A 144,179-nucleotide genomic window follows, 5' to 3' on the forward strand; every position below is an offset into this window, starting at 1 on the left:
TTCTGTCCATGTCTTACAAAGAGTCCAGGAGTCCATTTTTCCAGCGATCAAGGCTGCTTTTCAGACACATCCTGTTTGCCCCCATCCCTTTCAGCTTGGTGACAGAGTTCAGATCAAGATTCATTGTATTGGGAGGTTGGAACAAGGGGGCCTATATATGGTTTTAGGTAAAACTTGTTTTTATGCTGTTAGGAACAGTCTGAAAACCTCAAAGAAAGAGAACTTCAGAGACAAGCCATTAGTAACTGGTTTCAGTCTATGTTTATTTAGTTGGTCTCCATGGCTAACTTCTCTTGTCTCTTCCGTTGCTGGTCCCCTGATACTACTGCTCCTAGGCCTTCCCGTAGGACCCTGCATTATTAAGGCTCTAAGTAGATATATAAAGAATAGAATGAGTTCTGTTAAACTCATGCTGTTGAGGACGCACTACGCCTCCTTAGATGAAAATGCCCTAGACACTGTTCTTCACGAGTCAAGGATTTGACTTAGTGTCATATCAGAGGCAGAAATGGAAAATGGAATATGTAAGGAATGAGATGATCCCTCTATGTAATGCAGATGTTGACTGTTGCCTAAGGAATGGGACCATGACCTTCTTATATCTCTTTGTTTCTAAAATATCTTTGTGATTACATAGCACAGAATGTTTCTTGTCTATGTTCCCCCTATGTGACCTATGTAACCTTCTGACTTCTCATAATAGCCCCCCCCCATGTTTAACAGTATGCAACTTTGTGGTTTAATTCCCAATCCTGTTTCTACTATAAACATCATGTGGTTATTTCCAATAAAAGCTGACACTCAAAAAAAAATAAAATAAAAAATAAAAACATATATATATATATACATACCATTCCCCATAGCCTCATGTGTCTGCACACCTAATTCCTAGTTGGTGGCAGTATTTGGGAGCTTTTGGGAGAGAGAGCCTTGCTGGAGGAAGTGTATCCCTGGGGATGAGCCTTGGAGTGTTACAGCCCGGTCAGTCCCTCTTGCCGCACTCAGCTCATTCTTGCTGTTTCCTCCACGCCGGCATGACGATGTGGCACCAGCTGGCTGCTCCTACTATACTTTCCTGCCATGATGAAGCTTTCTCCCAACACTGTAAGCCAGAAATAAACTCTTGCCTCCTGTAAGCAGCTTCTGGTTGGGCGTTTTGTCACAGCTATGAGAAAGTAACTGATACATACCATGCAACATGAGCACTTGAGTTCTGAGCCCCAGAACCCATGCAAATGTGGACACTGTTGTGCAAGAGTCTGTTATCCCAGCATACCTAGACTGGTAAGGAAGGCAGACAGAATTCCTCAGACACTCTCAGACAAGGTCGCTCGGTCAGGCAACAGTGAACAACACAGACCCTGCCTCAAAGGAGGTGGGAAATGAGGACACTGGGACCTGTTCTCTGACCTCCGCACACACCCCGTCGCATAGGTGCCCGCATTTACACATATAAACACACACACACATAAACATGAATTTCTAATCACATAGGTTGAGTCATTTGTCTTTCTCTTATGTGTGACATTGTGAAAATGACAATCTCAGCCTTGATTTCTTTATTTGTAAAATGAAAATAACATGTAAACCTACCTACTAGGCCTTGTAGTGCCTTTGTAAGGATGAATGAGGTACGGTAGGTGACTGTAAACTACAGATAAGGTGAACCTTTACCATGTGAATCATAAAACTGACTCCAACTCACATTACAGGTTCTGTCAGTGCAATGGGGGCTCTGTTACCTTGTGACAAACCACCCTGCACTGACTGCTGGGCTCACATTTCTTTATAAGCTGAGTTTTACATAGTGTTAAATTATGCAAACTGGGCTCCTAGTCAGAGGTAAGCTGGATATTGGGACCAGTCTATTTCTCTTTTTAGCATTGCTTTATATTTTTTGTTTCTGTGTGTGTATGTGCATTTTTTTAAAAAAGTATTTTTATTTATTTATTTGAGATAGACAGACAGACAGAATGGGCACACCAGGGCCTCCAGCTGCTGCAAATGAACTCTAGATGCATGTGCCACTTTGTTCATCTGCCTTACGTGGGTCCTGGGGAATTGAACCTGGGTCCTTCGGCTTTGCAGGCAAGCACCTTAACCGCTAAGCCATCTCTCCAGTCCTCTTTTTCTTTTTAATTGTTTTTTTGAGGTAGGGTTTCACTCTAGCCCAGGCTGACCTGGAATTCACTATGTAGTCTCAGGGTGGCCTTGAATTTATGGTGATCCTACTTCTGACTCCCAAGTGCTGGGATTAAATAAAGGCATGAGCCACCATGCCCAGACTTTTCTTTTTAACTATTATTTATTTATTTGTGTGTATGAGAGAGAATGGGAACACCAGGGCCTCTAGACACTGCAAATGAACTCCAGACCAGATGCATGCACCACTTTGTGCACCTGGCTTTGAGAGTACTGGGGAGTTGAACCTGGCTTTGCAGGTAAATAAATGCCTTAACCACTTTCCAGTCCGCCAGTCTATTTCTTTTGGGGAGTGGCCTTCTTGTGAAACAGGGTCTCATGTGGGCAACTTGGCTTTGCTGGGTCACACCAGTGGTAACTACTTGAAAAAGCCTTGCCAAGGGCTCTTCCACTGACTGTTCGTTTTTCCAAAGAACTATGAGGTAATTCACAGCCTTTCTGAAATGTGCCTTTCTACTGAAGTCAGTAAGAGACCGAAGGAGAGAGAGAGAGAGGGAGGGAGAGAGGGAGGGAGGGAGGGAGGGAGGGAGGGAGGGAGGGAGGGAGGGAGGGAGGGAGGGAGGGAGGGAGGGAGGGAGGGAGATAGGTAGGTTGATTCGTGTTGCTTTCAACTTCAGAATTTAAACCAAATAAACAACACCATCTGTGCCTAACTCAACAATTTAACTGAGAGCTGCTGCCTTCCTTTGTTACTATTTATATATAAATACAGTATTTCTTGGTATTTTGTACTTGTTCCCAGCACTGCTTAAAAACCAAAACAAAATTCCCACAACTTTACAGTTCTCTCTGCACTCATTTTGCAGACTGGCTATGTGAGGCTTAGACTATACAATTAGATGGCATCCAATTGTGCGAGAAAACTTACTATGTAAACAAGCAAACCAAACCAAAATTTTGTTCTTTTGTAGCTTTGGAATGAGACGTCTAGCACTTCTAAAAATATAACAAAGATGGTCTTACATTATATAATACATTACATTTTATAATAAATAGATAGCAGCTTTATTTTTATTTTTTTGAACCAGGGTCTTCTTGTGTCACTCAGACTGGCCTCAGACTTTTAATCTGGCTGTTTCAGCCCCTTGGGTGCTGTGACTTCAAGCACACACCACTGTGGCTGGCCCCTAGATGGTCCTCTGAAGTTTGGGCTTCCCTTCACCACAGCCTGTGTGTGCTTGTTTCTACTAACTTCCCATTTTTGTACTTGCTACTCTTTTTTATTATTCTTTTTTCTTTTAGTTTTTTGAGGTAGGGTCTCACTCTGGTCCAGGCTGACCTGGAATTCACGATGGAGTCTCAGGGTGGCCTCGAACTCATGGTAATCCTACCTTTGCCTCCCAAATGCTGGGATTAAAGGCATGTGCCACCACGCCTGGCTATTTGTTTTTCAAGGGTCTCACTCTAGCCCAGGCTGACCTGGAATTCATTGCGTAGCCTCAGGATGGCCCCGAACTCATGGTGATCCTCCTACCTCTGCCTCTGGAGTGCTGGGATTAAAGGCATGCACCACCACGCCCAGGTAAACCTATTTTTAAAAAATATTTATTTGAGAGAGAGAATATGGGCATGCCAGGGCCTCTAGCCACTGCAAACAAACTTGTCATCTTGTGTGTGTGTGTCTTACATGGGATCTGGGGAGTTGAATATGGGTCCTTAGGCTTCTCAGGTAAACGCGTTAAGCCATCTCTCCAGCCCTAAAATTAAAATTCTTTTTCTTGATGTTACCTTTTTTTTTTTTTTTTTTTTTTGTTTTTCAGTGTAGAGTTTCACTCTAGCCTAGACTGACCTGGAATTCACTCTGTAGTCTCAGGGTGGCTTCGAACTCACAGCGATCCTCCTACCTCTTCCTCCTGAGTGCTAGGATTAAAGGCGTGCGCCACCACGGCCAGCTGTTCCTTTCATTTTAAAGAAAATTTCTGGAATCTTACAGCTATATGCCACAGATAATTGTTCCAAATAAGCCCACCATTCCTACAAATTCCTGTCTGCTCAGCTTCTTCACGTTGTCTTCTTCACACACATTAGACACAGCAGCCCCAAGACGTTACCGACCAGCACATCAGTCCGAGTCGTCCTCACTCCCTGGTAACGTGTCTGCACCAACCATGGTTCCTCCGTGCGGCACAGACAAACGCAGAGATGAAGGGGATCATTCTGTGTCTTGCAAAGTAATAAATCAGGAGAGAGCCATTGGCGCAGGCATCCCAAAGCAATCCCAAAGCTGGACACTGGTCAGTTGCACACTGGTATGCTCTGACAATCAGGTTGTTAGCCTCCACACCTGCTCAGCTCAGGATGGACTTCCAATGTTTTTGTCTCAAAGTCTAAGATTATCACTGCCTGAGCGGAGAGCCACCATCGCTGTGTAAACCGGGAATAGCAGGCAAGCTGACAGAGCTCTGAAGCCTGGGCTGCTCGCCTTGTACTTTTCTGGTTTTTCCATGTAGGTACAAGGGCAGCATCTGGCCCAGAGCTATATGGTCTTCAGAATATTCCAGGGGAAGTTTGTCTTGGATCCTGGGCAGCAGCTGAGCCCAGCGCTTGGGAGTTCTCTGAGCTGGCCAGAGACACGGCCTCCATGGGGTCCCCATCCACCTCCCATGCCTGGAACAACCCTGCACTAAGAGCCGGGCCTGGAAGACAGGAGGCAGCGCCTGTGCGGCCATGCCCTTAGTTGCTCCCACCTTTTTCTTTCTTCGAGATAGGGTGTGACTCTAGCCCGGGCTGACCTGGAATTCACTCCGTATTCTCAGTGTGGCCTCTAACTCACAGCGGTCCTTCTACCTCTGCCTCCCAAGTGCTGGGATTAAAGGCGTGCACCACCAGTACCAGATGCATGTGCACTATGTGGGCTTTATGTGGGTACTGGAGAATCCAACCTACGTCTTTTGACTTTGCAGCAAGTGCCTTAATTGCTAAGCCATCTCTCCAGCCCTAGTATGTATGTATCTACCTACCTATCTAATATATTAGCCACTGCAAACAAACTCTAGACACATGAACTATTTTGTGCATTTAGCTTATGTGGGTACTGGGGAACCGAACCTGGGTCCTATGGTTTTGCAGGCAAGCAACTTAACCGCTAAGCCATCTCTCCAGCCCTCAAATTTATGTATATATGCATGCATGTGTGTGTATGTATGCATATATGAATATATTATTCATTAATATGTTTACATATATATATATATATATGTGAATGAAAGAGAATGGAACAGTCAGGGCCTCTAGCTGCTGCAAATGAACTCCAAACTCAAGTGTCACCTAGTGCATCTGGCTTTATGTGGGTATGTGGAATGGAACCAGGGTCCTTTGACTTTACAGGCAAGCGCCATAACCACTAAGCCATCCCTCCAGCCCTAAAATGTTTTGTATATAATACATATAGCCAGGCCTGGTGGAGCACGCCTCACATAACTTTTTTTTTTCTTCTTTCAGGTAGGGTCTCACTCTAGCCCAGGCTGACCTGGAATTCACTATGGAGTCTCAGGGTGGCCTTGAACTCACAGCAATCCTTCTACCTCTGTCTCCTGAGTGTGAGTGCTGGGATTAAAGGCAAGCACCACCACGCCCGGCTGCAATCCCATAACATTTTAAAAATACATTATTTTTTATTTATTTAGAGAGAAAAATGAGAGAGAGACAGACAGACAGACAGACAGACACACACACAGAGGATGTGTCAGCATCCAGCCACTGCAAACGAACTCGAGATGGATGTGTCCCCTTGCGCACCTGGCTCACATGGGTCCAAGGTGAGTTGAACCAGAATCCTTTGGCATTTCAGATGCCTTAATTGCTAAGCCCAAGCCATCTCTCCAGCTCAGGCAGAAAATATTTTTAAAAAAAATTCCTGGGGGGCTGGAAAGACGGCTTAATGGTTAAGCGCTTGCCTGTGAAGCCTAAGGTCCGTGGTTCGAGGCTCGATTCCCCAGGGCACGTTAGCCAGATGCACAAGGGGGCGAATGCGTCTGGAGTTCGTTTGCAGTGGCCGGAAGCCCAGGCACGCCCATTCTCTCTCTCAAATAAATAAACAAAAAAAATATCTTTAACAAAGTTTTTAAAAAAATCCCTGGGCTGTTGTAATTGGCCAAATGAGCCAATGGGTGCAATATTGGCACATCTGTCATGGTGGAAACTAACTGCCCTCCATTTGGACTGGAGGCCCGCTCCATGGGAAGGAATACATCCCTGATACTGAAAACTTACAACAGGGGTAGTCATGAGCCCTAGGGGTGTAACATCTGCTGATGTACTTCTCTTAATTTATACTCTTCTATTAATGCTACTCTCACTGTTTCAGATGGCAGTGATCTTGGGATGACTCAGAAGGCATCATAGTGCTGGAAAGAAGTGACTGGAGTACTGAGCAACATCTCGATCACATCTTCCCAAGGCTCAGGGTCTAATGAGGAAGAGGTGGCGGAAAGAATATAAGAGCCAAAGGAAGGGTAGGATTCCTTACAATGTGCTCCTCCAGACATAAAATGGCCTGGATATCTGTGACCTCATAGTGCCTGACACTACCTACACAAGACCATCATAAGAGGAAGAAAAGATCATGACATCAAAATAAAAGAGACTGATTGCCTGGCGTGGTGGCACACGTCTTTAATCCTAGCACTTGGGAGGTAGAGGTAGGAGGATCGCCATGAGTTCAAGGCCACCCTGAGACTACATAGTGAATTCCAGGTCAGCCTGAGCTAGAGTGAGACCACACCTCAAAAAACAAACGAACAAACAAAAAAAGAGAGAGAGAGAGAGAGAAACTGATTGAGATGGGGAGGGGATATGATGGAGAATGTAATTTCCAAGGGGAAAGTGCGGGTGGCCGGGAGGGAGGGTATTACCATGGGATATTTTTGATAATCATGGAAAATGTCAATAAAAATTGTGAAAGGAAAAAATAAATTTAAAAAATTTTTAAAAATTGTTTATTTTTGAGATACAGAGCAAGAGGCAGAGAGAATGGACACACTAGGGCCTCCAGGCACTGCAAATGAACTCCAGATGTATGCGCCCCCTTGAACATCTGGCTATGTGGGTACTGGGGAATTGAGTGTTGAACTGGGGTCCTTAGGCTTCACAGGGAAGCACTTAACCAGCCAAGCCATCTCTCCAGCCCAACTGTATCTTTTGTTTATCTACTAATTTGCAAGGACCGAGTAGGAGGAAGGGAGGGAGGAAGAATGGGTACACCAGGGCTCTTGCTGCTGCAAATAAACAACAGATGCACATCTGGCCCTATGTGGATACTGGAGAATTGAACTCACTCCATTAGGCTTTGTAAAGAAACAACAACTTTTATAAATATAAACAATATATCATGATCATAATCCCCTCCCCCACAACTCTCCACTCTCCCCCTCCTTTAACACCCTTCCCCCATCATCCCTTCTTTCCAACTAGTTGAACTCCGGAATCCTGATGTGTATGTCAGAGGTAGAGCATCAGTTTAGCCTGTACTAGGCCCTGGGTTCTGTCGTCCCCCTGCCATCCCAGTCAACGAAAGCCCACAACCTCTCACTTTATATTACTATGCTTTATTCTTCTCAGATGTTTCCAACAGAAGCTGGATTTTAAACATTATACTCGGATGGCCCACCTAAAAATAATATATGGAGGAAAATGGCTTTTAGCTTTAAGAAATATAGCTTTGTTATCAATAATACAAAATTTATATCATATATATGGATATAAAAAGAATCTATAGAAAATGGCCTAAGCACAATTAGAAAGATATAAACAGTCTCAAAATATAAAAACCTGGTGCTCTTAAGATATTTAACAGGTAGTTATTAATATTGTTGTGCATATAATTAAAAATGCAAGCTGAAAAAACTATAAAAATATTTATATAAAAACATTAACTTGGATATTTAAGTACAGAATCATGGAGGTCCTCTTGCAAATCATGACTCAAATTGTGGCTCTGAAGTGAATGGGCACGGGAAGCCAAAGGAGATGGGAGAAGGGCATCATGGAAAACAAGAAAAACAACCAACAGCAACAGGAGGAGGGAGGGAAAGAAGAGAAAAGGAGGGAAAGAAGAGAAAAGGAATGCTAAAGATACATGGACAGGTTGCTGATGATATGTTTAGGAAAACTAAAAAGTGCTGAATAAAAAAAAAATTGCTAATTATTTTAAGTGCCATAAAACAACAGTTATCAAAATAGCTTTATTAAGATCTGGCCAAACTTCAACTATTACAATTATCATAGGTATTTTGTTGAAACAAGTTTCCAATATTTATCAGTTATCTTACACATGTACATAAATAGCAGAAATTTTAAATACTTTTATTTTACTGTTTTAACCTGTTCCTCTTGTATCAGTCAGTGATGCAGACATGTCAGAAGTTAATTAAATAGATAATGGATATAAACACTTGATTGCAACGGCATCATGATCTGGCACAGCTGAAGTGTTCTACTTCTTGCTCCATTTTCTATATAAGGGGCAGAAACAAAAACATTAAGTTTCAGTAAGAAAAAACTAAAAACATTACTGCTGATTTTTAAATAAAAACTCTTAAGAATATTAATGTCCACCGGGCATGGTGGCACACACCGTTAATCCCAGCACTCAGGAGGCAGAGGTAAGAGAATTGCTGTGAGTTCAAGCCCACCCTGAGACTGACTACTAGTGAGTTTCAGGTCAGCCTGGGCTGGGCTAGAGCAAGAAGTACCTTGAAAAACAAAACGAAAGAAAAAACCCCAAAATGCCGGGTATGGTGGTGCACGCCTTTAATCCCAGCACTCGGGAGGGAGAGGTAGGAGGCACATGGTGAGTTCAAGGCCACCCTGAGACTACATAGTGAATTATAGGTCAGCCTGGGCTAGAATGAAACCCTACCTTGAAAAAAAAAACAACCCAAAATATTAATATCCATACACATATCTAATCAAGTTGCTGTTGAGAACTTATATTTAATGTTGTTTTTTTTTTTTAAACAATGGGCTTTAATAAACGAATGTATTTTCTTCTTTGGTTTTTCAAGGTAGGGTCTCACTCTAGCTCATGCTGACCTGGAATTCACTAGGTAGTCTCAGGGTGACCCTGAACTCATGGTGATCCTCCTACCTCTGCCTCCCAAGTGCTAGGATTAAAGGTAAGGTGTGTGCCACCACGCCCAGCAACAATTGTATTTTCATTTTTCTTTTTGGGGGTGGGTGTTGAGGTAGGGTCTCACTCTGGTCCAGGCTGACCTGGAATTCACTATGGAGTCTCAGGGTGGCCTCGAACTCATGGTAATCCTACCTCTGCCTCCCAAGTGCTGGGATTAAAGGTGTGCGGCACAATGCCTGGCTTGTATTTTCTTAATATCTTATTTTTATTTACTTGACAGAAGCAGAGAGATACAGAGAGAGAATGGGTGCACTAGGACCTCTAGCCACTGCAAACAAACGCCAGATGCATGTGCCACTTTACATCTGGCTTATATCGGTCCTGGTGAATCAAACATGGGTCCTTTGATTTTGCCAGAAAGTGCCTTAACCACTAAGCCATCTTTCCAGCCCCTGAACTTACTTATATTTGTTTCTGATACTTAAAAAAATTTTTTTTTTTTTCTATTTTGTAGTTTTGAGATAGGGTCTCACTCTAACTCAGGCTGACTTGGAATTCACTATGTAATCTCAGGGTGGCCTTGAACTCACAGTGATCCTCCTACCTCTACCTCCAGAGTGCTAGGATTAAGGGTGTGTGTCACCACATTCAGCCTATTTTTATTTGAGACAGAGAGGGAATGAATGACCAACCAAAGTGGCAGGACAGCCTATGGGGCACCGCAAGGAACATACACATGCACACATTACACACACACACACACACACACACACACACACACACACACACACACACTCTTTCTCTCTCTCTTTCTCTCCCCTCAATCTTCCAAATGCTGAGATTACAGGCATGTACCATCCATCATACAGCTTAAAACAAACACACACAAACTTCTTGGAGTTGGAGAGATGGCTCAGAGGCTAAGGCGTTTGCCTGCAAAGCCTAATGACCCAGGTTTGATTGATTCCCCAGTACCCACATAAAGCCAGATGCACAAAGTGGTACATGCACCTGGAGTTTGTTTGCAGTGGCTGGAGGCTCTGGTATGTCCATACTCTCACTCTCCTTGCAAATAAATGAAAACACTTTTTTAAAAGAACCCTCTCAAAAGGAGGTGCATATATCCATCATGCCATTCAAAGTACTTTAGTTTTACTGACACTATGGTTCTATGGTTTACTATAAAGACTAATGAAGCTCCGGACCTAAAATTAACTCTACTGACCCAGCCATAATTCATAATCCACATATTAAAGATAGCCTTTAATTGAACATACTGCATTACTGGCCATATTCCCATTGGGTTCTATGATCCCTCTCACACCATTCCACTGAGCAGCATCCTCAGTGGGGTTATTGGTATTCATTGGACTATGAAGGCTGCTTTGTTTTTGTGAGACAGGATCTCAGGTAGCCCAAGCTGGCCTTGAACTATGCAGTCAAGGATGACCCCAAACTGTTGATGTTCCTGCCTCTGTATTACAGGCATGGGGCAGTACCTAGCCAGGTCTTTTCTTACCATCAGTTAAAAGCACTTCTACCCATCATATATAAACTTACTTCCATAATACAAGGGAAAAAGAGAGAAAAAATTTAACTAAATGTTTACCTGAATAAGTGCTGTTTTATCATAGTCCCTGCGATGCTGATAAATACACTGGCTGATTACTGCATACAAATTTTCTAGTTGAAATATATTATATTTCTGACTTTTGTTAACAACAGTCTTCAAAAGAGCCTAAAAGAAAATGAGTGTTTACATATGTAAGATAAATTCCTTGCAACAAGATATTTAATTCTCTAAGTGTAAGGAACTGTTACCATAAAAACCAGAGTGGGTAGACTAAGCTACTGATAAGACATTATAATTAATTCCATTATGTGAAACTAAAATAGATATTGCATAAGTAGCAAGCTTCACCACCACTTTAGAGAGCTTTTCTATCTGAAGACTGAAATGGTAGGCTCACTGGATTTCTGCTTTTACTTTTTTGTATGAGTTGTCTATACCTGGCTTGACTTCTATAATTCTATTTATTTACTTAAATAGAAATTTTTTTTAATTTTTATTTTTGGAGATTGTAGCCCAGGCTGACCTAGAATTCAAATAGTCTCAGGCTGGCCTTACACTCACAGTGATCCTCCTCGAGCCTCTTGAGAGCTGGGATTTAAGGCGTGCCTAGGCTGGCCTTGAAGTCTTGGAGATTCTCCTCCGTCTGCCTCCCAAATCCTGGGATTAAAAAAAGCATGCACCACCAAGCCCAACTTCATTCCTCAATTTTTACTTAAGTTCTGGGGCTCAAATTCAGACCCTCATGCTTGTATAGCACTTCACTGGTTGAGCCATCTTTCCAGGCTTCGGTTTCTGTAATTCTTAAGTGTGTGGCTCCAGGTTGGCTTGGGGTAGAGTTAAACCCTACCTCAAAACCCCAAAATAAATAAATAAAAATAAATGAATAATCAGTATGTAGTAATCTCTAGGTACTATCTTTATGCAAATTAATCCATATGAAGGTTATCCTCTAATAAAAGGTCATTATTTACTTCATGCCTAATGGACATACCACTGCACCATTAAAGGCCCTTTGGTGGGTCATTTTACTCTACAAGTGTATTAATAAATGGCTGCCTGAACTTGACTAAATGATAATATGCCTGTATAAAGAGTAGAATAAAGCTGTAAAGTTTATGAATTTCACAGTACTTAAAAAAGATTTGATTCTAGGCCAGGCATGGTGAAACACACCTTAAATCCTGGCATTTAGGACGCAGAAGTAGGAGGATCACCATGAGTTAGAGGCCAGCCTGGGCTACCGTGAGACCCTACCTAGAAAAAAAGGCTCAAACTATTTATTGTAGTAAGTTATCCTTCATAAATATAAAGAGTTCTATACATCAAAAAAAGTTTCTGTGGCTAAAATAGGCAGATTGGAAATGGGATACGCAAAAAAACCAAACCAAACCAAAAAAACAACAAAAACCCCAACATAAAAAGTGAAATAAATTCTCAACCTCAGCAGAGTTCTGGGAATCTAGGTGTATAAGTTATTTTCTGTTTCCTACCACCGACAAGGGAAGAACAAGGAGGCTAAAAGGAAGAAAGTGTTTAGCTTCTTATGTAATCCCTAGTGGGCAGTGTGTCACCACCATCCAGTTATTGGAGATTACGAATATGCCTGCTGACAGCATCTAATTTCAATGTACATACATTTAACCGCTCATGGTCCACCACCAGCGAGGGCACGGGCTGAGAGAGAATTGCCAAAGCCTTCTCAACACTGACAAGCTGCTGTTGCTCTACCTGGGAACGTCTAGCTCGAGTCATTCGCAGAATACACATTTCTAAAATAAAAAGTTAGGTAACCATTATTTCATTCATAGATACACGCCTGAGACTTTTCTGTTACATACATCTACTTGATAGATCCATGACATGAACACACATTTCCTGTTGTCTAATCAAGTACCTGGCTTGCTCTTTATTTCTCTGAGGCAAGCCCAACAGACTGGCCTTTTTTTATGGGGAAGGGGGAGGGGAGAGAGAGATGGCACACCAGGGCCTCCAGCCACTGTGATCGAATTTGCACGCTTGTGTCACCTTGAAGCACCTGTCTTTCTAAATAGTTGCCTTCAAAAAACAAAGAAAAAGATAAACACTCTGACTTCAAATATTATGTAGCCAGAGATTAACATTTAAAGTATACATATTAAAATTGTAGGTACAGATCTAAATAAATTATCCTGATTTAGGAAAGACATAATCTAGGTTATATTATCTGTAAGCAATCACACTAGAATATGCCACACCTCCTAAGTCTCAGTAATTTATTGACTATTTCATCAACATAAATTTTTGATCTTTTGCCCCTCCCACAACCAAATAATCCGATCAAATTTATTACCAAAAATTCAAAAAGAATCAGTCTCAAGCTAGAGATATGGCTAAGCACTTAAGGTGCTTTGCCTGCAAAGCAAAAGGACCTACGTTCGATTCCCCCCTACTCACAAAAAAACCAAATGCACAAGGTGGTAGATGTGTCTGGAGTTCACTTGCAGTGGCCAGAAGCCATTTCTTTCTTTATTTTAATTTATTTGAGTGTGACAGACGAGAGAAACAGGCAGAGTGAGAGAGACAATGGGTATGCCAGGTCCTCCAGCTATTGCAAATGAACTGCAGACGCATGTGCTCCCTTGTGCATCTGGCTAACGTGGGTCATAGGGAATTGAGCCTCAAACCGGGGTCCTTAGGCTTCACAGGCAAGTGCTTAACTGCTAAGCCATCTCTCCAGGCCCCCATTCTCTCTTTATATGCCTCTTTTTCTCCCTCTCAAACAAACAAAAAAATAAATAATACATTTTTAAATTTTTTTTTGTTTGTTTTGAGGTAAGGTCTCACTCTAGCTGAGGCTGACCTGGAATTCACTATGTAATCTCAGGGTGGCCTCGAACTCATGATGATCCTCCTACCTCTGCCTCCCAGGTGCTGGAACTAAAGGCATGCACCACCACGACTGACAATAATACATATTTTTAAAATAACTAATCTAAGTGGAAAAGTTAGGGAGCAAAATCACCAGAATGCAAACAGACTATAATTCAATATGAGGGAGAAAAAGAATAATGGTAGATAAAATCTCTTCTCTATCATTAAGACTCTTATACTAAGCCAGGTGTGGTGGCGTACAACACCTTTAAAGAGATCTGAGAGTTTGAGGACACCTTAAGACTGCATAGTGAATTCCAGGTCAGCCAGAACTACAGTAGGACCCTACAAATAGCTAGGCGTGGTGATGCATGCATTTAATCCCAGTACTGGGGAGGCAAACATAGGAGAATCACCGTTGAGTTTGAGGCCACCCTGAGATGACATAGTGAATTGCAGGTCAGCCTGGGCTAGAGTGAGAGCCTACCTTACTTAACCCCCCCTCCCCAAAAAAATCTTATACTACTTACCTTGCTTAAAAACAAAAGGAGAGCCGGGTGTGGTGGTGCACGCCTTTAATCCCAGCACTGGGGAGGCAGAGGTAGGAGGATTGCGTGAGTTCAAGGCCACCCTGAGACTACAGAGTTAATTCCAGGTCAGTCTGGACCAGAGGGAGACCCTACCTTGAAAACAAACAAACAAAAAAGAGGGCTGGAGAGATAGCTTAGCAGTTAAGTCATTTGCCTGCAAAGCCAAAGGATACCAGTTTGCTTCTCCAAGACTCACTTAAGCCAGATGCACAAGGTGGCACATGCAGCTGGTTTGCAGTGGCTGGAGGCCCAGGTGTGTCCATTCTCTCCCTCTTTCAGTCTTTGCCTCTCTCTCTCCAATAAACAAAAAAAGGGTGGGGGCAGGGGTGAAAAGATAGCGAAGATAGCTCATTGGTAACATTCCTTGCTATGCGAAGCTTAAGTCTGAGTGTGATCTGGGCACCCATGTGAAACCCATGCATAGCCTGTAACCTAGTCCTGTGTGTGGTGGAGACAGGATAACTGCTAGAGCTCCCTGGTTCACCAGTCTAACTATAAGTTCCAAGCACAGTGAAACACTCCTTTAAGAATGTTTCCTGGAAAAACAATGGAGGAGGATGCCTGAAGCTCTCAGAGGAGAGCCTCTGTATGCATGTGCACAACACACATCCCCCACATGCAAAGGAAAAAAAAAAAAAGGGTATCCTGGGCTGGAGAGATGGTTTAGTGGTTAAGTGCTTGCCTGTGAAGCCTAAGGACCCCAGTTCGAGGCTCGATTCTCCAGGACCCACGTTAGCCAGATGCACAAGGGGGCGCACGCATCTGGAGTTCGTTTGCAGTGGCTGGAAGCCCTGGTGTGCCCATTCCCTCTCTCTGCCTCTTTCTCTCTGTCACTCCCAAATAAATAAATAAAAATGAACAAAAAAAAAATATTTAAAAAATTATAAAAAAGGAAAAGGGTATCCTGTCAAGTCCCCCCTAACCCCCAATTTTTTGAGGTAGGGAGTCACTCTAGCTCAGGCTGGTCTTGAACTCATGATGATACTCCTACCCCTGCCTGGGATGAAAGGCATGTGCTACCATGCCCAGCTTCCTGTCAAGTATTTTAAGCTGCACAGCCAGGCCCTAGCTACGTAGATTATTTATTCAGTCCTCAAAATACTCCAACCATCCAGTAACTATCTATCCCAGTCTTACAGATATGTAAACAAGGTAACTGCATTATCCAAGATCACAAGCTGCAGGACAACAAGCTACAGGATCAGATCCACAAGTGCCAATGCCAAAGCACACTTATGACCACAGTGATAAGCACAATGTTGGATTTTTCTACTCAGCTAACACCTGCACTTATAAAGACAGCGACAAGCAACATACGGATGTGTAATTGAACTCTGAAGTGAGACTTGCCTTGTGCTTCCCTCTCATCAGGTGTGTCTAGGGCCTGAGAGCTGGAAGCGTCTCCGTTGCAATGCTCTGTGTTCAGTTCCGTACTTTCTATGGTTTTCCTTGATTCTTCAAGTTCATTCTCAATAATGGAAGTATCTGAATTATTTCCCAAGTCTATTTTGCTTTCAGAGGCACTGTGCTGCCTCTCGCTGTCCTCCACTGAAGACTCGCCCATGTTTCGAGGCTCGTGGTGGTCTAGGCCTGCAGCCTGCGCCTCCTCCCCATCACTCCTGGTCGGCTCTTCCTGAGCATTCTGGCTCTCATCTTTTGCCTGTGATATTCTTCTTCGCTTTGCTTTGGACCCTACGCTCCATTTTGATTTCTTATGAAATTTTCTCTTCAACTGAGCTTCAAGAGGTTAGGAAAAAAAAAAAAAAAGAATATCTAATAACTTTTTAAATAATAAGATAGAAAGAAGAGAGCCAACAAGCAAACCCCCATGAAATAAAGAGGTTGAGAAACCACAGTTGTTTTTATGTGGCTGAACCAACGATCCAAAAGTAGAGGACTGCAAGACGATGCAGAAGTAGGCAGGGTCTGGATCATAAAATGATCCCCCTCCCACCCTGGCCTGAGGTAGTCTCACTCTAGCCCAGGCTGACCTGGAATTCACTATGAAGTCTCATGCTGGCCTTGAACTCACAGCTATCTTCCTACCTCAGTGCTGCAATTAAAGGCACATGTCACCACAGCCTGCTAAAATAACCTACTGATCCAAGAAATAAGAAAATACTTGAAAAATATTGAGTAACTTGAAAATCCATGGAAAAAGGAGGATCTGGTTATTTACATTTTGGGTGGAAATAGGTAATAAGAAATCCAGGTGAGGGCTAGAGAGATGGCTTAGCGGTTAAGCGCTTGCCTGTGAAGCCTAAGGACCCCGGTTCGAGGTTCGGTTCCCCAGGTCCCACGTTAGCCAGATGCACAAAGGGGCGCACGTGTCTGGAGTTCGTTTGCGGAGGCTGGAAGCCCTGGCGCACCCATTCTCTCTCTCTCTCCCTCTATCTGTCTTTCTGTGTCTGCCGCTCTCAAATAAATAAATAAATAAAATTTTTTTTTAAAAAAAGCATGATGAGAACATTTATTAAAAAAAAAAAAGAAATCCAGGTGAGTCTTAAACACCTAATAGAAGTGCCTTCAAATTGTCTGGTGTGGTGGCACATGCCAAAGTCACAGTACTAGAAGGCCAAGGAAGAAGGATAACTATGAATTCAAGGTCAGCCAGTGCTATAAAGACTCTGCTTTACAGTCCAACCTTTGTCTCTGGGGCTGCATGAGTCCTAACCCATCTGTAGATACTAATGATATGGTGCAATGTCAAAAGGTTGGATGTCCTTTAAATGTAGTTTAATCATTTCGCTGTTGCTTAATAACCCCAACCTTTTCATTCTACCATATATAAGCATTTGAATTACTTCCATGGCCATTTTTGTTCATATCTTTTGGTAGAATATAAACAATCCTATTGAGTATGTAACAGGGAAATTCTTTTTTTAGGAGTCAATTTCCAAGCTTAGAGTTGATGTAACTGAGAGAGTTCTTGGTATTGAAGGCCTCTTGCTGATTCTTTTTCCATCCTCTATTCCCTAGCTGCCTTTCTTCATTTACAAAAGAGCTTTACTCTTTACTTCAAATCAATTAATACAATGGACAAACCAGCAATTAAGTTACAGAAGATTATACTCTCAGAAACACATGCATACTAACAAGGCAATGAATGAAGACCTATGAGGCAGAGCCAGATATATATATGAAGCTTAAATTTGGATTAAAGCCTGCCAAGGAAGGTAGGCCTTAGAAAACCTCACAGGCTTTGGAAGGAGTAATCAGTGGAGCTACATGCTAACAAAAAGGGTAACTGGAAATAGAAAACAGACCAAGATTAATAGGAAACAAAAACCAGTTACAAGGCTGGAGAGATGGCTTAGCAGTCAAGGCACTTGCCTACAACGCCTAAGGACCCAGGTTAAATTCCCCAGTACACATGAAAGCCAGGTGCACAAGGTGGCACATTCATCTGGACCTTGTTTGCAGTGGCTAGAGGCCTTCACGTGCCCATTCTCTTTCAAATAACTAAGTAAATAAAAATATTTTTTAAAAAATCAGTTATTTTTACAGATGCTAACTTACTCTCCATTGGAGAATCTGCTTCTCTTTTTCAGATAGATGCAGATCCTAAGGAGAGAGCTGCCCCAACATACCTCAAAAGGGGCCCGACTGAAACTAAAGAAAATTGGCGAAACAAGCAAGGGTGATGTTTTCCTGATGAACCGGATACCAGCACAAAGAGGAAGGAGACCAACACAGAGAAAAATCAACGCCTACCAAATCTGAGAGCCAGAGCCCCAGAGGCCCCCAACACCTCATCACTGAAGCAGACCATAAATGAACCCAACATGGCTCAGGGAAATTTTGCGGAAGAGGGGACAGGAAGAATGTCAGAGCCACATGCTGGGTCATGATATACAGAGACATTTATCATACCAATAACTGGGCCAACCCCACAATGTACGACCCATATACCTCAACAAGGAGGAGCCAATGGGGAGGGGGTAGGTCATGGATGAGCCTAATAATGGCACCAAACTGCCTGTACTTGCAGAATAGAAAACTATTAAACTAAAAAAAAAATCAGTTACAAATCAAGCCGACCCATAATTAGGTGGTAAACTGGAATTCCAAGGTATAACATAAGCTTTATTTGTTCAAGAATGTAAAGTTGCTTTAATATTAATAAAATATTCAATTTATTTTATTAATAAAGACAAGTGAAAGCCAGGTGTGGTGGCACACACCTTTATCTCAGCACTGGGGAGACAAGGTTAGGAAGATCACTGTAAGTTCAAGGCCAGCCTGAAAATACAGAGTAAATTCAAAGCTGGCCTGGGCTATAGTGAGGCCCTACCTAAAAACAACCACCACCAAAAGAAGCCAACAACCACACAACAACAACAAAAAAGAAAACAAAGCTGAAGAGCTACATGGCTCAGCAGTTAAAGTGCTTTCCTGAGAAGCCTAAGGACCAAGGTTCATTTCCCCTCTACCCACATAAGTGCATCTGGAGTTTGAGGTGGCTAGAGGTCCTGATGCAACCATTCCCTCTTAAATGAAATGTAAAAAACAAAAAAATCCCCCCAAAAGTGACAAGTGAAAGTAGAAACAGAATAAAGGTGAAAGCCAGGCATAGCAATGCACGCCTTTAATCCCAGCACATGGGAGGCAGAGATAGGATTGCCATGAGCTCAAGGCCACCCTGTGACTACATAGTGAATTCCAGGTCAGCCTGGGCTAGAGTGAGAGGTGACCTTGAAAATCCAAAGAAGTTAGAATTCCACGAATGGAAGATTACCCTAAGAACACATACCAGGTGTGCTGCAAGCCACAGGAGCACTGGCTGCCTTTAGCTTCTCGCTCTGTTCTTGATCTGACTTTTTATCGCCACCAAGACTAGGATTTTGCTTTGGCATCACATGATAGTAGGATGGTGCGTATTTGGAGGAGCTGCAACCTTTTAAACAATCAGACAGGACAAGTAAGGACTCCCCAGACTCAAGCTCAGACAAAGCATGAGCCCCAAGAACTCATGCACAGGGTCTTCTTCAGGATCCTACCTCTTTTCTTTCTAGATTCTTGAATTTCTTCACACAGCCGCTCAAAATCTCCATCAAGCTCTTCTTTAATTATTGCATATGCAGTATCCCTTAAAGCACAGGCTCTGTGTCTAATAAGACGATCTGAGATGCAAAGAATACTATTCTTAACTTTCTCACTTTATGACTTTCTCAAAGAAATATAGTGACTGAAGATCAAAGCTATTAAAATTCCTTTAGCTTTACCACAAATAGTTCAAGTGACTAGAATTGTGTTATTCAGTTTATAGTGTTCATCTAATATCGTGGGAGATTTGATTCAATACTACAGACTATACCCAAACAATTTTATTGCTGTGTCCTATTAAGATTTCTCTGCATTGAGGAGTGCTAAGCACTACAGTATCTCTATCACACCTTCCATGGCTCAAGGTCCATTACGGAAGCAGTGGTGGAAAGAATGTAAGAGCCAAAGGAAGGGTAGGCTCCTCCAGACACAAAATGGTCTGGATATCCATGACCTCACCGTGCCTGACACTACCTACACATCATAATAGGAGGAAAAGATGATGACATCAAAATAAAAGAGAGGCTGAGAGGGGGAAGGGACATAATAGAGAATGGAGTTCAAAGGGGAAAGTGGGGTAAGAAGGGAATTACCATGGGATATTTTTTACAATCAGGGAAATTGTTAATTATAAAAAATTAAAAATTAAATTAAAATGATTTCTCTGAATTAAAAAAAAAAAGGAATTAGAGCACAGAATTCCAGTATGCTTTTTATTTCAGCATTTGGGAGACATAGACAGGAGGATGGGTTCAGAGATGTCTTTGACAACAGAGCAATTTTAAGGCCATATGGGCTTCAGGAGACCCTATCTCAAGAAAACTGGAACAGCCAATAGGACCATCAATGGCTGGAGAGGTGGCTTAGTAGTTAAGGCATTTGCCTGAGAAACCTAAGGAGCCTAGTTTGAAGCTCGGTTCCTCAGGACCCACATAAGCCAGATGCACAAGGTGGCACATGCATCTAGAGCTTGTTTGCAGTGGCTGGAGGCCCTGGTGTGCCCATTCTCTATCTGCCTCTTTCTCTGTCAGCTGCTCTCTAATAAATAAAAAACAAAATCCTAAACAAGAAAGCAAACAAACAAAACCCACGATGGAGTCAGGCATGGTAGTGCATGCATGCCTTTAAGCCCAGCACCCAGGAAGCAGAGGTAGGGAGACCACCATGATTTCAAGGCCAGCCTGGACGTACAGTTTCAGGTCAGCCTGGCCTAGAGTGAGATTTAACTTAGTATACACATAAAGCCACACATGAAGTAGAAAGTGGTGTGTGCATCTGGAGTTTGTTTGCAGTGGCAAGAGGGTCTAGTGTAACCATTCTCTCATTACACATAAACAAAAAGATATATATATTTAAAAACCCTTTAAAATATTTTTCTCCACTTTGGTAAAGTTATACAAAATAAGCAATGCATTTTATATCTCATTAGAGGACATGTCATTGCTAACATTCAGAAATTTGGGAGTGAGTTTTTGCTCTGGTAGCATGTACTAAAATTGGAATGACAAGAGATTATTAACATGGCCCCTGAAGAAGGATGACATGCAAATTTGGGAACTGTTCCAAAATAGACAAACAAAGTTCAGGAGTGAAACAAAGCTGTGTTCAATGCCTTTGCCCTTTCCTGGCAGTGTGACCTTGAAAAAGGCTTGACTCTTCATAAACTTCATTTTTTTTCATCTGTAGAATGGGTTAAGGCTGTTGTGAAGATTAAATGGCACTGACAAGAAAATATTTATACTATACCACTTAACATTAGGAAAAAAAAAAACCCTCATTAGGTATTAGTAGTTCCCATACTGCACCAAAAGAAATTAACTAATGCTCACCTCCAGGATCTCTATCTGGATTGTATTCTAAAGCATTACTACAGATCAGATCAATATCCCTCAAATAGTCTTTCACGGTCAGATATTTATGTAAGTCAATTTTACTGATTACAGATGAAAGGTCCATCGGTTGCTTTATTACAGTGACATAATCAGGAACCTAAAATTCAAGCAAATGACCAAATCACTAATTAACTCTGTACACAGAAAACATTTGACTTAAGATACCCTGCCAAGGTAATACAGAGAAAATAGAACAGATAAAAACACTATCTGGCACTATCAAAGGCTATTTCTGCTTTATATTGACTCCTGTCCTTAACAGCTGCATTGTTCATCTCTAAATCCTATCATCTCTTTGCCCATGCAACTGTCACCCATCCTTCACTGTCACTTTCAACAACTAACCATGATAGTAAGCATAGTGATGCATGCCTGTAATCCTAGCACTCAAGAGGCTGACAGGATAGTGAGCTCCTGGGTCATCTGGGCTAAGAGAGAATGTCCTGGACTACATATACTTCAGAACATACAAAATAACTGACTCTCAGTTCAATTTTACTCTGTGGCGGGCATGGTGGCACACACCTTTAATCCCAGCACTCGGGAGACAGAGGTAGGAGGATCGCCATGAGTTCAAGGCCACTCTGAGACTACACAGTGAATTCCAGGTCAGCCTGAGCTACAGTGAGACCCTACCTTGGAAAACCAAAACCAAAACCAAAAAAACAATAATTTTAATTCTGTGTAACATAGCATTACATTTTCAGAGGCTGGATGTGTGGTATAATACCTTTAATCCTAGCACTCAGGAGGCAGAGGTAGGAGGATTAGTGAATTCGAGGCTATCCTGGGACTACATAGTGAATACCAGGTTAGCCTGGGCTACAGTGAGACCCTACCTGGAAAAACTAAAAAACACCTTTTAGAATGCCTGGATGGGTGGAGAAGTTAATTTTGTGTTCTCTGCAAGAAAGGAAAATGTATCAGGAGCTCTTAAAAGACTCTTGTGCTTAAGACACTAAATCAGTATGCTTCCATATGGAGAAAATAAGTTCAGAGTAGTACAGGGAACTGTATGAACTATTCAAATATCCTGATCTTAAAGCATTACAGGTTAGAACACATTTGACCCAAAGATCAAATTAATACCTCATCAGGATCAACTGGCTTAGTGAAAACTCGGAATCGCTTATCAATAGCAAGCCTATGTGTGACATTTCTTAAGAAAATCCGCAGTTCTCTAAACGTGTCTTCTTCTTGTTCTTCTAGTTTTTTCACTTCTTCTGCTGTCAATGGCCTTGGCTCAGGTGGTGGTGCAATTGGGAGTACCTCCAAGGCCTGCAAAACTTCATACAAACGGAAGATTTTCATTATTAATCACAGCAATACTGAAGGTCACAAATGATTCAATGGAAATTGCATCAGGCTCTGATGGACTATCCCGACATCTATGAGGAATCTAAGAATTTAGCTAAGTAATGCTATCAGCTCTACTACTCAGTCCCCTCCAAAAGTAACTGGTAACGTGTAATTTGGAACACTTAACTGCCAAAATTACTGTTCCATGTTAAGATGAATTGAGACATTGAGTGGTTGATAGACAGGAAAAAAGAAAAAGAAATCAAACTAGAACAAGTTGGAAAAGGGGTTATGCAGAAAGGCATATGGGGGTGGGGAACAAAATGGAAGGGGATTATGATCAAAACACATTATATACACGTATGAAAATTGTTAATAAAAAGCTATCAAAACTTTGAAATCAGGCTGGGCATGGTGGCTCACACTTGTAATCCCAGTACTTGGGAGGCAGAGGTAGGAGGATCACCATGAGTTTAAAGCCACCCTGAGACTACATAGTGAATTTCAGGTCAGCCTGGGCTAGAGGGAAGCCTTACCTTGAAAAACACAAACAACTTTGAAACCAGGCATGTGCACATACACACACACACACACACACACATATATTTTTTTGAGGTAGGGTTTCACACTAGCCCAGGCTGACCTGGAACTCACTATGTAGTCTCAGGGTGCCCTTGAACTCACTGTGATCCTCCTACCTCTGCCTCCCGGGTGCTAGGATTAATGGTGTGAACCACCATGCCCAGCATATAAATATTAAAAAAAATTTTTTATTTATTTTGCAATCATAGAGAGGAGAGGAGATAGAAAGAGTGTGCCAGGGCCTCCTGCTGCCGCAAATGAACCCCAGATGCATATGCCACTTTGTGCATCTAGCTTTACATGGGTAATGGAGAATCAAACCTGGGTCATTAGGCATTGCAGGCAAATGCCTTGACTACTGAGCCATCTACCCAGCCCCAAATTAAAATTTTAAAATAGTATTCTTTAAACAGATATTCAATGAATATTAGGGGTTGAAAATGGAAAGTGAGTGTTTTGCCAAAATAAGCTGGCAACTTGAGGGAAGAGTAAAAGATAATAGCCAGGCATGGTGGCACATGCTGTTAATCCTAGCACATGGGAGGCAGAGGTAGGAGGATGGCTATGAGTTCCAGGCCAGCCTGAGCTAGAGCAAGACCCTACCTTGAAAAACAAACATAAAACCCCGAGACATCCGAATGTTCTACCAGCAGTATGAAAAAGTTAAGTGGTTCTTTAAACAGAAAAGAAGAATCGAGCTAGATGTATTATTAAAAAAACTTTAAATGAAACTGTAAGATAGTGAGTGTTTTAAACTTAGAAGCCAAGTATGGCAGCACTTATCATTAATCCTACCACTAGGGAAACTGAGGTAGGAGGATTGCTTTGAGTTCGAGGCCATGCTAAAACTACACAGTGAATTCCAGGTGCGCTTAGGCTAGAGAAGTGACCCTTATCTTGGAAAAGCAAAACAAAACAAAAGCTTTGTAACAAAGAAGTGGTAGTGGTATAGGTAAAAATACAGCACTAAAAATGAGCTTGGAAACAGACTAGAACTAACTATACAGTGTAATACAATTGTGTGCTTCAAGAACTCTAGTTTAGCCGGGCGTGGTGGCGAACGCCTTTAATCCCAGCACTCGGGATGCAGAACTAGGAGAATCACCTTGAGTTCGAGGTCACCCTGAGACTCCATAGTGAATTCCAGGTCAGCCTGGGCTAGAGTGAGACCCTACCTCAAAAAACAAAAACAAACAAACAAAAAGAACTCTAGTCTATTTCTCAGGAAGCACAGTTTTCTTTTAAAGCAGTATCAGTGGCATCCTCAAGACTGAGTCCCTTCTCCCCACGATTGAGGTTTGAGCTTGTGCTATTAAACATGTCAACAATATTAATTGCTATTTTAGTCCTACTTTCTTAAAACTTCTGCCTATTAACTTTAAAATAGTTAACTTGCGGCTGGGAAAATGGTTCAGTGGTCAAAATAGTTAACTAACCTGCTTTCTTTTCTGATACAGGAGGCTTAGCAGCTTGTTTTAGAATTAAATCTTCAAAAAATTTTGTTCTTTCTTCTTTACCTGGTAACTGGACATTAAAAATCTCCCCACAATCCTGGGTAAACAATTCTTGTACCTTCAAAAAGAAATACAACATATACAGGATATATATATGTAGTCAATGCACACAAGCACACAACATGTATGCATTATTTAATCCAATAGCAGGATACATACATATTTTAAACAAAAATTTAAATAACTACTTTTAAGTGTTTAAAATTAAGATGAATTATTGTGTACAAACCATGTATCTAGATTAACTGAATAAAGTAAGATTGCTAAGAGTAAAAAATCCACACTATAGTAGAGCAACTGACATAATACTATCTTTCTTAAAGGACTTATCGAGGTCATATAATTCACTGTATGACCCACAGTGAGAGGTAAGGACTGAGAAAGCAACGACTGCTATTCATGAAAAGTAAAGGCTGAAAAATCAAAGTGCTGGTTGGATGTGGAGAAACTGAAAGCCTGGTGGACTGTTGGCAGGAATGCAGAATGGTGCAGCTACTGGCAAAACAGTACAGTTATTCTTCAATTTACAAATGTTATCACCATGGCCAGGTGTGGCGGCACACGCCTGTAATCCCAGCACTCAGGAGGCAGAGGTAGGAAGATCACAGTGAGTTTGAGACCACCCTGAGACTACATAGTGAATTCCAGGTAGTGAATTCCAGGTCAGCCTGAGCTAGAGACCCTACCTTGAAAAGCCAAAACCAAAACAAAACAAACAAAAACATAATGAAAGGCTGGAGAGATGGATTAACAGATTAAGACATTTGTCTGTGAAGCCTCAGGACCCAGGTCCGATTCCCCAGTACCTAGGTAAGTCAAATGCACAAGGTGGCACATGCATCTGGAGTTCATTTGTAGTGGCGGGAGGCCCTGGATTGCCCATTCATTCCCCTTTTCTATCTGTACTGCTCTCTGAAATAAATAAGCATAAAGGCCTTGCAGTTTTTGCCCCTTCTTTTTTTTTCATGATGTAGGGTATCAACTCTAGCCTGGGCTGACCTGGAATTCACTGTGTACTCTCAGGGTGGCCTCAAACTCACGATGATCTTCCTACTTTGGCCTCCCAAATTGCTGGGAGTAAAGGTGTGCACTTCCACACCTGGCACACCGTGCAGTTCTTGAGTTGACAAGCATTAATACAGAAGACACACTAATAGGTAAATAAACCAGACCGGGATGCATAATGTAATGCCATTTTCCCAAGAGGAAAAAAGGACCATCAGCTTACCACACACACACCATCATCTTGCCCTATGAGCACATAAGCCAAATAGTTAGCACTGGTAGAGCTGGTGAGAAATGTTTTCCTTATTGCTTTACTTACTTCAGTAGCACTTATTTTAATGTAAGTTACTTTTACTTTCATACAAACAACTTTCCTTTTAAAAGATAATCATTCTTCTCCCCATAAATTACCTCTTCTGGCAGTGCAAAATAGGGTTTGTCTGAAGTTGCAAGTAGTAAAACTGGGGCAAATGAAGGAATGTTCTGTAATAATGTGATGAATGTCGCTTTGAGTGTTGGTCCAACTATTTCCCACCACAAGTGGATATGTGGAACATAGACTATACTCGGGGCTGTTCTCTTTGCTTCACGAATCATCTAATAAAAAAGAAAACCAATACATTCAGTTTTAGTCATCACACTAATAATACTAGCTCCATTAGCTTGAAAGAATGTTCATCAGAAATATATAAAATCCTCACACTTTTCAAATGCTTTACTTTTCCAAAGATACTACAACTTCCTTTGTTTTTGTTAAGTCTCATCATGGAGAAAATAATTGCTTTAGGCAATTAAAAAAAACAGTTGAATATAAATTATTCTATTAAGATAATTAATGCTAAACAAATATATACATGTTTTCTTTTTTTATAGTTATAATAGAAAGTAAATAAATGCCAATTTTCCTTCTCAAATAAATTAAAAGGGGTCTAGAGAGATGGCTTAGCAGTTAAGACACTTACAGGCAAAGCCTAAGGACTGAGGTTCAATTCCCCAGGACCCCAGTGAGTTCAAGGCCACCCTGGAGTACAGAGTGAATTCCAGGTCAGCCTGAGCTGGAGTGAGACCCTACCTTGAAAAACCAGAGGGGAGGGGGAGAAAATATAGGACTGGAAAGGTGGCTCAGTGGCTAAGTAGCTTGCCTTCAATGTCTAATGACTGGGGTTCGAGTCTGCAGTACCCACATAAAGCCAGATGTACAGAGTGGTGCATGCATCTGGAATTGGTAGTGGCTACAGGCCCTGGCATGCCCATTTTCATTCAATCTCTCTCTGCTTTTAAATAAATTATTTTTTAGAAAGTAAATATAGGGGCTGGAGAGATGGCTTAGAGGTTAAGCTACTTGCCTGTGAAGGCTAAGGACCCAGGTTCAATTCCCCAGTACTCACATAAACCAGATACACAAAGTGGTGCATGCATCTAGAGTTCATCTGCTAGAGGCCCTGACACACACATTCGCTCTATCTGCCTCTTTCTCAAATAAAATATTAAAAAGTAAATATAGTAAAGTATAGAATATCTGAAAACTAAGGCATGATCATTGTTTGAAGTACTTAAATTCTTACAACAGCCAAATTATCTCATTTTGCAAACAGAAAAAACAAGGCAGAGATCTAAAAACTCTGCTTAACATCAGAGATATTATTGCTTATGTGGGATAACACTATACTCTAATGATTAAGCAATTCTGTATAGTTCTATCTTATACACCTAGTTAGATATCAGAAGGACAAAAAAAAAAAAAAAAAAAAAAGGCAGCAATTCCAGACCTTGTCTCTGGCAGACTGACTACAGTTTACGAATAGCTTATTTCTCTGGGAAACAAATTACCTGAGCACATGTTTCTTCAGGGGTTGTAGCACTGACTCCAAAAAGAACAGGAATGTCTAATGTATACACAGTAAGTTTTTCCAATGCATGGATGACAGCTGGGGCCAAGTGAGAAGCCTGTCCAAATCCTGGCTCTCCCACTATCAGTATTCTTGGTCGAAAAGACATAGGTTGGTAACAGGCGTTTCTGAAAGAGTAAATAAGCTATGTTTTAGACAAAAGTTCGTTTTCCTTAAATTACCACTTACAAGCCTTTAGAAGTCTTGTATACTAGCTAATCATAACATGGTTCATATAGTTTCTGGTTCAAAATGAGTCCCACAGATTCTTAGGAACGTTTTATATAGTGACAAGAGCAACATAAATTTCTGATATTTCAAATTAAACAAAAAGCTAGCTATTGGCTGGAGGGATGGCTTAGCAGCTGAGGCATTTGCCTGCAAAGTCAAAGAACCCAGGTTCTGTTCTCCAGGACCCAAACTAGCCAGATGCACAAGGGGGCGCATGCATCTGGAGTTTGTTTGCAGTGGCTGGAAGCCCTGGTGTGTCCATTCTCTCTACCCCCGCCCCCACATTTTGTGAAAAAAGTGTGTGTGTGTTTGAATGTATGTATGTATTTAAAAAGCTAGTTGTTTAGCAACTTTTACCTGGTCAAGCAAATCTCACTTATTTTTTGGGAATGTACATAACAAAGTATTTCCTTGCTATAATTTGAATGCAAAATGAGCACCACAGACTCCTATGTTTAACTTCTCAATCCCCAGTTGGGAAGACCAGAAGCCTTGCTGGAAGAAGGACCACGAGGGAAGGCCACTAGCTTGGCTCCAAGCACTGTGTGTCCTCTTGATTTCTTCTATGCTGATGTGATGCCAGCTTTGTTGTTCCAGCAATAATAAAGTAACAAAGACATTTAAAAAAAATGTATACCTATTCAAATGCAGAAAATTTTCTCCTGTCTTACTCAAGGATTTTGGAGCAGGTCCATTTTCAAACACTGATGGTGCATCGTCGTCACTGAATGCCACGTCACTTTGCAGAAGAGGACAAGAAACATCTGTAAAATACGACAAGGTATGTTAGTGATTTTTCTTTTATAATACTTCAGCTCTTCCAGTTCAAGTCAATCAAGTTTTATACCTGAGTTTAAAGCTTTGTTTGTTCCAATTTCTGCATGCGGAAATACCTTCTGCAGGGCTTTCAAGATCAAGTGAACAGTGCTTTGCAGGAGAGGCTTCACAATGGGAGACAGTGCCTGCCCAGGCGAGGCCACAGCTCTCTGGGAGGCTGGCATCACCTTCTGCATAGCTACCTCAAAATCCTTAGCTGAGATGTTAACTGAAGAGAGATCCAGCTGCAGCTTCTCACTAGTGGTGTAGATCTGTGGGTAACGTCGACGTAGCGCACACAGAGCCGCTTCGGTACACACTGACTTCATGTCTGCTCCACAGTACCCTAATCCAAAGCAGCAAGGAAAATGAAACATAACCCCTGAACTACCAGCATGTCATAATTAAAGGACAATTCAAAAAATTAGCCTGAAGGCCATCCTGAGACTGCAGAGTAAATTCCAGGTCAGCCTGGGCTATAGTGAGACTCTACCCCCAAAAGTCCAATTAGCCTAGTCATACAATAGTACAAATATTTAAAAGCTACAAGACTAAAATTTCTTATTGACAAAATGAACTTCAATAGAGGTAATAACACCAACAAATCAGTGACTTGTGAAATACAATGTACAGGAAAAAGAGCAACAATTTTTTTTTCCATGTTCTATAGATTTCATTTTCTCACAATGCATGTTCTTTATTCATACAGACTTCCTCTCCAGTTGTCACTAGTGGGAAAGCAGCAGTAAATATATACTTCAATGACCAAGCCTTGGTTTGGTCATTTGCAAAATGAAGATAAAAATGTTGTATTCAGGACTGGAGAGATGGAAGAGCAAAAATTTTTAAATGACACTATTTGCAAATATCACTTTGTCATTTACTACACTATCTTTGGAGACTCACTTATGCTCAGACGATGTTTCAACTACAATAGAAACCCTACTGCCTAATAACAGGGCTAATGTGAAAACCACATGTGAAGGATAGGTGTCAATTCTGGCACATCTACACTGATCATAAGAAATGAGATACAAGCTGGGTATGGTGGCACATGCCTTTAATTCCAGCACTCAGGAGGCAGAGGTATGGGGATCACTGTGAGTTCAAGACCTGAGACTACACAGTGAATTCCAAGTAAGTCTGGGCTATACAGTGAGACCCCGGAGGTGGCGGGTGGGGTCACGGGGAAGGGGGGGGATAAAAAAATAATAAAGAAAGAAATTCTGGGCTGGAGAGATGGCTTAGCGGTTAAGCGCTTGCCTGTGAAGCCTAAGGACCCTGGTTTGAGGCTCGGTTCCCCAGGTCCTACGTTAGCCAGATGCACAATGGGGCACACACGTCTGGAGTTCGTTTGTAGTGGCTGGCAGCCCTGGCGCGCCCATTCTCTCTCTCTCTCTCTCTGCCTCATTCTCTGTCTGTTGCTCTCAAATAAATGAATAAAAATAAAACCAAAAAAAAAAAAAATAGAAATTCTAAGAAAGGGTCTTGCCATGTTATCCCAGGATGGCCTCAAAATTGCAATTATCGGGCTGGAGAGATGGTTTAGCAGTTAAGCGCTTGCCTGTGAAGCCTAAGGACCCCGGTTCGAGGCTCGGTTCCCCAGGTCCCACGTTAGCCAGATGCACAAGGGGGCGCACGCGTCTGGTATTCGTTTGCAGAGGCTGGAGGCCCTGGCGCGCCCATTCTCTCTCTCTTCCCCTCTATCTGTCTTTCTCTCTGTGTCTGCCGCTCTCAAAAAAAAAAAAAAAAAAAAAAAAATGCAATTATCTTGTCTTCATGTTCCAAGTGCCAGGACTACAGCTGTGCGCCACCATGCCTAGCTAGTCTTGTGTTTCTTTAAACCTAACTTGAAGGTAAAATTAAGATTTGTGCCATTTTTGAAATGAATGTAACATTTCTTGTAATTGTTTAAAACGATGTTTACCAACACAGTTTTCGGCTAGTTCTTCTAGAAATAAGTCCAAAGGTTTGGGATTCCAATCTCTTGTATGAATCTTCAGAATTTCTTTTCGAGCCTATGAATGAAACCAATTTTAATTCTTTACAACTATAATAAAGTATTCTTTGGATTAAAATAATCTTTTTTGGGGGGGAGGGGTTTGAGGTAGGGTCTCAATCTAGCCCAGGATGACATAAATTCACTATGGAGTCTCAGGGTGGCCTCAAACACATGGCAAAGCTTCTACCTCTGTCTCCCAAGTGCTGGGCTTAAACGTGTGTGCTACCACACTCGGCTTAGAATAATCTTGATTTAAACTATTTTTGATTATCAAAATTTTATGGCTTGAGAGATGGTTTAGCAGTAAAGGCGCTTGCCTACAAAGGCAAAGGACCCAGGTTTGACTTCCCAGAAACCATGTAAGCCAGATGCCCAAGGGGGCACATGCATCTGGAGTTCATTTGCAGTGGATGGATGACATGGCATGCCCGTTCATTCTCTCTCTCCCACTCTCTCCCAAATAAATAAGTTTTAAAGAATCAGTACTTATAAAACATAATAAATTTAGAAAAGACGTTTCTGTAAGTATTTAAGGTAACTCATTTGTTAAACAGGTTTCCATTTATAGTGCTTATAATCATTATGTGGAAAGAAATTAAATAATGAAGTATTGTTTGTTATGAAGCATATTAAGACATTTTCAAGAGTATTAAGAGCTTTATTCACATTTTCTTACTTCTGAGGAAGTTTTAAATGACTTTACCATATGTAATTAAAAACATAACTATATGAAAGTGTTCAATGAAAGGTCCAAGCTAGTAACCGGGTTAAAGACTATCCATTAAAGCCACTGAAATAGGGCTGGAGAGATGGCCTAGCAGTTAAGTGCTTGCCTGTGAAGCCTAAGGACACTGGTTCAAGGCTTGGTTCCCCAGGTCCCACATTAGCCAGATGCACAAGGGGGTGCACGCGTCTGGAGTTCGTTTGCAGAGGCTGGAAGCCCTGGTGCGCCCATTCTCTCTCTCTCTCTCTCTCTCTCTCTGTCTTTCTCTCTGTGTCTGTCGCTCTCAAATAAATAAATTAAATATATATATATATCTATCTATCTATATATAAAGCCACTGAAATAAAACTAACTCATCCCAAGGCTGTGGGTGCTTAAAGAATTTTGAAAGTAATTAGGAAGGTAGGTTACCATAATTAAAGATAATACATAATCCCTAGTTGAATTCTTTGAACAACTGCAACAGAAAACTAACCAATCCTGTAATTTTTATTGTATTCAGATTTGTTAATGATAAAAAGCAACATGATGCTAAAATTTAAGTAATATTGAATTCTTACATCTTTATCAGGTAGGCTGAAAAGAAATTCTCTGTCAAAGCGACCAGGCCTTCGCAAAGCAGGGTCTATGGAATCTAGTCTGTTGGTAGCACCAATGACCACAATTTCTCCTCTGTTGTCCAACCCATCCATAAGAGCTAGCAGGGTGGAAACAATTGAACTAAGGGTAAAAACAAAAGAAAATTAATACTACAGACAGAATATATCCCTAATATTTCTTCATTTACTAAATTACTACATTAAGCATGTAAGAAATTTTCTCACCATAAAAAAAATCTGTGGGGCTGGAGAGATGGCTTAGCGGTTAAGCGCTTGCTTGTGAAGCCTAAGGACCCCGGTTCGAGGCTCGGTTCCCCAGGTCCCACGTTAGCCAGATGCACAAGGGGGCGCACGCGTCTGGAGTTCGTTTGCAGAGGCTGGAAGCCCTGGCGCGCCCATCCTTTCTCTCTCCCTCTATCTGTCTTTCTCTCTGTGTCTGTTGCTCTCAAATAAATAAATTAATTAAAAAAAAATCTGTAAAGTGGGCTGGAGAGAAGGCTTAGCGGTTAAGGTGCTTGCCTACAAAGCCACAAGACCCTAGTTCAATTCCCCAGGACCCTTGTAAGCCAGATACCCAAGGTGCACATGCATCTGGAGTTCTTTTGCACTGGCTAAAAGTCCTGGCACGCCCATTCTCATTCTCTCTCCTTCCCTCTTTCAAATAAAGAGAAAAAAAAAAAAGGGTGGGAGAAATGGCTTAGTGGTTAAGGCGCTTGCCTGCAAAGCCAAAGAACCCCGGTTCAATTCCCCAGGACCCATGTAGTCAGAGGCATAAGGTGGTGCATGCATATGAAGTTCGTTTGCAGCGGATGGAAGCCCTGGTATGCCCATTCTCTCTCTCTCTTAAGTAAATAAATAAAAATAGAGTATTAAAAAAAAAAAAAGAGGGGTTGCTGGAGAGATGGCTTAGTGGTTAAGTGCTTGCCTGTGAAGCCTAAACACACTAGTTTAAAGCTCAATTGATTCCCCAGGAACAATGTTAGCCAGATGCCTAAGGGGGCACACATGTCTGGAATTCGTTTGCAGTGACTAGAGGCCCTAGTGTGCCCATTCTCTCTCTCTCTGCCTGTTTCTCTGTCACTCTCAAATAAATATGAACAAAAATAAATACATAAAAAGAAAAAAAATTGTAAAGTATAAATTGAAATTAAGCGCTAGGGATATAGCTCAGGGAACGTTAAAGTTACAAGTAAAAGATACATCATCAAAAATACTATGAGTTCCATGTAGGACAAATTATCTAAAACTGATGGAGAGACTTGGGATTGCTCAGTGGTTAATGGTGCTTGCTTGCAAAGCTTTCCAACCCATGTTTAATTCCCCAGCCAGCCATATAAAGTCTGGTGGGTATTCATTTACAGTAGCAAGAGACCCTGGAACATGTGTAAGTGCATACACATGTGCAAATAAATAAAAATAAAAATTGGGGTCTGGAGAGAAGGCTTAGTGGTTAAGGTGCTTGCCTCTTTAGCCAAAGGAGCCAGGTTTGATTCCCCAGGACCCACATAAACCAGATACACAAGGTGGCACATTTGTCTGGAGTTCATTTGCAGTGGCTGAAGGACCTGGTGCACCCATTCTCTCTCTCCAATAAAAACAAAACAAAACAAAATGGTTAAAAAATATCGAGGGTTGTAGAGATGGCTGGGCAGTTAAGGTTCCTGGGTTCAATTCCTAAGTACTGCAGATGTGGCTTTATGTGGTTAAGTTTGCAGTGGCTAGAGGACCTGGCATGACCATGCTCTCTCTGCTTGCATACAAAGCATTAAAAAAATACTGAAATAACCTACAAAAATAATCATCCAGTGTCAACAAATAAGGAATATTTTCTATACAAAACTGCAATGGAAAAAAAAAAACATGCAAGCAGAGACAAGAGAACAAACAAATGAACGGACATGTCAGGGACTCTATCCACTGCAAACCGACTCCGGGTATATGCACTACTTTGTACAATTGGCTGTAAATGGGTACTGGAGAACCAAACCTGGGTCATTAGGCTTTGCAGGCAAGTGCTTTAAACTTCGAGCTATCTCTACAACCTCCAACTGCTTTTACAAAAAACAAAAAACAAACAAACAAAAAAAAACCAGGACTGGCTCAGCAGTTAGGCCCACATCCTACTTGAGCATGAGAACCTAAGACGACCAGAGGTTGAACCTCCAGATTCATCATTTAGCAGCTGGGTATGAGCATGTGCACATAGAACCCAAATCTCAGAAGGGAGTGGAGAACTGAGAATTGCTGGAGCCCAAGTTTCCAGAACCACTAAAGAGACGTATGAAAGCCGGGCGTGGTAGTGCACGCCTTTAATCCCAGCACTCGGGAGGCAGAGGTAGGAGGATAGTCGTGAGAGTTCGAGGCCACCCTGAGACTCCATAGTGAATTCCAGGTCAGCCTGGACCACAGTGAGACCCCATCTCGAAAAACCAAAAAAGGGAAGAGACATATGAGTGGAGGGTGGTGACGCACGCCTTTAATTCCAGCGCTAAGAAGGCAGAAATAGGATTGCCGTGAGTTCAAGGCCACCCTGAGACTACATAGTAAATTCCAGGTCTGCCTGGGCTAGATTGAGACCCTACCTCAAAAAAAAAACAAAAAAGACCGAGTTTCGCAACGGGAGGTTGGAGTCTGGACTGGACTCTCAGCAGTCTTGACGCCGTGCCGTTTCCAGTGTCAAGTCTATAGTATACACCTGGCTCTGTGTCATGTCTATGTGACTCCAATATGCTTTGACTGCTTTTTGCTTTCAGGTGTTACAGGCTTGTTTGTTATTTCTTGCCAAAGGTGGCATTCAGACATCTCTACAGACACCTAGCTACACTAGATTACAACTGCTTCTAAGTCTCTTTAGTGACCAGAGTTAAAAAATTAGCTTTATCCTCATTTAAAGAAAATCCATCCTGAGTATCTGTTATTTCTAATCCAAAGTAAAGCATTTTGGGTCCATTGGGGTGCAAGATATTTGGTATGTAGCTCATGAGGCTTCAAATTCACTACTACTCTAGCTTGCAATGAATTTATGGTGATCCTTTTGCTTCAGCCTCCTGAGTTCTGTGATTATAGGTATTTGCCACCATTCCTGGCTAAAATTTTAGGGCTCTATTTTTACAGCTTTATTTTGTATTTGTATCATATTACATACATGAAATTATTTATTTATTTGCATTCTTTTATAACAGTACTGGTAAGACAGAGAACACAGCTTAAGCTTCATGTTTTTTTTCTATGAGATGTAATTGTCATACTCCAGGTTGGCATTTAACTTGCAACCCTGAAGCCTAAATACCTTAAGTGCTGAGACTACAGATGGGTGCTACAGTGGTTAGTTTGTATGCACTAGGTTCTTTGGTTTGGTTTTGCAGTCTGGGCCTTCTGAATGGTAAGTGCATGCTCTACCACTGAGCCACACATACCCCCAGCCTAGTGTACTAAACTCTTCAAAAACTAAAGTTTGCTGCCATTTTGTAAAAATTTATGGGAGAAAATTATGTATTAAATTTCTGTAAAGTATATGTATACATACTTGACATGACATGTTTCTGCTTACAGTGAGTAAAATCATCTCTAACCAAGATTTTCAGAGTAAGTATCCTGACTTTCATAACTGGTCCCCCTTTTTTGTTGTTTTTCAAGGTAGAGTCTCACTCTAGCCCAGGCTGACCTGGAATTCACTATGTAGTCTCAGGGTGGCCTTGAACTCATAGCAGTCCTACTATCAATGCCTCACCTCCTGAATGCTGGGATTAAAGGCATGTGCCATTACGCCTGGCTTCCATTCCTCTGGTTCCCCCCGCCCCACTTTTTGGTAGTATATATTAAGGTTCTAGTAACCAAAAAGGGAAACTATCAGTTTGTACAGTTCTTTCACCATTTAACATTCTTTCATATAACATCAATACAGCTCAGAATATGTATGTATAGAAATACCAACAAGCAAGTTTTACCTGTGAATTTGATCTTGTCTGCTTGATCGTACTGGAGCCAGACCATCAATTTCATCAAAGAAAATGATTGATGGGCGCATCTGATATGCCTAAAAGAAGGTCCAGTGGTCCTATGTTATCACAAAGAGCTTTGAAATTATAGATTTTATACAAAACATGTGAATTCACTTTCATTCAAGTATTCTGTAAGAATCTGATTTATAAAGTGGACAGTGCATTTATGTTCTCACAGCAACTGTTACCTGCACAAGACATACACAGTACTGGGCCCATCAACATGTCGTTATGGATGATGGAGGGCTGCAAAGTCAGATGACATCAAAAAAGAGCAGGGCTGGAGAGATGGCTCTGTGGCTAAGGCCCTTGCTTACAAAGTCCAAAGACTCGTGTTAGATTCTACAGGACCCACATGACGCCAGATGCATAAAATGGTGCACGTGTCTGGAGTTTGTCTGTAGTGGCTAAAAGCCTGGCATGCCCATTATCAATCTCTAGCTGCTTCTTTCTCTCAAATAAATAAAATATTAAAACAAAAAACCAAGAGGAACTAGTTGAAAAGAAGAGGGGATCAGGAGGATGAGTACACTGTGTAGAGGTTGTCAATATTTTCTTCTTATTGCTTTTCAAAGTATGGTTTTGTTCTAGCCTAGGCTGATCCGAAATTCACTATATAGTCTCAGGATGGACTCAAACTCATAGCGCTCTTCCTACCTCTGCTTCCCAAGTACAAGGGTTAATGGTGTGTGCCTGGCTAATAATTTATGTTTTATACGAAAGGATAATTTAGATATCTGACTGTAATACACAAATCTATTTTTATTCAGTCATTCTCAACAGAATTTATAAATCTAATTCTAACATGTATGTTTTTAGAACTCAGAGTAAGTTACAGTAACAGAGAGTTCATTGTATGCATTTTCAACTGGAAATATCTAAACCACTTGGCATTCATATAACTATAGTTACTAGGACACACAAAGAAACATCTATTAAAGATGTAGGGCTGGGGAGATGGCTCAGCCATTAAAGGTACTTGCTTGCAAAAACATGCCTCATTTTGATTCTACAATGTCTAAGTAAAGCCAGATGTACAAGGTGGCACATGAATCTGGAGTTTCTTTGAAGTGGCAAGGGGTCCTGGCATGCCCATTCTCCCTCCCTATTTGCAAATAAACAAAATTTAAAAAAATAGAAAAAAAAAAAAAAAGAACAGTGGCACAGCCTTCCTCCATATTAGGCTTAGAAAACATTACTTAGCAAGATGCCACACTTAATAACTACCCTGAAAATATATATTGAATCCCAGGTCGGTGTGGGCAAGAGCAAGACCCTATCTTGAAAATAAAATCAATTTCTGTTAAGATAAAATAAAGAACCTTAGTTCCAAAGAGATATATAAATGATATAAATACATTATCTTATAATATACTGTCAATACAGAAACTGAGAGCTATTCTAGGGCAGTACTGTATTCCAATGCCACATTGTCATGTAACTCACTACTGAACTGCAAAGGACAACATCTCTCTCAGTAGATATGAGCTCTAAGACTCCAAAGAAGCTAACTTCAGGGCTGAAGAGATGCCTTAATGGTTAAGGCAATTGCCTACAAAGTGAAAGAACCCACGTAAGCCAGATGCACAAGGTGGCTCATGCATCTGGAGTTTGTTTGTAGTGGCTGGAGGCCGTGGTGTGCCCATCCTCTCTAAGAAATAAAAATAAATAAAAAATTTTTTAATGTTAATTTCAATTATTTCTACTGAGACATGGTCCCCCCAGTACTGCATAGGGACTGACTGAGCCCTTCATGAACCCACAGTGAATACCGTAACCCCACCAAGGAGGGCTCCCAGGGTACTGGAAGCTGGTGTGAGAGGATATAATATATCGTTTATTATATATAATATTATAATTATATATATATAATTATATATATAATTATATATAATAAATTCAATTATTTCTTTTAAAAAATATTTAATTTTTCCTATTTGAAAAAATATATTTTATGCTTTTGAGAAAGAGAGAGACAGACAGAGAATGGGTGTACCAGGGACTCCAGCCACTGCAAATAAACTCTGGACACATGTGTCAGCTTGTGCATCTGGCTTATGTGGGTTCTGGGGGATCGAACTAGGATCCATCGGCTTTGCATGCAAACATCTTAACCACTAAGCCATCCCTCCAGCCCAAAATTCAATTATTTCTATCCTCTTACTAAAAAGGTGTTTGCCATAGTACTATCTTGATATATACAAAAACTTCTCAATCTTTCTAAACTATATCTTTGGTATATTTCTTCTGAGTTCTTGGCCATGAAAAGTAATTAAATGGGGCTGGAGAGATGGCTTAGCAGTTAAGCACTTGCCTGTGAAGCCTAAGGACCCCGGTTCGAGGCTCGGTTCCCCAGGTCCCACGTTAGCCAGATGCACAAGGGGGCGCACGCGTCTGGAGTTCGTTTGCAGAGGCTGGCAGCCCTGGCGTGCCCACTCTCTCTGTCTCCCTCTATCTGTCTTCCTCTCTGTGTCTGTCGCTCTCAAATAAATAAATAAATAATTTTTTTTAAAAAGTAATTAAATGAAGATTCAATCCTCACATACATACATACATGCATATATATACACACATATATATACATATATATTTAAATGTGAGCAGATACATACATCTGCATAAATTATAAAACTACATATGCAAATTTTAATATCATACCTGATCAAATAGCAATCGTAGCTGTCTTTCAGATTCCCCTACCCATTTACTCAGACAGTCAGCACCTTTCCTCATGAAAAATGCAACTCTCTTATCCCCTTGACTGCACTCATTGGCAAGTGCTCTAGCAACTAGGGTTTTTCCAGTTCCAGGTGGACCATAAAATAAACAACCTCTGTAAAATATGAAAATGTTTTAGTTCTAGGTCAAAGAATAGACAATCAAAACAAAACAAACAAAACGGTACCATTTTTATATTTAGTGAATAAAAAAAAAAACACCAACACAACAGTTGAAACAGTTTCATTCCACAAAGTACAAATTAAAACCTAAGGGTTGGGCTGGAGAGATGGCTTAGCAGTTAAGCGCTCGCCTGTGAAGCCTAAGGACCCCGGTTCGAGGCTCGGTTCCCCAGGTACCACGTTAGCCAGATGCACAAGGGGGCGCACGTGTCTGGAGTTCATTTGCAGAGGCTGGAAGCCCTGGCGCGCCCATTCTCTCTCTCCCTCTATCTGTCTTTCTCTCTGTGTCTGTCGCTCTCAAATAAATAAAAATAAATAAATAAATAAATAATATTAATAATAAAAAGAAAACAAACAAAAAATTCTGTTTAAAAAAAAAACAAAAAACCTAAGAGTTAATATTGATACTATAGGGGCTGGAAGATGGCCCAGTGATTATAGGCATTTGCTTGGAAAACTTGATGACCTGGGTTCTACACTCCACATAATGCCAGATGCAAAGTGGAGCATGCATCAGGATTCATTTACAGTAGCAAGAGGCTCTGGTGTGCCCATTCCCCCATTCTGCTTACAAACAAGTATTTAAAACAAATACACACACACACACACACACACACACACACACACATATATGGTACACACACATACATACATATATATATATAAAAGAACCCGGGGCAAACCAACTTATAAGGACCCCAAAACATACTTTTGTTAGTTACAAGAAACAAAGGCTAGAGCGAGAAATAGTAAGAGGATCGCCATGAGTCTGAGGTCACCCTGAGACTACATAATGAATTGCAGGTCAGCCTGAGCTAGAGGGAGACCCTTCTTGTGGGGGGAACACGACAAAACCTGGGCTGGAGAGATGGTTTAGCAGTTAAGGTGCTTCCCTACAAAGCAAAAGGACCTAGGCTTGATTTCCCAGTACCCATGTAAGCCAGATGCACAAGGTGGCACATGCTTCTGGAGTTTGCAATGGCTACATGTCCTGGCTCAACCATTCTCTCTCTCTCTACCTTCCCTTCTGCCTCTTTCTTAAATAAATAAATAAACAAATAAATACATAAATAAATAAACCCAAGACAGGCATGGTGGTGCATGCCTTTAATCCAGCACTAGGGAGGCAGAGTGGGAGGATCACCCTGAGTTCAAGACCACCCTGACACTACATAGTTAATTCCAGGTCAGTCTGGACCAGAGTGAGACTCTACCTCAAAAAGCCAATAAATAAATAAATAAATAAAAATAATAAGCTAGGCTTTGTGGCACAATCTCAGCACTCAGTAAACTTCAGGGCCAGTCTAAGACTATAGAGCTCCAAGTCAGCCTGGGCTGGAGTGACAGCGTATCTCACTCCCCCAAAATTAATTTACTAAACAAATAAAGTTATTATTTAACACATCTCTTAATTACAAAGTCACTTTTAAAACTCACCAATGTCATTTTGGTTGTTTTATGGTATAGTCCTTTTACATGACAAAATTGTGTAAGAAAAATAGAACCAGGGACCAGGGTTCTAAAAGGTGTTAGTAAAGAATTACCAGAAATAATAGTACTGTAGGTCAGAATATGGCTACAAAAAAGAAAAAAGTACAATTAGATTACCTTGGGGGTTGAATTTTAAACTTTTCAAACACTTCTGGATACAGTAATGGAAATACAACCATCTCTTTTAGAGCTGCAATATGACTGGACAGGCCACCAACACTATCAAATCGTACCTGGTAATGACAGAATTTAGATCTGAGTCAAAATTAAAATGCTACCTATGTTTAAGCATCAACCATTATCAACTGATTGCAATATTTTTGTTTGTTTGTTTGTTTTGTTTTTCGAGGTAAGGTCTCACTCTAGCCCAGGCTTATGGAGTCTCAGGGTGGCCTCGAACTCACGGCGATCCTCCTACCTATGCCTCCCAAGTGCTGGGATTAAAGGCATGCGCCACCACGCCTGGCTTGACTGCAGTATTTTTAATTGTGGCTCAAAACTTTTTTGAGCCAGGTGTGGTGACACATGCCTTTAAGCCCAGCACTTAGGAGGCAGAGGTAGAAGGACTGCTGTGAGTTAGAAACTACCCTACAACTTCATAGTGAATTCCAGGTCAGCCTGAGCTAGAGTGAGACCCTACTTCAGAAAACAAAAAGATTAAAGTTTCCTTCAATAAGCAGGAAAAAAAATAAAAGATGAACAAAACTATTTCAAGTCAAGCATAAAACTCAAACTACTCACTGAAGAATCAAGTTGCATTGGATCAACATCAGCAAGGCTTGCTCCAATTTTCATTCGATCTTTACAAATTCCTCTTATTTCGTCTTTCCGAAAATTTAGTGGTAAACACCTGTTTTAAAAGTATTTTTATTTACTTGAGAGAGGGAGAGAATGGACACATCTGGGCCTCCAGCCACTACAACCAAACTCCAGATACATATGCCACCTTGTGCCTTATGTGGGTCCTGTGGAATCGAACCTAGGTCCTTTGCTTTGCAGGCAAGTACCTTAACCAGAAAGCCATCTCTCTAGCCCTAGGCACCTGCTTTAAAAAAAAAAAAAAAAACAAGCCAGGAATGGTGACGGACGGTGGGTTTAATCCCAGAACTTGGGACATAGAATTAGGAGGATTGTCATGAGTTTGAGACCACCTGGAGACAACACAGTGAATTCCAAGTCAGCCTGAGCTAGAGTGAGACAATACCTCAAAAAACAAGCAAAAAAAAAAAAAAAAAAAAAAAAAAAGCGCTTAAAAAAAATGGTTTAGCAGTTAGGTTGATTCCCTGCGAAGCCTAAAGACCTAGGTTTGATTCCCCAAGACTCACATAAGCCAGATGCACAAAGTGGAGCATACATCTGGAGTTTGTTTGCAGGGGCGAGAGGCTCTAGCACATCCATTCTCCCCTCCCCCAAATTACAAAAATTTACATACATTTTACATATAACAAACAAAAAAAGCATCAAAACCTCTCCACCCAAAATTGCATGCTAGAAAATTATTTTTCTTAATAATTAAAATTGAATTTCAGGAGTGTGTGATGGCACACGCCTTTAATCCCAGCACTCAGGAGGATAAGGTAAGAGATCACCATGAGTTTGAGGACACCCTGAGAATACAGAGTGAATTCCAGGTTAGCCTGAGCTAGAGTGAGACCCTACCTTGAAAAATCAAAACCAAATCATGGAAAATGTTAATAAAAATTAAAAAAAAAAAAGATTAAAAAAAAAAAGAAAAATCAAAACCAAAAATAAAAATAAATTTCAAGTAGAGTGATCATGACCTCATTTTCTTTTTAGGAACATATATGTTAGAAATATTTATATAGCCAGGAGTCCGTAGGCTACATAGTGAATTCGAGGTCAGCCTGGGCTAGAGAGAGACCCTACTTTGGGCAAAAAAAAAAAAAAAAATAAAATAAATAAAAAATTAATGTTTCAAATTCTGGAGTGCTTGGGATTATAAACATACACTACAATGCCCAGCCTATATAGTTAAGTATTTTCAAAACCTGAGCTACTTGACATTCTCTCTCCCCTTTTGTATTTAGTCTTTGAATTCTAAGCATTACCTTATACAAAGATTTACAATGAATCTCAATTCACACTAAATACACTTCAAGTACTTAGCAGACACACATGACTAGTGCGTCTATTAGAGCAGACTTGGTCTTCTTAGTGGTTAAGGTGCTTGCTGGCAAAGCCTAAGGACCCAGGTTTGATTCCCCTCTACCCACATAAAGCCAGTTGCACAAAGTGGCACATGTGTCTGCCCATTCTGTCTTCCCTTTTCTCTCTGCTGCAAATAGTAAAGAAATAAAAATTAATCCCTCCCCTCCCCACAAAAAAGCAATTCCCTTGTCAGTACGTACCAAGCACTGTTAAGAATTATATAATGTTCTTAGCTATAGATGATGGGGCCTCTGTGTGAATAGGAAAAAAATCTCAGTAGCAGAGACCAGTAAGCTAGAAAGGAGATATAAAGAGAATAGAAAGGAAGGCAGAGGGCACTTAATAGGGTGGTATTGTATATATGTAAGTAGAAGAATAGATCAATGGGGGTGAAAAGGCCCAAGTGAAGTCAGGGGAAGAGATTAAGTATAGGAAAGGTAGAGGGAGGGTTAATCAAAATCTAAGAGGATGTAAATAAATCATATGGAAACCTACTTTTTTGGACAATGGACCACTCAGGAGCCATAGATTGTTACTAGACAATTTTCAGTGCCCGGGATGGGAGGCCTTCCAGTGAATTGTTGGCCAAGGAAGTTCCTGATGCCCCCAAAACATTACAGGCCATTGACAAGGCCCTTGGTTTCCCACCAGGAATAGATGGTAAGACCCTACTGCTGAAGACTCCATATACTTGGGCTGCAAGATCACTGAGAAATCCTGCTGGAACTGAGCTGATAACCTCCTCCATGTAGACCAGATGACAGAAAGCTGGAAGAAGCCATTCTGCATTCAGTTCAATGGGAAAAAGAGAAATCACCAGTGAAGATACTCAACAGTGGACAATGCAAGCCTTATAATTGGCTAGCCAGGCCAAATGAGCCAACAGATGCAATAGTGGCACATCTATTATGGGGGAAACCAACTGCCCTCTAATTGGACTAGAAGCTTGCTCCATGGGAAGAACACAACCCTGATACTAAAAACCTACAACAGCAGTAGTCATGAGCCCTAGGGGTATAACGTCTGTTGCTGTCTGGCTAAATGTATATACTATGCTCATCAAACTGCCCAGTAAGCACTTCTCTTAATGTTCATAACCATATATTAATGCTACTCTCACTTTGGGTAGAGAATCCTCTCTTTTCAGATGGCAGTGACCTTGGGATGACTCAGAAGGTATCATGGAGCTGAGAAGTGACATAGGAGTGCTGAGCACTGCAATATCTCAATCACACCTTCCAAGGCTCAGGATCCTTTGCAGAAGAGGTGGCGGAAAGAATGTAAGAGCCAAAGGAAGGGGAGGACGCCTTACAACGTGCCCCTCCAGACACAAAATGGCCTGAATATCCATGACCTCACAGTGCCTGGCACTACCTACACAAGACCATCATAATAGGAGGAAAAGATAATGACATTAAAATAAGAGAGACTGATTGAAAGGGGGAGGAAATATGATGGAGAGTGGTGTTTTAAAGGAGAAAGTGGACAGAGGGAAGGCATTACCATGGGATATTGTTTACAATCATGGAAGTTGTTAATAAAAAAGTTAATTTTTTAAAAAAGTTATTAATGAGGCCAGGCGTGGTGGCACATGCCTTTAATCCCAGCACTCAGGAGGCAGAGGTAGGAGGATCCCTGTGAGTTCAAGGTCACCTGAGAATTCAATGAATTCCAGGTTAGCCTGTTCTAGAATGAGACCCTACCTTGAACAACCAAAAACAGTGTTATATAATGAGTTAGCAAGAAACCATAACATATATTTTTTTGTTCCAACATCTCTACTACTGAGAGTACCTTTTAATCAGCCAAACTGTACTTATTGTTACTAAAATATTCTATTTTTCTTACCACCATTAAAACTATCTGGTAGGGGGATGGAGAGATGACTCAGCAGTTCAGGCAATTGCCTACAAAGCCCAGTGACCTGGGTTCAATTCCCCAGTACCCATGTAAAGATGCACAAGGTGGGGCATGCATCTGGAGGCCCTGGTTTGGACCCATTCTTTCTCTTTTCTCTGTCTCTCTCTGCTTGCAAACAAAAACAAACAAACAAAAAAAAAAACAAACAAACAACAAAACACACACACATATGCATTTTTTAAATCTGGTAGTTTTCAAGCACATAAACATGGTTTTAACCTTTTTTATTTTGCTCTTTATGATTCATGTTTATTTTTGCTTTGTTACTGTTGAGATAGGGTCTCACTACATGGGCTCTCAGAGCTTCCTGAGTGCCGGATCCTGGGTGTCAGCCTGGCACTTGGTCAGTACTCACCTATTAATAGCTCTATTTCGGTTCCTTTTTCTTCGCCTCTCAAAGTGCTCATCTTCAGAAGATGATGAAGAAGTAGAATCGCTGCTATGAATTGCATGCCTTCGCCTAAGTAGAGAGGACAACAGAAACCAGGAAGGTGAATAGAGTTTTAAAAAGGGGCATAGGATATAAGCATCAGAAATGACCCAAAAAGGCTTATGAGAAAATTTAACATATTTGTTGAACCACCAAAGTAAGTTTTGTGGACTAATCTTTTGAAGGCACTAAAAAGAGAAAAAGCTGTAGAACTGATTATCAATAAGAATGTACAGTGACTTCTTAAATTTTATAGAAATCAGTATTCTCAAAAAGAAAAAACATATAGAACATCAGAATTGTTAAGACTTTGTTGGGCGTGGCGGCACACTACCAGAGGAGGCAGAGATAGAATCATTGAGTTCAAAAGGCCACTCTGACGGAGATCCTAGCTCAAAAAAAAAAAAAGATCTTTTTTTTTTTTTTTAAAGCTAGGATCTAGTACAGGCTGGAACTCACTATGTGATCTCAGGCTGGCCTCCAAAGACATGTCATTATACTGATACAAATTTTTTATCAGTGGGCTGGGAGTGGCTCAGTGGTTAAGGTCTTTTGCTTGCAAGACCTAATAGCTCGTGTTCAATTCTCTAGTGCCTACATAACAGATGGTGATTGGTACATGCATCTGGACTTTGTCTGCAATGACAAGAGACCCTGGTGTTCATACTCTTTCTCTCTCCTTACAAATAAATAAGCAAAAATATATTTAAAAAAACATACGAGAGCTGGAGAGATAGCTTGGAGCTTAAGGAGATTGCCTACAATGCCTAATGACCTGGGTTCGATTTCCCAGGGCCCACGTAAAGCCAGATGCACAAAGTGGTACATGAAGTTTGTTTGCAATGGCTTAGGCACACCCATTCTCTCTCTTTGTAAATCAATAATTAAGATATTTTTTAAAAACAAAGCCAAGGAAAAGTCTTTAAAAAAGCAAATTGTCTCAAAACAGGTACCTTTATTAAAAAACAACTGATCAGGGCTGGAGAGATGGCTTAGCGGTTAAGCGCTTGCCTGTGAAGCCTAAGGACCCCGGTTTGAGGCTTGGTTCCCCAGGTCCCACGTTAGCCAGATGCACAAGGGGACGCATGCGTCTGGAGTTCGTTTGCAGAGGCTGGAAGCCCTGGCACGCCCATTCTCTCTCTCTCCCTCTATCTGTCTTTCTCTCTGTGTCTGCCGCTCTCAAATAAATAAATAAAAATTAAAAAAAAACAAAAAAACAACTGATCATATGAATAGGTTTGTATCTATATTCTCTACTGTTTAAATTCCATTATACTAACTTGCATTGATTACTACAATTTTATAATAACTTTAAAAAGGCAGGATAAGACTGGCGTGGTGGCACATGCCTTTAATCCCAGCACTTGGGAGGCAGAGGTAGGAGGATCGCTGTGAGTTCAAGGCCACCCTGAGACTCCATAGCGAATTCCAGGTCAGCCAGGTCAGCTAGAGTGAGACCCTACCTCGGAAAACAAAAAAAAACAAACAACAAAAAAAGGCAGGATAATCTTTCCAGCTTTATAATTAAACTTTTTTTAAGGTGGGCATTGGGGGCACATGCCTTTAATCCCAGCACTTGAAAGGCAGAAGTAAGAAGACTGCCATGAGTTCAAGCCACCCTGAGACTACATAGTTAATTCCAGGTCAGGCTGGGCTACAGGGAGAAAGGCAAAAAATAAGTAAATAAATATTTTGTTTACGAGAGGGGGAGGGGGGAGAAAGAATGAGTGTTCTAGGGTATTTACCACTGCAAACAAACTCCAGACTCATGTGCCACATCTGGCTTTATGTGGGAATTAGGGAATCAAACGAGGCCAATAGGCTTTGCTTTCAACAAGCACTGAGCCATCTCTCCAGCCCCTTTCAGGGCCACATAGGGTGGCACATGCCTTTAATCCCAGCATAGGCAAAGGTAGGAGGATCGACATGAGTTCAAGGCCAACTTGAGAATACATAGTGAATTCCAAGCCAGCCTGAAACCCTACCCTGGAAAACAAAAACAAACAAACAAAAATCTTATAAGCTGGGTGTGGCATCACATGCCCTTAACCCCAGCACTTGGGAGACAGAGGTAGGAAGAGTGCTGTAAGTCTGAGGCCAGCCTGTGACTAGAGTGAGCTCCAAGGGCAGCCTGGGCTAGAGTGAGACCCTACCTCAAAAAATAAATAAATAAGCCAGGCGTGGTGGCACATGCCTTTAATCCCAGCACTTGGGAGGCAGAGGTAGGAGGAATGCCGTGAGTTCAAGGCCACCCTGAGACTCCATAGTGAATTCCAGATCAGCCTGGGCTAGAGTAAGACCCTACCTCAAAAAACCAGAAAAAGGGCTGGAGATATGCCTTAGCGGTTAAGCGCTGGCCAGTGAAGCTTAAGGACCCCGGTTTGAGGCTGACTCCCCAGGACCCACATTAGCCAGATGCACAAGGGGGCGCATGCGTCTGGAATTCGCTTGCAGTGGCTGGAGGCCCTGGCACACCCATTCTCTCTCTCTCTATCTGCCTCTTTCTCTGTCTGTCGCTCTCAAATAAAAAAATAAATAAAAATAACAAAATTTTTAAAAAACCAGAAAAAAATAATTAAATAAATAAAAACAAACTATAAAAAAATCTTATAACGGAAAAAAATCACCAATATTGAAACGTCACTAATTTTAAAATGATGACACATAATTTCTTTCTTCTTCCCTTCCTTTTCATTCATTTCCAAGTAGAAAGAGAATGGGGTGCCTCTTGAAACAGTACAAATGAACTCCAGATGCATGTGTCACTTTGCACTTCTGGCACCTCAGTACTTGGGTGCTGAGGAATCAAAAACCCAGGCCGGGCTGGAGAGATGGCTTAGCAGTTAAGCGCTTGCCTGTGAAGCCTAAAGGACCCCGGTTCGAGGCTCGATTCCCCAGGACCCACGTTAGCCAGGTGCACAAGGGGGCGCACGCGTCTGGAGTTCGTTTGCAGTGGTCGGAGGCCCTGGCACGCCCATTCCCTCTCTATCTGTCTCTTTCTCTCCCTCTTTCTCTCTGTTACTCTCAAATAAAGAAATAAAAATGAGGGCTGGAGAGATGGCTTAGCGGTTAAGCGCTTGCCTGTGAAGCCTAAGGACCCCGGTTCGAGGCTCAGTTCCCCAGGTCCCACGTTAGCCAGATGCACAAGGGGGCGCACGCGTCTGGAGTTCGTTTGCAGAGGCTGGAAGCCCTGGCGCGCCCATTCTCTCTCTCTCCCTCTATCTGTCTTTCTCTCTGTGTCTGCCGCTCTCAAATAAATAAATAAATAAATAAATAAATAAATAAATAAATAAGTAAATGAAAAAGTTTTAAAAAAAAGAAATAAAAATGACAGAAAAAATTTTTAAAAAATAAAAATAAAATACTTCTAACTTAAAAAAAAAAAAAGAAAAAAAAACAACAAAAAAAAAACAGGCAATCAAGCTTTGCGAGCAAGCTTCTGTAACTGCTAGGCAATCTTCCAGCCCAGAATGACCAGAACCTCAAACTCATGGGGATTCCTCCTATCTCAGCCTCCCTACTGCTAAGACTGAAGGCATGCATCACCATGCCTGATTAACATATCATTTTTATTTTAATTATTTGAAATAAGAGAGACAGAATAGGTGCACCAGGGCTTCTAGCTGTTGAAAACAAACTCCAGACAAATGTACCACATTATGCATCTGATTTTATGTGGGCACTGAGGAACTGAACCTGGGTCATGAGGCTTTGCAGGAAGTGCCTTAATAACTGAGCCATCTCTCCAGCCATATTTTAAAATTTAATTCATTAATTTGATTGAGGGAAAATGGGTATGTTACAGCCTCTAGGAACTGCAAATGAACTCCAGACCAATGTGCCACCTTGTGCATCAGGCTTTATGTGGTATAGCAGACTTCAGGTTTGCTGAGGTGAACTTCCAGGAGGCAGTGATGGAGGAAGGGATATTTACTGAAGCTTACAGATTCAGAGGAAGTTCCATAATGGAAAAAGCTGGCCGGCCTTCACAGGTCCAACCAGAGAGAGATCTAAACTATAAACTAATTAAACACTGAATATATGAAGTGGTCATCTATTCAAACTACAACATGTGGATACTGAAGAATCAAAACCCTTAGGCTTTGCAGGCAAGTGCCTTAACTGCTAAACCACCCCTCTAGCCAGCATATGACATTTATTAATTTTTTTTTAAGTATTGTTTTATTTATTTTGGTTTTTCGAGTAGGGTCTCACTCTAGCCCAGGTTGACCTCGAATTCACCATGTAGTCTCAGAGTGGCCTTGAACTCATGGTGATCCTCCTACCTCTGCTGGAATTAAAGGCACATGTCACCACGCTCAGCAACTTATGATTTTTAAATGCTACCAGGAGCAGTTAAAAATGTCAAGCCAGGGCTGGAGGGATGGCCGAGTGGTTAAGAAGTTTGCCTGCAAAGCCAAAGGACCCAAATTCGCTCCTGGCACGCTCATTCTCTCACATTCTCTCCCTCTTTCTCAAATACATAAAATTAAAAACAAAATATTTTAAAAATGCTGGAGAGCCCTCGTGGAGGTGCCAGAGGACAATGGTCACCAACAGCATAAATAAGCAGGGAACCCTGCAAACTATGAAATCAGCCACCCAGATCAGTAGTACATATTTGTGCCGGGCGCCTTTAATTCCAGGAGGGACTAGGATGATTGGCCTTAAGTTCGAGGTCACCCTGAGACAACAGTGAATTCCAGGTTAGCCTGAGCTACAGTAAGACCCAACCTTAAAAAAAAAAAGAGTACACACTTGTGCATGTAGCCTCTACAAGTAACCAACCCTTTTCTGATTGGACATGAGGTCTGTTCAGTGGGAAAGAACTTAGTTATATCTAGTACAGGAAACCAAGTCAGAATCTAGCGGTAGGAAAGAGTGGGCTGGCACACCAAGAATCTCTTAAATAACTTTGCATACCCCTTGAACCCAAACTACCCTCACACTTGGTTGAAGAATTTGATTTAACAGATAGCAAAGAAAATGGAGGGATCCTAGATATATTGATAAGACAAGATAGCCAACACCCATCATAAGACGTTCCACCTCTACCACATCTGCCAGGGCCCAAGAGAAATTGCAGAGGACACGATATTAAAAATACTGCTCTTAAGGCCAGCCTGACAAGCAGCCTCTGATGGTGACAGAAATATAGAGTAATCATGGTCCCTTGCAAGCTCACAGAAAGAAGCTGAGGCCTTCATGACCCCACAGTGATTACAAAAACCCCAGTGAGGAGGGTGCCAGGGTAACAGGAGTTGGGTAAGAAGATAATAAATAATAGAAGATAATACAAAAAATAAAATCAAGAGGGCTGGAGAGATGGCTTAGGGGTTAAGTGCTTGCCTGTGAAGCCTAAAGACCCCACCCAGTTCGAGGCTCGATTCCCCTGGACCCACGTTAGCCAGATGCAAAAGGGGGCGCACGTGTCTGGAGTTCGTTTGCAGTGGCTGGAAGCCCTGGTGCACCCATTCTCTCTCCCTACCCCCAACTCTGCCTCTTTCTCTCTGTATCACTCTCAAATAAATTAACAAATAAAATTTAAGAAATAAATAAACAAATTTTTTTTAAAAAAGTAAAGAGACAGAAATAAAGGGAGTTAAAATAGGAAAGAAAGAAATCAAAGAATTAAGGTGCAATTGGAGATTATTAAACCAGATTCAGAAAGACAATTTAAAAACACAGTGTCAGGACATCTACAGGTACAGCACAGAGCTCACTGACAGAGTGCTCAGGCAGCAGGCATAAGGCCCTGGATCTGACCCTCAGCACAGCTCAACAAAACAGCTGTGAAACTGTAAGGAATCAGATGGCCTTTTAATTATAGTCAGTATGCCATCAACTGAAAATTCATAGCTCTTAAACCCAGTATGACCGGGTGTGGTGGCGCACGCTTTTAATCCCAGCACTTAGAAGGAAGAGGTAAAAGGATTACCCTGAGTTCCAGGTCAGCTTGGGATAGAGCAAACCCTACCTTGAAAAACAAAAATGTCACCTTAAAAAATGATAAAAATGCTATTAAAGTCTCAAGTTAATTCATGATATTAAGTACAAAGTCAAGTGCTACAAATACACAGAAAAACGGTTTGGATTATTTCTTCTGACAGTTGCAAAAGATGGGGAAAAATATTCAGGCTAGGAAAACCTTTAAGTCATTCTACTGCCTTAGGATCTACAACTTTCTCCTGAGTCAGGGTATAATCATGGTATTTCAAAACACAGAATTTACAATTTATTGATCTGCATAATACAGGCCCAGAATCTACCTAAAACAAAGAAACAGAAAAAGCTGTGAAAACTAGACCTATTACACATGTAGAAAAATGAACATTTGTCCAACTGATCATCCACATGCTTTAACACAGAAGTAGTAACTTATGTGACTGCAGCAAGGGTGCAGACAACGCTAGAGATGGTGCAACGGTAACCTCTGTAACCACATTTTTAAAAATCTGAATTTATGATTGTGATGGGGAGGTAATATGATGGAGAATGGAATTTCAAAGGAGAAAGTGTGGGGGGGGAGGGAATTAACATGGGATATTTTATAATCAGGGAAAATGCTAATAAAATTTTTTTTTAAATATCTGAATTTTCAAGCTGGGTGTGGTGGCGCACGCCTTTAATCCCAGCACTAGGAAGACAGAGGTAGGAGGATTGCCATGAGTTCAAGGCCACCCTGAGATGACAGAATTAATTCCAGGTCAGCCTGGACCAGAGTGAAACCCTACCGCAAAAAACCAAAATATAAAATAAAATAAAATAAAAAAATAAATCTAATTTTCAAACCCAAATGGCCCCAAAGCTTTTGACCAAAAGTTACTAACACCAGAAATAAATTAGAAAACAGTCCTCAATTCATCTATATACCCAAGACCTGCTTGTGAGTAAAATTAGTACAAGCCTGAAATTGTAAATTGAAGACTAAAGTTAACAATATTATAGAACTTGAATATTTTATTCATAAAGACAAATTTTATAATTTAATTTAAAAAAGGAGTAACATTTACTGACTCTTTTCTGTACCTGCTTGACATATGATTTCATTCCATCCAATGTCCCAACTAGTTACTAAACTCAAGGCTTTGAACATACTAGGCAAATATTCTACCTGTAACGCTAGACCTCTCATTTAATCTTAATTAAAGTTCTGGACAACATACATTATTAGTAGGCTCATTTTATAGTGAAGGCCAATGAGGTTCAAGGGTTAATAACTTGCTCAAAATTCTGATGATGTCACAGAATCTATAATCTATTCCAAAAATCCACATCGTAATACTGGTAATTTCTAGTTGTTTTTTTTTTTTTACACAAACCAGTAAAAAGTTATAAACAAACAAAACCCTGTAGACCAACATAAGGTATTGTTTTAGATATGAAGAATCCCCCCAAAAGGCTTATCTATGAAGGCTTGTCCCCAGCTGGTGGCACTGACAGGTGATTGGATCATGAGGGTGCTGACCTCATCAATGGAGGAGTCCATTTATGAGTTCATAATTGAAGGGGCTACTAGAAGGTGGAGGCTAGCTAAAGGAAGTAGGTCACTGGTGGTGTGGCTTTGATGGGTGTCTTTTTGTTTTTGTTTGGTTTTCTAGGTAGAGTCTTCCTGTAGTCCCAGACTGACCTCAAACTACAGAGAACTTCCTACCTCAGCCTCCAGAGTGCTGGTACTAAATGTGGATCCAGAGGAAGGGTGTATTTGTATTGCTGCTTAGACAGGGTTTCATACTGTGCAGGTTGGCCTTGAATTTCCTGAGAAGCCACAACTGGCCTTAAACTCCTGATCCTCCTGGCTTAGCACAGGATGGACATTACCTTTTGGCCAACAACAGGACAGTGTGCCAAATACTAGCAAGGGAAAGTTGGCTATAAAAACCATAAACCCACCTCCAACATCACCTCCAAGAGGCTCCAATACCCAAATTACCACCAGCTGGGGACCCAACATTCACAACACATTAAGTTTATGGGGACAACTGAATCAAACCACATTTTTCCCTGGCCCCCATAAACTAGCAACTATCCATGATGTACTGAATGTATTGCATTTTACAACTTTACAAGTCCCTAATCATGGTCTGTAGAGATGGTTAAGGCCCTTGCCTGCTAAACCTAAGGACCCAAATTTGATTCTCCAGCACCCATGTAAGCCAGATGCACATGATGGTGCATGTATCTGGAGTTCACTGGCAAAGGCTGGAGGTCCTGACGTGCCCATTCTCAATCTGCCTGTATCATAAATAAACTTAAAAGTCCCTAATTAAAAAAAAAAAAAAAAATCAAAAAGAAAAAAGTCCCATATTTTTAAAATCATTTTCAGTGCTGTTCAAACATTACCATAGTCCAAGGTCTCTTAAGAGAGCTTTATGCCAAAACATCTCACTCATCCACAATGGCACATAGGAAATATTCACACTGCAAAAGATGGCAATGGGCTCTCTCCCGCGTCGGAGCTTCCTGGTCGCTCTCAGGATATATACATGGAAACTTGAGACGTTTGTCTAACTTCTGTGTTGAAGTTAAAGACCTCCTTTTGCAATGAAGAAAGAGCCTGAATTTGTTGTTTTGTCTTAAGGAAAAATGATAAACAAAAATGAGACCTGCACTGCGGGACAAGTTTCTGTGCCCTACATGACTTGTCTGATTCACGTATTTGAACAGTGGTTTGTATTATATTCCTACATATTTATAAGAGGAAGAATGTATTGAAAGAAGCCTACTCTGATAACTTATGGGATGGTGCAAGGAAAACAGTGGCATCTCTGTGGGATGGACATGCAGCAGTGTGGCATGGTTATGAAGTTCATGGAATAGAAAAAATACCAGAAGATGGACCAGCACTTATAATTTTTTATCATGGAGCCATTCCCATAGATTTTTACTACTTCATGGCTAAAATCTTTACCCACACAGGCAGAACTTGCCGAGTAGTAGCTGATCACTTTGTCTTTAAAATTCCAGGGTTTAGTTTGCTACTTGATGTGCTGTGTGTTCTTCATGGACCAAGAGAGAAATGTGTTGAGATTCTGAGGAGTGGTCACTTGCTAGCTATTTCACCCGGTGGGGTTCGAGAAGCCTTACTTAGTGATGAAACTTACAACATCATATGGGGTAATCGTAAAGGCTTTGCCCAGGTTGCAATTGATGCAAAAGTGCCCATTATTCCTATGTTTACACAAAAGATGGCAATGGGCATAGCAGAGAAAAATTGAACCAACACAAGATTTAAAACAAACAGGCAAACATCAAACTCTGTAGCTACAAGTCTGTCAACTCTAGCCAGTGACAAGCGTTCAAGTCCAATAATTCTAACAGTGATGAGTCTCTGGAGTTCCAATTCTGCCTCTCCAGCTAGGCTCACAGTCCTGGAAACTTCATCTAGTGCCAGCAGCTCTTCCTAGCAGCCATCCCTTAGTCCTGGCATCTCCATTGTGTCTCCTCTGCGAACCACGGTTCATCCTCATGTCTAAATCATGCCTTTATTCCCATCACTTAGGAGGCAGAGGTAGGAAGATCACTGTGAGTTCAAGGCCAACCTGAGGCTCTATAGTGAATTCCAGGTCAGTATGGACTAGAGTGAGACCCTACCTTGAATAACACAACAAAAAGAATCCTCCTCCTTCCTGGGTTGTTCCAGGGCAGATCAGCTGGCTCAATCTCAATGGTTGTAATCTCTCAAGATATTGTAGCTAAATGGGCAGCAGTTTTGACCCCAAGATTTTTTTCTGTGCCACATCCTCACACCGGTACCTTTCTATGCAATGCAACCAGCACAGGTTCTCAGGACGTGGGCATAACAGCAAGCCTCTCACATAAACTGCTTCTAGCTCTGTCCAAGCAAAGCTTTCTCACCCTCAAGCCAAAAATTCACATTTTATAGTTCTTATTGCATTCAGGCCTCTCAACCCTGACCAAAATGGTACATTAAGCTGTACTTACAGCATGCCAAAGCAACTCTTAGGCCAAAATTTCAAAGCTGTCCACATTCCTCTTGCAAGTCAGTTCCAAAAGGCCAAAGCCACAGAATAAAGCTTCCAGAAACAATGATCCCACTCTTGGCACTAACTTTACTGTTGCAGTCAGCTTCACATTACTGGCAAAAAGCAACTGACCAAAAGTAGCTTGTAGGAGGAAAGAGTTTATTTTGGCTTACAGACTCAAGGGGAAGCTCCATGATGGTAGGGAACACATGGCACGAGCAGCCAACATCAGGTGGACAGCAGTAGCAGAAGGGTATTCCAAACACTGGCAGAGGAAGCTGACTACAATACCCATAAGCTGGCCCCCATCAATACGCTACCTCCAGAAGTCTCCAATAGCACAAACTGCCACCAGCGAGGACCTACCATTCAGAACACACAAGCGTATGGGGGACACCTGAACAACCATAAGTAAACAGCCTCATCAAAATGCCTCAAATTATTGGGGAAACTAGGTTCCAAGATCCATCAACACACACACACACACACACACACACACACACACACACACACACACGCGCGCGCCCCGAATGTTCAAAAGTAGATGTGCCACTTCTACCACATTTACCAAAGTCCAGAAGAAATAGCAGAAAAAGCAGTAGTGCAAACATTGCTCTCAATATAAATCCCAAATCCACATCCAGGAAAAGAGCAACTAACACTATGGTAAACCAAAACACATCATAAAAAATATGGAGGCCACAGAGAAGTCATCACTAACCAGTAATACATCTGTCCAGGCTCAGGAACTGGTGTGGAAGAGGGGGTAGGAAGACTGTAGGAGCCACAAGGAGGGTAGATAGAAACAACCTGAGGCACAGCTCCCCCCAAAGGCAGAGAGCTAAATTAACTACAGTGAACACAATAACCCTAACTGAACAGGGCCCTCAGGGAAATGGGGATGGGGTGGGGATAGGAACATACTCTATTTAAAAATAATAATAATAATAATAATAGTAATGAGATTCTCCAAAACAGGACACTGGAGAGATGGTTCAATAGGTAAAACACTTGCAATGCTAGCACTGAAGACCTAAGCTCAGATTCCCAGAACCCATTAAAGCTGGACATGTTAATCATAGCATTCCAATGGAAAGATGAGAATAGGGCTGGAGACATGGCTTATTGGCTAAGGCACTTGCCTGCAAAGTCAAAGGGCCCAGGTTTGATTCCCCAGTACCCACATAAAACCAGATATACAAGGTGGCACATGCATTTGGAGGACATTTACAGTGGCTAGAGGCCCTGGCACACCTATTCTTCCTATATATAATAAATAAAATTTTTAAAAAGTTAGAATATGGGTTTTAGCGATAGAGAACATTCCACGCAGAAGCAGGAACCCATTACAGGTAACAGAGAAAATTAAATGTCAAAGCAACCATTAGCCTCTTACTTGTACTGGATCAAAGAGTGGCCTGACTCTTCTGTAATCAAGATTGCTGCCCTGATCCTATGCTTGGTGATGGTAGATTTCAGGGGGACACTAGTTTTACTAGGGAGATGAAGCCTTTAACAGTATTTTTCTCTTAGTCCTGAGACTTGTTTCTAGTTTCACACAAGCTATGTAAATTCAATACTACCTCCAGCTGCAACTTTTCCCCCCACCCCCCAAGCTTTATTTTTTTCAACTTTTTCTGTTTCTCTAATACTGGGGACCAAACTCAGGGCCTTGCTTATACTAAGAAAGTGCTCTATCCGACTGAACCACATTCCCAATTCTGGAGGATAGGTCTCCCCTTCCCCACCTTCAGAGTTGTGGATTAAACATGGTGGTTGCACATATCCCAGACAGGGTCTAAAAGTTACCCAAGCTGACCTTGAACTTTCATTCTTCCTTCATCAGCCCTGAATAACTGGGCTTAGATGCCTGTGGTAGCAGGCTGATATTTTAACAGTATTCTAAAGTTGATTAGAATACAGGCAATGCAGGCTCCTTTCTCATGCAATGATCTTGAGAAGCTCTGCAAGGAGGCATCTGCCTCCTCATCCCTCATCCTTATGGGTTAGGCGAAAACAGATAATATAACAGAAATTTAAAATGTAAACTTCTGACTATGACAAAATTAAAATACCCAGGGAGAAGTATAATTCTTATTTTTCCTATAATAATCTTTCAGCACTTAGAAAGGTGTTGTCTTTACAAGTAGAATAAGAAAAGGCAAGAGAGGAAGAATAGGAAAAAGTTATCTGATCTTGTTTTATCATGGAAGAGATGGCTTCCTCAGATTAGTTAAAATGGAAATAAATTAAAAAACAAAACAGGCAAACAAAAACCATTTACAAAACAAAATTCAGTACTCAAGACATGAAATTAAATATAAAACTACCTCTTTGAAAGAAAATTAGACAAATAAACAACAACTGTTGCCATGTAGAAGAAAAAGAAACCCTTTTAAGTAAATAAAAACCACCAGAGGTTTCTTAAGACTTAAGGGCAATAAATTACAAATTAGAGTCAGGAAAAATAACCAGTCTTTCAAGCCCAGAAGCTGTGTAACTTATAATGATCAACATGTGGAAGAACATGCTTGTGTCAGTAAGACTAGACACTACATGTGAACACCAAATAAACCACTTAGCCCAGCACCTGGAGAACACTACACCCTCTGCAAGTGGTAGCTCTCTTATTCAATCATAGAACAATGGAATAAACTACCTTACCAGGGCAGCTGCCAACTTCTTATATGAAAGAAAAATGAGTAGTAGCCAGTACTGGTGGCGGAGACAGTAAAGGCATACAGCAAAGCTCCCTCAAACAGAAAATTATAGAATTCTACCCTAATACACTCAATCCAAAGACTCTAGAATCCTGCTATCACATAGCCACAATTACACTATCATAAATTGGCCACTATTTCAAAACCCAACCTGTTCATTCTTTTACAGTAAGGACTTCTTGGCCCTGTAGATGATAATCGATATCTTCGTCTTGCAGGAGAAGCAGAGCCACCATAAAACATGTTGGGCTTTCTCTGGTGACGAGGTTCTAAAAGAAGAAATATATATACATATATTTTATGGCATATAAAAAAAAAAAACACGTAGAGCTATACTTGCTCTTTAAATACTTAAAAGTGTAGCCTTCTAAGAAATTGCTAGTAAGACTATAAAATATTTTACTATTCCTACCATTTGTCCTTTGGGTTCAGGTTGAAAATATAAACAGTACAGATTGCAACCAACTAAAATATACACTGGTATCTTATTTATACAAAATGGCAATAGAAATCTGTGTAATATAAAATAAAATAAAATAAAAATAGGTGCCTTGCTGAAGGTGGGGGCTCATGCCTTTAATCCCAGCACTTAAGGAGGCTGAAGTAGGAGGAAGCCTGTGAGTTTGAAGCCAGTCTGAAACTAATTCCAGGTCAGCATGGGCAAGAGTAAGACCGTACCTAGGAAAAACAACAATAACAAAAAACCCAGGTGCCTCATTAGTGTAGTAGGTTGTGTATCAGTCTCATAAAATAAAGATAAGAAGGCTAGAGATATGGCTTAGCAGTTCAGGTGCTTGCCTGCAAAGCCAAAGGACCCAGGTTCAATTCCCCAGGACTCACGTAAGCCAGATGCACAAAATGGTGGCACATGCATCTGGAGTTTATTTGTACTGGTTGGAGGCCCTGGCGGGTCCCCCTCTCCCTCTCTCTCTCAAATAAATAACAGTTCATTTATTTGCTTTGTTTAAGACTAATATTGAATTAATTCTCTCTGAGAAATGACAATGGAATAAACTAACATCATTACTTATCTAATTTAGGATAAATTATAGTATGAAAGTTGCTCATAGGGGCTCAGACCTGTAATTCCAGCATTTGGGAACCTGAGACCTGAGGATTTCCACAAGTTATGAGGTTACCCTGGGCTACATAATAAGTTCTAGTATAGCCAGGGCTAGTAAGCAAGATTCTGACTCAAAACAACAAAAATAACTGGGTGTGGTGGTACCCACCTTTAATCTCAGCATTTGGGAGGCAGAGGTGGGAAGATTGCAGTGCATTTGAGGCCACCTGGTGAATTCCAGGTCAGCCTGGGCTAGAGCGAGACCCTACCTTGGAAAACGAAATACCAAATAAGCAAAAAAAAAAGGATTGGAGAGATGGCTTAGCAGTTAAAGGCACTTGCTTGCATAACCTGACAGCCCAGGCTTGATTCTTTAGTACCCACAAAAAGCCAGATGCACAAAGTACTGCATGTGTCTGGAGTTTGTCTACAGTGGCTAGAGGCCCTGGCACATCCATACTTTGACTAAAATAAATAAACAAATATATTTCTTTAGGGCTGGAGAGATGGCTTAGTAGTTAAAGTGCTTGGTTGCAAAGCCTAAGGATCCTGGTTTGATTCCACAGTACCCACGTAAAGCCAGATGGACAAGGTGGCACATCGTGTCTGGAGTTCATTTATAGGGACTAGAGGCTCTGGCGGGCCCATTCTCCCTGCCCCCTTCTAATAAATAAATAAAAATATTTTGAAAATGTTTTTAGCTGGGCATGGTAGTCCACATCTTTAATACCAGCACTCAGGGGCAAAAGTAGAAGGATCACCAGGAGTTTGAGGTTACCGTGAGGCCAGGGCTACAGTGAGACCCTACTTTAAAAACAAAACAAAAAAAATTGTTTCTCACCCAAGTGTTCTAGCACACACCTTTAGTTCCAGCACTTGGGCCTGAGAGGTAGGAGGTTCACCAGCCTCCTAAGTGCTGGGATTAAAGCCACGTGAGGCTACCTAGTGAATTCCAGGTCAGTCTGGGCCAGAGTGAGAGCCTATCTCGAAAAAACAAATTAACACCAACAACAGGAAAGGGAAAGGGAAAGGAAAGAGCTTTGAGAGAAAAAACAGAGGTGGGAGAGATGCCTCAGTGGTTAAAGGTGCTTGCTTGCAAAGCCTGACCGCCTAGGTTCATCTCCACTGCACCCATGTAAAGCCAGATGCACAAAGTGGCATATGTGTCTGGATTTCATTTGCAGTGGCAGGACACTCTGTCATGCCATTCTCCTATCTCCTTGTAAATAAATGAATAAAAACATATTTTTTCCTAAGGGGAAAAGAAGTCGGGCATGGTGGTGCACACCTTTAATCTCAGCACTAGGGAGGCAGAGGTAGGAGGATTGCCATTGCCATAAGTTCAAGGCCACCCTGAGACTACATAGTGAAATAGTCAACCTGAGCTAGAGCAAGCCTCTACCTCAAAAAACAAAAACAAACAGGCAAAAAGACTGCAGATAATGATGGGATGGATATGTGGGTCTCCTCTTTATGAAGCACAAAGCATGCTGCCCCACACTGCGTTTGTACAATGTTTCTGAAGCTAGTTGCACATGACATTTGTGAGCCCATCCTCCACCACAGGCCCTCTGAGATGTCTCCTTTAACTCCCTCAGGACCTCAAGGAGGTAGGTGCTATTACTACCACTGCATCATACATTTGAGAAAATGTACGTCTAGAGAAGAATCATATTTCTCAAGGTCAAACAGCTCATACTGGCTGGCTACCTGTGCTGACCCCAGGGTAGGCTTCGATTTACTCTTTTCTTCAAATCCAATAAGAACTGCAGGAGTGCTGGCACACGCCTTTAATCCCAGCACTGGGGAGGCAGAGGTAGGAGGACCGCTGTGCGTCTGAGGCCAGCCTGAGACCACACAGTGAATTCTAGGTTAGCCTAGTCTAGAGACCCTACCTCAAACACTGCCCCCAAAAGACAATAAAGTTAATATAAATAACATGTTTCTCCTGAAAAAGCACATGTAGCACTTACTTTCCAATGGAGCCTCATAGTAAACAGCTGCTTTTCTCTGCCTGAGATAGTATCGTTTCTGGTTATCTCCTTCACCATCTTCACCTTCATCTTCGTCCTCACCATCATCTTCACCATCGTCTTCATCTTCACCTTCATCTTCATCATCATCTTCATCTTCTTCCTGCTCTTCACCCTCTTCAGATGATTCTACAATTAAGACATAATGCCGGGCTGGAGAGATGGCTTAGTGGTTAAGTGCTTGCCTGTGAAGCCTAAGGACCCTGGTTCGAGGCTTGGTTCCCCAGGTCCCACGTTAGCCAGATGCACAAGGGGGCGCACGCGTCTGGAGTTCGTTTGCAGAGGCTGGAAGCCCTGGCACGCCCATTCTCTCTCTCTCCCTCTATCTTTCTCTCTGTGTCTGTCGCTCTCAAATAAATTAAAAAAAAATTTTTTTTTAATTTTTTTAAAAAAAAGACATAATGCCATAGTGGGGGGGGGGGGGAATTTCCGTGGGATATGTTTTTATAATCATGGAAAATGCTAATAAAGATTAAAAAAAAATTTTTTAAAAATTGAGCAAGAAAAAATAAGACATAATGCCAGTACACCCACCAAAACGTTAACTTTTTTTTTTTTTGCTTTTCGAGGTAGGGTCTCACTCTAGCTCAGGCTGATCTGGAATTCACTCTGTAGTCTCAGGGTGGCCTCGAACTCTCTGTGATCCTCCTACCTCTGCCTTCTAAGTGCAGGGATCACAAGCATGCACCACCACACCCAGCCTGACTAAAAATTTTTTAATTCCATTTAAACACTAATGTTGCAAAAGGAATACAAGATTTTAGAATACCTAAGGTAAATTTAAAAAGGTCCCTTTTGAACTCATGTTAAAAATGGTTAATATAGCCGGGCGTGGTGGCGCACGCCTTTAATCCCAGCACTTGGGAGGCAGAGGTAGGAGGATCGCTGAGAGTTCAAGGCCACCCTGAGGCTACAGAGTTAATTCCAGGTCAGCCTGGACCAGAGTGAGACCCTACCTCAAAAAACCAAAAAAAAAAAAAAAGGTTAATATGCCAGTGCCAGGCAGAGGTAGGAAGATCACTGAGTTCAAGGCCAACCTGGGACTACAGAGTTTCAAGTCAACCTAGACTACAGTGCACTAGACCCTACCTCAAAAACCCCCCAAAAATGAAGAAAAAAAAGTGGCACATACATCTGAAGTTCACAAGTGTCTGAAGTTTGTTTCCACCAGCAAAAAAACCCTGGGGCATGTCTGTCCCCACCCCCCAACCGCCAGCACACACGCAAACATAAAGAAAAAAAATGTTTAAGAAAGGAGTGCTTCATTGCAAATCCTGCTAGTCTACATACAATTCCCCAGCCAAAAGCCAGATGCAAATAGTGGTGTTTGAAGTGGCAAGAGATCCTAGATGCCATAGAGTAACAAATTTTAAGAAAAACCAGTTTCACTCAAAAAAAACAAAAAAAAAAAACACTACTAAGTCTCAAATGAAAGAGTAAAAATTACTAACCCTTTTTAACTTAAAATCAGATATACTATGCACTAACTACAGTTGTATTATCAAGCAAACCAATATTATTGCTTTATAAATGAGTTTGGGGCTTTCTCAGACAAAGCACTTGCACAAGTTGAGGTAGAAGGACCACTTGAGTTTGTGGCCATCAAGACTACTTAGTGAATTCCAGATCAGCCTGGGCTACAGTGAAACCCTAACTCAAAAACCACATGCACAAGGGGTGGCGCACAAGTCTGGAGTTCATTTGCAGTGGCTGGAGGCCCTGGCGCGCCCATTCTCTCTCTCTGTCTCTATCTCTCTCCCTCCCCCTCCCTCTTTCTCTGTCAAATAAATAAATAAATAATAAAATATTTAAAAAAAAAAAAAACAACAAAGCTTATCATTTTAGCCTCTTCCTGGTCTCCACTTCTAAATTGTAATACACAACCATAGTCACCTTTCTTGCCACATAAAAAATACTTATGTTCAAACCAAGAAAACCAAGATAATTACAATACTAACCCACACTATCTTCTTGGTTGTCAGTTGTTTCTTCATCAGCTTGTTGAATGCCATTTTGTTTTCTTCTTGTGTACATAGTCAGATTGCTCTACAAATATTTAAATAAGTCATTAGCATTCAGTGTATTTTCAAAAAAGATGTAGTCAAAAGTGGGGCCTGGTAGCACACGACTTTAATCCCAGCACTTGGGAGGTAGAGATCATAGTGATCATAGTGAGTTCAAGGCCACCCTGAGACTACATAGTGAACTCCAGGTCAGCCTGGGCTACAGTCACACCCTACCTCGAAAAAACTAACATAAATAAATAAAAATAAGCAGTCAAGACCCCTTTAATCTTAAGATACAATTATACGTTCTTCCAAGTGTAGCCGTAATTAGTGACTGGTCAAACAAATGCTAGATAAAGTGATAATTAGCCCTAAAGGGACTACGCAGTAAAGGAAAAAAAAATAGAGACTGAAAACACCCACTAATGAAAGAATATATATATTTACTTCTTTTGTTTCATCAAATGCTTCCAAGGCTTCAAGCTTTTTTATTCGCCGTCTACGCATCTTCTTCATATCATCCATTTTTTGAAGTACAGCTTCAGCAGTGCTTTAAAAACAGTGATCACAATATTTCACTAAGAGGCACTGACTTATTTTTATGAAATTTTCAAAATTTTCTTTCCAAGAATTTCAATACTTAAAGAATCAACACAAAAACATGACCATTTTCATTTATGATCTATCCAAACCAAATACATTAAAATGTTCAAGATGGGCATAATATAGCTCAGTGGTACAGCACTTGCTGAGCATGCACAAAGGAGTAGGCGGTTTCTCAGTTGGTTAAAGGTATATGCTTGCAAAGCCTGCTCAATTTTCCAACCACCCATGTAAAGAAAACAGGTAGAGCTCCAAAGGGATGGCTCAGCGGCTGAAGGTACTGGCCTGCAAACCCTGATGGCCTGGCTTCAATTCCTCAGTACCCATGTAAAGTGAGATGCACAAAGTGGTATACATGTCTGGAATTGGCTTACAGTGACAGGAGGCCCTGGCATGCCCCGTATTCACTCAATCTGTTTGTCTGTCTCTAATAAATTAATTGCTGGCACACACCATTAGTCTTAGCACTGGGGAGGCCAAGGTAGGAGGATTGCTGTGATTTGGGTGCCAACCTGGGACTACAGAATGAGTTCCATGTCAGCCTGGGCTAGTGAGACCCTACCTTGAAAACAATAAGAGCTGGGAGTGGTGGTGCACAAATTTAGTCCTAGCACTTGGGAGGCAGAGTTAAGAGGATAGTCATGAGTTTGAGGCCACCTGGAAACTACAGAATGAATTCTAGGTCATCCTGGAGTAGAGAGAAAACCTACCTCATAACAAAACAAAGCAAAACCAAACAGAAACCTATGAAGTTGGGGAGAAAAAGTTGAAATTTCATGATCCTTCCCTTCTCAAGTTTGGTTCAGATAAATCATTTTGATGAGTGGAATGTTTACTTACTTTGTTATTAGTTTGTCAAAGAGCACAGACTGGTTCACGGTGCCGTATCGACTTCTAATTCTACAACTACGGCGAACTTCACCATCTCCGTTCTCTTCATGCAAGTGTTCTGTGCTCTTAGCAATGTTTCTTGTCCTCAGTGAGTGAGTAATTGGAATCGCTTTATCTTCGCAGACATGTACATAAATAAACAAAAAGATTTCAAATAAGAGTACTTACAAAGGCAATTTGTAAAGGTACAGCTAAACAGATATTTTCATGTGACAAAACGATGGCAGCCCAAATTTATTTTTCTTTTAAAAAATAATTTATTTTTATTTATTTGACAGAGAGAAAGGCAGAGTGAGAATGGGCACGCAAAGCTTCCAGCCATTGCAAACAAACTCCAGACGCATGTGCCACCTTGTTTGTGCATCTGGCGTACGTGGATCCTGGGGAAATTGAACCTGGGTCCTTGGCTTTCAAGGCAAGTGCCTTAACTAAGCCATCCCTACAGCCTGAAATTTCTCTTTTAAAAAACTACAGAGCTGGAGAGATGGATTAACAGTTAAGGCACTTGCCTATGAAGTCTAAGGATTAAAATAAAGTAAAATAAAATAAAATTATTTTACTTAGCCTATGAAGCCTAGGTTCAATTCCCTAGAACCCATGTAAGCCAGATGCACATGCTCGTGCATGTGTCCGGAGTTCATATGCAGGTGCTAGAAGCCCTGGCGTGCCCATTTCAATCTCTCTAATAAATATTTTTTTTAAATGAAGAAATTTAAAAAGTCACAACATAAGCATATAATCTACCCAAATCAAAGATGCTGAAGGGCTGGAAAGATGGTTTAGCATTAAGGAACTTGCCAGCAATGCCAAAGGATCCAGGTCTCATTCCCCAGGATCCATGTAAGCGTGATGCACAAGGTGCACATGCATCTGCAGTTTGTTTACAGTGGTTGGAGGCCCTGGCTCACCCACTCTCTTTAAAATAAATAAAATAATTGTCTTAAAAAAATCTGAAATGCCAGGCTGACTCAGTGGCCTGCCGACCTGTGTTTGCTTTTCTTGTACCCATGTAAAGCCAAAAGTGTTGGGTGTGTCTGGCGTTCTTTTACAGTGGTAAGTGGCCCTGGCATGCCCATTCCATATCCTCCTCCTTTCCCTTTTTTTCTTTTTTTGCTAATAATACTTTAAAAATTTGAAATGCCATTAACTTACCTTCTTTGCACTCTTCTTTTTTTTTATCAGCCTGCTGTCTAGCCAACTGCCTATATGAAAAAATATATTAAATACAAAATAATTGACATACTTTAAAATTCTATATTCTGGTAACAAATTAAGTCAGTCTAAAGAACAGATTATGAAATGTACGAAACAATGACAATATCTTCTTTCTCCTTTCTCTCTCTCGTTTTTGTTTGTTTGTTTATTTTTGAGGTAGGATCTTGCTCTAGTCCAGCTGACTTGGAATTCACTATGTAGTCATTTCCGGGTGGCCTCAAACTCATGGTAATCCTTTTATCTCTGCCTTCTGAGTACTGGGATTAAAGGCATGCACCACCATGCATGGCTTTCTTTTTTGAATTGCCAAGGTGGGGTCTCTCTCAAACACTGGCTGATTGGGAACTAACTCTATAGTTAGACTGCCTTGAACTCATTCGGGGTAATCCTACCTCCCAAGTACTGACTGGGACTAAAGATGTGTACTATCATGCCCGATTAATGCTTGCTTTATTTTTGTTTTTCAAGGTAGGGTCTCACTCTAGCCCAAGCTGATCTAGAACTCACTATGCAGTCTCAGGGTGGCCTTGAACTCATGGCCATGCTCCTACCTCTGTCTCCTGAGTGCTGGGATTAAAGCCATGTGCCACACCACGCCTGGCTAATGCTTAAAGTTATAACTAAACAAAGTTTCTTTTGAGAGTCAATGGCTAATTTAAATTTTTTTATTTATTTGCATACATGCATGTGTGTACTGAGATAAACTAGTCTTTTGCTGCTGCAAACAAATATCTGTCTAACTATGTGGGTGGTTCGGGAATTGATGTCCTAAACCACTGAGCCATCTCCCCAGCCCCCTATTTTTTGGTTTTGTTTTTTCATACAGGGTCAAACTTATTATGGCTTACAACTTTATTCATGGCATTATTCCTGCCTCACATTTCTGAGTGTGGGCATTATAAGCATGAACCACCATGCCAGGTGTGCATTAGCTCTTAGCCAAACAGAATCAATGAAGTTAGGACATATTACTATAAATAAGACACGAAATCCTTAGTGTAAATATTTAGCTCCAATTGAAAGAGCTTTCCTACCTGGCCAGTCAAGCCAAATATAGCAATGGTGGTGTATCTGTTTTAGGGGAAACTAACTGCTCTCTGACTAGATCTGAGCCCAATACACTGGAGGGAATTCATATTTAGTACTAAAACCTAATCAAAAGCCTATGGCTGAGTAGGTCCTAAGCCCTAGGCAGTAAACTACTTTTGTTGTCTGGCTAAATGGATGAGTATATGATACCCACCAAGCTGCCCTCTAAATACTTACATTATCCATATATTAATGCTACTCTCACTTCTGGTTAGAGAAGCTGCTCTTTTTGGAAGGCAGTGGCCACTGGGGAGACTCAAAACTCAAAGTGGTCCTAAGAAGTGACAGTGGAGTGTTTAGCACTGAAACATCTCTATCACTCTCTCCAAGGCTCAACGACTATGGCCTGAAGAGGTGGCAGAAAAAAAAAATGTAAAAATGTCAGGCCAAGTGTGGTGGTTCACGCCTTTAATCCCAGTACTCAGGAGGCAGAGGTAGGATTGCCATGATTTCAAGGTTACCCTGAGACTACCTAGTGAACTCCAAGTCAGCCTGGGCCGGAGCAAAACCCTACCTCCAACAAACTATGTATGTATGTATGTATATATGTATGTACGTACGTATGTACACACAAACGCTCGCGCGCACATGCATGCATGCAAAGGGGAGGACTGCTTTACAACACTGTCTTCCAGAAAAAAAATGGTTGTAATGTTTATAACCTCACAGTGGCTACACAAGACATACATAAAAGAGCAAATAGCCAGGCGTGGTGGTGCATGCCTTTAATCCCAGCACTCGGGAGGCACCCTGAGACTCCATAGTGAATTCCACGCCAGCCTGGGCTAGAGTGAGACCCTACCTCAAAAAAAAAAAAAAAAAAAAGGAGAAGCGATAAATCGCTGTACAGCTACTCAAATCTTGCTGTAACTTTACAGCAATCTTGGTTATCTTGGTTTTGTAGACCCAAAATGATGAGAAACAGATGAAATAGGGAAGCAAGGGCCACAGTGTAACATGCTGGCAACAAAATGAACAGCAAAAAAAAAAAAAAAAAAAAAAAGACAAGTACATGAAGCAAGACTCAAGTACTGAAGGTCATCTTATATAACCTAATGTTGTCAGTGATAAAACAACAGTATTTATAATAATGATGGGAATATTGAAAAATGTCTTTTACATAAGACTTTCTCCACAGAAGACGTACAAACAACTTGTTGGCCTTCTTCCAGAAGTGAATGAATCACATGTATTAAGGTCAGATTCTGTTTTTCTCTCATAAGCTTAAAATAATTTAGTCAGTACTGCTTGGTGCCAGTTCAATTATACACACAACTGTAGGGCCTGCAATTTTCTATAAAAGCAAATCAAATGTTTATTTTTTTCTTGATATGAAAAATAATTTTTAAGCCAGGCATGATATCGCACGCCTTTAATCTCAGTACTCGGGAGGCAGAGGTAGGAGGATCACCATGAGTTCAGGCCACCCTGAGACTGCATAGTGAATTCCAGGTCAGCCTGGGTTAGAGTGAGACCCTATCTCAAAATCCCTCCCCTGCAAAACAATTTTTAAATTCTCATAAATAAAAACTTCAAGTTTCAAACACTTGGCTTTGACCTGACCGTAGTTTACAGGACTATAATCCTAGCACTTGGGAGGTACACACAGAATCAGGAGTTAGAGGTTGGCCTCTGGTATAGGACACCACCTCACAAAATGCAAGGGTGGGGCTGAAGAGAGGCTAAGCAGTTAAGGCACTTGCTTGTGATGCCTCAGGACCCAGGTTAGATTCCCCAGAACCCATGTAACACAGATGCATATGGTGGTGCATGCATCTCAGTTCATTTGCAATGGCTAGAGGCCCTGACATGCCCATTCTCTATCTGAGTCTCTCTTTCTCTCAAATAAATACATTTAAAAAACAAAAACACGCAGGGGTGGTGAAAGAAAGAAGGGAAAGGGAGAGAGCAGACAGAGCCTGATATTTTAGTTCATGGATTCTAAAATCATGTACCCACCACTCAGTTTAGTTTTCTAAATTATTACTACTTAGTTACATGAAAACAAGGTAAAATAAAAAGCACATAAAATAAATTTTATTGTAATTAGGGCATTACTCCTTTTTTTTTGAGGTAGGGTCTTGCTCTAGCCCAGGCTGACCTGGAATTCACTATGTAGTCTCAGGGTGGCTTTGATACCTCTGCCTCCCAAGTGCTGGGATTAAGGGCATGTGCCATCAATCCTGGCTCATCACTCCATTTTTGATAACCCAAACTGCAGAAAAAGTGAAGGTTAACCACTCTCCAGTACCATGAATCTAGCCAATACTTACTCTACTGAAATAGATGCTACAGCACAATGGGATTCATGCCAGCTACCTCAGGGTTCTAAAGCAATGAAACTAAATTATGTAGAAAACATCCAGTCTCATTAGACTAGTAAGAACTAAAAAAAAAAAAAAAAAAAACCTCAAAATCACATATTCTGGAAGACTTGCTTTAGAAGCACATGTATAGAAACTGACACACCACTCAGAATTGATGAAAAACTCGAGAGCAAGCAATCTAACAGAACTAACACTGTGAATGAAGACTTTGTTTATACTATGACGCAGAACCATTTTTCATAAACCAACTGCAGTCCCCAAAGGATTTTTCTTGGTGGAACTGATCCTGCTCTAACCAAAGTTTTCAGCTCCTCATGCATAATGCAGTACTGTTTTTGAAAAGGAACTTAAAAATAGGCCAGGCATGGTGGTTTCATGTCTTAATCCCAGCACCTGGGAGGCTGAGGTAGGAGGATGACCGTGAGCTCAGGCCACCCTAAGACTAAATTCCAGGTCAGCCTTGGCTAGAGTGAGACCCTACCTTGGGACTAAAAAAAAAGAAAAAAGAAAAATTTCATGATTAAAACTTATTAATATGTATTTGAAGCAACTTCACTTCAAGTAAATGACATTTTATAGAAGTGAAATTCTGATAACTAGAGAAAAATAAACTATTTACTTATTTGAGTCATTTAGGATGGGTTTTACAGCCCAGGGTAGCCAGGAATTTTTTATGCAATGCAGGCTGGCCTTTAACTCCTGATCCTCTTGCCTGCCTCTCAACTATTAGGATTACAGATGTGTACCAGTATAAAAGGATCAAAAATATACTTTAAAATGTACCAAAATATTTTGTTATATCACTTGAAATTATGCAATATTAATATATTAAATTTTCCATTAAACTTAAAAAATCAAATGGAAAAAAGATTAAATGTGAATGTTTTATTATTACTTTAAAACCATTTTGAATTAGTAGTCAACCTTGTATTACCTTGTAAAATGCCTGCTGTTCGTGTGTTTCTCTGTTCTTTCCATATTCTTATCAAAACTAGAATCTGAAGAAGTCTGTGCATTTTTTCTCAAAGATCTTAAAGAATGTCTCTGATGGTAGATTTCAATTTTCTTTACCGACAATCCATCCTTTAAGAAAAAATAAAGACATCTTATGCTTCTCATTAGTTAAGATCAATTTTAATTCCTTAGAGTTTGTTTTTTATTACAAGCGAGCAAAAGTCACTTTTAGAGCAACAAGAGTTGATATTTAAAATATATAATCAGGGACTGGTGAGATGGCTATCAGACTAAGAAAAATTCAAAAGTGGTGGTGGTTGGAGTGAGTGATGGCTCAGTGGTTAAAAATGTCTCTCTCTTTTTTGTCTTTTTTTGAGGCAGGGTCTCATTCTAGCTCAGGCTTGACCTGAAATCCACTGTCGTCTTAGGGTGGCCTCAAACTCATGACAATTCTCCTACCTCTGCTTCCTAAGTGCTGGAATTAAAGGTATATGCCACCACACCCAGTTAAAAAAGCTTTCTTGTAAAGCCTGATGGCCCAGGTTACTTACTCGTGCTCTAATAAATAAATTTTAAAAATTACAAAAATTCAAATCAATGTAGCTAGAGGGATGCTTCATTGGTTAAGGTATCTGCCTGCAAAGCCCAATGACCTGGGTTCAATTCCTTAGTACCCATGTACAGCCAGATGCACAAAGTGGCACATGCATCTGGAATTCATTTGCAGCAGCTAGAGGCCCTGGCTCACCCATTTTGTCTTCATCATCATCATCTTCTTTTTTTAAAATATAATGGGTTATTTGGTGGTTATACTAGGAGTTAAACCTAAGGCCTCAGGCACACCAGGGTACTGCTTGCTCTACTTCTGAGCTATAGCCCTGTAACCATCTCTCTTTCTGCTTGGGGAAAAAAAAAAAAAAAATCAAATCGAGCTGGAGAGATGGCTTAATGGTTAAGGCACTGGCCTGAGAAGCACCCAGGTTCAATTCTCCAGGACCCACATATGCCAGAAGCACAAGGGGCATATGTGTCTGGAGTTCCTTTGCAGTGGCTGGAGGCCCTGGTGTACCCATTCTGTTTCTCTTCTTTCTCTGCTTGCAAATAAATAAATATTTTAAAAAATTAAATGATTAGAATTGAAGAAGTTAACCATCTTTAAAATGTTTTTATTTAGGGCTGGAGAGATGGCTTAGTGGTTAAGAGCTTGCCTGTGAAGCCTAAAGACCCCGGTTCAAGGCTCGATTCCCCAGGACCCACGTTACACAAGGGGGAACACGCGTCTGGAGTTCGATTGCAGTGGCTGGAGGCCGTGGTGTGCCCATTCTCTCTCTTTGCCTCTTTCTGTCTGTCATTTTCAAATAAATAAAAATAAACAAAAACTTTTTAAAAAGTTTTTATTTATTTTCAAGGGGAGAGAGAATGAGCACACTAGGGTCTCCAGCCACTGCAAACTCCAGATGCACGTGCCCCTTTGTACATCTGGCTTTACATGGCACTGGGGGAATCAAACCCTGGCTTTGCAGGCAAGCATCTTAACCACTGAGCCATGTCTCCAGCCCCAATTTAACCATCTTTAAAAGTAACCTACCCTGAGATGTTCTGTTGATACATATGTGGCTGAAACTAGGAAATAAGCAAATACCAAGGTAATCAGGGAGTTAAGTCTCTTTGAAATGCACACAATGTAAAAGGAGGGCAAGGAACAGAACACAAAGTCCCCAAACTATAAAGTATTCCAGACCTGGAGAGATGGCTAGTGTTAAGGTGCTTGCCTGCAAAGCCAAAGGACCTAGGTTCAATTCCCCAGGACCCACTTAAGCCAGATACACACACAATGGCTGGAGGCCCTGGCACGCCCATTCTCTTTCTCAAATAACTAACTAAAAGTAAGATACACATATATAGAAAAAAGCAAAGTATTGCAGTCAGGTTTGCATTGCTGGCAGAAAACACCCAACCACAAGCAGGTTGTGGGGAAAAAAAAAAAAGGTTTATTTTGGCTTACAGACTCGAAGGGATGCTCCATGATGGTAGGGGAAAATGATGGCATGAGCAGGAGGAGGACATCACTGTTGGCCAGCAACAGGAGTGTGCCAAACACTGGCAAGAGGAAGCTGGCAATAATACCCTTAAGCCTGCCCCCAAGCCATCTCCCCAGCCCTAAGTTTTGTTTTGTTTTGTTTTTTAATAAAAAGATAAAATGCCTACTGCAAACCCAGGCCTGAAGGAAAAACAAAATCCACCATACAGCATCCAGCTACATGTATTCTAAGTGTTCAACACTTATGGTAAAGTCTTTGTATACTGTGTCTATGCTAGACAAAGTTTTTGAGCACTGACATTCAAAAACAAATGCTAAAAACTAGAGAGAGATGGCTCAGCAGTTAAAGGCACTTGCAAGACCTAATGGCCTGGGTTCAATTCCCCAACCACCCATGTAAGACATTCATTTGTAGTGACAAGGGACCCTGGGGCTGGCATGTGCACATGCACGCACACAAACATGCAAATAAAAATTAAAACGACATAGTATCTACTACATGCCAAGTACTGGAAATATACTACCAACAAAAAGTCAAAATCCTAGCCGGGCATGGTGGCATACGACTTTAATCCCAGCACTTGGGAGGCAGGCAAAGATAGGAGGATAGCAATGAGTTCAAGGCCACCCTGAGCTAGAGTGAGACCCTACCTCGGAAAAACAACAGTCAAAATCCTAAGTCTGACTTAGAAGGATATACAGACATATAAAAAAAAAAATTAGAAAATTTGCTGGGTGTGGTGACACATGCCTTTAATTCCATCACTCTGCACTCGAGGGAGGCAGACGTAGGAGGTTCGCCATGAGTTCCAGGCCACCCTGAGACTCCATAGTAAATTCCAGGTCAACCTGGGCCAGAGTGAGACCCTACCTGGGGGGGGACGGGGAGCTAGTTATAGAATATACTACAGTAGCAACTGCCAGAACAGAGAGTGTCATCAAGGACTGTGCAGAGGAGTGCTTGAAATTTTGACTAAGAAAGGTCCATACTCTCCAGATGCCTGCCCATTTCTACACCTGACTAAGAAAGAAACATCCTGAAAGTTAGGACTTTAAGTGCCTTTTCAACTCACTATAGCAATTTCAGAGATTGAAAGGTCTCATTCCTTTTGGAAGCAGTAACCAATGAAGCATCTACAAGATACTAACTTTATATAGGGACCGTAATACAAGACTCTAAAGTTATCTGAACTTAAGTAAACATTGCCCACTCCCTCCCCTTAGGACTCACTGCAAGCTTCTGACCTGCAGCCTTAAATTCCGTACAGCTTCCTCTCCCTCCCCAATCTTGTGACTGCTTGCCTCCTCCACCTTTTAAAATCTTTTATCATGAGAGGTGGGGAGGTAAGACGGAGCTTTTCTCCCGGGGCACTAATTCTGCCCATCAGCAATCCCCGGCAGTACTTGACATCTTTCTTTGGAGAGGGCGTTATCCCTTGCCTACTTCTCCCACGGACACATTTTGAGCTGCCAACACGTGACAGAGGCAAAGGTTTGGGAGGCAGAAAAACCCAAGTTCCGATTTCACATCTGCCCCTCTCTGGGTACCCTTTGGAGTCCGTTCCATCACCTGTCACGGAGATGCACATGAGAGGTTGGTGTTCACCCTCCCACACTGGGCGATCTGCTATTTTATGCGCTGAGCTCTTATTACGGAACCTCTCTGGATCGTAAATGGAGGCCAGAGAACCCAGTTACCCGTCTATTCCCGTGACCCCTGAGATGCTTCCACCGCGTGCATTTCGGCGGTCAGCACAGGCGTGTCGCCCTCCGCGGACCGGTGCGGAGGACAGGAGGAAGGCAGCCCCGGGAACCCCACCCCCAGCCTCCGGCCCAGCCCCGCGGGACGCTCAGCTCCGGCGGGCCTCGGCTTTCCTCCAACGTTCCAAAAGGTGGTGACCAAACTACTCACCGGCTCCATCCCTTCGTCCCGTCCCCCGGCACCCCAAGCGGACCGGGTCACCCTTCTTCCATCTCTTCTGCTTCCACGACCGGCGCCCTCCCCTCCCCCGCCGCCTCCAACCGCACGGCGCAGCACGCGGCTCTCCCCTCCGCGCCCCGAGGACGCCGGGCCGCGGGCCATCGGTCCCCCCGCCGCAGCCTGGGCTCGAGGGTCCCCGCCCCAGGCCCCGCTACTCACGGCCGCCGCGGCTGCGGGGACGACGGGTTTGTCCGCGGCGCGGGCCGAGCGCAGCCGCCTCCGGCCGCCGCTGCTGGGCAAGCTGAGGAAGTCGTTCGACAGGTCCAAGGAGTCCGTAGCGGAGGAAGTCGCCGAACGGCTCTGCAGCTCCACGCTGCTGCGGAGAACCACCATGGTCCCTGGCTGCAAAGAACCCACCGCGCCCGATCCCCGCGACCCCAAAGTCCTGGGCGCCGGCAAGCGTCCCGCGGCCGCCGAGCGGGCTCCTCCGCGCTCTGAATTCTGGCGCCACAAGCTGCGCGCCAGTCGCCCGAGCGCGCGCGCACCGGATCCCTCCGCCGCAGGCCCCGCCCACTCCGCGCCCCGCGCCTGGCCGGCCTGACCCTCCCGCCGGGGTTGAACCCCGAAACGCGACAAGCACACCGGGACTGGGGGACTCACGCTAACCGCGTGGAGCACTCGGGAGGAACGTTCTGGGAGAAGGCCCACTTCTGGTATCCTTAAGTAGTCCCGGCTCGCGGAGGGAGACGGCGGGGAGCGGTGCAAAGTCTTGTTTGGAATTTTGGCGCGTGGACGAGGAGAGGGAAGCGCTGATTGGCTGGCGGCTCCTTTGCCCCCGCCCCTTCGGCTACCTGCCCGCTGCTTCCCGCCATCGAGGATTCAAATGCAAAACGCGTAGTCCTTAACCTAAGAGAAACCCAAGTACTTTGCCTTTAACAGAATTTTTTTTTTTTTTAACTTTAGGCCTTATTAGGTGTTGATTACGGACTAAAAAAAAAAAAAAAGTTGATAAAATAAGGGCAGGAGAAATGGCCTGCAAAAGCCTGCAAATCTTAAAGACCCTGTTTCAATTCCACAGCACCCACTTAAAGACATGCACAATGTGGCAGTTGCGTCTGGGTTTGTTTGCAGGTCTCTCTCTCAACCCTCTCTGCCTCTTTCTCAAATAAATAAGTTTTAAAAGAAGCAGAGAAATTAGGGTACACAGAGACTTGCAGGAAGGGTGCAATGTGTAGACATGAGGCAACGAACAGTTTCCTCGTGACAGCCTCCTCAACCCTCCTCAAGAACTGGCTTACAATTGGATTTCAGACTTCTGCCCTTCTGTGACAGCAAATCATATATAATTTGCAAGGGGAGAGAGAAAAACAACGGGTGCCTCAGCCTCTTGCCATTGCCAGCTTTCTGCAGATGCAAGCGTCACTTTACAAAGTGGATCTTGCTTCACTTGGGCGCTGAGGTATAGAGCCCTGGTTGACAAGGCTTTGCAAGAAATTACTTTAGTGCTCGCTTCGGCAGCACATATACTAAAATTGGAACGATACAGAGAAGATTAGCATGGCCCCTGCGCAAGGATGACACGCAAATTCGTGAAGCGTTCCATATTTTTTAAGAGGATCCCCAAGCACACTCCCAAAGCCCACCAACAACCATGTATTAAGGACAGCTTTTCCCAAGGGCTGAGGAGGGGAAGTTAGGTTAGAAAGGGAGTGCCCCTGCTGAAGGCCCACTGTGCCTATGAGCAGCTTGTGATGCAGCTGAGGCAAGACAGCTAGCCACACTATGTCCTCCAGCTTCGAGCCATGGGGTTGAGGTGACCATTAAAAAACTTATCTCCGCTAAAAAAAAAAAAAAAAAAAAAAAAAAAAGAAATTACTTTAAACCACTGAGCCAGCTCCTCCAGCCCCAAGGCTTTTTAAAACAGCCACTTTATAGTAATTGCTTGTGTATCGGCAGCCCTAGGAAAAGAATGTAGTTGAGCTGGTGTTGGGTTTTGTCAGTCATTTGGAATGGGGGCAACAATTTGGGACAAAAAGCAGCAGTAGAAATGGGTGCTTGAAAACTTGAACAGTTCTGACTTAAGCCTTTGATTTTGGGGCATCATTTGTGGGGAAAGTAAAAGAGCAGAGGTCAACTAAGCCAAGGGCAAGTGAAGCCATGTGTCTGTAGTTGGCCAGGTCAGGGCACTGGGTTTCAGAGCTTCATGGACTGGACCCAGTAGGTGGCCTTAGTCTTTGATTTCTGCATCGAGCACAGTAGAACTTACTTTTTTTTTCGCTGGGGCATATGCCTGCCTGCAGTGACTGGAGCAGAAGGCCAGCTGCCCTGCTCCATTGCTCTTCTGTCCATTCTTATTTGAGCTGCGGTCTCTTACTGATGCCGAGCTTGCTGATTTTTCTGAGCCCAAGTGATTCCCTTGTCTCTTTGTGGGATTGGGTGTACAGGCCAACGTGGCCACACCCAGCAGTTTACATGGGTTCTGGAGATTTGAACTCAGGTTGGTTCAGGTTCCCTCAGGCCCTTGTGCAGGTTATTGTCTATCATGACAGGTTTAATAGAAATTGTCAGTAATAAAAACGCAAGTCAGGGCTGGAGAGATGGCTTAACTGTTAAGCTCTTGCCTGTGAAACCTAAGGACCCTGGTTCGAGGCTCGATTCCCCAGGACACATGTTAGCCAGACGCACAAGGGGGCACATGCATTTGGAGTTTGTTTGCAGTGGCTGGAGGCCCTGGTGCACCATTCTCTCTCTCTCTCTCTCTCTCCCTCCCTCCCTCCCTCTTTCTCTCTCTCTGTTACTCTCAAATAATTTTAAAAAAATAAAAATATTTTAAAAACCGCAAGTCATTCAATGCAGGTTCAATTCCCAGTACCCACATAAAGCCAGAATCACAAAGTGGCACATGTATCTGAATTTATTTATAGTTGTGTGAGGGGGCTGGCTCACCTATTCTCTTCCTCTCTCTCCTCTGCTCTCTCAAATAAAAAAAAAAGAAAGAAAAGAGAAGAGAAAGAAAAGAAATGGGTGCTTGCAGCCAGGCATGGTGGTGCACGCCTTTAATTCCCGCACTGGGGAGGCAGAGGTAGGAGGATCACTGTGAGTTCAAGGCCAACCTGGGAATACAGAGTGAGTTCAGGTCAGCCTAGGCTAGAGTGAGACCCTACCTTGGAAAAAGGGTGAAAAGAAACAAAAGAAAGAAAAAAGTGGGCTCTTGCTTACAACCTCAGTATGGTGGTTTGAATAGATGGCCCCCAATGTATTCAGTTCTTTATTGTTTGTAGTTTGCATGTGCTGGCTACCAGGCTGGAGGCAAGGTCACTGGGTGGATCTTTAGGTGTGGTGGTGGGTTTCAGATTTCAATCTAAAGATATGCAAAGTGTGCCTATCTGGAGTTCCTGAAGTGTGCTGTAGCTTTGGCTTTTGGGCTTGTGCTTTTCTCTCTGTCTGCTTTAGGCCTGTGAAGGCAGGCCAGCTTCTGCCATTATGGAACTTCACCCGTAAGTTTCAATAAATCCCTTCCTCCATAACTGTGCCTGGTCTGGTAGTTCATCTCAGTGAACCTGAAGCTGTCTGCTACACTCAGTTACCAAAAGATCCAAGTGTTCTAACTTTGTGTGTGACAGAAACAAGGCTGAACTAATATCCAATTACAATTCCATTACCTCACTTGGGATGAGGTCATAGGTCTGTTCTTTCCTTTATTGTGAATTTTAATAAATGAGCTTACTGTAGTTTGATCATAATCCCCACCATTCCTTCTTTACTCCTCCCTCTCCTGCTCTCCTCCACTGACCTTCTCCTTTTTCCAAGTTGTGGTGGTTTGATTCAGGTGTCCCCCATAAACTTAGGTGTTCTGAATGCTAGGTTCCCAGCTGATGGATATTTGGGAATTAATGCCTCCTGGAAGGAGTGTATTGTTGAGGGCGGGCTTAAGGGCTTTATAGCCAGTTTCTCCATGCCAGTGTTTGGCACACCCTCCTGTTGCTGTGTTCCACCTTACGTTGGCCAGGGGGTGACGTCCACCCTCTGCTCATGCCATCGTTTTTCCCTGCCATCGTGGAGCTTCCCCTCGAGCCTGTAAGCCAAAATAAATCTCTTTTTCCCAGAAGCTGCTCTTGGTTGGGTGATTTCTAACAGCAATGCGAACCGGACTGCAACACAAGTTTTCCTTCTATTTTGAAGTCTCTTTCTTCTTGCTGTCCTTCATCATCTTCGTCAAAATGTTGTGTGGGTCTTGTGCAAGTAATGACAGCAGCCTACAAGGCCATGAATGCACTGATCACTTGATATCAGGAAGACGATATCCCAAAGAACTCCCCACCCTCTGGCTCTTTCATTCTTTCCACCCTGTGGTGGTTTGACTTGGGGGTCCTCCATAAACTCAGGTGTTCTGAATGCCAGGTCCCCAACTGATGGCAATTTGGAAATTAAACCTCCTGGAGGCAGTGTATTGTTTGGACCGGCTTATGGTTGTTATAGCCAGCTTCCTCTTGCCAATGTTTGGCACACTCTCTTGTTGCTATTGTCCACCTGATATTGGCCAGGGGTGATGTCCACCCTCTGCTCATGTCGTTTTCCCTGCCATCATGAATCTTCCCCATGAGTCTGTAAGCCAAGATAAAACCTTTATTCCTACAAACTGCTCTTGGTCAAGTGATTTCTCCCAGCAATGCGAACCTGACTGCAATATGCCCCTTCTTCCCCAGTGTTACTAGCCTTGGAGGACTGGATAGAGATGCCTCAGTTAGTGCTAAGCACTCAACGGCCTCTTGTTCTCTGCTTAGATGAGGTTTGTTTGTTTGTTTGTTTGTTTTTTTTTTTTAGAGAGAGAGAGAGAAGGGGTGCGCCAGGGCCTGTAGCCACTGCAAATGTTCTTCAGATGCATGTGCCACTTTGTGCTGTGAGACCAAATATAGCCATTTTTAAAAAAAGGCCCAGGCCTGACTTAGATAGAGAACTAGCTGGCCAATGTGCTGACATTTTGCTTCTGTAAACTTTGCTTGCTTAATTGCTACCTTTCCCCCTAACATTTCTTTTTTTTTTTTTTTTTTTTCAAGGTAGGGTCTCACTTTGGCTCAGGCTGACCTGGAATTCACTATGTAGTCTCAGGGTGGCCTCGAACTCACGGCGATCCTCCTACCTCTGCCTCCCAAGTGCGCCCGGTGCTCCCCCTAACATTTCTGAGAATCTCCACTTCAAGGACATTGCAGAAACACTCCACTGGGGGAGGGGGGGCCTCCAACCACCTGCTTAGAGAAACTGAGGAGTCTCCACTTCAAGGACAATGGAGATGACTTCATCTGCCTGGAGTGCCCCTAGCTCCTGCCCCCAACTTTGCCCGCTGAGACCCCAAGCCGATCAGAACTGTTTAAATCAACCAATCATGTATCTATCCCCTACATTTTTGTTCGAATTCCTATATGAACCCCTTCCCCCAAAAGAAAGGAGCTCTCTCCCTCACCACCGCTGTGCCAGACTGTGGGGACAGAGCCCAGGCCTAGGCTTGCAATAAAGAAACCTGTTGCTTTTGTATTTGTCTCGGCTTCTGTGGCGGTTCTCTGGGTGACCAGGGGACTTGGCTCCTGGTCAGGGGTCTTGGCACCACAGTGCATTTGCCTTTATGTGGGTACTGGAGACTTGAACCTAGGTCCTTTGGCTTTGCTGGCAAGCGCCTTAACTGCTAAGCCATCTCTCCAGCCCCCATATTCTGTTTTAAAACAGATATCCTTCCTAACCTGGTGTGGTAGCTCATGGCTATAATAACAACACTTGGGTGGCTGACTGAGACCAGCCTTGGCTATATAGTGAGTTCAGAGCCAGCCTGAGCTACATGAGAGTACTAGAACAAACAAGGACTCTTGTCCTATCAGAGAGATTTGGGGTGAATATGGATTGGGTAGGGGCCCAGCTGTGGAAATATTACATTTCCCAGGTAATTTGGCAGCTAGAGTTCAGGCATGAGACCTTGGGGAATCTATTGCCTGTGGAAAGAGTGGCCCACAGATATAAGAGACAGGGCTGGAGGGATGGCTTAGCAGATACAAAACCAAAGGATCCAGGTTCAATTCCTTAGGACCCATGTTAGCCAGATGCACAAGGGGGTGCACGCATTTGGAGTTCATTTGCAGTGGCTGGAGGCCCTGGTGTGCCCATTCATTCTCTCTCTCTCCCTCCTTCTTCCTTTGTCAAATAAATAAATAAATAATATTTTTTTTAAAAAAAAGGGTACAAGAGACAGAGATTATTTGTGGTGGCAGAGCAGAGGGGACAGGTGGTGGCATTAATGGTGGTTATCCCAACTGGCTTTCTCTTTTATGGGGAGGGCATGGTTTCATTGTAACCTGGCTGTGTTTCTTCCTCTCTCCATTGTACCTAACTTCCTCATTCCCCTTCCTCCTACTAACTTTTCCCCTACAATATTAAAAAATGATTGCTATTGTTTGTTGTTCATTTTATTTATTTATTTATTTGAAAGTGATAGAGAGACAATGGGCGTGCCAGGGCTTCCAACCACTGCAAACGAACTCCAGACGCGTGCGCCCCCTTGTGCATCTGGCTAACGTGGGACCTGGGGAACCGAGCCTCGAACCGGGGTCCTTAGGCTTCGCAGGCAAGCACTTAACCGCTAAGCCATCTCTCCAGCACTGATTGCTATTGTTTGTAACCAAGAACACTTTCTAGTGTAGAGGCTACAGGCTGGACGTGGAAGCTCACCAGTGGTTTCCTAGAATGGACACCCACCAATCAAACTAATGTTTGGAGGGCACAAGGACAGACAGATGCCCAGCTGTGGGTTTGAGTTTGAGGACAGAGAGAAAAAGAAGAAATGAGAAGGAAAAATTGATTATTCTGTGGTTTTCCAGCCTTACCTTGACCTCAACCTACTCTCCTGCTCCCTCTGTGTGCTGGGAGCCAAACTCAGGGCCTCAGGCATGTTAAGTAAATGCTCTACCACAGAGCTACATCCGCAGTCCAGGCCTTCATTTTCTTTTAAAAAAAAAAAAAAGTATTAACATAATGGGCTGGAGAAGATGGCTTAGTGGTTAAGGCGTTTACCTGCAAAGCCAAAGGACCCAGGTTCGATTCCCCAGGACCCACATTAACCAGATCCACAAGGGGACACATGCATCTGGAGTTCGTTTACAGTGGCTGGAGGCCCTGATGCACGCATTCGCTCTCTTTTTCTGTCAAATAAATAACTAAATAATTTTAAAACATTTATTAACATATATGAATTATAAAAAGTAATGAGGGGGCTGGAGAGATGGCTTAGCGGTTAAGCGCTTGCCTGTGAAGCCTAAGGACCCCTGTTCGAGGCTCGGTTCCCCAGGTCCCACGTTAGCCAGATGCACAAGGGGGTGCACGCGTCTGGAGTTCATTTGCAGAGGCTGGAAGCCCTGGCGCGCCCACTCTCTCTCTCTCCCTCTATCTGTCCTTCTCTCTGTGTCTGTCTCTCTCAAACAAATAAATTAAAAAAAAATTAAAAAGTAATGAGGGGCTGGGCATGGAGGCATATGCCTTTAATCCCAGTATTCTAGAGGAAGAGGTAGGAGGATTACCGTGAGCTCTAGGCCACCCTAAGACTATATAGTGAATTCCAGGTCTACCTGAGACTGAGACCCTACCTCAAAAAAAAAAAAAAAAAAAAAAGTAATGAGGAGGGCTGGAGAGATGGCTTACTGGTTGCCAGTTAAGGTAATTGCCTGTGAAGCCTAAGGATCCATGTTTGACTCCCTAGTACCCAGATAGCCAGTTTCACAGGGTGACGTGTGCACAAGGTTGCACATGCTCACAAGGTACTGCATGTATCTGGATTTTGATTACAGTGGCTGGAGGCCCTGGCTCACCAATTCTCCCTCTCTCATAAAAAGGGACAGTCTACAACCCACCCCCACCCCACCCCAACTCCCCCACCTCACCCCTACCTTGTATTACTCTCTATGATCTAATTTTCCCTCCCATATCCCTAATACGCCTCATTTGACTTTTTTATTTGTTTGTTTGTTTTTTGAGGTAGGGTCTCACTCTAGCCCAGGCTGATCTGGAATTCACTATGGAGTCTCAGGGTGGCCTCGAACTCACGGTGATCCTCCTACCTCTGCCTCCTGAATGCTGGGATTAAAGGTGTGCATCACCACGCCCAGCTAAATTTCTTTTTTAAAAGGGAGGGCTGGAGAGATGGCTTAGCAGTTAAGGAGTTTGCCTGCAAAGCCTAAGGACTCATATTTGATTCCCCAGGACCCATGTAAGCCAGATGCACAAGGTGGTGCATGCATCTGGAGTTCATTTGCAACAGCTGGAGGCCCTTGATACACCCATTTTCTCCCTTTCTCTCTCTGTGCCTCTCTGTCTCTCTCAAATAAATAGTTTTAATACGTGAAATAAAAGAAATAAATTACATCATTTGCAGGAAAGGGAGCATCATGTTTCATGAAATAAGTCAGACTCATAAAGACATGGACTGAATGTTTTCTGTCATGTCAAATAGGGGTGAGGTATAAAAGTCAAATGAAGCCAGGTGTGGTGGCGCATGCCTTTACCCAGCACTTGGGAGGCAGAGGTAGGAGGATCACCGTGAGTTCGAGGCCACCCTGAGACTCCATAGTGAATTCCAGGTCAGCCTGGGCTAGAGTGAGACCCTACCTCGAAAAACCTAAATAATTAAATAAATAATTAATTTTTAAAATTCAGTGCAATTGTAAATGTTGGATCTATTCTATAAACAACATTGCAGTGCTGAAGAGATGACTCAAGGTTAAGGCCCTTGCCTACAGACCTGAGTTCAATTCCCCAGTACCCATATAAAGCCATATGCACAAAGTAGTGCATGCATCTGGAGCCCTTTTACAGAGGCTATAGCTCCTGGCACACCCTTTCTGTCACTCCTCTAGTTTTTTCTGCTTGCAAATAAACAAAATTATTTTAAAAACAAACAAACAAACAAAAAAAACAATACAGCAACATATATTAGGAGTCTTGGAAAATATTGAAAATATTTGACCCAAGAATTCTACTTACATGACTACATTGAGAGGTAGTGATTGTAAATGTGGACCAAAATGTATGCACAATCATTTATTTTTATTTTTATTTTTTTCTCAATTAAAAAAAATTTTTGTTCATTTTTATTTATTTAGTTGAGAGCAACAGAGAGAGAAAGAAGCAGATAGAGAGAGAGAGAGAGAATGGGCGCAACAGGGCCTCCAGCCGCTGCAATCGAACTCCAGATGTGTGCGCCTCCTTATGCATCTGGCTTATGTGGGTCCTGGGGAATCAAGCCTTGAACTGGGGTCCTTAGGCTTCACAGGCAAGCGCTTAACCGCTAAGCCATCTCTCCAGCCCTTTTTTTTCTCAATTTTTATTAACATTTTCCATGATTATAAAAAATATTCCATGGTAATACTCTCCCCCCCCACTTTCTCCTTTGAAATTCCATTCTCCATCATATCCCCTCCCCATCTCAATCATTCTCTTTTATTTTGATGTCATGATCTTTTCCTCCTCTTATGATGGTCTTGTGTAGGTAGTGTCAGGCACTATGAGGTCATGGATATCCAGGCCATTTTATGTCTGGAGGGAGCATGTTGTAAGGAGTCCTACCCTTCCTTTGTCTCTTACATTCTTCCCACCACCTCTTCCACATTAGACTCTGAGCCTTGGAAGGTGTGATCGAGATGTTACTCAGTACTCCAGTCACTTTTTTCCAGCACTATGATACCTTCTGAGTCATTCCAAGGTCACTGCCATCTGAAAAGAGATGATTTTCTACCCAAAGCGAGAGTAATATAAGGGTATAAATATTAAGAGAAGTGCTTACTGGGTAGTTTGATAAGCATACTATATACATTTTTCCAGACAACAGCAGATGTTACACCCCTAGGGCTCATGACTACCCCTGTTGTAAGTTTTCAGTATCAGGGATGTGTTCCCCCCCCATGAAGTGGGCTTCCAGTCCAGTTGAAGGGCAGTTGGTTTCCACCATTTCAGATGTGCAACTATCACACCTGTTGGCTCATTTGACCTGGCTGGCCAATTATAAGGCTTGCAGTGTCCACCGTTGAGTATCTTCACTGGTGGTATCTCTTTCTCCCGTTGAACTACATGTAGAATGGCTTATTCTAGCTTTCTGTCAGCTGGTCTACATGGAGGAGGTTATCAGTTCATTTCCAGCAGGATTTCTCAGTGGCCTTGCAGCCCAAATATGTGGAGTCTTCAGCAATAGGATCTTACTATCTATTTTGGTGGGAAACCAAGGGCCTTGGCAATGGCCTATAATGTTTTGGGGGCATCAGGGACTTCCCTGGCCAACAACTCACTGGAGGTATCCCATTCCTGGCACTGAAAATTTTCTAACGATCTATGGCTCCATTGACCGAAACCATAGGATTCCATATGATTTATTTACATCCTCTTAGATTTTTTTAAAATATTTTTTTAATTTATTTATTTGAGAGCGACAGACACAGAGAGAAAGACAGAGGAAGAGAGAGAGAGAATGGGCGCGCCAGGGCTTCCAGCCTCTGCAAACGAACTCCAGATGCATGCGCCCCCTTATGCATCTGGCTAACGTGGGACCTGGGGAACCGAGCCTCGAACCGGGGTCCTTAGGCTTCACAGGCAAGCGCTTAACCGCTAAGCCATCTCTCCAGCCCTCCTCTTAGATTCTGATTAGCCCTCCCTCCACCTTTAAAGATTTTGAGTGTAGCTTTATTTATAATGCTTTAAGATCTGGAAACAAGTTAATGTCGGGGGCGGTTTGATTCAGGTGTCTACCATAAACTTAAGATGTTCTGAATGCTAGGTCCCTAGCTGATAGCAATTTGGGAATTAAACCCTTGTGGGGGCGGTGCATGGTTGGGGGCAGGCTGATAGGTATTACAGTCAGCTTCCTCTTACCAGTGCTTGGCACACTCTCCTGTTGCTGTTGCCCATCTGATGTCACCAGGAGTTAATGGCCACCCTCTGCTCATGCCATTGATTTCCCCTGCCATCGTGGAGCTTCCCCTTGAGTCTGTAAGCCAAAATAAACCCTTTTTTTTCCCCACAAAATGCTCTTGGGTATTTTCTGCCAGCAATGCAAACCTGACTTAACAGTATATAAAAACTGAATGAACAACAGTCTGTGTACAGTTACTTATATAAATGCTGATAAATTTCAATTTTTTAAATTTTATTAATGTTTCTATAACTTCTTGACATTATACAACAATTCTTACAATTAAATTTCACACTGAAGACAAACACTATTTGGCTTAGAGAACAGAAAGCTGAGTGACTTATATCTTTTATGTCAGACACGTATTTCAACAGCTTAAGTAAACCTTTTACACATTCTGGATTTCTGCATCATTGTGTGTGTATGTGCGTGTGTGTGTTTCCCCTTTTCAGGAAAGTGAAATTAGTAAGAATTAAATGAATCTGTGGACAAAATTTCACTTTTTTCTTTGGGTATATGGTACTGGGGATTGAAACCAAGGCCCTACACATGGTAAGCAACTCCTGATCTTTATTGGAATCTTTTTTTCTTTTCTTTTCTTTTCTCTTCTTTTCTTTTCTCTTCTTTTCTTTTCTTTTCTTTTATTTTCTTTCTTTCTTCCTTTTTTTTTGGGGGGGGGGTTTCGAGGTAGGGTCTCACTCTGGCCCAGACTGACCTGGAATTCACTATGGAGTCTCAGCGTAGCCTTGAACTCAAGGCGATCCTCCTACCTCTGCCTCCCAAGTGCTGGGATTAAAGGTGCGCATGCCCGGCTTTTTTTTTTTTTTTTTTCGAGGTAGGGTCTTGCTCTAGCCCAGGCTGACCTGGAATTCACTACGTAGTCTCAGGGTGGCCTCAAACTCATGGTAATTCTTCTACCTCTGCCTCCCAACTGCTGGAATAAAAAACAAGCCTGGTGTGGTGGTACATGCCTTTAATTTGTGTGTGTATGCATGTGTATGAGTGTTTATGGTTAAGCACATGCCATAGTGCATATGTGGAGGTCAAAGGACAACCTTGGGGTCTTGGTTGTCTCCTTCCACATCATTTGGGGTCTCTCTTATTTCTCCCTTGATTGTTAGACTAGCTGGCTCCTAAGCACTGGGGTTCTCCTGACTCTTGTTTCCCACCGTTCTAGGCCCATTGGGAATATATATGGTGCACCACTTTGCATCTAGCTTTACTTGGGTGCTGGGGATCTGAAGTCTACGTTTTACACCAGTAATACAGGTGTTTTATAGCACTTTCATTTAAAAAATTTTTAATTATTATTTTTTAAAAGATTTAACAACATTTATTTATTTATGAAAGACACATACAGAGAGAGAGAGAGAATTGGCATGCCAGCGCCTCTAGCCACTGTAAATGACCTCTAGATGAATGCGCCACCTTGTGTCTCTGGCTTTATGTGGGTACTGGGGACTCAAACCAGGGTTCTTAGGCTTTCCAGACAAGTACCTTAACTACTGAGCCATTTCTCTAGCCCTAATTATTTATTTTTCTATAAAGAGAGAGAGAGAGAGAGAGAGAATGCATGCATGGGCATGCCAAGGCCTATTGCCCCTGCAAACAAACTCCAGATGCATGTACCACTTTGTGCGTCTGGTTTTATGTGGGTACTAGGGAATTAAATCTCAGAGCCAGCAGGCTTTTCAAGCAAGTTCCTTTTACTTTTTGTTTGTTTGTTTTTGTTTTCAAGGTAGGGTCTCACTCTAGCTCAGACTGACCTGGAATTCTCAGGGTGGCCTCAAACTCATGGTGATCCTCCTACCATCCCTCCCAAATGCTGGCATTAAAGGTATGTGCCACCACACCTGGCTAAGTTCCTTTAACTTTTGAGCCATCTTCCCAGACCCCTGTATGGAAATTTCTTCTGAATTCAAACATTTATCCTGGAGGGAGGGAGGCTTATTAGAGAGTTCCAGGAAGCTAGTTACGGCTCAGGATCTTGTAATTCTTAGAAAGTTCTGAAACTACAAAAGTCACAAGATTCTTTCCCAAATGTGACTTTTTTTTGGGGGGGGTTGAGGTAGGGTCTCAATCTAGCCCAGGCTGACCTGTGATACACTATGTATTCTCAGGGTGGCCTTGAACTCATGGTGATCCTCCTACCTCTGCCTCCCAAGTGCTGGGACTAAAGGCGTGCGCCCAGCTAATTTTTTTTTTTTTTTTTTTTAAGGTATGATCTCACTCTTACCCAGGCTGACCTGGAATTCACTTTGTATTCTCAGGTTGGCCTCAAACTCACCTCCTCCTACCTCTGCCTCCCAAGTGCTAGGGTTAAAGGGGTGAGCCACCATGCCTGGCTCTTTTCCAGAGTTATGTAAGGAGAAAGACCTGCTTGGGGAAGGGGAGACACACACCTTTAATCTTTAATCCCAGCACTCAAGGCTGAAGTAGGAAGACATCCAAGAGTTGGAGGCCAACCTGGAGCTATAGAGTTCCAGTTCAACCTGGGCGGCAGTGAAAGCTTACCTCTCAAAAACAAAAGCAAAAACAAAAATCAAAACATAGCACAAGAACTGCTTGGGAGAAGAGACTCTCCCAAACAGCCCATCTGCCTGAAAATTGTGCAGGGCACTCCAGGGATATTTCTGTGAGTTGTCACCTGTACTGAAGTGGGTTTTTAGTGCTGGAGTTGCCCTTGATGTGTGTTCCTGTAAATAATCCTTCACCCCATACTCCTGGAAGTAACTGCAACAAAGTCAGTGTTTGTCATTGGTGCTCTATCTGGGAGTAAACAGATGTCCATGTTCATTCACATCTCCCCAGGAAGTTAACATAAGAGTATGTTAAAAAAATATACAAGCAGCTGGGTGTGGTGGCGCACGCCTGTAATCCCAGCACTCGGGAGGCTGAGGTTAGGAGGATCGCCGTGAGTTCGAGGCCACCTTGAGACTCCATAGTGAATTCCAGGTCAGCCTGGGCTAGAGTGAGACCCTATCTCGAAAAACCAAAAACAAAACAAAAAAAACAAACAAACATAGAAGTATAAAAAATAAAAGATAGGCGCAAGGCTGCAGAGATGTTTCAGCAGTTAGGAGTACTTCCTGTGCAGGCATGAGGGCCTGAGGAGACCTGAAAGAACACTTAAGTTCCATCCACAGGACTCACGTAAACAGCTGGACATAGCTTCAGTACTACAGGGGAGCCAAGACCTAAGAAACCCTTGAAGTTTCAGTAGTTGGGAAGCAGAGGTAAGAGGATCACCATGAGTTCAAGGCCACCTGAGACTCCACAGTGAATTCCAGGTTAGCCTGGGCTAGAGTGAGACTCTGCCTTGACAAACTGAAAAAAAAAATATATATATACATATTGCAATGAGGGCTGGCAAGATGGTTCAGTGGTTAAAGTGCTTGCCTGCAAGGCCTAAGGACTTGGCTTTGATTCCTCAGTACCCACATAAAGCCACATGCAGAGTGGCACATGCATTTGGAGTTTGCAGTGACTAGAGGCCCTGGTATGCCCATTCTCTCTATATATGTCTTTTCTCTCTCTCTGCCTACAAATCAGTAAACTAAAATTTAAAAAAGAAAAAATTGAGCTGGGCATGGTGGTGCATGTCTTTAATCCCAGCACTTGGGAGGCAGAGGTAGGAGGGTTGCTATGAGTTCAAGACCACTCTGAGACTACAGAGTGGATTCCACGTCAGCCTGGGGTACAGTGAAACCCTACCTTGAAAAACCAAAAAGAAAAAAAGAAAAAAATTGTAATGAGATGGAAAGAGGGAAACAGGTTGTTTCTGGGATCTGATCTGCCTTTCCTGCTGAGAAAAGACAAGGGACTAGAGTTCAAATGGCTCCAGACACCACTGATAGAGGCCCAAGGACCATCAAGTTTCCTTTGATCTTTAGCACTCCTCTCTCTCATTCCTAGGTCTAGAAAAGTACTCCCCTCCCCATAAACTTTGTTTGCTAAGAGAAATTATTTATTTTTTGGTTTTTCGAGGTAGGGTCTCACTCTAGCTCAGGCTGACCTGGAATTCACTATAGAGTCTCAGGCTGGACTTGAACTCACAGTGATCCTCCTACCTCTGCCTCCCGAGTGCTGGGATTAAAAAACATTCCTGGCTTGAGAAAATATTTATTTATTTATGAGTGACAGACAGAGAAAAAGGCAGATAGAGAGAGACAGAGAGAGAATGGGTGCACCAGGGCCTCCAGCCACTGCAAACGAACTCCAGACGCATATGCCCCCTTTGTGCATCTGGCCAATGTGGGTCCTGGGGAATGGAGCCTCGAACAAGAGTCATTAGGCTTCACAGGCAAGTGCTTAACAGCTAAGCCATCTCTCCAGCCTACTAAGAGAAAATTTTAACCTCCCCCCACCTCTGAGGTAGGGTCTCACTCTAGACCAAGCTGACCTGGAATTCACTATGTAGTCTCAGGGTGGCCTGGAACTCACAATGATCTTCCTACCTCTCTCTCCTGAGTGCTGGGATTAAAGGCGTGCGCCACCATGCCCGGCTTAATTTTAAACCTTATTTACAACTTTCAGTCTTTTTTAAAAATTTAATTAATTTATTTGAGAGAGTAACAGAGGGAAAGAGACAGAGAGAAAGAGAGAGAAAATGGGTGCACCAGGGCCTCTAGCCACTACGAATGAACTCCTCTAGATGAATGAGCCACCTTGTGCATCTGGCTTATGTGGGTCCCGGGGAGTCGAACCAAAGTCCTTTGGCTTTGCAGGCGAACACCTTAACCACTAAGCCATTTCTCCAGCCCTCATTCTCTGAATAATGTTATAGAGAAAGGAGAGGTGGTTTCCTAGCAACCTTTTGGGGTGTAACTTGAGAGCCACCAAAAAGGCATACATAGCTAATACTAAGAATTCACTCACTCTCCAGAAACCCACAATTGTCCTGTCAGGTGAGGTGAGCTTTTCTTTCTTTTTCTCTTTCCTTTTTTTTTTTTTTGAGGTAGGGTTCCACTCTAGTCCAAGCTGACCTGGAATTCACATTGTAGTCTCAGGGTGGCCTCCCAAGTGCTAGGATTAAAGGTGTTATTTATTTGAAAGAGACATACAGAAACAGGCAGGGAGAGAGACAATGGGCACGCCAGGGCCTCCAGCCACTGCAAATGAACTCCAGGTGCATGCGCCCCCTTGTGCATCTGGGTTGCCTGGGTCCTGGTTGAACTTGGGTCCTTTGGCTTTGCAGGAAAGCACCTCAATGGCTAAGCCATCTCTCCAGTCCTCCTTTTCTCTTTCTCACTGCACCTTTCTTTCTAGCTTTTAATGAAGTGTCCAATTATGTTTCATAAATCAACTGGCTCTTCATGAAATCCATTTCTTCTTTGAAGCCAAGAATCTTAAAATTTTTTTTTAATATATACTTTTTAAAACTTATTTGAAGGCTGGAGAGATGGCTTAGTGGTTAAGCGCTTGCCTGTGAAGCCTAAGGACCCCGGTTCGAGGCTCGGTTCCCCAGGTCCCACGTTAGCCAGATGCACAAGGGGGCGCACGCGTCTGGAGTTCGCTTGCAGAGGCTGGAGGCCCTGGCGCGCCCATTCTCTCTCTCCCCCTCTATCTGTCTTTCTCTCTGTGTCTGTCGCTCTCAAATAAATAAATTTAAAAAAAAAACTTATTTGAGGGGCTGAAGAGATGGCTTAGTGGTTAAACACTTGCCTGTGAAGCCTAAGGACCCTGGTTCGAGGCTCAATTCCCCAGGACCCACGTTAGCCAGATGCACAAGGGGCGCTCGCATCTGGAGTTCGTTTGTAGCGGCTGAAAGCCCTGGCGCACCCATTCTGTCTCTCTCTCTTTCTCTCTGCCTCTTTCTCTGTCGCTCTCAAATAAATAAAAAAATAAAAAAAAAAAAACAAAAACTTATTTGAGAGAAAGAGAGAGGGAGAGAGAATGGGCATGCCAGGGTCTTTAGCTCCTGCAAATGAACTCCAGACATGTGCACCACGGGTCCTTTGGCTTTGCAGGCAAGTGCCTTAACCCGTAAGCCAGTTCTCCAGCCCAAGAATCTTTTTTAAAAAATTAAAATTTTTGCCTTTTCTGCAAAAGGGGAGGGGTGTGGGTGCTGAGTGAAAGTCTCTGAACAGGGAATTCCTCAGGCTGCTAATGAGGGGAATAAGTTGTCACTTAGGAAGGCCCAAAGAGGGAACAGGCGCCGGTCCGCTTGCTCAGCATCAGATCCAGCCTGTCCCTAGCCCAGACCATTCAGCTTTCTCCCCCCCACTCCAGAGCCAGCCTATAGCTCAGAACAGTCAGCTCTCGGGCTCCCCTGAGCTTGATAAAACCCACCCAAATAAGAGTGTAAGTAAATCTTCCCCAAGTCTCTTGTTGGCTTTTCACCTCCCCTGAATTTCCAGGTCCCTGCCCTGGTAACCCCCTTTCTCTCAGCCCAGCTGAGCTGAAACGGCGAGGTAGAGGGGTGACTCCTACTCCCTGGAGGGCTCTGTACTTTCCTACTCTCTCTCTCTCTCTAAATCTAATGTAATTTAAAGCGCAAACCTTTTTTTAGAAAATCCCTTTGCCCAGGCCCACATTCACCTCCCACATGGGCTGTCAGACCCTGGGTGTATCCTTTGTGGATTCTCCCTCATTCCCCTAACTTCCCTGAATAAATGTCAACGTTTATAAACTATCCTCAGTCTCCCCACCCCCCACAATTCTTTGGGTTTGGAGTTTAAGGACTTTTCCTGACCTCCCCCCACCAACCCTATTACACTAACAGAGGGACAGATCAGAGCCCTTAGTAAGTTGGGTATTCAAACACAGGTTAAGCAAACGTTGAATAGAAAGAAAGCATCCATCACAAAATACAAGGCCACTGTACATGTACCTTAAGCTAAGGCAAAGTAGCCAAGGAAAAACGAACCTGAAATTGGTTCCAGTCACCTTGAAGAAGGTGTTGGTTGGCTAGCAGACAATAAAGGAAGTTTGCTGGTGTGGAGAAGGTGGGGGTAATGCCCAGTTGTGGGCAAACAGGCTAACCTTACCCCAATGTGGTGGGGGTAGCTTGCAATCAGCAACCAGTGACAGACAGATGCATGGGAAATCTGGAAAGGAGCTGAGTGCCCAGATATCCCCAGAGTGCCTGGGGCAAGGGTGGGTGTGGGGAGGCAGGGAGGAACCACTACTCACTGTGGGACCCTGTTGACCAGTGACTACATGCAGGCCTTCTTCATCTCTGGGTGCTGTGTCCGGAATCTGCAAGGCCAGAGAGAATGAATTCTGGGCCTGTGGCTGGAGGTGATACCATGGAAGGTTCTCATGATCACACTTCTAGCTCTTCTGATCTTGCAGAAGCTGCAGGGAGTCTCTTGTAGATGCAATATCCCTGCTTAACTTTGTGCTCACTTTAAAATTTGTTTATTTACTTGAGAGAGGGTGAGAGTGGGCACGCTAAGGCCTCCAGCCACTGCATGTGCCATGGGCTTATGTGGGTCCTGGGGAACCGAACCTGGGTCCTTTGGTTTTTGTTCATTTTTTTTTTAATTTATTTATTTGAGAGCAACAGACACAGAGAGAAAGACAGATAGAGGGAGAGAGAGAGAATGGGCGCGCCAGGGCCTCCAGCCACTGCAAACGAACTCCAGACGCGTGCGCCCCCTTGTGCATCTGGCTAACGTGGGACCTGGGGAACCGAGCCTCGAACCGGGGTCCTTAGGCTTCGCAGGCAAGCGCTTAACCGCTAAGCCATCTCTCCAGCCCGGTCCTTTGGTTTTTGAAGGCAAGTTTCTTAAGTGCTAAGCCATTGTGCTCACTTTAGAAAAAGTAGGTCTAGTGAATTGTGTTGGTTAGCATAGAGCCTCTATTGAAGTGTGTGTTCTGAGCTGAGGCAATAAATTGGTAACTGGCATAGGTTTGAGCTTTAGGATTTATGGACTTTGTAACTCATGAGGTGGAAGACTGTGGGTGGTCAATAAAGCAACCTAGGAATTTCAATTTTCATAAGGGGAAGTTCCCTTATCAGTTACACACGTCCACTGTGAACACAGGAAATTCAGGTTATATAGAAAGTGTAAGGTGACAGTTCACCACATCCTGCATTTGCTAGCGATAAACACTTTTAAATAATTTGGTCTTTCCTTCCGGACAGTTAGCAATTACAAATATTATACGGTATTATGTAGATTCTTTTAAAACTTAACAATTATTTTGTTATTTTTATTTATTTATTTGAGAGAGACAGAGCGAAATAGGCAGACAGAGAAGGAATGAGCGTGCCAGGGCCTCCAGCCACTGCAAAGGAACTCCAGATGTGTGTGCCCCCTTGAACGTGGGTTCTGGGGAATCGAGCCTCCAACCGGGGTCCTTAAGACTTCACAGGCAAGCGCTTAACCACTAAGCCATCTCCCCAGCCCCCCCCCCCACTTCTTTTTAATGACAGGGCCTTGGGGTTGGGGAGATGGCTTAGAGGGAAGAGCCATGCAAACATGAAGGACTGAGTTCGATCTCCAGCACTCACATAAAAAACTGGGCGCTGCCACAAATGCCCATAACCCATCTTGTGAGGGGTGTGTCAGAGATGGAAGAATTGCTGGGGTTCCTGGGTCAATGAGGCTATTTCAAAGAAACATTCACGCGTGTGCGGGGGGCACATACTTCTGCACACACTTGCATGCACTATGCATACAGCTACCTCCCAAAAAAGGATATAGCCCTGGCTGGTCGCGTGTCATGACAATCCTGTCTCAGCTTCTTGCATGCTGGGAATTTAAGAAAGGGCATCATACCTAGCTAAATTTCTTCCCCTTCCTAGATCAGCATATTTTACCGATCCAATATATGCAGACTTACAAAAATACAAATTAAGTTAGTCTTGATGCCATCCTATTTGGACTTGCTACCTCTGTCACGAACAAGCCTGGTATAGCTCTCATCCTGTTCCTCCACTGCTAGCTATCTCAACGAGGGACACCCTGAAAAAGCATCAGTGCTCCGGCAACTCCCACTTTATTTGGTTTTGTTTTGGGGGGGTAGGATCGTTGTAGCCCAGGTTGGCCTCAAACTCACAGCCAAACTCCCACCTCTGCCTCTCTAGTGCTGGGATTAAAGGCTGGAGCCACTAAAGGGCCCGGCTGCAACTCCCACCTTTTGGGGACTGACTGCACAGGACTTCAGCCTGCACCCAGGCTCCCCCCGAACCCCGCCGCCGGGAGCGCCCCATCCTGCCCGAGCCGAGGCTCCACCTGCTCCCCAGAACCTCGCGTCCACATGCCGGTGTCCCGGATCCGCCCCCATCCAGCTTCCTTCCGGAACACGCAGTCAGTCGGGCACCCAGGGCTCCGCCCACCCTGGACTGTCAGTCTTCCACCTGAGGCTCCGCCCACCCTGAATACGCAGTCAGTCCGGCACCCAAGGCTCCGCCCACCCGGGACGGTCAGTCTTCCACCTGAGGCTCCGCCCACCCTGAATACGCAGTCAGTCCGGCACCCAAGGCTCCGCCCACCCGGGACTGTCAGTCTTCGAGCCGGGGCTCCGCCCACCCGGGACTGGCTCGGCCTATCTTCTCTTAGACCCTCCCACTTGTTCCTATGGCCACGCCCCCGCCCACCCCGCCGGGGCAACCGGCGCCAACCGCCGCCAGCGGGTTCCTCGGTGTGGGTGGGCCGAGGCCATGGAGAGGTCTTTCCTCGCATCCTCGGCGGCGCGCTACCAGCCGGCCTGCCCCACGCGCGACGCCTGCGTCTACAACAGCTGCTACTGGTGAGGCCGCGGCCGGGGACCCGGGCTGTGCAGGCCGGGCCGGCTCCGCCGGGGTCTGTGGTTGAGCGAGAAGGAGGGAGCGGGGACGCTATCCCGGGGTCTTTAGTGAGCGGAGGGGTGGGCACCGGGGACGTGTGGGGGCCTTGCTGCCCTGGCCGGGTGGGTGGGGCGCGGTCAGAGCAACTCAGGTCATTTGAAGAGGAGAGAGATTTTTGAAATAATTTGCCCCCCCCCCCCGTCACTCAGCTGTAATGGACAGGAATGCAGCCCATGTGCTGCTAGATTCCACGACCCCTAACCACTAAGTTGTCGTGATAATAAATGGGTGCATTTGGGGGAGATCATGGCTCAGGGGATAAAGCTCTTGCCAGGCAAGCGTGAGGACCACAGTTAGGATCCGCAGCGCCCACATAAACGCGGAGTGGCCCTAGTGACTTGCCTGTAGTCACAGCGCAGGAGGGGTGACCAAGGGTACCTAGTACAAGCTGGCTAGCTCTGGTTCAGACAGGGGGCCTTCTCTGAGCAAATAAGGTGGAGAGGGGTTGAGGAAGACATCAACCTCTGACCCCCACACACTTAGGAACACGCTTACTTGCAAAAATGAATACTGGATATACTTGCTATATGCCAAGCATTGTTTTGGGTGGTTTATGTAATTAACGCATTTGTGCTCCACGGTAACCCCAAGAAGTCGGTACTGTTCTGACCCTGGTTTTAAAGATGAGAACACTGAAGGGTACAAGTCATTTGCCCAAGGCTTCACGGCTTGACCGAGTAGGAATAGGGGTGTACAGGCAGTGTAGCTGGAGGCATCACTCCTCCCCTGTCCTAGGCTGCCTCTGTAGCTCACACCGCCACCCCAGCCTTGATCCTTTTCACTCCACACCTGCCTTTCCTGAGTTAAGACTTCTTTCCCCAGTTCAAGAAAGATTTCGGAGCCATGTAAAGCTACCACTTCGCACTTCTCCAATGCCACTAAACGCTAAGCTTTATTCAGCTCTGAGCACATGTGAGGCCCGTGATTCAGTCCCTGCTTTGGAGACAGATTCTTCGTTTTGCCAGTGCCAAGGCTGAAGTTTGCCCTAGATCAGACTTCTACTAAGTGGTGGTACGGAACCTCTGTGTGATGCCTGGAGTGCTTGCTGTCTGCTGCATGCACTTCTGCCTGGCTCCTAGGTTCTATTACGTCTCAACCTCAACATCTGTTCATCATGTCACTCACTCATAAATGTTCATTAGGTACTCAGAATGAGTGAGGTACTGGGGACATAGAAGTGAGCAGAGATGACAAATTCCCTAGCATTATCTCATGGGTCTTACATTTCACTGAGAGCGGTGGAAGCAGACAGGATAAGGAAACCATGTTTGTATGGTGGTGAGCTTGAGAAAAACAGGACCGGGGAAAAGATGGTGTGTCATTCCAGTTTATACTTGGATATTAAAGGAACACATTGTTGATAAGGTGAGAGTGAACAGAGATCTGAAGAAGAGGTGGATAAGAGCTTTGTATATTGCAGGGTCATTTCAGGCAGAGCAAGCGCAGAGGCTGGGAGAAGGAAGCATGGGGCGAATGTTCTAGAAGCAGCAAGCAGGCTGGTGTGATGGAGTGGAGCAACCTGGTGGAAAAGTGACAAGAGATGACATCTCTTCAGTGAATGGTCTCCTTTTAGTTCCTTCGCCTGCAGCCAGGCCCTCTGCCATCAATGGGGCCGACTCCAGTTGCTTCCTACTAGATAGACCTGTTTGTCTAACTCGACCTAGTTAAGTCCTTAACTGGGCTGGCTTCACACTGCTCAAAGCTATCCTAAGGGGCTAGAGAGATGGTTTAGTGTTTAAAGGTGATTTCTTTCTCTTTTTAAATTTTTTAATTTTTATTTATTTATTTGAGAGTAGCAGAGAGAGAAAGAAGCAGAGGGAGAGAGGGAGGGAAGGAGGGAGGGAGAGAATGGGTGCTCCAGGACCTCCAGCCACTGCAAACGGACTCCAGATGTGTGCATCCCCTTGTGCATCTGGCTAATGTGGGTCCTGGGTAATGGAGCCTTGAACCAGGGTCCTTAGGCTTCACAGGCAAGCGTTTAACTGCTAAGACATCTCCCCAGCCTAAATAGGTGATTGCTGGCAAAACCTGATAGCCTGGCTTCAATTCCTCAATACTCACATAAAGCCAAATGCACAAAGTGATGTGTGTGTCTGTAGTTCACTTGCAGCAGCATGAGGCCTGGTGCACCTAAACTCATGCACTCTGTTTCTCATATAGATAAATATATATATTTTAAAAGCTGTCCTAAAATTGAATATGCTGGAGAGTCTTTTTTTTTTTTTTTTAGGTTGAGTCTCACTCTAGCCCAGGCTGACCTGAATTCACTCTAGTTCTAAGCTGGCCTTGAACTCACAGTGATCTTCCCACCTCTGCCTCCTAAATGCTGGGATTAAAAGTGTGTGCTGCCACACCTGGCTATCCGAAAGCTTTTAAAGGGGATTTTATTATTTATATGTTTGAGATAGAAAGGGACAGATTGTGTGTGTGTGTGTGTGTGTGTGTGTGTGAGAGAGAGAGAGAGAGAGAGAGAGAGAGAAAGAGAGAGAGAGAGAGGGGGAATATGAATGGGTGTGCCAGGGCCTCTAGCCACTGCAAATGAACTCCATATGCATGCACTTCCCTGTGCATCTGGCTTACGTAGGCACTGAGAAATTGAACCTGGATCCTTAGGCTTCACAGGCAAGTGCCTTAACTGCTAAGCCATCTCTCTAGCTCTCCAAGAGCTTTTTAAAACCTGTAGATCTTATGGTTCTACCTCTGAGGATCTGAACTTGCAAACCACACAGTGGAATGGTCCAAGATCACTCTGTTGGTCATATTTTTTTTTTAATTTTTTTATTTTTTGGTTTTTTGAGGTAGGGTCTCACTCTAGCCCAGGCTGACCTGTAATTCACTATGGTGTCTCAGGGTGGCCTCGAATTTACAGCGATCCTCCTACCTCTGCCTCCCAAGTGCTGGGATTAAAGGCGTGTGCCACCACGTCCGGCTTGTTGGTCATATTTTAAGGGATGTAAGCACAGAAGACAAAGTCCATCTGCTGAGTATCTTAGGCTCTCTGGTTTATTTGTGCAAGGCCTCTGTTGGGTCCTCCCACCTCATTTGAACCTGCCTCCTCTGCTCCATTGGAAGGTTTCTCAGGCCTTCTGTTGACATTTTATTTAATTAATTAATTTATTTATTTGAGAGCGACACAGAGAGAAAGAGGCAGAGAGAGAGAATGGGCCTCTAGCCACTGCAAACGAACTCCAGATGTGTGTGCCCATGTGTGCATCTAGCTAACGTGGGTCCTGAGGAATCTGAGCCTTGAACTGGGGTCCTTAGGCTTCACAGGCAAGCGCTTAATTGCTAAGCCATCTCTCCAGCCCTCTGTTGACATTTTGAACATGAGAATTCTTTTTTTTTTTTTTATCTTTATTTATTTGAGAGCGAGAGACACAGAGAGAAAGACAGATAGAGGGAGAGAGAGAGAATGGGCGCGCCAGGGCTTCCAGCCTCTGCAAACGAACTCCAGACGTGTGCGCCCCCTTGTGCGTCTGGCTAACGTGGGACCTGGGGAACCGAGCCTCGAACCGGGGTCCTTAGGCTTCACAGGCAAGCGCTTAACCGCTAAGCCCTCTCTCCAGCCCAACATGAGAATTCTTTATCCCATGGATTGTAGGATGTGTAGAGGATTCCTTGTAAGACTATTAGTAGTAGATGCTATTACTACTCTTTCCCCTCTTGTGACAACCAAACATGTCTGTAGACATGTCCTACTTGAGACATCCCAGTGCTGTACCTCATCTGAGCATATCAAACAAACACTACTAGCTTTGTTTTTGCAGATGCTTTTGTTTTTTGAGGCAGGGTCTCACTATAGCCAAGGCTGACTCAACTCCAGTCCCAGCTGGCCTCCACCTCATTGCTATCCTCAGCCTCCTGAGTGCTAGGATTATAGGCATGAGTGGCCATGCTCAGCTTCTGAAGATTTTTTTTTTTTTTTTTTTTGAAGTAGTCTCATTCTAGCCCAGGCTGACCTGGAATTCACTATGTACTCTCAGGCTGGCCTCAGACTCACAGGTGATCTCTTACTTCTGCTTCCCAAGTGCTGAGATTAAAGTCATACGGCCACTATGCCTGGCCTTTTTATTTTTGATTTTCCTTTTATTTGGTAAATATTAAAAATGTAAGGTGCCGGCCATGGAGGCACTCACCTTTAATCCCAGCACTTGGGAGGCAGAGGTAGGAGGATCACCTTGAGTTTGAGGCCACCTTGAAACTGGGGTAGAGCGAGATCCTACCTAAAAAAAAACCAAAAAAAAAAAAATAAAATAAAATATTGTTTTGTGTTTTTCAGATGTTAGTGAGCATGCTCTGTCCCCTCTGTCTGCTCTCATCAAGCTCAGTGTGACACTTCGGCTGCTTTGTTAGTCTTTTTGCTACCAAAAATGATGAACTGATAGTCAGGGGACGTTGTCATCACTACACCTGATTTTTAAAAATTTTTGTTTATTTTTTTACCACGCCCTATTTTCCAATTACTGGTTCAGTAGGTTCCAGAACTCACAACAAATCCATAGCACTTTCTGTTTCTCTGTGGTCCCCAGTGTTTCCAAGCACAAGGACTTTAATGCCAAATGTTTCTTGAGGGGCTGAAGATGTGGCTCAGTGGGTAGAGTTCCTGCTTAGTATTCACAAAGCCCTAAATTTGATTCCTGTACTACATAAACTGGTCACCCCTATAATCCCAACACTGGGAAAGCGGAGCAGGAGGATCTGAAGTTCAAAGTCATCTTCAGCTACCTATTAGTTTGAGGCCAGCCTGGACTACATGAGACACCATATTTCAAAAAATCAGCTGGGTGTTGGTAGCGCACGCCTTTAATCCAGGAGGATCACTGTGAGTTCCAAGGCCACCCTGAGACTACATAGTGACTTCCAGGTTAGCCTGGGCTGGAGCCAAACTGTACCTTGAAAAACCAAAAACAAAACAAAAAATCAAAACAAAAATAAAATCTTAAAAAAATAGTTTCATGAGCTGGGCTTGGTGATTCATGCCAGCACTCAGTAAGATGAGGCAGGAGGATTGCTTCAAATTTGAGACCCGCCTGGGCTACAGAGGGAGATCCTGTCTCAGCAAAACAAAACAAAAATTCTACAAGCTTCTTCCACATAATATTAGGTGTGCTCTTGAAAAAAAAATAATAAAAGGGCACTCTTGGCTTTAAATGCTTTTTCCCCCTGTGTAACATTCACACATGGCTGAGAAAAACAGCAGCATGTGTTCACACCATATTATGTATTCAGCCTACTAATGGAGCGGCAGGCTTCTGAGTTCTGCATTAACTCAGCCTCCCCGTAGGATGCAGGTGGAAACCATGCTCTACCATGCCACCTTCTGGTATCCCTCAAATTAATAATTCCTCTGTGCTTCCTTTTTTTCCCTTTCCCATTTCCTTTCTTCTTTTTCCCCACTGTTTATTTCTTTTTCTTTTCTTTTTGGTTTTCTGAGGTAGAGTCTTATTCTAGCCCAGGTTGACCTGGAATTCACTCTGTAATCTCAGGGTGGCCTCAAACTCAAGGCCATCCTCCTACCTCTTCCGCCCCAGTGCTGGGATTAAGAGTGTGCACTACCATGCCCGGCTCCTCTGTGCTTTCTTTTTGCATCTTAAAAAAATTATATATACATCCACATATATAATTTATTTGCAAGTAGAGAGAGGTAGAGACAAATAGTAGGTGTGTCAGGGCTTCCTGCCACTGCAAACGAATTCCAGATGAATGTGCCACTTTGCGCAGCGGACTTTGCGTGGGTCCTGGGGAGTAGAACACAGGCTATCAAGATTTATAGGCAAGCGTCCTTAACCACTGAGCTATCTTTCCAGCCCCTCTTTTTGCATCTTTATCATGTAGGAGGCTTGCTATTTTTTTCCTTTTTTCTTTTTTGTTTTTTCGAGGTAGGGTCTCCGTCTAGCTCAGGCAGACCTGGAATTCACTATGTAGTCTCAGGGTGGCCTCGAACTCTTGGCAGTCTTCCTACCTCTGCCTCCTGAGTGCTGGGATTAAAGGCGTACACCATCATGTCCTGCTGAATGCTTGCTATTTTTCTTTTTATTAATTAGTTTTGTACTCATCGAATACAGGCAGTTTGGTACCATTATTAGGCTCATCCATTACCTACCCCCTCCCCTTGGCCCCTCCTTGTTGAGGTATATGGGTCATGCATTCTGGAGTTAGCCCTCAGTTATGGGTAGGATAAATGTCTCTGCATATCATGACCCAATATGTGTCTCTGACATTCTTTCTGCCCCCTCTTCCGCACAATTTCCCTGAGCCATGTTAGGTTCATTTTTGGTCTGCTTTGGTAATGAGGTGTTGGGGGCCTCTGGCTCTCTGGCTCTCTGATATGGTAGGAGTTGATTTTTCTGTGTTGATCTCCTTCACCCTTGTGCTGGTATCCTGTTCAAGGAAAACAGCACCCTTGCTTGTTTTGCCAATTTTTCTTAGTTTTAGCTGGAGCCCTTTTGAAGTATGATGGGGTGGCTCTCTCCTTAGGATCTACATCTATCTGAAAAAGAGAAGCAGATTCTCCAACGGAGAGTAAGTTAGCACCAGACAAATGAGATAACCCTTACTTTTTTATAGAGAATAAATGCTTGCTATTTTTGAACCCTGATGCCTCTGTAGTTTGAAAGTAAAGCATCCTTCATAGCTTCAGGTGCTTTGCCTGTGGTTCCAGTTTGGGAGGTGGAGCCTTGCTGGAGGAGAAGTGCCACTGGGGCAGACCCTGGGCCTTTAAAGCCCAGCTTCAGGACTGTGACTTCCACCTAGCTATGTAACCAAATCCTGCTGGTGCCTCAGATTACCCACCTTGATAAGGCTTCCCTGGAGACTAAGTAAATCCTTTCCTCCATCAGCTGCTTGGGGTGGGGTGTTTTGTCCCAGCAGGGGGAAGGTGACTGCTCATCAGCATGTTGGAAGGGCCTGTCAGCAGTTAGCAGCCATTTGTACCTCATAGGCTCTTGAAGATGTCTGTAGTAAATTCTTCAAAATTTCTTTAGGCCACACAGACAGATGTCTTCTTAAAACTTAGATAAAGGTAGAGGTAGGAGGATCTCTGAGTTTGAGGCCAGCCTGGGCTAGACTGAGACTCAAACTCAAAAACAAAACAAAACAAAACAAGTCTTAGGTAAAGTTTTGAGGGTGTGCTCAGAGCAGGGGGCCTAAAGAACTGCTCCTCTGTTTACATCACACCTGACAGGAATCTGGGGTCTTTGTGAAGAGGGAAACGGCACGGTGTTCTCCCTGTGAGCAGATGCCCTACACGGTCTGTCTCCTTTGTTCCTCTGTATGGCATCCAGGTATGGGGCGCACTGCTGGGGGAGAAAGCTGGGGTTGTGTTGGGCAGGTGGCTGTCCAGTGTGCTAGAAATCAGGCCCTCGAGTCTCTCTTTTTTCAAGCATCAGTTTCTTTTAAAACTATTCTTTATGTGTGTGTCCCACGGCAGGCGTGTGGAGGTCGGGGCACAGGTGTGTGGTGTTTGTGCTCCACCTTTGAATCAGGCCCCGAGCCTGGGGTTTTCCTGTTTCTGCCTCCCGATCTTGTAGACACTTTGAGGTCACGGATGCATGGCCACTTTGCAGTGTGCTTTACATGGTTCTAGTGAATTGACCCCAAGCCAACAGACTTTGTAAGCTAGTGCCTTTAGCCTATGAGTGATCTCCATAGCCCATGAATCTCTCTTTAAGAAAAAAAAAAAAGTTTAGCCCTTGTGTGTTATTTGTTGTATTGAAACAGTACTTTTTTTTTGTCATGTTGAAGTAGTTAGTAGCACTTTTACTTTGGAGATTTCTTAGGTTTATTTATTTGGTTTTTCAAGGTAGGGTCTCTTTCTAGCCCAGGCTGACCTGGAATTCATTATGTAGTCTCAGGTTTTCCTTGAACTCATGGCGATCCTCCTACCTCTGCCTCCTGAGTGCTGGGATTAAAGGTGTGTGCCACCATGCCCAGCATTTTGATTTCTTAGGTTTTTAAAAAAAATGTTATTTGCAAGCAGAGAGAGGTAGACAGAAGAGAGACAGAGAATTGGCACTCTAGGACCTCCAGCCACTGAAAATGAAATCCAAATTCATAAGCCACTTTGTGCAAATGGCTTTATGTGGGTACTGGGGAATAGAACCAGGGTCTTCAGGCTTTGCAGGCAAGCATGTTAACTGCTGAGCCATCTTTCCAGCCCGATTTCTTGTTTGTTTTTTTTTTCTCTTAAAAAAAAAAACAAAAAACCCTATACAAAACTGTAGATGTGTGTGGTGGGTCTTTTTTGTTTTGTTTTGTTTTTTGTTTTTTGAGGTAGTGTTCACTCAAGTCCAGTTCATGGAATTCACTCTGTAGTCTCAGGGTGTCCTCGAACTCATAGCAGTCCTACCTCTACCTTCTGAGTGCTGGGATTAAAGGTGTGCACCACCATGCCTGGATGGCACACAGCTTTCAATTTCAGCACTTAGGAGGCTGAGGGAGGTGGATCACCATGAGTTGGAGGCCAACCTGGGGCTACAGAGTGAGTTCCAGGTCAGCCTGGGGCTAGAGTGAGACTGCCTCAAACAACAACAACAAAAGATGTAGATGTCTAACTAACTTCCACAGTTTAAGTCTGATCATGTGAAGCACTGAGATGGGAGACAAAGCCAAGGCATGCTGCTTATGCCTTGGTTTTCAGGTAATGAAGTGTAGATGACTGAATTTGGCTTGACCGACTGAGCTCCATGCCAGGAGCGCGGTGCGGGTGAAGCTCGTTCTAAGCAAAGGTGTGTGTGATTCCTGACTCAAAGCCAGGAGCGAGAGAGGCTGAGCGTGAACACAGTGCAGTGCCATGCTTATTGTGGAGGGGGGGGGGAGCTCAGTTCCTGCTCACCTGCGCTGGGCTGAGCGTTGCCTTGACAGGCTCTGATCTCTGCTTCAAGTAGCCAAAGGCCTGATGCACAGGAAGAGATTCACCTGGGGCAGAGATGTGGGAAGATAGATTTGTTTGTTTGTTTTTCAAGGTAGGGTTTCGCTCTAGCCTGAGCTGATCTGCAATTCATTCTGTAATCTCAGGGTGGCTGTGGGATCCTGGGTCCTTGGGGGCGGCGGCGATCCCCCGAAGGTGTCCAGGCAACCGTGGTGAGTGCGCCAAAGAATCCCTTTTGGGAGACAGTCTCTGAACCAACCGCTTGGTTTAGTCCATAGGGAAATGGGTTTATAAGCAGTTGAGGTCCTAAGGGGACTGGATGTACAGGGTTGCTTGCTGATGCCTAGTTAGCATATGGGGACATACATTCCAGCATGTAAGATATGGTACAGGGGATGGGCTGTGCAAAGGGACTGGCTAATACCATATAAGGAGTTTCCTAGGCAACTGGCCAAAGGTCACAGGGCGAAGCCTAAGTTCAGGTGTGCTGGCTGTGGAGAGGGACTGGCCTCCTGTAGCCCAGGGTCCCTTAGCCGTGCCTGGCAGCTCAGGCCTGTCTACTGAAGGTTTCCCTGTGCCTGGAAGTGCGGCCTCGAACTTACAGCGATCAGATGGATTTTCGTTTGTGTAAGAACTTTCTAGAAGCCCAGACCTCTTCCTTAATGGAGAGATTTGGGCTATCTCTCACCCATAGGAGCACCTCCAGAATTGCTTAGCATAGCACAAAACTATTCCTGAGTCTTCCTAGCTGGCCCCCTCCTACTCAAGACATCCATGCATCCTGTCTCATTCCTAGGGTGAATATGGAACCAATATTAACTAGGATTTATGGTGTCTGAGCTAGATATGATGACTCATACCTGTAATCCCAGACCTCAGGAGGCTAAGGTAGGAGGTTCACCATGAATTCAAGGCCAGCCTGGTCTAGAATGAGACCCTGCTTAAAAAAAAAAAAAAAAAAAGATTTATTGGGGTGCTCTAAAACAAATTCTACATGCATGAACCAGGACTGTCAGGCTTTGCAAGCAAGCTCCATTAACTACTGAGCCATCTTTCCAGCGCAGCTTTATTTGTTTTTATTTTATTTTTGTTTTTTTAAGGGCCCTATTTTTTCTTTTCCTTAATTCATTTATCTCTTCTTTTTTTTATTTTTTAATTTTTATTTATTTATTTGAGAGCGACAGACACAGAGAGAAAGACAGGTAGAGGGGGAGAGAGAGAATGGGCGCGCCAGGGCTTCCAGCCTCTGCAAACGAACTCCAGATGCGTGCGCCCCCTTGTGCATCTGGCTAACGTGGGACCTGGGGAACCGAGCCGCGAACCAGGGTCCTTAGGCTTCACAGGCAAGCGCTTAACCGCTACGCCATCTCTCCAGCCCTATTTTTGTTTTTTTGAGGTAGGGTCTCACTCTAGCTCAGGCTGACCTGGAATTCACTCTGTAGTCTCAGGGTGGCCTTGAACTCTCAATGATCCTCCTACCTCTGCCTCCCATGTGCTGGGATTAGATTAAAGGTGTGCACCACCATGCCGGTTTCCAGCTTTATTTGTTATAAACTTCTTCCACACAAACAGGCCTGTGCGTTGGGGTGGTGGTAATGAGCTTTATGTTTGGACAGGTGTGTATATGCATACATTACCTGGCAGCTTATTGATGGTTTTCTAGAGGAGTCTCAACTGTCTGCCGGCTGTTGGATGTTGACGCGTGTAAAACCTCTTCCAATTACATCTTCATCACCCTTCAAAAACTTTTTTTATTTTTTAATGTATAATCTTATTAACAACTTCTATCTTTTATTATTATTGGTTTTTTGAGGTAGGGTTTCACTCTAGCCTAAGCTGACCTGGAATTCACTATGTAGTCTCAGGGTGGCCTCGAACTCACGGCAATCCTCCTACCTCTACCTCTGCTGAGATTAAAGGCGTGCACTACCACACCTGGCTTTTTATCTTTTATTATTCTTTTATTTTGGGTTTTCAAGGTGGGCTCTCACTCTAGCTCAGGCTGACCTGGAATTCACTTTGTTGTCTCAGAGTGGCCTTGATCCTCCTACCTCTGCCTCCCAAGTGCCAGGATTAAAGGCATGTGCTATCATGCCTGGCACAACAACTTCTATCTTTACAGACAATAAACCATGATAATTCCCTTCCCTCCCCCACTTTCCCCCTCACAACTCTGCTCTCCATCATATCCCCTCCCTCTCTCTATTAGTCTTTCTTTTTTTTTAATATTTTTTGTTCATTTTTTATTTATTTGAGAGCGACAGACACAGAGAGAAAGACAGAGAGGGAGAGAGAGAGAATGGGCGCGCCAGGGCTTCCAGCCTCTGCAAATGAACTCCAGACGTGTGCGCCCCCTTGTGCATCTGGCTAATGTGGGACCTGGGGAACCGAGCCTTGAACCGGGGTCCTTAGGCTTCACAGGCGAGCGCTTAACCGCTAAGCCATCTCTCCAGCCCTCTATTAGTCTTTCTTATGAGGGTCTTGTGAAAGTATTGCTAGGCACTGCAAGGTCATAGATCTCGAGGCCAATTTCTGTCTGGGCAGTTGCAATGTAAGGAGTGGTACCCTTCCTTTGGCTTTTACATTCTTTCTGCCACCTCTTCTGCAATGGGCCCTGGAGGGTGTGACAGAGATGTTTCAGTGCTGGACACTCTGTCCCTTCTTCTCAGCACTATGTTGCTTTTGGATCATCCCAGTGGTCTTCGCCATCTGAAAAGAGCAGCTTCTCTAACCAAAAGTGCGAGTAGCATTAGTACATGAATATGAACATTAAATGTAGTGCTTTTAGAGCAGTTTGGTGAGCATAATATATGCATTTAACCAGACAAGAGCAGGCTTTATACCCCTAAGTCTCATGACCTCCCCTACCATAGACTTTTTAGTAGGTTTTCAGTACTAGGCAATTCCAGTCCAATTAGAGAACAGTTGTTTTCTTCCAGAGCAGACATGCCACTACTGTACCTGCTCAGTCATTTGGCTTGTCTGGCCAAACTTGAGGCTTCCAGTGTCCACTGTTTTCACCACTGATGACTTTTGTCTCCCATAAGACTGCATACAGTGCAGCTTTTTCCAGCTTTCAGTTGGCTGCTCTACCAGGAGAAGGTTTTCAGCTCAGCCCCAGCTTGATTTCTCAGTGACCTTGCTGCCCACTCATGTGAAGTCTTCAGCAATAGGGTCTTAACCATCTGTTACTAGTGGGAAACCAAGGGCCTTGGCAATAGCCTGTGATGTTTTGGAGGCAACAGGGACCTCCCTGGCCAGCAACCCACTAGAAGGTATCCCACCCCCGGTACTGGAAAATTTCTGGTAGCAATCTATGACTTCTGGATGTGCCATTATCCAAAAAAGTAGGTTTTCATGTATTTTGTTCAGAATATCTTGAAGTTTGATTGATCCCCTCTTCTTTTACTCAGTCTCTTCCCCTGGCCTTGCTTAGCCCATTTCCCTCCCTGTCACCTGTTCTTCTACTTACACACATGCGATACCATCTCCTTCCTTAAGTCCTTCCCTCTCCTCCCTCCCTTATAGCCTTTTTTTTTTTTTTTTTTTAGCTTACTGGCCTCTGCTACCGATGTTTGGTTCCAGCTCACACACAAGTAGCTACACATTTGTAGCTAGGATCCACATACGAGAGAGAACATACAACATTTGGCTTTCTGAGCCCGTGTTACCTCACTTAGTATAATCCTTGCCAGATCCATCCATTTCCCTGCAAATTTCATAATTTCATTTCTCTTTACTGCTGAATAGAACTCCATTGTGTAAATGTACCACATTTTTTATTTTCCATTCATTTGTTGAGGGACACCTAGGCTGGTTCCTTTTCCTAGTTACTGTAAATAGAGGAGCAGTAAACATGGTTGTGCAAATATCTCTAAGGTAGTGAGAAGAGTCATTAGGATATACACCTAGGAGTGCTGTAGCTGGATCGTATGATAAATCTATTTTTAGCTGTCTCAGGAACCTCAACATTGATTTCCACAATGGCTGTGCCAGACTACATTTCCACCAACGGTATAGAAGGGTTCTGGTTTTTCGTATCCTTGCCAACATTTGTTGTCATTCGTTTTCTTGATGATAGCCATTCTGAAAGGAGTGAGATAGAATCGCAAAGTAGTTGTAATTTGCGTTTGCCTGATGGCTAAGGATGTAGAACACTTTTTTTTTTTTGTTTTTGGTTTTTCGAGGTAGGGTCTCACTGTAGCCCAGGCTGACCTGGAATTCACTAGGGAGTCTCAGGGTGGCCTTGAACTCAAGGCAATCCTCCTACCTCTGCCTCCCGAGAGCTGGGATTAAAGGTGTGTGCCACCACGCCCAGCTGTAGAACACTTTTTTAAAAGAATTTACTTATTTATTTATTTGAGGTAGAGAGAGAGAAAGAGAGAGAGAGAGAGAGAGACAGACAGACAGACAGACAGAGAGAAAGAGATTGGGCACCAGGGCCTAAAGCTACTACAAATGAACTCCAGATGCATGTGCTCCCTTGTGTATCTGGCTTACGTGGGTCCTATGGAATCGAACCAGAGTCCTTAGGCTTTTCAGGCAAACACCTTACCCATTAAGCCATTTCCCTAGCCCTAGAACAATTTTTTAGATATTTATATGCCATCTGTATTTCTTCTTTTGTGATTTCTCTGCTTAGTTCCATAGCCCATTAAATTTTTTTTTTTTCTGATTTATTTATTTGAGACAGAGAGAGGGAGAGAGAGAGAGAGAATGGCCATGCCAGGGCCTTCTAGCCACTGCAAATGAACTTCAAATGCATGTGCCACCATGTGCATCTGGCTTATGTGGGACCTGGAGAATTGAACTTGGGTCCTTAGGTTTTGCAGGCAAACATCTAAACCACAAAGCCATCTCTCTAACCCCATAGCCCGCCCCCCCCCCCTATTTTTTGTTTTTTCAAAGTAGGGTTTCACTCTAGTCCAGGTGGACCTGAAATTCACTATGTAGTCTCAGGGTGGCCTCAAACTCATGGCAATCTTCCCACCTCTGCCTCTTGAGTGCTGGGATTGAAGGCATGCACCAACATGTCCCCATAGCCCATTAAAAAAATATTTATTTATTTATTTGAGAGGGAGAGGGAGGGAGGAAGAGAATGGGCGCATCAGGGCCTCCAGCCACTGCAAATGAACTCCAGATGCATGCATCCTCTTGTGCATCTGGCTTACATGGGTCCTAGAGAATCAAACGGGGATCCTTTGGCTTTGCAGGCTCCCATAGCCCATTTTTTAATTGGGTTGTTTGTTTTCTTATTGTTTTGTTTTTTGAGTTCTTTGTATATTCTGGATATTAATCCTCTGTTAGATATATAGCTGGCAAAGATTTTCTCCCATTTTGTAGGTTGTCTCTTTGCTCTATTCACAGTATCCTTTGTTGTATAAAAGCTTTGTAATTTCATGAGATCCCAGTGGTTGATTAGTGGTTTTATTTCCTGAGCAATTGGGGTTATATTCACAAAGTCATTACCTGTGCCAATATGTTGAAGGGTTTCCCCTACCTTTTCCTCTAGCAGTTTGAGAGTTTCAGTCTGATAGGAAGATCCCTGATCCATTTGGACTTGATTCTTGTGCATGGAGAAAGAAAAGGATCTATTTTCATCCTTGTACATACAGATATCCAGTTTTCCCAGCACCACTTGTTGAAGAGGCTCTTTTCTCCAGTGAATTTCTTGGCATTTTTGTCAAAAATCAGATGGCTGTAGCTGCCTAGATTAACATCTGGGTCCTCTATTCTGTTCCACTGATCTATGTGTCTGTCTTTGCGTCAGTACCATGCTGTGTTTGTTATTATGACTTTGCAATATAGCTTAAAATTAGGTATGGTGATACCCCCAGCCTTATTTTTGTTGCTGAACATTGTTTTGGCTACTCGAGGTTTTTTGTGCTTCCAAATTAATTTTAGGATTGCCTTTTCTATTTCCATGAAGAATGACATTGGAATTTATTTAAAACAAGAGAGTAAAGGAAAATGAAGAAGGGCTAAAAAACAAGAAGAATGGCAAGAATAAATACCTTTCCATAATATCTTTTTTTTTTTTTGTTTTTTTGAGGTAGGGTCTCACTCTAGACCAGGCTGACCTGGAATTCACTATGTAGTCACAGGGTGTCTTCAAACTCATGGCGATCCTCCTACCTCTGCCTCCCGAGTGATGGGATTGAAGGCATGTGCCACCACGCCTGGCTCATAATAACTATTTTTTAAAAAATATTTTATGTTTATTTATTTTATTTATTTGACAGAAAGAGAGGGGAGAGAGAGAGATTGGGCGCGCCAGGGTCTCCAGCCACTGCAAATGACCTCCAGACACATGTACCCCCTTGTGCATCTGGCTTACATGGGTCCTGGGAATCGAACCTGGGTCCTTTGTCTTTGCAGACAAACGCCTTAACTGCTAAGCCATTCCTCCAGCCTGCCATTGGAATTTTAATGGGGATTGCATTAAATGTGTAGATTGCTTTTGGTAAGATTGACATTTGCATAAAACTAATTCTTCCAATCTAAGAACATGGGATGTCTTTCTATTCCTAGTGTCTGTTGCAACTTCTCGCTTGAGTGTTTTAAAGTTCTCATTGTAGAGATCCTCTACTTCCTTGGTTAGGTTTATTCCAAGGTACTGTACTTTTTTTAGAGGCAATTATGAATGGGAGAGATTCCTTGATTTTATCCTCCACATGTTTGTTGTTAGTATATAGGAAGGCTACTGATTTCCGTGTGTTTTGTATTCCTGCTACATTGGTAAAAGTGTTCATTAGTGCCAGGTGTGGTGGCATACACCTTTAATCCCAATTCTTGGGAGGCAAAGGTAGGAGGATCACTGTGAGTTTGAGGCTACCCTGAGACTACATGGTGAATTCCAGGTCAGCCTGAACTAGAGTATAACCCTACCTCAAAAAGTCAAAAATAAATAAAATAAAAGTGTTTATTAGCTTCAACAGTTTGCTGGTAGAGTCTTTAGGGCTCTTTATGTAGAATCATATCATCTGCAAATAATGAAAGTTTGATCTCTTCTTTTCCAATTTGTATCCCTTTTATGAGTGCCTCTTGCTTTATTGCTATAGCTAAGACTTCCAATGCTATATAACTAGTGGGGACAGTAGACACCTTTGCCTTGTTCCTGTATTTAGTGGAAAAGGTTCAAGTTTTCCCCCACTTAGTATGTTGGCTATAGGTTTGTCATAAATAGCTTTTATTTATATATTTACTTATTTAATTTCTTTTGGTTTTCTGAGGTAGGATCTCACTCTAGCTCAAGCTGACCTGGAATTCACTATGCAGTCTCAGGGTGGCCTTGAACTTATGGTGATCCTCCTACCTCTGCCTCCTAAGTGCTGATATTAAAGCCATGTACCACCACACCCAGCTCATAAATAGCTTTTATTATGTTGAGATATGTTCCTTCTATTCCCAGTTCCTATAGGACTTTTACCATAAAGGGATGTTGGATTTTGTTGGATGCCTTTTCTGTATCTATTGAGATGATCATGTGATTTTTGTCCTTCAGTCCTTTATATAGTATATTACATTTATCAGTTTGAGTATGTTGAACCATCCCTGCATTCCTGGGATAAAACCTACTTGGTCAGGGTGAATGATCTTTCTGATATATTCTTGTATTCTGTTTGCCAATATTGGGTTGAGAATTTTTGCATCTATGTTCATGAGGGAGATTTGTTTGTAATTTTCTTTTTTTTTTGTTCTGTCTTTGTCACCTTTTGGTATCAGAGTGATACTGGCTTCATAGAAGGAGTTTGGTAGAATTCCTTCCTCTTCTATTTTATGGAAAAGTTTGAGAAGCAGTGGTGTTAGTTCTATGAAGATCTGGTAAAATTCACCAGTGAATCCTTTTGGGCCTTGACTTTTTTAAATTGGGAGATTTTTTATAACTGCTTGGATCTCTGTACTTGTTATAGGTCTATTTAAATGGCTTATCTCATCTTGATTTAATTTTGGTAGGTAATATGAATCAAGGATATCATCCATTTCTTTCAGATTTTTAAACTTAGAGGTGCCATATATACTTAAAATATGTCCTTATGATTTTCTGAATTTCTTTGGTATCTGTTTCATCTCTAATTTTATAATTTTTTGTTTCTTTTTCTTCTGGTCAGATTTGCTAAGGGTTTATCAATCTTATTTATTTTCAAAGAACCAACTCTTTGTTCCATTGATTATTTTTTTGGTTTGTATTTCATTAATTTCTGCTCTAATCTTTTATTATTTCTTCCCATCTGCTGATTTTTGGTTTGCCTTGTTCTTCTTTTTCCAAGGCCTTTAGGTGAAGCATTAAATTGTTTAATTGTGAACTCCCTAATTTCTTAATATAGGCACGTAGGGCTATAAATTTCCCTCTTAGGACTGCTTTCATTGTGTCCCAAAGGTTTTGTTATATTGTATTCTCATCATCATTTGATTCTATGAATTTATTGATTTCTTCAGTGACCCATTCATCATTCAACAGTGTACTATTTAGTCTCCACGAATTTGTGTATGCTCTGTAGTTTTTCATGTTGCTCATTTGTAGTTTAATCCCATTGTGGTCAGATAGAGTATAAGGGATTATTTCTGTTTTCCTGTATTTGTTAAGATTTGCTTTGTGTCCTAATAGATGGTCTGTGCTGAGAAAAATGTATATCTGGGCTGGAGAGATGGCTTAGTGGTTAAGCGCTTGCCTGTGAAGCCTAAGGACCCCAGTTCGAGGCTCGGTTCCCCAGGTCACACGTTAGCCAGATGCACAAGGGGGCGCACGCGTCTGGAGTTCATTTGCAGAGGCTGGAAGCCCTGGCGCGCCCATTCTCTCCCTCTCCCTCTCTGTCTTTCTCTCTGTGTCTGTCGCTCTCAAATAAATAAATAAAAAATTTAAAAAAAATGTATATCCTTCAGCATTTGGATGGAATGTTCTGTAGATATCTGTTAGGTCCATTTGTTCCATAACGTTATTTAATTCAGATATCTGTTTATTTTTTGCTGGGATAACCTGTCAGTTGATGAGAGTGGGGTATTGAAGTCACTCACTACAGTTGTGTTTGGTGTTATCTGTTACCTTGCTCCCAATAATGACAGCGGAAAAAGACAAAGGCCCCATGAATCTGAAAGCATCAAAAGCAACAGTAGTCAACCCCCAAATATAGATGAGTTTAAAATGATAAAGCCAACCATGAATATGTAACCCATAACCTGCCCTGACATGGAGAGAGAGATTAGCACTTCCAGTGCAGGCCTATGTTCCTGTTTTTTTGGTCAGTTGGCCTCATTATTTTTTTTGATGGCTTCCAATCTCACCAATGCTGAGTGCCCACCTTGATCCCTCTGTGTTGTGCTGTGGAGCTGCTGCTCTGATCAGCTGTGCTGGATGCCCTGCCTCAGGGGCTGAATGTTCTCTGGAGGTTCCAGGTTCTGATGGTTGGGGGATGGGAGAGGGAGAGTGCAGGAAGCCTGGAGCTGTATTGGAGCTGCTCAGGTCTTCCACTGCATTCCTTTCAGCAGCTCCTCAGCTGATCTCCGTTGTCTCCTTTTCAGGTGATGAGGTTGGAAAATCCCCTTTTTGGTCTTTGCTGCAGCAGCTGGGTGCTGGGCTGGCTGGGTGCACAGACCCACGTGGGCTGCGAGCACTGCCTCTAGATTCTGGCCGGTTTCCTCCTTTCTGATACATCTTGGTCTGTCCTGCTTCTCCGCTATAGCTGATAAAATCCCATATACCTTCACTTTTCAGAAGAAAAGTATATTTTGCTGTGGTTTTGCTTATGTCCCTCCCTAGGCTGGTTTGGTGTGACTCCTATACCATCAACCTTTTTGCTAAAAAATATTTAAATAATTTATGTGCTTAGTTCCATTGTGTTTTTTTGGTCTTTGTGTGTGTTTTGGTGCTGAGGACTGAACCCAGGGCCTTGCACAACCATCTGGAGGTCACAGGATCATGTTCAGATGAGTCCTCCCCTTGTACTTTCGAGGTAGGGTCTCACTCGAGCTCAGGCTGACCTGGAATCCATTATGTAATTTTAGGGTGGCCTTCATCTCATGGCAATCCTCCTACCTCTGCCTCCTGAGTACTGGGATTAAAGGTAGGCACCTCCATGGAAGTGCACTTAGTTTTCTTTTCTTTTCCTTTTTTCAAGATAGGGTCTCACTCTAGCTCAGGCTGACTTGGAATTCAGTATGGAGTCTCAGGGTGGTCTTGAACTCATGGTGATCCTCCTAGCTCTGCCTCCCGAGTGCTGGGATTAAAGGAGTGTGCCACCATGCCCGGCTGTACCTAGTTTTTTTTTTTTTCCTTTTTTTTTATTAATTAGTTTTGTATTCAGCAAATACAGTCAGTTTGGTACCATTATTAGGCTCATCTATGACTTTCCCCCTCCCTTTGGTCCCTCCTTGTTGAGGTATATGGGTCATGCATTCTGGAGTTAGCCCACAGTTATGGGTAGGGTAAATGTCTCTGCATATCATGACCCAATATGTGGCTCTGACATTCTTTCTGCCCCCTCTTCCACACAATTTCCCTGAGCCATGTTAGGTTCATTTTTGGTCTGCTTCAGTGATGACGTGTTGGGGGCCTCTGGCTCTCTGGCTCTCTGATTTGGTAGGAGTTGATTTTTCTGTGTTGATCTCCTTCACCCTTGTGCTGGTATCGGGTTCACCAGGAAAACAGCACCCTTGCTTGTTTTGCCAATTTTTCTTAGTTTCAGCTGGAGCCCTTTTGAGGTATGATGGGGTGGCTCTCTCCTTAGGATCTACATCTATCTGAAAAAGAGAAGGAGATTCTCCAATGGAGAGTAAGTTAGCACCAGACAAATGAGATAACCCTTACTTTTTAAAAATTTTTTTATTTTTATTTTTTTATAAACATTTTTTTAAAATTATTTATTTATTTATTTATTTGAGAGCGACAGACATAGAGAGAAAGACAGATAGAGGAAGAGAGAGAATGGGCGTGTCAGGGCTTCCAGCCTCTGCAAATGAACTCCAGACGCGTGCGCCCCCTTGTGCATCTGGCTAACATGGGACCTGGGGAACTGAGCCTCGAACCGGGGTCCGTAGGCTTCACAGGCAAGCGCTTAACCACTAAGCCATCTCTCCAGCCTACTTTTTTTTTTATAGAGAATTTAATAGGTATAGGCCCTCTTGTAGCCCATGATTTATGGTAGCTTGATAATGGAGAGTGGGCTTATGTTTGGATATGGTTCTGACTTGTTTCCCAGCTCTGTACTACTGAGGGGATCAATTAGCCGAATCAAGAGCAGTTGGTTCCCCACCATGGCTGTGTGCCACTATTGCACTTATGTGGGCATCACAACAGGTTGTTTGCTGCTAAGTAGGTTAGATGCTTGAACAGATATTGGTCATTTCCCCCAGTTGCCCATATAGCACCTTCTGGCACTAGACGCGCTGACTGTCTCTCTTCCCGCTTCCAGCCATGCCATTTCATTTTACATGTCGACCACATACAGTGTCTTCAGCAGTAGGGTCTTACCACTAACCTTTGGTGGGTCATCAAATACTTGGACAGAAATCTATCTTTCTTTTAGTGAACCTTGAAGGTCTCTTTGATCAAAAGCTCATTGTGGATGATAGCCACATGCTGGTACTGGGAGTTACAGGTTGGTGCCCACTAAGAAAAGGAAGAAAAAGATAACTAATATACAAGAATTAAAAGAGAGAAAGGGGGGGTGGGGAGAGGGAAAGAAGGAAGCTGTAGAAGATTAAGGTTGGTCTTCATCATACCCTCTCCAGTGTCTTGTGGCTCAGGTGGTTCCTCAAGGGCCTGGTGAGGGTTCAGCCATTTGGTCTGCCTTTTAGGGAGTAGAATTTTATGGTACCATTGCCGTTTGGGTCTAGATTTGTGTTTCCCACCCCTCCATTGCCCACCCTTCCCTTCTCACCCATCCTACTGTCTAGTCCACGAGATGCTTGCTGGGTATGTAAGGCATCTTGGGTTGATTTAGGTTAGATGAGTGAGACTATGTGGCAATTTTTACACTTAGTTTTTGATGCACAGTCTCTTGTTCACCTCTGCATTCTTTTTTTTGGTTTTTCAAGGTAGGGTCTCACTCTGGTCCAGGCTGACCTGGAATTAACTCTGTAGTCTCAGGGTGGCCTTGAACTCATGGCTATCCTCCTACCTCTGCCTCCCGAGTGCTGGGATTAAAGGCGTGCGCCACCACGCCCGGCCACCTCTGCATTCTTGAGCTTCCCAGAAATCCTTGTATCTTTGCCTCCCTTCTTGCCATAAGCACACTGAGGTTACAGAGCCCTTGTCATGTGGGGTCTAGGGGTCAAACTCACTCACTGAGAGTTGCGTGACAACCATTCTATCTTCCAAGCCATCTCCTTAGCCCTGGTGTGCTCACTTTTATTACTATTTGTGCCCATGTGCACCTGTATGTGGGAGCACATACCCGTGTGTGAGCATGCATTGTGGGCTAGAGATCAATTTCAGGTGTCTTCCTCAATTGTTCTCCACCTTATTTTTGAAACAGGGTCTGTATTACTTTATTGTTGCTGTAGTAAATGCTTTACAGGAAGCTCCTTAAGGAAGGATTTATTTTGACTTACAGGGGATACTGTCCACTATGGCAGGGAAGGCGTGTTAGCCAGGAATGGAAGGCTAGCTGGTCACATAGCCGTCAGAGGCAGGAAGTTGGGCCTGGCTCTAAAACCTCAAGATCTTCCTTCAGCAGGCCCCGTCTCTTAGATGTACCACTCCCTTTCCAAATAGCATTACCAGCTAGGGACCAAGTGTCTAAACACAAGCCTATGGGAGGCATTTTAAAAAAATTATTTGTGGGCTGGAGGGATGGTTTAGTGGTAAAGGCACTTGCCTGCTGTAGTAGACAGCTTCAGGTTCACTGAGATGAACTTCCAGACCAGGCACAGTTATGGAGGAAGGGATATTTATTGAAGCCTACAGATCCAGGGGAAGTTCCATAATGGCAGAAGAAACTGGCCAGCCTTCACAGGACCAAGTAGAGAGAGAAGAGCACCAGCCAAAAGGCCAAAAGCCACAGCATACTTCAGGAACTCCAGCTAGGCACACTTTGTATATCTTTAGATTGAAATCTAAAACCCACCACCACACCTTAAGATCTGCCCAGTGACATTGCCTTCAGCCAGGTAGCCAGCACATGCAAACTACAAACAACTGAATATATTGGGGGCCATCTATTCTATTCAAACCACCACACCTGCAAAGCCAGACGACCTAGGTTCAATTCCCCAGAACCCAAATAAGTCAGATGCACAAAGATGGTGCATACGTCTGGAGTTCATTGCTGTGGTTGGAGGCCCTGGTGCACCCATTCCCTCTATCTGTCTCCCACCTTCTGTGTTCCTCTCTCTAAAATAAGCAAATAAATTTAAAATTTATTTGTGAGCAGAGAGAGATAGCGATATATAGATAGATAGACAGACAGATAGAAAGAATGAATGAACAAGTATGCCAGGGCCTCTTGCCACTGCAAACTCCAAATGCACGTGCCACTTTGTGCATCTGACTTTATGTGGCTACTGGGGAATTGAACCTGGGTGGACAGGCTTTACAAGCAAGTGTCTTTTACTGCTGAGCCATCTCTCCAGCCCAAGAACATTTTACATTCAAACCACAACAGAGTCCATCATGGAACCTAGATCTCACTAATTCAGCTAGACTGCTGGCACGCAATTCCTAGGAAATTCTCCTGTCTCTAAGACCTCTCCAACACTGAGATGACAGGCACAGGCCACTGCTCCTGAATTTTTTTTGTTTGTTTTTGGTTTTTCCAGGTAGGGATTCACTCTGGTCCAGGGTGACCTGGAATTCACTGAGTAGTTTCAGGGTGGCCTTGAATTCATGGTGATCCTCCTACCTCCCAAGTCTGGGATTAAAGGTGTATGCCACCATGCCTGGCTTGCTCCTGGATTTTTACTTGGCTACTGGGGATCTAAACTCAGATCCTCATGCGTGTGTGGCAGATACTTAACCAACTGAGCCATCTCGTCCTCCCTGACACATGGTCACTTTCCCTTACATTGATTGAACAGTTGTTTTGTTTTAGTGAAGAAAATATTTGGAAGCTGTGTGAATACATCAAAACCCACAGCCAATACCCTTTGGAAGATTGCTATGCCGTCTTCATATCAAACGAGAAGAAGATGGTAAGTGGTTGTGGAAAGAAAGCTAAGACCTTGGATCACCTCAGGAACTCTGCAGTATGTGTGTAGTACTTATCTAAAATGTGCTTTTTACATCTTAGCAGCATTTTATTTTATCTTATTTTATTTTTTGGGGGGTTTTCAAGGTAGGGTCTCACTCTAGCCCAGGCTGACCTGGAATTCACTATGTAGTCTCAGGGTGGCCTCAAACTCACAGCAGTTCTCCTACCTTTGCCTCCTGAGTGCTGGGATTAAAGGCATGTACCACCACACCTGGCTTTAGCAGCATTTTAAAAGGAGTTTTTATATTAGATTATTATTTTTTCCCTTACTGGGCACTGTTAAATTAGAAAAGTTAAGTCCCTAACTTGTAGGTGAGGAACTATGTGATGGAATGTTCACATACTTAGTTCCCTCCCCTCCCCTCCCCTCATTTTTCTTTTCTTTTCTTTCTTTTGGGACAGAGTCTCAAATTGTAAGTCTCCTGGTCTGGACTTACTCTGTAGACAGGCTGGCTCACACTTTGGTGGTTCTCCTGTCTCTCAAGGGCTGGGGTTGCAGATATATGTCACCATACACAATGGCCAACAGGTCCTTTTTCATTAGGTATTAATTTACTGCTTTTTTTCTTTTTTGGGGAGGGAGATAGAGAGGGTGAGCAGGGCATCACTTTATAACCCAGACTGGCCTTGAACTTGTGATTGTACACCGCAGCTTCCTGAGTGCTTGAACTACAGGTGTGTGCCACCATGCTGGGCCTAGAGTTTTTTTCTCTTTTTCTTTTAAAATTTAATTTATTTTACTTTTTTTGTTTGTGTATGGGATTCACTTTTGCATATGAGTGTGCATGCTTTTGGATATTCATTCCTGCACACACATGTGGAGGCTAGAGGAAGATGTCGAATGCCTCTATTGCTCTTCTACCTCATTTCCTTGGAAAAGGGTTTCTCACTGAACCTGGAGCTAATTCCATTTTTGTGTCAAGACTGGCTTGACAGTGAGTCCTAGTGATCCTCCGCCCCCTGCCCCCCACATCAGCACTGGGGTTAAAGCCATGTGCAGGCACACCTGGCTTGTTTCATGTATTGGGGTTTGGACTCAGGTCCTTGGGGTTGCTCGGCCCGTGCTGTCCCTCAGTAGGCAATCTCCTCAGCCCCCCAGTTGGTCATGACAGAAGCCCTGTGAAACATGCCAGGTTTGGGGAGCTTTCTGCATCTTACTGTACTTCAGTTAATTTTTATTATTATGTGCTTGTGTGTGAGGTGCACTCATGCATGTATGTGGTGGTTATAGACAACTTCTGGGTCAGTCTTGCCTGTCTTTCTCGTTTTAGGCAGGTTTCTCGCTTTGGAATCTCATTCTGTTCTTTGCTTCACTCACCCTGAGCACCAAGCTTCCAGGGTATTCTCTTATCTCCGCCTCTCTCTCTCTCTCTTTTTTTTTTTTTGTTGTTGTTTTTGGTTTTTTTGAGGTAGGGTCTCACTCTAGCCCAGGGTGACCTGGAACTTACCCAGGCTGGCCTCAAACCCATAGGAATCCTGCTACCTCAGCCTCCTAAGTGCCTGGGATACAAGGCATGTGGCACCCGCCCAGCTTTCCTTTTAAAGATTACATGGGTACTGAGGAATCAAATTCGGGTTGTTAGGCTTTGCAGGCAAGCCCCTTAACTGCTGAGCCATCTCTCCAGCCCCTTCTTCTTCTTCCTCCTCCTCTTTCTTTCTTCTTTCTTCTTCTTTTATGAGACTCTATTTCATATAGCCAAGGCTGGCCTTGAACACTTGAACAGCTGATTCTTCTGCCTCTGTCTCCCAAAGTATATGCTACTATTTTCCAGCTAGTAGTTTCCATTTTATAGCTGAAGTAAAAATTCCGAGTGAAGTCAGACATGGTGGGATTTCATCCTAGCTCTTGGGAGGTAGAGGTAGGAGGACTGCTGAGAGTTTGAGGCCACTCTGAAACTACATAGTGAATTCTAGGTCATCTTGGGCTAGAGTGAGACCCTGCCTTGAAAAACAACAACAACAAAAAATCCTAGTGATCCCATGAATAATTAAGTGGGAAAGCAAGACTTGAACCTGTCATATCTTCTGATTCCTAGACCAGATCCCTTTGTATTCTCCAAAGAACACTATATAATATGTTACAAAATTTATTTTATTATTTGCTTGTTTGTGTGCATGCGTGTTTATGTGTAATGTGGGGGTTGTGTGTGTGTGAGAGAGAGGGGGAGGGAGGGTGTGGTGTGTGCATGGGTTTGTACCCTTTTGGAGCCCTGTATGCTCATTTACCCATGGCAGGGGTTTGGCTGGGGTGACTGGAGTGTCCTACTCTGCCACTCTTCAGCCTCGTCCTGTTTTTGTTTTTTTTTTTTTAAATGTGTCACTCTAGCCCAGGCTGACCTGTAACTCACTCCGTAGTTCCGGTCTGGCCTCAAACTCATGGCCATCCTCCTACCTCTGCCTCCCCAGTGCTGAGATTAAAGGTGTGCACCACCATGCCTGGCCCTGCTCTTGTTTTTAGCCTGAGCCCTTTTACGGACCTGGAGCTGTGGGGCTCTGATGATTCTCAGGCCTGTGCCCCTGTGCAGCACTAGGGTTACAGGGGTACCTGGCTATGCTCAGCTGTTGTACAAGAAATCTGGAGGTTTGAACTAGGGCCCTCTGCTTATAAAGGAAGGACACTTAACCTGCGACACATTTCTCTAGCCCCTCTTGTGAGCTTTTATTGTTGAGGATACTTGCATTTAGAAGGATTTGAGTGTCCTCTTCTTTCATTGTTTCACCTTGATACTGGCTGCTTATAGGTATCTCATTTCTTATCAGCGTATTCCTTTAAAGAATATAGTTATGGATGTGCTGTATTTTGTAGGTACCTATCTGGAAACAGCAGGCAAGACCTGGGAATGGACCAGTGATCTGGGTAAGATGGCTACCTAGAATGACTCCCATGCATTGTTCCTTGTGACCCCTGAGTGACATGTATGCTGTGGTAAAGCAGAATTGAAGGGGTACAAGACAGAGATTATGACAGTTATAAACATGGACCTTTTGAGAATGGATGCTACTTGAAGAAATATGACATGTTGCCTCATCACAGACCCAACGATCATGGACCTCAGACACTGAGCACAAAATAAACTTTCCCTTCAAGGCCTGTCCCCAGTAACCCCATTCCACTAGCTGGGCCCCAAGTCCCAACAGTTCCACAGCCTCCAAAAACAGCTGGGGACCAGGTGTTCAAACACACAAGCCTATGAGGAACATTTCACATTCAAACCATAACAGTAAATAAAAATTTAGAAAAAGTTTATGGGGGACACTTGAGTCAAACTACCACATTCTGCTCCTGGCCCCTATAAACTGATAACCATCTGTGATGTAAAATACAATGCATCCAGTCCAGCTGTAAAATTCCCCATAGTTTTTATTAATCCCAGTGATATTCATATATCTCTATAGTTCAGGGTCTTTCAACTGAGCTGTAATACAATCCCCCCCCAAAATAACACATAATATCACAGAGTAAACACACTGCAAAAAATGATACTGGGTTTAGCAAAGAAACATTCAACAAATAGGGAAAACATCATACTCTGTAGCTCTAAATCTGACAACTTTAACCAGTGACAAATCTCCAAATCTGATAATTCTAACCAGTGACAAATCTCTGGAGTTCCAGTTTCTCCCCTCCAGCTAGGCTACTCACAGTCCTGGAAAACTTCATCTGGTGCTGACAGCATACCTTGGCAAGTATCACATAGTTCTGTTGTCTCCATTGGGTCTCCACTGCAACCCACGGTTCATCCTCATGGCTCTGTTGAACCTCCATGCAGATAATCCACCAAGTTTGCTTCACACTGCTCATGGCTGTTTCCAAAAAACAAAACTGTTGCAAATTCAATGACCTTCTCTTTCCTGTATTTGTTATACTCCATAATGCCAGGTGGGGTGCTAACTTGTTAATCCATGGGAGAAGAAATCAGATATTGAAGAACAGGTCATGCTGTCAGCATTCAGGCCACTTCAAAAGAGAGTCTATGTTCTTGTTTTCCCAATATCAATAGTGGTAATCTCAAACAATTGCAGCTGAATGGGCAACAGTTTTGGCCCAAAGGTTTCATTTCTTTCTATGCCATATCCCTTTGCTAACACTAGTCCATTTCTACACAGTGCAACCTCACACAGTTTGTCAAGACATGGACATAACAGTAAGCCTCTCACACAAACTGCTTCTAGCCCAGTCTAGGCAAAAATCTTTCTCACCCTCTGTATTAGTCAGGGTTCTCTAGAGGAACAGAACTGCTAGAATGAATTATTTTACAAGGGGATTTATTGGATTAGCTTACAGAAGTCCAATAGCAGTTGCAGGCCCGAGAGTCACTGAACCTGGTAGCTGCTCAGTCCACGTGGCCAGATGCCTCAGTAGTCCCGACCTGGCACTGCAGGTGGTGCTGGAAAGCCTGGAGGCTTCCTGAGGAGCCACTGGGTTTCAATCCACGTGGGTCTTCGGTTGATGCTGGTCTTTGGTCTGCACTGGTCTTCAATCCACGCTGGAAGGTAGTGAGCAGCTCCGGCAGCCAAGTGGAAGGAAGGCAGGAAGAAAGGAAGGGGCTCTTTTTACCCAGAGCTTCCTTATATCAGGTCCCTCTCTGAGCGGGTCCGCCCACTCTGGGGGAAGGGCTCACTCTGGGGGAAAGACTTCCTCTTTTAGTAGATCCTTCCTAGAACCAACCTCCGAGACTCACCTGAAAGGGATTTCTGTGGATTACTAAACAGATCAAGTTGTCAACGCCTTAACTATCACCCTCATAAGCCAAACCTCACAGTCCATAGTTCTTACTGCATTCAGGTCTTTCACCTCTTACCTGAATGTAAGTACATCAAGCTGTACTTACAGCCCTGCAAGCAGTCTCTTATGCCGAGATTTTAAGTCCACATTCTTCTTGGAAATCACTTCCAAAAGGCCAAAAGCCACACAGGTTTCTAGCAGCAGTAGCCCCATTTCTCAGTACCAGTTTTACTGTTGAAGTCAGCTTCTCATTGCTGGCAGAAAATAACAGACCAAGAGCAGCTTGTGGGAGGGAAGGGTTTATTTTAACTTACAGACTGTATGGGAAGCTCTGTGATAGCAGGGGAAAATGATGGCATGAGCAGATGGGTATCCAATCACTTCCTGGCTCACATCAGGTAGACAATAGCAACAGGAGAGTGTGCCAAACACTGGCAAGGGGAAGCTAGCTATAATATCCATAAACCTGCTCCCAACAATAAAGTACTCCAATTCCAAAATTGCCACCTAGCATTCAGAACACATAAGTTTATGGAAGGAACACCTGATTCAAACCACCCCAAACATTGTCATGATTGACTTGATCATTTCCTTGTCAGTGGACATTTCCTCTGTTTTCAGGGTTTTGTGTTGGATTTATTTACATTGTCATCAAGGAGAGGACCATGTTAGCCTTACAGCTGTTTTTTTTTTTTTTTTTTTAATTTTTATTTATCTGAGAGCGACAGACACAGAGAGAAAGATAGGTAGAGGGAGAGAGAGAGAATGGGTGCGCCAGGGCTTCCAGCCTCTGCAAACGAACTCCAGACTCGTGCGCCCCTTTGTGCATCTGGCTAATGTGGGACCTGGGGAACCGAGCCGCGAACCGTGGTCCTTAGGCTTCACAGGCAAGCGCTTAACCGCTAAGCCATCTCTCCAGCCCCTTACAGCTGTTTTTATGCTAGTGTCTGCATTGGTCCTGGAACCTTGGAAATTAACATCCTGGAACAACCGGGCTAACTTCAGTGGCTTTCACTTCTAGGATTACCACGTTGTTCTGGTTCATGTGTCAGGTGAAGGACAGAGCTTCGTCTATGATCTGGATACAGTTTTGCCATTTCCCTGCCCTTTTGATGTTTACATAGAGGATGCCCTTAAGTCTGACGATGACATTCACCCGCAGTTTAGGAGGTGAGGAAATTCACTAATGAGTTACTGGTTTTCTGAATTAAGATTTTGGCGATTATCCAGTGGTCTGTTGTCCCTCCTTCTCTCTCCCTTCACAACTAACCTCTCTCACTATATCCTTCCCTTCTACTCTCCATTTCTCCCTCCATCCCTTCCTTTTCTCCCCTCATTGATATGCTTGCTACACATGACTAGAGTGTCTTAAAACTTAGCGCTCCCCATCCTGTACGGGGTTGGGCATCTTTTAGACCTTTGTGTGATGAGATTTCTTTCAGACATGTTGGGGGTTTCTGTCCTACTCTTGTTTGCTAGGTGTATGTCACTTAACAATTACAAAATTGAGAAGGTTGCAACATCAGGAAATCCTGCTCTTTGCCCTTGATGCACAGCTAAGTAAATAAGGCTGTCTCTGTACTTTCTTTGTTTTAAATACTTATTTATTATTTGCAAGCAGAGAGAGCAAGAGAATATGAATATGAATGAATATGAGAATGGGCACCCAGGGCCTCTAGTTGCTGCAAGCAAGCTCTGGATGCATGCACCACTTTGTGCATCTGGCTTTATGTGGATGCTGGGGAATCGAACTCTGGTTGTTCGCTTTTGCAGGCAAGTGCCTTAATCTCTGAGCCATCTCTCCAGCTCTGTTTCTGTACTGTCAGAGCTTTGCATTTCAGCTAATTTTCCACCTGACTTTGTTAGATAGTTAATAAACCCATGTGTGTGTTTGTGCATTACTACCAGTGCATAAGTGCATAATAGTTTTGTGCATATTGTACAAAATGAGTTCATATAAAAATGAAATAGTTTTAACTGTGACATCTCCCTGATAGAGTGTGTGTTGATTTCTTTGTAGGAAATTTAGAGTGGTCCGTGCAGACTCCTACTTGAAGCATTTTGCTTCTGACCGATCTCACATGAAAGACTCCAGTGGGAACTGGAAAGAGCCTCCTCCGGCATATCCCTGCATTGAAACTGGTGGTGAGTCCCAGTGCCGTGTTTTCCCCGAGTCCTTCTTTGGTGAAGCTCCCTGACTAGTGAGGGGTAGGAGGGTGCACTGGTTAGCTCCACGGGGAGCAGAACCGCAAGGGGTGAGAGGTGCGGGGGGAGCGGAGCCAGCACACTAGCCAACTGCTGCAGTGTCGGCTGCGCCTGTTGTCGGGGCTCGGCGTGGGATCTGCATGTGTGCATTGAGCCGAGGGACCAGTTGCACCTTGTCTTGGTGGGGTTTCATGTTCTGGTAAACGAAATGTCCAGTGCATCCTTATAATGTGTGAGATGTCATTTCATCAACCTCCTAGTACAACCTGCGTTGCCAGGAGGTTTTATCATACCGCAGACTCATTTGTGTGCTGGGCAGTAGTTCAGTTGAAAATTTGCTAGGATTTTAAAAAAAAGATAGAGGGTTATTCAAACTATTACATGTGTCTGAAACATTATTTATGACTGTAACAAGTCATTTACTACATTCTGTTTACTGGTGAGGTCATCCCAGCACGTGGTTCATGCAGTCTGCAGGAAGGTGCTCTGTAGGCTCTGCTGGATGCTACAGAAATTAGGGTTGTAGCATCACTAGGTCATTGAAGAAGGAAGTGAAAAACTACCTTTGGCATATTTGAAGGGGTAAACACTTGAAGATTGAGCTAGCTTGCTTGCTCCCCTCCCTCCCTCCCTCCCTGCCTCCCTTCCCTCCCTTCCCCTCCCCTTCCCTTCCCTTCCTCCTTCCCTTTTTCAAGGTAGGGTCTCACTCTAGTTCAGGCTGACCTGGAATTCACTATGTAGTCTCAGGGTGGCCTTGAACTCATGGCAATCCTCCTACCTCTGCCTCCCGAGTGCTGGGATTAAAGGCCTGCACCACCACGCCCGGCTCAAGATTGAGTTTTGAGGCTCTGTAAAAAGCTCAGGGATACCCCCGCTGCTTCCTAGCCTTGGTATTAGAACTAAGAAAGTGCCTGCATTTGAAGAAGGCTTCCTGGGTCTGCCCTATCTTCTCTGGTGACCTGCTGCACAGGGCCTGGTCTGGTCACAGAGTATCTTTAACAGCAGCTCACTCTCCTGTAGATGTGGGGAACTCTAGGCATTGAGTAAACACACTCATCAGCCTTTGTCCTGTTTGGGCCAGTCCTCTGGTTTTGTGCATACTCATTAGGTGCCACTACTCATTTTATGCCAGGCTTCGGGCCTTTCTTTTTTATTTTATTTTTTTATTTGAGCTGGACGTGCCACTCTGTGCATTTGGCATACATGGATCTTGGGCAATTAAACCTGGGTCCTTTGGCTTATAGGCAAGTGCCTTAACCACTACGCCATCTATCCAGCCCCCTATTTTTTTTTTTTTAATTTTTATTTATTTATTTGAGAGCGACAGACACAGAGAGAAAGACAGATAGAGGCAGAGAGAGAGAATGGGCGCGCCAGGGCTTCCAGCCTCTGCAAACGAACTCCAGACGCGTGCGCCCCCTTGTGCATCTGGCTAACGTGGGACCTGGGGAACCGAGCCTTGAACCGGGGTCCTTAGGCTTCACAGGCAAGCGCTTAACCGCTACGCCATCTCTCCAGCCCAGCCCCCTATTTTTTAAAATTAATTAATTAATTAATTTGTGAGCAGAAAGAGAAAGAGACACCAGGCCTTTTGCAACTTCATGAACTCCAGATGCATGTACCACTTTGTGCATCTGGCTTATATGGGCACTGAGTAATTGAACCTGGGTTGCCAGGCCTTATAAGCAAGCACTTTTACCTGCTAAGCCATCTACTAGCCTTCCTACTAAAAAAAAAAAAAAAAAAAAAAAATTTTTTTTTTTGTTCTTTTTGAGGTAGGGTCTTTCTCTACCCCAGGCTGGCCTCGAACTCACTCTGTAGTTCCAGACTGGCCTTGAATTCATAGCGATCCTCCTACCTCTGCCTTTCCAGTGCTGGGATTAAAAGGTGTGTGCTACCATGCCTGGCATTCATAAACTTCCTGCGTGCTGGGATTAAAGTCTTGAGCCACCACACCCGGCTTTTCAACGTTTTTTTTTCTTTGAATACTGAACTTTAATTGTGTCCCCAGTACATAACCCAAGAAAGTAAATCACTCCCAACATCCCTCCCCCAAGAAAAAAAAAAAACCTGATAAGTACATAGTGGGTGAAGCATATTTTTCTGTGATTAGAATAACAGCTATTTTTCCAAGGTCCTTCCCCTAAAACCCCTTCCCCTGACCTCAGCATGTTCCAGGCTATGACTGTACCTGGTAACAGACTGTGTTTAGAAGCAACACAAGCCTTTCCATCTTCAAACTCAGACAATTTAGGCATATCAAATTAAAAATACCAATGGTCAGGGGAGACTGTTGGTAGCACTGAGGAACACCATTAGCACTTTGGCTCAACTTTTTATTTTGAAATAATTTTAGGCCTCTACAAAGTTTGCTAAGCAGGACAGTGAGTTCTTATGTAACTTTTACTCAGATTCCCTTATTATCACATGTTATATAGCCATTGACCTAATTTACTAAGGCCAGAAATATGATGCTAGAGTGATGCAAATACAGTATTCAGTTGTCATGTCTCCATCTCCTCCAGTCTGTGACTGTCCCTTATTCTCCTTGTCTTTTTTTTTCTTTTTTTTATGATTAACAACTTCCATGATTATAAACAATATCCCATGGTAATGCCCTCCCTCCCCCCACTTTCCCCTTTGAACCTCCACTCTCCATCGTATCCCTTACTCCTCTCAATCAGTTTCTCTTTTATTTTGATGTCATCATCTTTCTTCCTACTATGATGGTCTTGTGTGGTAGGTACTGTGAGGTCATGGATATCCAGGCCATTTTGTATCTGGAGGAGCACATGGTAAAGGGTCCTGCCCTTCCTTTGGCTCTTACATTCTTTTTGCCACCTCTTCTGCAATGGACCCCAAGCCTTGGAAGGTTCTCCTTGTCTTTGACAACATTTATATTTATGCTTTTGAAAACTACTGGTCATTTATTTGGTAGTATATCTCTCTGGGTCAGTGTGATGTTTTGTCATGAATAGATTGACATTTAATTGAGCTAAGAAGGCCATGGGGATGATCTTGAACCCTTGTCCATTTGAATAATTTCTCCTGCTTTAAGACTTTTGAATATATTTGTTGCTCCTATCCCAAAACTGTTTTTTTTTTAACTTTTCAAATTTTATTTCAGAAAGTTTTATATATGTGTACACATATATTCATGTATATACATAAAAATAGAAAGTATCGAACAAGTATACATACAAAAAAAGTCAGGATTTTTTACAATTTTACAATTTACTGGCCAACTATAACCTTAACTTTTTACAGTAAATGAAGACATGCTTTCACTTAGGGTCCGTGTATAAAGAAGTAGAGCAGGGATGCAGGCTGTGAAGAGGAGCAATTACATTTCCAATAGTTAGCATTACATATTAGTGTATATCAGCTACTGGATATGCTAGCAAACATTTTCATCCAGACGTTAAGTGACCTTGAAATTTGCTTGTTCAAGATCAGCTAGTTGTTATCTTTTGGCAGTGCATGTTCACCATATGGATTATCACTTACTGTGCCAGACTAAAGTAAGAACAATTTCCCTAGACAGCTCTAGAGAAAACTGAACTTTTGAACACCATTTACTAAAATTATAAACTGGCACTCTTGGGCCTTAAGCAGTAGACTCTCAAGTGCAGTTATGGGCTAACATTAGATATATTTTCATTTGTTTTGATCTTAGTTGATACACTGATGATTTCATACTGGTGCAAAGGACTGGGAAAGCTGCACTCACTACCACAAAGTTAAGGCCATCTTCAGAGGAGGAATGAGGGTTATTTTCACAGAGAGATCATAGCCTTAGTACCACGAGATTTAGGAGTTCCTCATAGTAGGGATGGTAAGAGGTTGATTGCAGGCATTCACTTTGTAAGGCCTCAGTGTCTTCGGAGTTTTTAATGAGTCAATATAAATAATTGAAGAAACGAACCAAAAATTTAAGAACCATTACAACAGTGGATTCTTGTTGAGAGGTTTTCTTTCTTCTCATGTTCTCTTAATTGTTGCTCATTCATTTGTAATTTAACAGCCTATAGAATTTATGCTTTTGAAATTGGTTATTCTCTTGTATAACCTGATTAGGGCCAAAGACACTTACTTTTGGGAAAGATTTCTCATTATTTATTTACTTTGTTGATAGGAGTCAGGGGCACCTGCGCATCTTCTCCTTCCTTAACTCCACTGTGAATTCTTTTTTTGTTTTTCGTGTGTACGAAGTTTTTAATATTTTAAAAATTTAATTTAATTTTATTTTTTACCTTTTCACAATTTTTATTAACATTTTCCATGATTATAAAAAATATCCCATGGTAATTCCCTCCCTCCTCCCCCCGCACTTTCCCCTTTGAAATTCCATTCTCCATCATATTCCCTCCCCATCTCAATCACTGTAGTTACATATATACAATACCAACCTGTTAAGTACCCTCCTCCCTTCCTTTCTCTTCCCTTTATATTTCCTTTTTAACTTACTGGCCTCTGCTACTAAGTATTTTTCTTCTCATGCAGAAACCCAATCATCTGTAGCTAGGATCCACATATGAGGGCCAAAACTTTTTAACAAGCATTTTTTCTATATATTTTTCTAGACTGCAAAATGAACCTGAATGACTTCATCAGCATGGACCCTGAAGTCGGATGGGGATCTATCTATACTCTGCCTGAGTTTGCATATCGGTTTAGCAGTAAAAACCACTGAACTTGACATCAGAATGAGGAGCTGGGGTGTGAGCCAGCATCCGTCCTTCAGTGTAAGTTTAGGGCAGCAGACAGTATGGCACGGGTAGCTTGCAGGCACAGTTTCCTCTTCTAATTCAATTGTGTGGAAACAAATGAACAACGCAAATACAAATGAATGAGGATCTAGCGCTCAACAGCCAGCATCACACTCACAAATGAAATAAAGCCTTTCTTTTGAATGTCATGTACAGTGTACAGTTGCTGCGATATTCCTGTGGGTCATTTATTCAAATATGACAGCTTATGCAAGTGATCATTCTTATTAAGGTAAAAGTGTGGGGATTGGGGAGAAGGCTCAGTGGTTAAAGGTGCTTGCTTGCAAAGCCTGCTGGTTACATTTAAGTCCTAGTACCCATGTAAGCCAGATGCAAAAGTGGCACATGCATCTGGAGTTCACTTACAGTGGCAAGAGGCCTTAGTGTGCCTATATAGATATGCACAGACACACACACACACACAAAAAAAATAAAAGTATTTTTTTAAAAAAAGTGTAGACCTAGAGCTAGCTTAGCTCCTTTTGTCTGTTCTCTGTTTTGTTTCTCAGGCTATACTGTAAGCTTTTTGTGGGCAGGATGGTGACTTAAGGCTCTGACAGAATCTCCACTGCCCACAAGAGGTGCCCATAATGTTTTTAGACAGCACTGCTGTTTGGTTAGGGACAATGATGTGAGCTGAATCAGCAATAAGTATTAGTCTTTTTGGACTATGTTGTTTAAAAAAGTTGCAGGTCTCTCAGGCTGTTACTTGCTCTATTTATACATGCATACACACACACACACACACACACAAATAAGTTTAAATAAAGTTGACTTAAAATTAATATTTTTGTGGTATTCTTTTCTGGGGTTGGGTGGGTACTGGAAGTTGAATCAGGGACTCACACACATGTGGCAAGTTCTCTTCCCCTGAGCTACTCCCCACCCCTGTGGGTCACTCTTGATCTGAAAGACCTAAGAATGTCTCAGTGGTCGATGAGAACCATTACCTTCAATACATTGTGTACATCAGCCTTCTTGAGGATGTCTTAGAAATTTGGCTATAATCATATGATTTCAAATAAAAGATTTTGGCATGAAAGTAACATATAAGCTGTCATTCATGTTGACATGGTTCTGTGTAAAAATAAAAACTGTTTTTTTTTAAAGAAGAGTCTTGGTATTCCTTGTGCAATTCAGCTGGTCCTGAACTCAAGGCATTCTTCCTGAAGGGTTAATAGCTTTCCCTGAAAACCAAAGGGAACTAAAGAGTTAATAACTATCCCTAAAGCTCATGGGCAATAAAGAAGGCACAGAGGCATGTGGCCTCATTAAGTTTGGCACCTTCCCCGATTGATGTGCTCCCCTTAGCCTATCTGGCCTTGAAGGACCAAAGACCATCTGAGTATCCTCCCTTAGACATTCCTGGCTGCAGAAGCCTATTCTGAACAAGGACACAAACAGCTACAATTTTCTTATCAATGGCACCTGGTACAGTCTGTTTTTTAGGATCCTCCATGTAAGTCCAAGTCCTAGCCTGGCTCAGGGCTTCAGCCTCCATCCTGCAGAAGGTTGCTGCCCCTCACTGTTTCTGTACATAACCAGTCTGTCTGTAGAGATCAAGTCCCGTGTTCTCCTTTCCTTACACTTCTGGCCTCAGCGTACTGGAATTATGGGTATATACCCCCTCACCCGACCTAAGGAGCAACTTCTTATAACAAAGAATGCTATGCTTTTGTTAGATGAGTTTTCTGCTTGTTTAGAAGCTGATTTTTTTTTTTTTTTTTTTCGAGGTAGGGTCTCACTCTGGCCCAGACTGACCTGGAATTCACTATGGAGTCTCAGGGTGGCCTTGAACTCATGCGATCCTCCTACCTCTGCCTCCCGAGTGCTGGGATTAAAGGCATGCGCCACCACGCCCGGCTAGAAGCTGATTTAAGCCAAGCGTAGTAGCACAAGCCTTTAGTCCCAGCACTCAGGTGGCAGAGGTAGGAGGATTGCCAAGAGTTGAAGGCCATCCTGAGAAAATTCCAGGTCAGCCTGGGCTAGAGTGAAACCCTACCTCAAAAAACAAAAGAAAACAAACAAACAAACAAAGGTTAGCAGGTGTCCTTCCATGTGCTGTGTGATCATTTCTTCAGAAGTCTGCTCTGTTAGTCTAAGGGGATGCCACTGCCCCAAGGGGTGGGCGCAGCTGTTCAGGAAGATGACTGGGGGAAGGAAATATGCTTTTGTTTAAGAATAGTGAAGTTTCTTAAGTTATCTTGTGACTTAAAGCAATAAGGGCCCCACACTGAGATATCTTCCTGGCCTTTCAGTTGGTCATTTAGAAAGTTGGTAGCTAACATAAAGAGGATAAACTTTGGCAGACTGCCCTTCTGAAATACTTTATCCTGAGCAAAAAGTGTCAGAGGACCCAGAGGATTGTAATCTGATGTACAGATTGTATTTTTTGGAGATTTGTTTTATTTCTTTTGATCTCTTTTATGAGCATGTGTCCAATCTGGCTTTCAAAAATATGTCTAGCACAGACAAGATAATGTCTTTGTGGATGTTTGGATTTTCCAGGCACCTTGTCTTGAAATTAAAACACATTAATTATGTATGAAAGTAGATTTTCAGCAAACAGAAGATTTAAATTTATGGAATTAATAGATTTGTCTATTTGCTAAATGAGATTATTTATTTAATTTTGGTTTTTCGAGGTAGGGTCTCACTGTAGCTCAGGCTGACTTGGAATTCACTCTGTAGTCTCAGGGTAGCCTCAAACTCACGGTGATCCTCCTACCTCTGCCTCCCGAGTGCTGGGATTAAAGGCATGTGCCACCACGCCCGGCTTATTTATTTATTTTTTGAGGTAGGGTCTCACTCTAGCCCAGGCTGCCCTTGGAGCTCACTCTAGTCACAGGCTGGCCTCAGACTTACAGCGCTCTTCCTACCTCTGTCTCCCAAGTGCTGGGGTTAAGGGCATGCGCTACCATGCCTGGCCCAAGTTAGAGGACAGCTTGGGCTACACAGTGAAACCCTAAAAAATGCCTGTGGTGAAAAGTAAGGTTCCTTTCTCTTTGTCCTCCAATTTTCTGTTTTCCCTACCTAGAAACCACTTCAGTTTTCTAGTTTTTGTGTACATGTATGTGGGAACATTTTTTGGAGAAAGGATCTATATCCATATCACCTCTTTATTAACTTGAAATATTCTTTTTTGTTGTTGTTGTTGTTGTTTGTTGTTTCAAGGTAGGGTCTTACTCTAGCTCAGGCTGACCTGGAATTCACTGTGTAGTCTCAGGGTGGCCTCCAACTCGTGGCGATTCTCCTACCTCTGCCTCCCGAGTGCTGGGGTTAAAGGCATGCGCCACCACACCTGGCCTTGATTGTGTTTTTTGTACCGAGGGCCTTACTTGTTCGTTACTGGTAATCAAAGCCAGCATAGCGCCTGCCGGTACATAGCTTCCAGACTAATGATGCAGACAGACATCCATGCTCTCGCCACAAAGTAGTGCTGATCTTCTAAAATTATAGACGACATCCTCTTTCCCATCTTAAATAACCACTTTACAGTGGCTTCGAGCTGTCCTTAGACTATAATCCCGCCTTTACCTCGGCCATGGCCTGTGTGGTGGGGGTTCCAGTTCTGACTCTCCCAGTCCCATTCCCATCCCCCCTCTCCCTTGTGTCTCTGTTTAAAAATTTTTTTGTTTATTTTTATTTATTTATTTGAGAGCAACAGAGAGAGAGAGAGAGAGAGAGAGAGGGAGGGAGAGAATGGGCATGTCAGGGCCACCAGCCACTGCAAATATACTCCAGATGCATGCGCCCCCTTTGTGCATCTGGCTCATGTGGGTCCTGGGGAAACGAGCCTCGAACCGGGGTCCTTAGGCTGCACAGGCAAGCCCTTAACCACTAAGCCACCTCTCCAGCCCTCCTTGCGTCTCTGGTTCTGAGGAGGAGGGGCTTATCCTTTCCCGTGGGGGACTCACCTACTAACCCAACAACCCTTCTGTGGTAGTTTGAATTTATGTCCCTTAATAGACTTAAATGTTTTTTTAAAGCCCTAACTTGGATTTCTAGCCACATGGCCTGGAACAGGTGTCACTGTGGGCAGATCTTGGGGTCCAGCCCCATGGTGTTACTGGAGGTGGCTCTGAGTTCCATCTAGGGTTTGCAGCGTGTCTGAGCTCTGCCTGAGGTCTCTGCTGTTGGAATGTGCTTGGAATGTGCTGCTGCTGCTGGTTTTTCCCCCTCTGGGTGTCCTGGGACAGGGGGGGCAGCTTCTTCTGCCCTTAGCCCTTACGGGACTTCCTCTGGATCTGTAAGGCTGAAATAAACCCTGGTCTTCCTGTAACCTGTGGCTGGTTTGGAAGTTCATCCCACCAGTGCGTAGCTGACAGACACCTCCTTTCCCATCTCCCTCTGCTGAAGTTGTTTGATACTTAGGTCTCAGCTCCAAGTCCCTTAAGCCTTCACTGCTGGCTTGTAAAGCAGACTGACTTTTTTCCTTCTCTCTCTCTCTCTTTCTTTCTTTCCTTCCTTCTCTCTCTCTCTCTGTCTTTCTTTTCTCCTCCTCCTCCTTCTTTTTTGCCTTATAGCTGTTATCACCAACTGAAATGATCCATTACAACTGGGCACTTGTTAGTCTGCTTAACCTCCCTGAGCCGGGGTTGCCTCACCTGATAAAGTTTTTTTGAGGTACAAATAAGACAGGGAGAGAAAGTAGGGTATGGGATGCTCAAAAAATGTTCATTTCTGTCTTTAAAATAAAAACAAAAAACTGTTGCTTGGTATGGTGGCACATGCCTTTAATCCCAGCATTTGGGAGGCAGAGGTAGGAGGATTGCTGTGAGTTCAAGGGCACCTTGAGACTACGTAGTGAATTTCAGGTCAGTCTGAGCTAGAGTGAGACCCTACCTTAAAAAAAGAAAAGAAAGAAAAGAAAATCTTGTGCTAGCCAGGGTGTGGTGGCACACCTTTAATCCCAGCAGCCAGGAGGCAGAGGTAGGAGGATTGCAGTGAGTTGGAGGCCACCCTGAGACTCCATAGTGAATTTCAGGTCAGCCTGGGCTAGAGTGAGACCCTACCTTGAAAAACCAAAAAAACCCAACGACAACAACAACACAAGCAGCTCTTGTGGTGGGTTTAAAGGTGTGCACCACCATGCCTGGCTTATTTCTCAAATACTAGAACAGTTTGTGTCACTGAGTCTGCAACATCAAGCTCCCACCACCGGATCTCTGGACAGCGCTGGCCCGCTGCTGCCTTTGCCCAGTGCAGTAAGTACCTTTCCAGATCTGTATCACTGTGGCCAAAATGTCTGACACAGACAAGGGAGAGGTTATTTTTATTTTATTTTATTTTTGATATTGCACATCTGATTATCCTTTACTGATTTCATTCTTTTGTTTTTTAAATATTCTTTTAAAAAATTTATTAGTTATGTACACAGTGCGTATACAGTCATGTTGATGCCATCGTTAGCCTCCTCCCTGTCAGGGAGGGTTATTTTGGCTCATGGTTTCGGGGGATTGCAGTGCATCAAGGCAGGAGGACGTGGTGGAGTCTCATGGCTGCGGGAGTGTGTGGTGGTGACTTTTCACAGTCTAGTGGACCAGGAAGCAGTAGGCACACAGGGTGTGGTAGGATCAAGAGATAAAACCCTTAAAGGCCCACTCCTAGGATCTACTTATGCCAGCTAGACCCTTGTGCTGAGGGTTCTACAAACCTCCCAAAGTACCGCCATCATCAGAGGAACAAGCATTCAAAACTTGAGCCTTGGGGAAACATTTCAGATTCAAACCCTAACATCCAGTTTCTGAACTTTTTGTTTGTTCCTTTTTAAAATATTTTGTTTTTGTTTATTTGAGAGAGAGAATGGGTGCACCAGGGCCTCCAGTCACTGCAACTAAACTCCAGACACATGTGCCACCTTGTGCGTCTGGCTTATGTGGGTCCTAGGGAATTGAACCTGAGTCTTTTGGTTTTACAGGCAAGCACCTTAACCATTATGCCATCTCTCCAACCTGGTTTTTGGTTTTTGAGGTAGGGTCTCACTCTAACCTACTCAATTCCTTTTTTTTTTTTTTTTAAGATTATGCCTTGGGGCTGGAGAGATGGCTTAGCAGTTAAGGTGTGTGTCTGCAAAGCCAAAAGACCCAGGTTCGATTCCCCAGGACCCATGTAAGCCAGATGCACAAGGTGGCACATGCATCTGGAGTTTGTTTACAACAGTTGGAGGTCCTGGTGTGCCCATTCTCTCTTTCTCTCTCTCTCTCTATCTGCCTCTTTCTCTCTAGAGTGGGGTGTGGTGGTGGTGCATGCCTTTAATCCCAGCACTTGGGAAGCAGAGGTAGGAGGATTGCCAAGAGTTCGAGGCCACTCTGAGAATACAGAGTGAATTCCAGGTCAGTCTCAGCTAGAGCGAGACTGTACCTAGAAAAACAAAAACAAAACAGAACAAAATTTTAAAAATTGAAAAAAAAAAAAGAGTATGCCTCAAACAAAGTCCTCAGGCTTTAACTCCAAGCCCTATTCTTTTACGTCTAGGTCTGGAAATCACATCACAAACAACTCCTGCAGGCAGCAAAGAATACCACAAGTTGATGCAATTCATTTTACTTGTGTTCTTGGCCAGCATCTAGTTCTAGGCCTTGGTCACAGACATAAATGGAAAGTCCCTTGTGTCTGATATTTCCACTGGGAGTTCATGTTATCTTTTCTCTTTTCCTTTAAGCTCACCAGTAGCCTAGCCCCACCCACAGGGTGAGTTCTTTCACCCTTTCAGTCCAAGGACAACGTGGTTTTTTATCTATGAGCTACATACAGCAGGTGTCTGTTGGAGCCTGATTTTTTTTTTTTCTTTCTGGGTGTGGTGGCACCATCTTTATGAGAGAGAGAGAAAGAGAGAGAGAGAGAGGGAGAGAGGGAGAGAGGGAGAGAGAATTGGTACACCAGGGCCTGCAGCCACTGCAATTGAACTCAAGATGTGTGTGCCACCTTGTGTGCATGTGTGACCTTGTGCACCGTGTCTTCTCATGTGTCTGGCTTATGTGGGATCTGGAGGGTTGAACATGGGTTCTTAGGATTTGCAGGCAAATGCCTTAACTGCTAAACCATCTCTCCAGCCTGAGCCTGACTTTTTTTTTTTTTTTTTTTTTTTTGAGATAGGGTCTCACTCTAGCCCAGGCTGACCTGGAATTAACTATAGAGTCTCAGGGTGACCTCGAACTCATGGTGATCCTCCTACTTCTGCCTCCCCAGTGCTGGGATTAGAGGCGTGTACCACCACACCCCCAAGCCTGCTTTTTAAATATTTTATTTTTATTTATTTATTTGAGAAACACAGAGTCTGACAGAAGGAGAGAGAAGGGGAGAGAGAATGGGTGCACCAGGGCCTCAAGCCACTGTTAACGAACCTCAGACACATGCGCCATCTTGTGCATTTTGCTAACGTAGGTCCTGGGGAATTGAATCTATGTCCTTGGCTTTGCAAGCAAGTGCCTTAACTGCTAAGTCATCTCTCCAGCCCTTAAGCCTACTTTTTTTTTCTTTTTAATTTTATTTTTATCTATTTGAGAGTGACAGATAGAGAGAGAAAGAGGCAGATAGAGAGAGAATGGGCATGCCAGGGCCTCCAGACACTGCAAACAAACTCCAGATGCATGCGCCCCCTTGTACATCTGGCTAACATGGGTTCTGGGGAGTTGAGCCTTGAACTTGGGTCCTCAGGCTTCACAGGCAAGCGCTTAACCACTAAGCCATCTCTCCAGCCCATGCCTGCTTTTTTAATAAAGGCTGTTTTGTTATTAAGGAAGCAACTCTGGCAAAATTTCACGTAGAGTCAATAGGCAGTCCGGAGGTTTCCATGAGGACACAGAGATTTAGAGCAATTTTAAAGAAGAACATGAAGCACGTTGAAGGACAGAATGTTATACATCCCACTGTTCTGGCATACATGTTTTCTACAACCACGCATGATGGGCGAGTCATTTCATTTGAGGCCCACTGGACACAGCTGGGTGTGAACTCCTTGGGACAGATACTGAGGAAATCTTGTTCCTTGCACTCGGATTACAGAAATAAAATAAAAGCTGTATTTTAGCCCCAGATATCCCATTATACCTGATATTTTTATTTATTTATTTGAGAGCAACAGACAGAGAGAAAGAGGCAGAGAGAGAATGGGCATGCCAGGGCCTCCAGCCACGTGCGCCCCTTTGTGCATCTGGCTAACATGGGTCCTGGGGAATTGAGCCTCAAACCAGGGTCCTTAGGCTTCACAGGCAAGCGCACTTAACTGCAGCCCTATCTATAGCTGATATTTTTGTGAGTAAAGATCCGTAATAAGTGTGGTGCCTTTCAGAGTAGATGCTTGGTGAAAGGAAGGAAGTTAGAGAAAGAGGAAGAGTGGGGAAGGCTAGAGAAGAGTAGTCAGTGCATAAAATTGGTGTTTGTATGTGTGTGTTAGTTTGAATGTGCACCCCCCATTTACTCACCCACTGCAACTTGGATCTGCAGCCATCTGGCTGGAGGAGGTGCCACTGGGGGCTGATTCTGGAGTCTAACCCCACGGTATCTCTGGGGAATGGTCTAAATTCCAGCCCAAAGGTGTAAGAGAGGCAGGGTGTGTGCTGGCTGGTTGGTTGGTTCTCTCTGCTTGGATCTGAGAAAGGGAGCCGGCTTCTTCCACCACTGATGGACCCCCCCCCCATCTGTATGCTTGAAATAAATCCCTTCCTCCCATAAAGTATCTGTTTAGAAATCCCAGCAGTGTTGACAGTGTGTTTGTGTGTGTCTGTGTGTGTGTAAGAGAGAGATAGAGAGAGGAAGAAAGAAAGGAAGAGAGACAGAGGTCAGACCTCAAGAGTGACCTGCCTTCGTGAGGAGGTCAAGGTTTGAATTTCAAAGGCAAAAAAACAACCAAACCAAACCAAAAGAACCCAACCCAGCAGGCCCATAGATGAGCAGAGAAGTTAGAAGATCATGAGAAAAATCTATTTTATGTGTGTGTGTGTGAGAAAAGGAATATTTTTTTTAAGATTTTACTTTTATTTATTTATTAATTAGAGACACAGAGAGAGGGAGAGAGAGAGAGAGAGAGAGAGAGAGAGAGAGAGAGAGAGGGAGAATGGGTGCACCAAGGCCTCTAGCCGCTGCAAATGAACTCCTGACGCATATGCCCCTCGTGCATTTGGCTAATGGGGGACCTGGAGAATCAAACTGGGGTCCTTAGGCTTTGCAGGCATGTGCCTTACCCACTAAACCATCTTTCCAGCCCAAGGAATTCATTTTTCAAAATATATTTTATTTATTTATTTGAGAGAGAGAGAAAAAGAGAGAGAGAGAGGGTGCTCCAGAGCCTCCAGCTGCTGAAAATGAACTCCAGATGTGTGCGCCCCTTGTGCATCTGACTTACATGGAGGGTTGAACCAAGATTCTTTGCAGGCAAACGCCTTAACCACTAAGCCATCTCTTCCAACACTGAGAAAAGGAATTCTCTTGGAATTTTTTTTTTTCCAGTGCATGTATCTCTCTCTCTCTCTCTTTTTTTTTTTTTTTGAGGTAGGGTTTCACTCTAGCTCAGGCTGACCTGGATTTCACTCTGTAGTCTCAGGGTGGCCTCGATCTCACGGCGATCCTCCTACCTCTGCCTCCCGAGTGCTGGGATTAAAGGCGTGTGCCACCATGCCCGGCTAGCGCATGTATCTCTTAATGGAAGGGTTTAATCTTTGTTTTTAATATTAGACTATATATTTTTTTACTTTGTAGGAAGAATGATTAAAGGAATTTCATCACAGAGCAATGCCTACAAATTAGATACTAGAGGGCAGTAATTTTTGAACTATACTGAGCACTTGGATTCCCAAGGAACTCTATCAAGAGAAGCCTCCTTAAGACAAGCTAATGGGAATGGTGGCCCACGTCTGTAACCCTGGCACTTGGGTGGTAGGGCGGGAGGGTCTGGAGTTCAAAGTCATCTTTGGCTGCATATTGATGTGGAGGCTACAAGGGACCCTTCCTTACCTGCCGCATGTCCTCTCCCCGGAAAGAAACAAACAGAAAAACACAACAAAAAAACCAAAGATATGGAAACACAAGCTCCAAGAGATACTAATAATAGATTACATGCTTGTTGGGCTGTGCGCTGAGACTCCTTGCCTTGGACTGCAATGAATTTATTTGACCTCTCAGGCCACCTTAGATCCAGGCCCAGTTATTATTCCCACTTCACTGATAAGAACCTGGCCCTTAAAGAGGTCACCCAGCTCATAAGCAGGCCATGTGGGATGTCGGCCAGAGTTCTTTGTTGCCAAAGCTTATGCCCCTCACTGGCAAGGCAAATGGCATGTTCCCTGACCTCAACCCTTCCCCAGTCAGACCTCTCCTTTGCCCTGAACTGAGAATCCAATTTTGAACTCATGGAAACTTAACTGGAGGTCTGAAATGATGCTGTTGGTTAGGGTTGACAGTGAATATATTAAAAAGTGTGACTTTTGGGCTTAGGGATATGGTTCAGTAGTTCAAAGTGCTTTGTTGGAAAGCCTGCCAGCCTGGGTTCGATTCCCCAGTACACATGTAAAGCCAGATGTACAAAGTAGTGTTTGCATCAGGAGTTCATTTGCAGTGGCAAAAAGCTGTGGGGTACCCATACTCTTTCTCTGCTCACAGAAAAGTGTGCCTTAAAAAACTTTTTTTTTCAAGGTAGGGTCTCACTCTAGCCCAGGCTGACCTGGAATTCATTATGGAGTCTCAGGGTGGCCTTGAAATCAGGGCGATCTTCCTACCTCTGCTTCCCGAGTGCTGGGATTAAAGGCGTGTACCACCTCGCCTGGCAAAAAATTTTTTTTCATTAACAACTTCCATGATTATAAACAATATCCCATGGTAATGCCCTCCCTTCCCCCACTTCCCCCCTTGAAACTCCCATTCTCCATCATATCCCCTCCTCTCTCCATTAGTCTCTTTTATTTTAATGGAATTTTATTTTTTTTTTGAGACAATGTTTCACTCTGTAGCCTAGAATGACCAGCAATTCCTGATTGTCTATCTCCTACCTCCCGTGTTGGGATTACAGACACGCACTACTGAGCTTAGCAAAAGGGTGACCCTTGGATTGCTTTCCCTGAGAGTCTCAGAGCCTGGCTGTCCAACTGCAGAGTGTGGTTTGAAGTCCATCTCAAATGCATCTTTGCTCTCTTGGCACACAAGGGGGAGCATGTCGCCTAGGAATGACAACATTGCCTGGTGAGGGCGGATCCCTGCTCTTGGCAGGAATCTTGCTCTTTTTTTTTTTTTTTTTTCCTGAACAAGTTGAAAGCAACATGCAGTCATGAAATCTCACCTATAAACATTAAAGTAGGGTTTCCTAAGAACAATATTAAAGTCATTCTTCCTAATCACAATATTATCGTATCTAAAGAATTTAACGCTGATGCAACCATATGGTCAGGGTCATTTTTTTTTTTTTTCTGGAGTCTTTTGTTATAAAATGTTCAGTTTTTACTGACTATTTAATCATGATTTGTGACATCTTTCTCTCTGGTTGTTATTCCTGTCATCAATAGAATCCAGCGTTAAGTCTGACCTTTGCTTTTCTCAGTCTTGGCTCAAGCAGCAATTCAGAAGGTACTGAAATCCAGTGAGTGTGAGAGTGACTGTCCTAGATGAAATCTACCAGGTGTCCCCAGTTCAGGTTTCCTAGAGAGGCTGTAGTAGAGTTTTTTTTTTTTTTTTTTGCTCTAGCCCTGGCTGTTCTGGAATTTACTATGTAGGATTAGGCAGGCCTCGAACTCACAGTGATCCTCCTACCTCTGCCTCTCGAGTGCTGGGATTAAAGGTGTGCGCCACCATGCCTGGCTGTGGTAGAGCTTTGTATAGAGGAGGTGGGTTGGGCACATTCTGGTATCAGCTTCAGAGTGCCAGTGGGAGCAATGCAGAGCAAGAAGAGCAAGCTGGTATTGAGCGCAACCAAGCCACTGTAAGGCCTCAGCCAGTCCCTGGGAGCTTCCGGAGCCGCACAGCCTTTGGAATCGTCTCCTGTTGAGGCAGGAAACAGTGTCTTTACGGCTCCACAGGAACCAGTCACTGCATGTAAGCTGCCTGTGGGCAGGAGAAATGGCTGTTAGTATAGAGTAACTTTTTTTTTTTAACATTTCTTTTTTTTTTAAATTTTTTTGTTGTTGTTATTTTATTTATTTTAGAGCGACAGAGAGCAAGAGGCAGAGATAGAGAGAATGGGCACACCAGGGCCTCTAGCCACTGCAAATGAACTCCAGATGCGTGGGCCCCCTTGTGCATCTGGCTAACGTGGGACCTGGGGAATCAAGCCTCGAGCTGGGGTCCTTAGGCTTCACAGGCAAGCGCTTAACCGCTAAGCCATCTCTCCAGCCCAGTATAGAGTAACTTTCAGAGACTTGGGGTTGGAATGAGGGCCTCGGTCCTGAAGGGGAGATGTGGGCAGGGACCACAGAATCTGCCACAGGACATGCCAGTGCCTGCTGCTGCCAAATCTTGGATGCCTGCAGCTAGATTGATAGGTCACATAAATCAGAGTGGGCAAGAGGGAAGAAAGGTGAGAAGCGGCACCAGGGCATCAGGGGAGAGGCAGTGTATGATGGGAGCTTCCATGGTGTATCAGTTACTTTCTTGTTGCTAGGACAAAATACCCAACCAGAGGGTTGAGTCCATTGTGGTGGAGAAGCATGGCAGGAGCAGGAGGCTGGCATCACATCTTCGCCTTAGCAGGGAGAAAGTAGAGAGAAATGAAGGCTGATTCTCAGCCAGCTCTCTCTCTTTAATTTTTCAATTGACAACTTCCATTAATTGCAAACAATGTCCCATGGTAATTCTCCTCTTTCCCCCCACTTTCCCCTTTGAAACTCTACTCTCCATCATATCCCCTCCCCCTCTCAATCAGTCTCCCTTTTATTTTGATGTCATGATCTTTTCCTCCTATTATGATGGTCTTGTGTAGGTAGTGTCAGGCACTGTGAGGTCATGGATATCCAGGCCATTTTGTGTCTGAAATCAAGTCCTACCCTTCCTTTGGCTCTTATATTCTTTCTGCTACCTTTTCTGCATAGCCATCTCCCTTTTTAAAAAACAAACAAACAAACAAACTTTTTTTTTTTGGTTTCTTTTTATTTTATTTATTTGAAAGTGGCAGACAGAGAGAGAGAGAGAATGGACATACCAGGGCCTCCAGCTACCGCAAACAAACTCCAGACACATGTGTCCCCTTGTGCATCTGGCTAATGTGGAACAGGGGTCCTTAGGCTTCACAGGCAAGCGCTTAACAACTAAGCCATCTCTCCAGCCCTCTCCTTTTTTTAAAAAAAATTTTTTGTTTGTTTATTTATTTAGTTGAGAGCGACAGAGAGAAGGAGGCAGAGAGATGGGGGGGGGGGAGAGGGAGAAAGAATGGGTGTGCCAGAGCTTCCAGCCTCTGTAAACGAACTCCAGATGCATGTGCCCCCTTGTGCATCTGGCTATGTGGGTCCTGGGGGGTCCAGCCTCGAACCAGGGTCCTTTGGCTTCACAGGCAAGCGCTTAACTGCTAAGCCATCTCTCCAGCCCTCCTTTTTTTTTTTAAAGGACTCAATTTAAATATTTTATTTTATTTTTTGGTGCTTGTTTGTTCATTTTTATTTATTTATTTGAGAGTGACAGAGAGAGAGAAAGAGAGAGAGAGGCAGATATAGAGAGAGAATGGGCATGCCCAGGCCTCCAGCCACTGCAAACAAACTCCAGACCTGTGTGCCCCCTTGTGCATCTGGCTAACATGGATCCTGGGGAATTGAGCCTCGGACCAGGGTCCTTAGGCTTGATAGGCAAGTGCTTAATTGCTAAGCCATCTCTCCAGCCCTAAATATTTTATTTTTCTTTCTTTATTTGATAGAGAAAGAGGGAGAGAGAGTGAGAGAATGGGCATGCCAGGGCCCTCTAGTCACTGCAAACGAACTCCAGATGCATGTGCCCTCCTTGCTTAGCTGGCTAATGCGGGTCCTGGGGAAATTGGACCAGGGTCCTTTGGCTTTTCAGGCAAATGCCTTAACCACTAAGCCATCCCTCCAGCCCAGCTCTCTCCTTTTTATACAACTCAGGACCCCAGCTTATTTGGGATGGTGAGGCCCACAGTTGAGGTGGGTCTTCCCACTTTAATTAACCTAATCAAGATTATTCCTCACAGACATGCACAGAGGCACACCGCATATAATCCCTCACAGGTGATTTTAGGTCCTTTCAAGTTGACAGTCAACATACACCATCACACATTGAGCTTGAAATACATCTTCTACAGTCTAGAGCACAGAAAACTGTCTAGAATGGCCAGAACAATGGGATATGGGTCTGGGTTTGGTCCTGTGCTCCCAGGGTTTGCTTGGGTAATGATGAGAGAGTATTTCCTGGGGCTCAAGTGTGGGCCCCTTGGGGGGGATCTTTTATTGGGAAGTAATTTATGACTCAGAAGAAATTGTAAAAATCTAAGAGAATTCTCATGTGCCCTTCTGTTGCGCCCCTCCTGCCAGCAGGAAGAACGACAACAACAGGATTCTTCTCAAGCACACTTTATTGGGAGCTCCAAACTGAAAGAGAGAAGGACCCCGACCCTACGGAGCGCCAAGCTTATATACTTGTGGTCATGTGATTGTACAGTGTCATCTGATTGGCTTAAGTCTCATCAGATGACTTTGCATCACCCAATCGGGATAGGTGAGCAGCCATGTTAGGATAACATCATGTGCTCATGCGCAGACAATTAGGATACAAAAGCAGTAAACAAGCTGACATAGCAAAGCCTGATGAAGCCAGCATGGCTTCCCACACCCTTCATCTGGCTATCTCCAGTGATAACATCTTGCATAAGCACAGTGCATTTTCAAAACTAGGAAATGCATTAAACTGGATTTTGTGACATTTTCATCAGTTTTCACATAACATAAAATGTTAACATATTAGTAAAGACTTGTGGAAACACCACCACACCAGAACATCATTACCAGGCTCCATAATGTGATGGCTAATTTTTTTAAAATATTTTTTTAAAATTTTTATTAGTATTTTCCATGATTATGAAAAAAATCCCATGGTAATTCCCTCCCTCCCCCCCCAA

The 144,179-nt window shown here is 43.2% G+C and overlaps 2 protein-coding genes, 3 non-coding genes and 1 pseudogene across 7 annotated transcripts; 5 read left to right on the top strand and 1 right to left on the bottom strand.

The window, feature by feature from the left end:
* Nucleotides 1-8,365: 8,365 nt before the first annotated feature.
* On the bottom strand, nt 8,366-74,123 carry Atad2 (ATPase family AAA domain containing 2). Of its 2 annotated transcripts, none has more exons than XM_045143651.1 (28): nt 73,866-74,123; nt 69,665-69,813; nt 65,252-65,301; nt 64,049-64,214; nt 63,053-63,155; nt 62,558-62,645; nt 60,540-60,728; nt 57,655-57,772; nt 44,723-44,827; nt 41,020-41,128; nt 40,396-40,511; nt 38,546-38,720; nt 35,834-35,922; nt 31,848-32,007; nt 30,489-30,579; nt 28,593-28,907; nt 28,383-28,509; nt 27,456-27,642; nt 26,037-26,222; nt 24,543-24,678; nt 22,315-22,511; nt 21,163-21,322; nt 19,288-19,410; nt 19,041-19,184; nt 15,638-16,024; nt 12,483-12,616; nt 10,884-11,012; nt 8,366-8,654 (listed from the first exon to the last, which is right to left on the bottom strand). In XM_045143651.1, the coding sequence occupies exons 1-28, from the start codon at nt 74,037-74,039 to the stop codon at nt 8,610-8,612; spliced, it is 4,152 nt and encodes a 1,383-aa protein (XP_044999586.1). In that variant the 5' UTR covers nt 74,040-74,123; the 3' UTR covers nt 8,366-8,609. The 2 variants fall into 2 exon arrangements, with proteins under 2 accessions (XP_044999586.1, XP_044999587.1); XM_045143652.1 differs by lacking the exon at nt 73,866-74,123 and adding an exon at nt 73,638-73,695.
* Nucleotides 20,802-20,905, top strand: LOC123459072. The gene has a single exon (XR_006635998.1). It is a non-coding gene; the product is annotated as a U6 spliceosomal RNA (small nuclear RNA).
* Nucleotides 53,260-54,015, top strand: LOC123458563 (annotated as a pseudogene).
* A 1,025-nt stretch (nt 74,124-75,148) lies between the features above and the next one.
* Nucleotides 75,149-75,255, top strand: LOC123458922. The gene has a single exon (XR_006635858.1). It is a non-coding gene; the product is annotated as a U6 spliceosomal RNA (small nuclear RNA).
* Nucleotides 75,256-94,147: 18,892 nt separating this feature from the next.
* On the top strand, nt 94,148-129,921 carry Ntaq1 (N-terminal glutamine amidase 1). 2 transcript variants are annotated; one of them, XM_045143733.1, is made up of 7 exons: nt 94,178-94,284; nt 103,397-103,462; nt 117,278-117,377; nt 120,243-120,293; nt 123,184-123,332; nt 124,183-124,307; nt 128,951-129,921. In XM_045143733.1, exons 1-7 carry the CDS (start codon nt 94,196-94,198, stop codon nt 129,058-129,060), a joined length of 690 nt encoding a protein of 229 aa, XP_044999668.1. In that variant the 5' UTR covers nt 94,178-94,195; the 3' UTR covers nt 129,061-129,921. The 2 variants fall into 2 exon arrangements, with proteins under 2 accessions (XP_012804864.2, XP_044999668.1); XM_012949410.2 differs by lacking the exon at nt 103,397-103,462 and having other exon boundaries at nt 94,148-94,284.
* Nucleotides 101,504-101,631, top strand: LOC123459180. Its single transcript, XR_006636082.1, has one exon. It is a non-coding gene; the product is annotated as a small nucleolar RNA SNORA11 (small nucleolar RNA).
* Nucleotides 129,922-144,179: the final 14,258 nt, after the last annotated feature.

The sequence above is a fragment of the Jaculus jaculus genome, chromosome 2 (assembly GCF_020740685.1).
Source record: "Jaculus jaculus isolate mJacJac1 chromosome 2, mJacJac1.mat.Y.cur, whole genome shotgun sequence".
Lineage (NCBI taxonomy): Eukaryota > Metazoa > Chordata > Mammalia > Rodentia > Dipodidae > Jaculus > Jaculus jaculus.

Excerpts from the sequence above, each read along its gene's own strand:
- Atad2 (XM_045143651.1), bottom strand. The coding sequence starts at position 74,039 with ATGGTGGTTCTCCGCAGCAGCGTGGAGCTGCAGAGCCGTTCGGCGACT. Across the intron at positions 24,679-26,036 it reads ATTTTGCACTGCCAGAAGAG|GTACAAGAATTGTTTACCCA; the intron begins GTAATTTATGGG and ends TTCTTTTTGAAG. Across the intron at positions 8,655-10,883 it reads ATAAAACAGCACTTATTCAG|AAAATGGAGCAAGAAGTAGA; the intron begins GTAAACATTTAG and ends CCCCTTATATAG.
- Ntaq1 (XM_045143733.1), top strand. The coding sequence starts at position 94,196 with ATGGAGAGGTCTTTCCTCGCATCCTCGGCGGCGCGCTACCAGCCGGCC. Across the intron at positions 94,285-103,396 it reads GTCTACAACAGCTGCTACTG|GGTGGCTGTGGGATCCTGGG; the intron begins GTGAGGCCGCGG and ends CTGTAATCTCAG. Across the intron at positions 120,294-123,183 it reads GGAATGGACCAGTGATCTGG|GATTACCACGTTGTTCTGGT; the intron begins GTAAGATGGCTA and ends TTTCACTTCTAG.